Source organism: Toxotes jaculatrix, chromosome 17 (assembly GCF_017976425.1).
Source record: "Toxotes jaculatrix isolate fToxJac2 chromosome 17, fToxJac2.pri, whole genome shotgun sequence".
Taxonomy (NCBI): Eukaryota; Metazoa; Chordata; class Actinopteri; family Toxotidae; genus Toxotes; species Toxotes jaculatrix.
The window spans coordinates 639,911-780,411 of NC_054410.1; the positions used below are offsets into that span (position 1 = coordinate 639,911).

At 45.0% G+C, this 140,501-nt stretch overlaps 8 protein-coding genes across 11 annotated transcripts in view; 4 read left to right on the top strand and 4 right to left on the bottom strand.

Annotated features, from left to right (window-relative positions):
* Positions 1-3,404, top strand: part of strn3 (striatin, calmodulin binding protein 3) — a 16,358-nt gene extending 12,954 nt beyond the window's left edge. Inside the window, exons 12-16 of the mRNA XM_041060402.1 lie at positions 1-11; positions 103-243; positions 354-461; positions 868-954; positions 1,127-3,404. The exon at positions 1-11 is cut by the window's left edge and continues 157 nt beyond it. Coding sequence (XP_040916336.1) covers positions 1-11; positions 103-243; positions 354-461; positions 868-954; positions 1,127-1,296 — 517 coding nt within the window. The 3' untranslated portion in view covers positions 1,297-3,404. The remainder of the gene's footprint in view (positions 12-102; positions 244-353; positions 462-867; positions 955-1,126) is intronic.
* A 989-nt stretch (positions 3,405-4,393) lies between these two features.
* ccdc65 (coiled-coil domain containing 65) lies at positions 4,394-7,243 on the bottom strand. The gene is made up of 8 exons (XM_041059909.1): positions 7,100-7,243; positions 6,722-6,889; positions 6,442-6,611; positions 6,053-6,203; positions 5,791-5,955; positions 5,264-5,482; positions 5,052-5,180; positions 4,394-4,822 (listed from the first exon to the last, which is right to left on the bottom strand). The coding sequence occupies exons 1-8, from the start codon at positions 7,241-7,243 to the stop codon at positions 4,535-4,537; spliced, it is 1,434 nt and encodes a 477-aa protein (XP_040915843.1). The 3' UTR covers positions 4,394-4,534.
* Positions 7,244-8,044: 801 nt separating this feature from the next.
* coch (coagulation factor C homolog, cochlin (Limulus polyphemus)) lies at positions 8,045-16,318 on the bottom strand. Its single transcript, XM_041061257.1, has 15 exons — positions 16,288-16,318; positions 16,131-16,187; positions 15,989-16,033; positions 14,450-14,606; positions 12,797-12,930; positions 12,536-12,607; positions 12,353-12,409; positions 12,096-12,243; positions 11,640-11,743; positions 11,197-11,423; positions 10,967-11,081; positions 10,424-10,567; positions 10,183-10,339; positions 9,717-9,811; positions 8,045-9,637 (listed from the first exon to the last, which is right to left on the bottom strand). Exons 1-15 carry the CDS (start codon positions 16,316-16,318, stop codon positions 9,465-9,467), a joined length of 1,716 nt encoding a protein of 571 aa, XP_040917191.1. The 3' UTR covers positions 8,045-9,464.
* Positions 16,319-22,695: 6,377 nt separating this feature from the next.
* scfd1 (sec1 family domain containing 1) lies at positions 22,696-38,287 on the bottom strand. Of its 2 annotated transcripts, XM_041061229.1 has the most exons (25): positions 38,181-38,287; positions 37,464-37,534; positions 37,066-37,154; positions 36,885-36,975; positions 36,599-36,721; positions 36,391-36,478; positions 36,159-36,248; positions 35,953-36,008; positions 35,590-35,675; positions 35,132-35,231; positions 33,248-33,387; positions 33,063-33,153; positions 32,801-32,874; positions 32,317-32,398; positions 31,613-31,709; positions 31,421-31,491; positions 27,744-27,823; positions 27,271-27,333; positions 26,702-26,777; positions 25,882-25,935; positions 24,668-24,720; positions 24,024-24,057; positions 23,378-23,443; positions 23,009-23,077; positions 22,696-22,869 (listed from the first exon to the last, which is right to left on the bottom strand). In XM_041061229.1, the coding sequence occupies exons 1-25, from the start codon at positions 38,209-38,211 to the stop codon at positions 22,846-22,848; spliced, it is 1,899 nt and encodes a 632-aa protein (XP_040917163.1). In that variant the 5' UTR covers positions 38,212-38,287; the 3' UTR covers positions 22,696-22,845. The 2 variants fall into 2 exon arrangements, with proteins under 2 accessions (XP_040917163.1, XP_040917164.1); XM_041061230.1 differs by lacking the exons at positions 31,421-31,491; positions 31,613-31,709.
* A 1,932-nt stretch (positions 38,288-40,219) lies between these two features.
* Positions 40,220-46,898, bottom strand: g2e3 (G2/M-phase specific E3 ubiquitin protein ligase). The gene is made up of 17 exons (XM_041059951.1): positions 46,781-46,898; positions 46,392-46,466; positions 46,006-46,103; positions 45,817-45,918; positions 45,489-45,613; positions 45,067-45,235; positions 44,800-44,906; positions 44,591-44,707; positions 44,312-44,436; positions 44,060-44,153; positions 43,601-43,753; positions 43,252-43,406; positions 42,910-43,094; positions 42,639-42,811; positions 42,276-42,315; positions 41,989-42,160; positions 40,220-41,838 (listed from the first exon to the last, which is right to left on the bottom strand). Exons 2-17 carry the CDS (start codon positions 46,447-46,449, stop codon positions 41,531-41,533), a joined length of 2,181 nt encoding a protein of 726 aa, XP_040915885.1. The 5' UTR covers positions 46,450-46,466; positions 46,781-46,898; the 3' UTR covers positions 40,220-41,530.
* Positions 46,899-47,460: 562 nt separating this feature from the next.
* On the top strand, positions 47,461-68,561 carry ehd4 (EH-domain containing 4). 3 transcript variants are annotated; one of them, XM_041060368.1, is made up of 9 exons: positions 47,461-47,571; positions 47,873-47,881; positions 52,376-52,552; positions 54,799-54,896; positions 61,681-61,847; positions 61,958-62,091; positions 62,352-62,463; positions 64,101-64,265; positions 65,733-68,561. In XM_041060368.1, exons 3-9 carry the CDS (start codon positions 52,404-52,406, stop codon positions 66,288-66,290), a joined length of 1,383 nt encoding a protein of 460 aa, XP_040916302.1. In that variant the 5' UTR covers positions 47,461-47,571; positions 47,873-47,881; positions 52,376-52,403; the 3' UTR covers positions 66,291-68,561. The 3 variants fall into 3 exon arrangements, with proteins under 3 accessions (XP_040916302.1, XP_040916303.1, XP_040916301.1); XM_041060369.1 differs by lacking the exon at positions 47,461-47,571 and having other exon boundaries at positions 47,789-47,881; XM_041060367.1 differs by lacking the exons at positions 47,461-47,571; positions 47,873-47,881 and adding an exon at positions 48,201-48,670.
* Positions 68,562-71,391: 2,830 nt separating this feature from the next.
* sptbn5 (spectrin, beta, non-erythrocytic 5) lies at positions 71,392-112,157 on the top strand. Its single transcript, XM_041061258.1, has 81 exons — positions 71,392-71,505; positions 74,302-74,469; positions 74,877-74,993; positions 75,220-75,377; positions 75,466-75,694; positions 78,386-78,472; positions 78,608-78,715; positions 79,310-79,394; positions 79,614-79,747; positions 80,060-80,280; positions 80,552-80,690; positions 80,802-80,936; positions 81,033-81,121; positions 81,352-81,505; positions 81,743-81,946; positions 82,053-82,259; positions 82,823-82,994; positions 83,166-83,302; positions 83,520-83,732; positions 83,888-84,040; positions 84,443-84,573; positions 84,655-84,906; positions 85,268-85,343; positions 85,789-86,000; positions 86,337-86,586; positions 86,727-86,866; positions 87,221-87,320; positions 87,753-87,923; positions 88,023-88,187; positions 88,352-88,441; positions 88,618-88,754; positions 88,909-89,095; positions 89,290-89,399; positions 89,533-89,623; positions 89,755-89,871; positions 90,071-90,228; positions 90,313-90,445; positions 90,760-90,905; positions 91,125-91,239; positions 91,322-91,432; positions 91,663-91,842; positions 91,918-92,121; positions 92,236-92,385; positions 92,480-92,584; positions 92,683-92,871; positions 93,018-93,173; positions 93,357-93,548; positions 93,677-93,772; positions 94,170-94,291; positions 94,386-94,500; positions 94,603-94,713; positions 95,104-95,225; positions 95,483-95,645; positions 95,753-95,941; positions 96,205-96,282; positions 96,366-96,538; positions 96,995-97,085; positions 97,231-97,377; positions 97,657-97,794; positions 98,078-98,245; positions 98,430-98,518; positions 98,805-98,991; positions 99,461-99,529; positions 99,665-99,808; positions 100,146-100,342; positions 100,478-100,682; positions 101,244-101,423; positions 101,506-101,661; positions 101,796-102,013; positions 102,405-102,594; positions 102,753-102,929; positions 103,102-103,209; positions 103,320-104,282; positions 104,511-104,579; positions 104,677-104,760; positions 104,943-105,034; positions 105,654-105,770; positions 107,238-107,434; positions 107,525-107,604; positions 108,115-108,263; positions 112,058-112,157. Exons 1-81 carry the CDS (start codon positions 71,392-71,394, stop codon positions 112,155-112,157), a joined length of 12,576 nt encoding a protein of 4,191 aa, XP_040917192.1.
* Positions 112,158-117,779: 5,622 nt separating this feature from the next.
* foxg1a (forkhead box G1a) lies at positions 117,780-119,114 on the top strand. Its single transcript, XM_041061084.1, has one exon. It carries the CDS (start codon positions 117,795-117,797, stop codon positions 119,112-119,114), a length of 1,320 nt encoding a protein of 439 aa, XP_040917018.1. The 5' UTR covers positions 117,780-117,794.
* Positions 119,115-140,501: the final 21,387 nt, after the last annotated feature.

Below are 140,501 nucleotides of genomic sequence, written 5' to 3' on the forward strand. Positions count from 1 at the left end.
CACAAACAAGGGTGAGAACCCAGAGGACAGAGCGTCCCCCGCAGAGGACACCAAGACATGACCGTCAAACACCTGGGTATTAATGTGTGTGTCTGTCTGCAGAGCATGGGATCCCCACATCAGTGGACTTTAACGGCTGTGACCCCGCCCACATGGTGGCGTCCTTTAACAGTGGAGACGTGGTGGTATACGACCTGGAGACCTCCCAGCATGCACTGGTGCTGAAGGGGCAGGGAGACAGCAGTAAGAAAACACACACACACACACACACACACACACACAGAGGTTCAACAGAAATGTGTTATGATGTCTCTGTTAACCTCTCCCCCCCACCCCCCCCCTCCCCCCTCCAGCCCTCCCAGGGTCAAATCATATCAATAAGGTGGTGAGTCATCCCACGCTGCCCGTCACCATCACCGCTCACGAAGACCGACACATCAAGTTCTACGATAACAAGTCAGGTCAGTCTGCTGTACCGCTCACCTGCCTGTCTCTCTGCCTGTCTCTCTGCCTGTCTCTCTGCCTGTCTCTCTGCCTGTCTCTCTGCCTGTCTCTCTGCCTGTCTCTCTGCCTGTGTCCTGTGTCCAGATGTGATGAGGTTTCCCTGAGGAACTGGAACCTTTAGAGGTTCCTCTGTAGATCCTGACTGATCCTGTGAGTGTAACCAGTGTAACCAGTGTAACCAGTGTAACCAGTGTAACCAGTGTAACCAGTGTAACCAGTGTAACAGCATCACGTCCTCCCCTCTCCAACATGGCCGAGCTTTCACTCCACCTTCCTCCGTCACCGTTCACATCACCTGACTTCACACGCTCACACGTGGTTTCTCATTAACCAGTTCTGACAGACCATTAACTGTCTGTGCAGGTAAAGTGATTCATGCCATGGTGGCTCACCTGGATGCAGTGACCAGCCTGGCTGTGGATCCTAACGGGATCTACCTGATGTCTGGCAGTAAGTCACACACACAGCAAACACATTCAGTTTTAATTCACTGAAACGTTTAACTTGTCAGAAGACTGACATGTTTCCCCCTCCTCTTCCTCTTTCCCCTCTTCCTCCCCCCCCTCCTCCTCCTCTTCCTCCCCCTCCTCTTCCTCCTCCCCCTCTTCCTCCCCCTCCTCAGGTCACGACTGCTCCCTGCGTCTGTGGAACCTCGACAGTAAAACGTGTGTTCAGGAGATCACAGCTCACCGTAAGAAGAGCGAGGAGGCCATCTACGACGTGGCCTTCCACCCCTCCAAGGCCTACATCGCCTCCGCCGGAGCTGACGCCCTCGCCAGGGTCTACGTCTAGACGAGGAAGAGGAGAAGAAGAAGCAGACGAACGTGGGGCGAGAGACTCAGACAGACACACAGAGAGAGAGAGGACAGGCTCGTCTGTTCACACACACAAAGGATTCAGGTCTCTGCAGGTCTGGGAACAGAATATATATAAATGAAAGACTGGAGGCGATGAAGACCTTTTACTGGACGACTGAAAACACTCACACACTCAAACACACACTCACACAGTCTAAGTGAAGAGGTGGAGCGTTGCGGTCTCCCTCCCTCCGACCCACTGACGAGACGTTCAGCAGCAGAGACGTTTAAATCTGCAGGTCAACACACAGCAGCTCACCTGTCCTGCCATGTCCCGAACATGTAGCTCTGATGACACTACAAAAAGTCCCGCCCCCACCCGTGTTAGCGCTCAGACGGGAGGAGACAGTCCCTCCGGTCGGCTCTCGGTAACGTCCTTGTTTCTGTCTGCGTTTCAGTAGTTCGGTGTGTTTTTCCTCTTCCCGTGGAACTGACCCTGATCAGAGACATCACACCCACGTGTTTCCGTGTTTGCTTCTCAGCTGGAAACGGTTTGAGCATCAGTCCCTCAGAGATGTTCAGCGGTGGAACGAGTCCAGCTCCCGGTGCAGCAGCCCCGCTGACTCCCCGCTGACTCCCCGTTAACAACCAATATCTGCTGCCGTTCAGTTTATCACAGTGACTGAACCTCGCGTGGAAAATCAACCATCCATCATCCTGATTGAACCATTGATCGGTGAATCGGTAATGAGAACAATGATTATTGGCCCTAAATGAAAGAAGCTCGTGCTGCTGCTGTGTGTGCAGCGGCAGCAGCTGCTCAGTACCCGACACCTGGCGTCGGTGCTTCACCTCCACACCACACAGGTACAGCTCCGCCGCAAAACATGCTGCGGTTCGGAGGAAGATGATGCTGAATGTGAGCCGCAGCGGAGGAAGCGTCTGAGGCGGGTTTTCCTTTAAAGCGTCAGCCTCCAGCTGCAGCACAGCTGGAGCACAGCTGGAGCGGGCCGGCCAACAGATCGTCCGATGTTTTAACCCACTGCTGATTTTTAATTATTCAGTCTAAGCAAAAACAGCTGTGGTCAGATTTTAAGCTTCCCGCCGGTTTTAAAGTTCTTAAGGAATTTAAAAACTCTGACTCAGCATATCTGTTTTTTTTTTTCTTTTTTTTAACTTTTAACTTCATGGTTCAATAAATCTAGTTTTTATCATCTCTTTTAAAAAGCTGTCCTGTTCACCCACCCAGCGCTGCCGTGAAGACGCTCCCTGGGAAACTCCCTGACTCCAGCCACTGATCCAGGGTCTGCTGCTGTTCTGAACGTTACCCAGAGTTTGGCTGCAGAAGAGAAAGTTGTGCTGCGTCACGTTATTTTAGCAGAGAGGTGATAAAGTTCTGCAGCGACGGCACAAATGATTATGAAAGATTTTCGATCAGTGTGTTGAAGTGAAACATCTCAGCCGTTTTTTTTTTTTTTTTTGTGCTGTTTCAGTTGAGCCTGTTAATAAACTGCGATACATCTGAATTTCCAGCGTCCGTGAACTCAGCACAGTCTGGGTCAGAGTGTCTGCTGCGGGACGTCCTCACACCTCCGCGGTGAGGAGCTGCAGGTCCTCCTCCTCCTCCTCCTCCTCCTGTCACTGTGTGGTTTTTCTCTTCATCACATCATTAGACGGTTTTCAGTCTTTCTGAGGAGAGAAATGTCCCGGGCCTGATCTGAGACCTGCTCTCGGGGACTTTGATCCTCATTTCTGTCTTTAAATTTCATAGTTTGAATGAAGGGATTCGTATCGGCTCCTAATCGATCACAACTCCAAACAAAATCTTTTTATTTTCGTTTTCTTTTCACCCACGCTACAACTTACTGTGTAACTAAAGACTTTTGTTTGTGTAATGCATGATTAATACAATAAAAGTATTTTTTCTAGTCTTCCGAAAATGGATAAAAAAAGTTCTGATCAGTTTGCGAGTTTTGTAAGTTTTTTTTTTTTTGATTTACAAACTATGAAACAGCAGATTTTAAAGATTGTACCACATAGCAGAATACAACTGTTGAAATGTATATAAAATGTCTATAATAACTATTAAATGGTGTAACTGTACAGAGGCTGCTGCTCCGCTCATCATTCTGTAGGAGAACTCTGGGATGATACACGCACACATGTGGGTTGTGGGATTTTTGGGCCTTTTGTTTGTCGTTGCACAACTTTTTTCTTTTTTTTTTTTTTTCAGCGTAGCGACGCAGCAACTCCACCCTGCCCGCGCTGTTTACAGCAGGGAGCCGCTGATCCACCTCAGCCCTACCCCTCATGCAGGCCGGAGGCGTCACGCCAGCGATGCAGAGAAGTTTTCCGAGAATTTCCCTACGGGGGTTAAAGTTTTCCTGATTCCGACTCTGAAAGGGACTGTCAAAATAAAAGCTTTCTGCAGTAGAGCTGCACCAGTTATTCATCTTCATCCGCTTATCCGGGACCGGGCCGCGGGAGCAGCAGTCTAAGCAGGGACGTCCAGACTCCCCTCTCCCCGGACACTTCTTCCAGCTCTTCCGGGGGAACCCCGAGGCCAGCCGAGAGACATAGTCCTTCCAGCGTGTCCTAGGTGTTCCCCGGGGCCTCCTCCCGGTGGGACATGCCCGGAACACCTCCCCAGGGAGGCGTCCAGGGGGCATCCTAAATAGATGCCCGATCCACCTCAGCTGGCTCCTCTCGCTGTGGAGGAGCAGCGGCTGTACTCCGAGCTCCTCCCCCCATCTCTCACCCAGCCACCCCGCGGAGGAAACTCGTTTCGGCCGCCTTGATGCCTTTCGGCTCAGCTCGTTGTTCACCGACGGACCGGTACATGGAGCGCGTGATCTCTGCAGCAGGTTCAGCCTGTGGCACCTGGTTCACGTGACGCTGTCACACGTGGAGGGAACGTGTGGGCGTCCACATACCTTTGGCCGTATGCTGTCCTGTGAACGGGGTTCTCACTCTGTGCTGAGTTTTTAAACACAAGTTTGAAATGAAAGAAAAGGTCCAGAAAAAAATCTGAATTTAATTTTTTAATACTTAATCAAACAAAAAACAGATTTTAAGACAAAGTGTTTCTGTTGTGTGAACTGTTGGTGACACACACACACACACACACACACACACACACGTCTCACGCGGTGTGTTTTCTTGTATTTTTGTGGTAAAGTTGTCGTCGTTCTTTCTAATCAGCGGAACTTTATGATCAGTCCTTTGTGTCTGTGTTACAGCGACTGTCTGACGGCGTGAACGGCCTCGATGACCGTGTGGCGTCTGTCGGAGTCCGACGGGACCGTCGTGGTCGGGGCCCTGTACGCGGTGAGCAGAGCGTCGCGTCCGTCGAAGGTGCGGTCGCTGGCCGTCATGGCGTCCAGGTGCTGCCGCAGCAGAATCCTCAGCTGCCGGTTCTCTCGGCTCAGGTGCTCCTTCTCTTCCTTCAGAGCTTCTCGGTGCAGCAGAGCCTCGTTGATGCGCCGGGTCACGTGCTGCAGCTCTGCAAACTCAGATTTCTCCTACAGACAGAGGTCAGAGGTCAGAGGTCAGTCAGGTCAGCAGTTTTCACAGTTTGGTTCATTCCTGACCTTGGAAAAAATAATGAACTATAAACGGAGGAAACTGTTTGTCTGTATTTTCATCTTCAGTGTCTCATTCAACGTCTCCAAACGCCGCCGATGGATAAACTGGATTAACACAGGCCAAGAAAGCAGCATCTACCTTCTGTGAGCCAGAGTCCCCGCCTACCTCAGGTGCGCCCTCCGTCTCAGTGTCAGAGCTCTGATTGGGTGCAGCTGGCGACGCTGACGTGAAGACGTTTTCCTGTTCGCTCTCCAGCTTCCGACACATTTCGCCGACGCGTAAAACTTTGTCAGCCTGAAGCAGCAGAACACGGAGTGAGCACAGAGCGCGTGCATGACTCACACCTCAGCAGACAGGTGAGCTGTGACACATCTCACCTTGCTGATAACTGCTTGCAGCTTCTTTGTGGCGTTGTTGCTCTGCACGGTGAGCTCGGTGAGCCGTCTCCGCGCCGCCGTCTGGTTCTGGGTCAGCTGACTCTGAAGCGCGTGGGTTTTTTTATTCGTCTCGTTGCTGGCGGCCATCACATGTTCCTCCACCTGCTCCTTTGTTGCTTCAGCGGAGCTGATCTTCACCTTCAGCTGAAGGGACAAGTCCTGAAAGACAAGAAACACGGAGCTTTGCTGCCTGATGTCACTGAGAAGCAGCGAAGTCCGTGAAGATTCTGGAAACACCTTCAGAAAACTCTCTGTGTTTCTCTAATTATTTTACTCCAGTGAGTCGCGAGCAGTGATGACAACACCTGAGAGGCACGCGCGGGAGCCATTCTGAATTTCTCTGTGAATTTCATCAGTAAATGTGATGATTTTCATTAAATGGCTCAAACAGAGTGAAGGTCTCTGGTGTTTGGACACTGACACTGATGCTGGATTGAATATGTCACAGGTAAAGTCTCTGCTCTGACCTTCAGCTCTTGAACCTTCTTCGTGAGTTCGTCCGTCGCTTGAACGCACCCCTGCTTCCTGAGGACCAGCTTGTCCAGCTTTTCTGCTTCGTTGCTGTAGAGCTGCAGAACCTCCTGCTTCTTCTCCTTCAGCCTCTCCTTGGCCTCCTGGACCTTAGTATCCGTCTGTGCACAGAGAGAAGAAGAGACAGGAGACGAAACTGAAACAGGACAAACCTCGGAGTCTCAGCCGGGACACCAGAGGACCGGTTCTGTGAGATACCTTGTCTTCCTGATCGCTGTGTTGCGACACGATGCAGTCGTTGTACAGTGCGTGAGTCTCCTGCATCACCTCTTGGTGTCGCTGTTCCAACATGAACGAAGCGTCTTCCAGGTCCGCTCGCTGCTGCTGGGACTGCGCCAGCATCCGGGTCCTGAAACACACGGTCACACCGCACACATATCAGAATCTGAGGCGGATCCTGGACCTGCACACTTCAGTGTGTGTGACCGCGGTCTTTGCTCTCAGCTGTTTTTCACCCAGTGTAAACTTCCTGTGACGGGGGCGTGGTTTGGCGCCATCACCTTCACCTGCAAACACCTCAGTCATCACCATGTTGTTCGATCATGTCACAGATGTCTGTAGGGGGCGCTGTGGCTCCTCAGACCGACCTCTCAGAGGCGAAGCTGGAGCTCAAGTGCTCAAAGCCGTTCTCCCACTGCCGCTGCTGGAACATCAGCTGTTTGTCCTGCTGAGCCCTCAGACTCTCCAGGTGCGGCAGGTGAACCCGCCGCACCTGAGCCGACTGACGCTCCACCTCCTGCAGGGCACGCTCCAGATTCTGCAAAACAAACAAAAACAGGAGGACGGGTGGACGGGTGGACAGGTGGACAGGTGGACAGGTGGACAGGTGGACAGGTGGAGGACAGGATGAGGATCAGGCTGACCCACCTTCATGGTGCTGCCCAGGCCGTCCAGCTTGTTCTCAAACGTCTGACCGAAGATGGCGGCGTCTTCGCGGAGCTCAGCGGCTCGTGTCTGACGGAGACTCGACCTCCAGCCTTCGTTCACCTTCAGCAGGTTCACCGCCGTGTTCCTCTCCTCCTTCTGCAGCTTGTCCTGATTCAGAGAAACATTTGATCTCAGCAGATTTTCTGCTGTGACTTTAAATCCACATCCATAAAAACCAGAACGCGTTTGTGCGAACACAGACGCGCAAGAATGAATCTAAAAATATGAAATATAAAGAATTCTGTTCGCTTCTGTTTCCGCTGGTTTAACTTTCCACCTGTGAAACACTCACTCCTTCACAGGAAGTGAGTGAGTTACCTGCAGGAACAGTGTCAGGATCTCCTCCTTCTTCTGGGCCATCTCCTCCTCAGCCTGCGCTCTCTGCTGCAGGTACACCAGCCGCTCCTCCTCTGTCCTCCCTCCACCTTTACCTCCTCCACCTTTCTTAGCTTTCTTTGGCATGACTCCTCCTCTCCCCTCTGCCGCTGAAGCTGGTCCGTTTCAGATCTGACTGCAACGCAAAGCTCGAAGTGATTAATCGATGATCGTTAGCAGCTGCTGCTGTTACCGGCGCAGTGTCCGTTTCTCCATCTTACCTGTGAGGAAAACACCTTGAAGCGAGTCGGCAGATGGTGTGTTTGCGTCCAGTCTCCATAGCAACAGCTTCACAGACGACACGTCACGCAGTGAAAGCGTCACGTGACACCCGTTAGCTCTCAGCACGGTCCACTTTTTTCTTCCGTGCTTGATGTCACACTCCGGAAGTTTGGTCTGCATGTTTTCATTTTTACTGTGTAAAGTATGAACACACAGTGGACACCAGATGGCGACACGTCCCTGTCTGAGTGTCCTAACGCAGAGACATCAGTGGACGAGCTGTGAGAGCGAGTGGAGCTTTTAGGGAAAGGAAAGAAAAACCAGGTCATAAATAAAGAAAAGGGACAGAATCATTCATTCTGTTCTTACACACCTGTACTCAAACCATGAAGGTCAGCTTTGCCTTTTCTTTCCATTTGTTCGGATCATTTTCCAAAGCATCCGTCAGGCTTGAATTCAGGAAATATGAAAACTGGCAGAGACCAGTTTTAATAGATGGTCATTTGAGCTCTTTTACAAAACGAAAACATTTTATCAGCTGAAATCAGGAAAAAAATCTGCATGTTATTCAATTCTGTGATATAAATACAAAGAAAAACAGAGACGTGCTTTGAGAATTGTCTGTTTTTATTTTGCAGAACTTTCCTGTCACGTTGACGTCAGATTCACCGAAGGTTTCTGTGACAACATTTTCTAAACTCAGGTTTTACTCAGAAGATTTTTCCCTCAAATGTTTCTCTCAGAAACAAACGTTATCACACAGAAGAAAACTAGTAAGTGAACCTTGAGTTTTACAGATGAATGTTCCTTTGGTCAAGAACAAATGTCCCTGCTCCAGTTGGTGTTCAGGGTTTTTGATTCGGGAAACAACCTGAAATAAATCTGTTTAACTAAAGAATCAGTTAAACATTTTCAGAAAAGCATCTTGTTGTGTGTCTCCTCCAGAGTCAGACGAGAAGGACAGAGAAGGACAGATAAAGACAGAGACAGGAGAAAGCAAAATGTCCAGTGAAGAGACCAAACCTCCATCTGTGGTAAGAAAACATCATGAAAGCTGCTCGGTCTGATCAAATCATTCACTCGCTCACTATTCACTCACATATTGTGCTGATGTTAAAGAAAAAGAGTTCTCACTCTGACTTTATCATATGTACATATCCTGTAATTATGAGACTAATTCGAATTCAGAAGCTAAAGATCTAATTACTGTAATTACAGTATGAAGCTGACACACGTCACAATAACCAGAAAACTTTCACAATTCCAAAATGTTCAGATCATCATTATGAGAAATGCATCTTGTAATTACAAAGATCTTTCTTGTAAATATGAAATACTCACCACATAATTACAAAAAATCCTAAAGTATAATTCCACTATTTTTATTGTGTAATGACAGGACACAGATCACTTCACTCTGACGTTGTTCTCCTGTAACTCTGATCCCAGAGTTACACGATGTCTCGTTCTGAAGGAACGTTCATCGTTACCAAATACAGCTCTTGTAATTATGCACTAATTTTCTCATAATTGAAGTTGAATTAATTATGAGTAGTTAGTTTATTTTGTTATTAGATGATATGGAAATATATCCTGCAGCGCTTTAAAGATGGTTTCATTTCATATCTGTTTAAAAAGTAAATCCACGTTCGCTTGATTAATTCATTCAGATTCATTTAGTTTGGTTTTATTCTGAGCTGCTCTTCAGGGTTTGTTGGGTTCTGTCTGACGGCCGTGACCTGACCTGACCTGACACAGATCCTCTGGACTGAGGACTGACGAGTGAATGATTGTAGTTTCTTCTGTTGATGTCTGGTGATTTTCCAACGTCTCGATCATTAAATAGAAAAAGGTTTTGGTGAAACAGTATCTTTCTATGTTGTGTGTCTGTTATGTACATGTGTTTTCATACGTATGTATTAGTGGATATATGTGTAGTTTTATGTACAGTGTGTGGGTTCTTGTACTTCTGTCTTTGTGAGGACATTTTGAAGACGGAGGACATTCTGTCAGACTTTGTTTCAGGGTGTAGTTGAGGTTAGAGTTAAAGTTGTCATCACGAGTACAGAAGTACAAGCATGTGTTCTTAGTTGTTCTCTGTGAAGTCTCGACAGATGCCTCGGACCAGCGGAGAGATGAAGTCGGCCAGGCCGGTGAACTCCCGGGTGAAGAAGGTGTGGTTTTCCTTTGGCTCTGATGACATCGCTTTGAGGTCTTCCAGTGGGGCCCAGGCGACGCCCACGGAGAAGATGGTGATGCCTGGTGGTTGGCGAACAGGAGAAACAGGCGTTATGAATGAGGTGTGACCTACAGAAGATTTAAACTCAAACATACAAACCTTGTTTCTGAGCAGCCAGCGCCGGGCCTGTCACGTCATCATACGACTGACCGTCTGTCACCACGATGAGAAAGTTCCGGCCCGGTCCCGTCCGCCTGCAGCACAAACCTTCAGTTAACTCGGACTCAGGTGCTGAGAGAAAGCTGAGCCTCTGTCACCGCAGCAAACCACTACTCAATGATTTCATCATATACTTTCCCAAAATATTTTCCTGTAACCAAAAATTCAGTTATTGTTCCAAAGGGGAAATAAGCTCCAAGCTCATTGGTTCCTACTGAAGAACGTGAATCTTTAAAAATACCTCACAAAGATCCGGCCGTTTCCTAAAACAGCTGCTGACTGTGTGTGGAGCGTTTGTCGATGGTCAGTGGCAGACTAATCCACGAGTATTTAAGACAGAACGTCGCAGAATCATCAGCAGCATACAGAACTCTCCCCTCAGCTGATTCCTCAGGTGTGCTGTTACCTGAACAGTCTCTGGGTGGTGTAGCTGATGGCTCCTCCGGTGGCCGTTCCTCCGCTCATGTAGGGGATCCTCCTCAGAGCGTTGATGGCCTCCTCTTTGCTGGAGTGGTCGGACAGGCCGAACTCCAGCCGCTGTTCGTAGGTGAACTGCACCGCACCTGCACCACCAACACACACTCAGTCAGCCAATCGCCTCGTCCATCAGCCAGTTCATTAATTGGTTTCCATCTTGTGCAGCTGACCAATGTGAGCTCCCATGTCTGAGATGTCGAAGCTCCTGGCAACTCCCGCCAGGAAGTCCAGGACCAGCTGGAAGTTTCCTTCACCAACGCTGGACGAGCCGTCGATGAGGAAACCAATGTTGACTGAGTTGTAGCAGGTTTTACCTGAAAACACAGACACGTTTACTTTAACCACTTCAATGAACAGTTCATCTGATGTGATGTGTGTGCTTCCACACAGCGCTCTGAAAGGGACAGGACGAACGGACATGTTACGGTGACGTACGTCCTCCCACAGCCTCATCCGAAACTTTTTTATTAATCTGGATATTTTCCAGTTGATTCATTTATTTATTCAACTGTTATATATTTAATATATATTAAAAAAAACAGGCTTTTGTCCCAGAGCTTTTTTTTAAATGTGAAAGAATAAGTTTTAAACTGTGTGATACTGAAGCTTATTCACTTTTTATGTTAAATGAACTTTAGGTCACCAAACTGTCAGAAGGATGTGACCTCTGTGAGCTACAGCCCTGATGAGAGACAGGTGCAGGTGTGTCTTACTGCAGAGCAGGCTGTCCAGCGAGCAGAGTCTCTGAGTCAGAGGCCTGACGTGTTTGGTGGTGCTGAACCAGCTGGGGATGAAATAACTGAAGAAGCCGTTGTCCTTACACACCGCCTGCCCGAGGACAGAGGAAGACTTCCTGTCACCATCATTTCTGAAACACCACCAACCAAACGTTGTGCTGTGGTTCATCTTTACGTCTTTAGAGAAAAGTAAACGAAGCCCGAACCTTCCTCATGAAGTCCTTGTCTCGCACCACGGCGAGCTCCTCAGGCGCCGGTTTGGCCACAGACACCAGGAAGACGTTGATGCCAGACTCTCGGGCCAACATGGCCGCCTGCTCCAGGTCGTCAGACGGCCACCCGTCAATCAGCACCATCATCACCCGGGGGTGCCCCCGCCTCCCCCCGTTCTCCTGGATGAAGAAGGTCTCCGCTGTGTGCATGATGGCTTTACCTGCAGGACGCCCACAACATACCCGTCAGTCTATCAGGGACGTGGACACTGATCTTAGCTCTGAAATCCTCAATGTATTTACTCAAATGTGGGATTTTGACATCAGTGACGTCCAAGAACAGTAAAACAAAAATCTGCTGCTACAGAAACAGATGCTTATAATGTGTGTGTGTGTGTGTGTGTGTGTGTGTGTGTGTGTGTGTGTGTGTGTGTTACCTGTGTTGGTGTCTCCTCCCAGGTAGGCCAGCTCCTTGATGGCAAACAGCAGCTCTTTAGGCTGAGTGTAGTTGGTCAGCAGGAACTCTATCCTGGGAGAATCACTGCACACACAGACACACACACACACACACACACACACACAGACACACACACACACACACACACACAGACACACACACAGACACACACAGATGTGAACTTGTCCTGTAAAACTAAAGTAAAATGTTAGTGGGTGGTTTTTGGGTGAATTTTACTTTTATTTGAATGCAGAAGGCTGTGTGTGTGTGTGTGTGTGTGTGCGTGCGTGCGTGTGTGTGTGTGTGTGTGTGTGTGTGTGTGTGTGTGTGTGTGTGTGTGTGTGACTGTGTGTGTGTGTGAGTGTGTGTGTGTGTGTGTGTGTGTGTGTGTGTGTGTGTGTGTGCGTGCGTGCGTGTGTGTGTGTGTGTGTCTGACCTGGCCTGTATCAGTCCTATGTGTGGTCCTGTTGGTCCGACTCTCAACATGGCCGCCAGTTTGGCCACAAAGTTCTTCTGCAGGTTGAACCTTCGCTGCCCGATGTTGTTACTGCTGTCAATCACCATGGCGATGTCCATCTGACACTCTGCACACACACACACACACAGGCATTATGTGTAATGTGTCCCACCTCAGCTTCACTGTGTTGATTTGTGTGGTGATAAAATCCAGGTGAACATCAGACGTCTGTTCACCTTTGTTCCCTCCTGGCACAGCTTTCTTCACTGACGGCTTCTTCACTGGTTTTTTTGCTGCAACACACACAGACACACACAGAGGTCGGCTGACAGTCATCTCCCTCAGCCATCATCATCATCATCATCATCATCATCCAAACCCACAGCAGAACCAGTTTCTGTCTCAGACAGATCAGTTACCAGGTAGTGCAGCTGCAGGCAGAGCTGTGGTACTGGTCTCACTGGTCAACTCTAATGGAACAGCAACAGGCTCTGGGAGCACGAACGAACACAGACACACACACACACACTACATTTATTCACGCTAATCACGAAAGCTCTTCTACATGATCTCTTATTTACAGTTTATGAAGCAGTAAGAATGAAAAACAGTTTTCAGCTTTCAGAGCAGCAGAACTGGGATTGTTCAGATCTTTGCTTCTGCACTGTGGCTCCACCTACTGGTGAGGCTGAAGGAGGCGGTCCACTGGGACAGGGCCTGTGACTGGATCCCGTGGGCGTAGGAGCTCATGTAGTTGTGTCGTCCCTGCAGTTTGTGAACCCTGACGGGGCCTCCGGACAGACCCAGCACCCCCCTGCAGACCAGAGACACAATTCAAAGCTTCAGACGATGAACTTCAAACTTTAAAAAAGTCAAGCAGGGAAAAAGAGACATCGTGGACATTGGACTGGATGAAAAAAATCCAGTTTTGTTGTTATTTTTTTTCTGGTCTTATTTTGAAGTTTAGTCCATCATATGTATTCTTTATTGACATGCTGTAGGTGTGGTGCAGAGCCCTCTGATGGTTGCTGCTTGTGAAATTAATGAATGAAGTCAAGTTGAGCTCCACCTGTTTGACCCACATCTGATCACAGTCTCATTTAAATCGCGTTAAAGGGAAGATTTTGGACAGAAATCGTTCGTGTGTTTTGAAAAAAAATTTAGAGGAAGCAGAGATTTCTGTCGTGGAGCCTCCAGACGCTGGAGCTCTGCTTAAAAAACATCTTCAGTGAAAAGATAAAAAGAAAAGTGCCTCAATCAAAACTAGACAAACGACAGGAAGATGAGATACAGGAGTGAAAGCAGGACCCTGAGGGAGCAGAGCTGGTGCCGGTGTTTTTCCTCTCGGGGCCCCTGGAGGCCCTCTGCAGAGGAAGGAGGGGGTCATTCAGGGTTGAGAGTTTAATCCTTCAGTCCTGCACATTCCTTCATGGTGTTGGTGTTTTGCTGAGGTTCAGCAGACAGCAGGACTCACGCTGCTCATTATTATGTCACATCTACAGCTGCGGCCGGTGGCAGAGCAGAGCGTCGGATCCACGTGTCTGTGCATTTACACCCAGCACAGCACCAACAGCCCTGACTCCACCTCCACCTGCTCCAACCCTCTGCAGAGCTGCCGGGTTTCATTGGGCGGCTTTACTCTGACACCTGTGCCGCCTCTCGCCCGCAGTCCGCTGGGATAGGCTCCAGCTCCCCGCGACCCTGACGGAACAAGCGGCGTAGAAAATGGGTGGATGGGAACTCCACCTCCTGCAGTGTGGACTCACCGCAACCTTCTCACAGGCTTTCAAATAAACTTCGGTTTTACACTGATGTGCTCAAACTCTTGGTTCTGAGTCAGAGTCTGAGAGGAAACGCGCAAACGTTCCTCCTGTAGAAAGACCTGCAGCTCAGAGCGGAGGGAAAAGCATCAGAATAACCAACCGGATAAAAACTGCTGCACAGTGTCAGCTTTTCATTCAGCTTTTCATTCTCTGAAAATCCGAAACAACCCGTGGCGCAGCAGGTTCAGAGAGCGGCTCTGGACTTTGCACCGGCCTGAGATCGGAGGGTCGTGGGTTCGATCCCTCGACCAAGCGCAAAAAAACGAATACAGGTGGAGGTCTCTGCGACCACGAGCAAGGCACCGATCCACCCCAGCTCCCCGGGCGCCTCACTACTGCCCCCTGCCCCAGCGTCTCTAGTGCACGTGCATGCTTGTGTGTGTGTTGCGTTCACTTGGTGTGGGTAAAATGCAGAGTCATTTCCCATTTCCAGCTTGTTGTCGGCAGGTTGCTGTTGAAATGTGTGTGTGTCCATTTAAAGAAAGACAGAGCAGGTTTACAGCTTCCTACCTGTGTACAGCGGCTCCACAGACGGAGGAGATGGAGGCATAGATTCCCGTCCCGAACACCGACACCCTCCACTGGCTGCAGTCTGGAGGACACAACACCACCGCGCGGTCCTCCATCAGGTCGGCTCCACGGGTCGCACAGGTGACTGGGTAGGGCACTGATCAAACATTTCACGGTTACTTTGACATTTTTTCTCTTTTCACGAAACGATTCCTTCAACATTTGTAAAAAACAGTAAAAGTGAAAATGGGTAAAAGTAACATGATCTTTCTTTTGTTTTATCTGTTTTTTCTTTCTCTTCTTCCTTCCATACTGTTAGTGATTTTTCTAAAGTTATTTCATTGAAATTTCTTTTGTGGTGCAGTTTTGCTGTGCAGGAAAACTCATCACTGTCTGTGCTGACTGGTGATTTCTGCTGCAACAAAATGCAATAAAAATATTCTTTTTCAGGATTTCAGGAACCAAAACTCTAATTTTCTGCTGATGAAAATCAACAGAACGTAAACTGAGGGTGAAAAAACTTTCATTTGTCTGTGATATGTTGACAGCCGAGACAATCGGTCAAAAACTGGGAAAAAGCAACATGGTTGCTGACAGAGCGTAGAAAGGGTTTACTGTTACATAATGCTATTCATGAGAGAGTCAGTAATTCATTGAAATACAGTCAGAATAACAAATGTTCTTTGAAAGGACTGACAGAGGATAAAAGGAGCTTTTCATCTGTTTCATGTATTAGAGAGAGCGGACTGGTGCTTAGTTTAAATTTCAGACATTTTTATGATTCAGGCTCAATATAAACACGGGAAAAAAATTCTGAGGATCAACAACAAGTCGTACAGGGAGGTTTAAAGTTACCTCCATCTGTCCAGAAACACTAAGGGACTGTTTCTGAAAACCGCTGGAAATAATTCATCAAAGTGAAGAGAAGGAGAAGAAGAAGAGGAAGAAGAACGCTCACACCAAAGCTCTCCATTGGCAGATCAGAGGAGACGCGTCCTCCTCAGTATTATCTTCACAACGCGTATTTCTGTTCACGTTTTTATCACATTAACTTAATCATTCATTTTCCTGTATGTTCCTCTTGAGAATGTACTGTTTTATACTTTTATTGTGTTTTGTTGACACATTTGTTCGACCTGTTCATGTTAGTCAGCCTCTGCTACCCCTCAGATTAATGTCCTGATCACTGGGGGACCCCAGGTTGGGAGCTACAGCTGTGGGTGAACTTCAAATGATCTGTTGCACCTGTTAATTCCATTTAGGCAATCGATTATTGTCATGATCGATGAATCATTCAACTTTCTTGTTTTGTCTGAAAAACTGTTATAATATATAATAATCACATTGTCTGACGTTACAGAACTTTTATAGACTTTTTTTATGTCTGTTTTACCAGGAATGAAACAAGCTTCTCTGCTGTGACCAGGAAGAATTTTCCTTTGTTTTTCTTTCATATTATGGCTGTAATGAACACTGTGGCCTCTAGGGAGCGAGCAGACAGACAGACAGACAGACAGACGGGTAACGTTCAGGACTGACCGCTGGATTCTGAGCCAAATGTTGAAGAGGTCAAGAAGAAAATGGCTGCAGGGAAAGACAGAGATCACATTAGCCTTCATCGAACACATAAGACGACGATACTAATAAGAAAGAAAGTGTGAGGGAGAAAGGAGCCGTGTACCTGTCAGAGGCAGCAGGACAGACAGCAGAGACATTTCTGTACCTGAAACAGACCGACCTCAGTTTACTGTGGAAAACACACATATGTCTGTACGCTGTGAATTCCAGTCAGCAAACCAGTTAGTAACCAGTCATACACATGAAACCACTGAATGTACTGGACAGCAAACTGCAGATTAACCTCTTCATCAGTATTCACTCAGTAAACTCGTCTCTCAATCTGTAAACAGTTGACAAATTCAGTCAACTAGCACAGTAACAGGAAATTCAATGAACCAGTCAGACAAACAGTCAGACACTAAAACCATCAGTCAGTAAACTTATTTCCAGACAAACCTATTGCCAAGACAGCAAACCAGTCAGTAACTTCAAATATGACACATGATCATACGCAAACAGTGAACCAGTCAGCAAACCACCTCAGTAAACCGTCAGTCGCTCTGTTCACCAGTATTTGAGCCTGAAAAGCCAGTTAATGAACCAGCTGTCAATTAGTTTGTAAACCAAAGACCAACTAATCAACCAGCCAGTCAACTAATTCATGTCTGTGAGATATGATCGTAAAACAATCAGCAGGTCAGTCGGTGAATCAGTTACAGACAAAGCCAACTTCTCAAACAGTTATGGAACAGCCAGTAAACCAGGTCAGGGAGTTAGTCAATCACAAATCAGCCGGTCACTAACTGAGTTAACACACATGGTACAGGACGATACAAAACCAGTCAACAAGGCAGCAAACCAGTTCAGCAAACCAGTCAGTGGACAATTAATGTCAGTTAACCAGTCAGAAAACCTGGCAACAAACCAGACAGTAACTAGTTAAAAAGGTCAGTCATCTAGTAAAGAATGGGTGGACTGGTTCTGTCAACAGTTAATTCAGTAAACCAGCAGTGATCAACTGGAACTGAACTGTTAATCACACTTTACAACGTCGAAATCAAAAGAGTCAGAGTGAAAAAGCCAGTCACTAAACTAGTTAGTAGCTGGTAACCAGTCAGTTAAACAGTTACAGCCAAAAATATTACTGGTCAGTCAGTAAACTAATCAGCCAGTTAGTGAAGCTCCAGTAAACCAGTCACTCAGCCCGTCAGCGTCTCAGGGTAAAGTCCGTCTTACTGACTGTTTCTCCAGACGTCTCCGTGGAAACTGTTCACACTCTTCACACTTTATTCCCTGGAAGCAGCTGCTGATGCTGAGCCGGTGTCGATCGCCCAGCGAGAGAGAGGCGGCCCTTTAAATAAGCTTTCTCTCACACACACACACACACACACACACACCTTACAGCTGTGACATCAGAGCCTCCTCTGGTGGGAGGGGCTTCAGTGACAGGTCAACCTGACAGAGAGAGAGAGAAAGAGAGAGAGAGAGAGAGAGAGAGAGAGAGAGAGAGAGAATGAATGAGTGAAAACTTTGACCAACTTATCAACATCCTCTGATAATAACAACAATAATGATTCTCCATGGCAACGGCTTCATCTACAATATCATAACTACACCCAACCCTGCAGAGCTGAGCTGAAACTGGAACCAATTATTATTTAACTGTAAATAAAAACAAACAGATACAGAATACAACAAATAAACATTAAAACAAAAACCAAACAACAGACACCAAACAAACAGGACGACAGCATCATCCTAACACAGCCCCTCAGCACAGACAGCTTTCATTTTCCAACAGAGATCGAACTGAATTAAAGAAGCCAAATCAAACGTACAAACTTCAAATGAAACAACTGACAGAAGAACACAAGAATAACACTCTGTGCCACAGAGAAAGATTCTCAGCTGCAACATGCTCCTCATCTGGTCAGACTCGGAAATTTGGAAACGCAAACTAGGTCCAACATGGCTGTGAGCGAAGTGAGAGAGTCTGCTCAGCTGAAGGACGAAACGTGAGAAAACAGCAGTGACACAAAAGAGAATCTGAGATGAGTTGACATATATGTCACATACATCATGTGCTGTCACTGAACCCTCGACTTGTTCTCGTCACTTTTTCTGTGAGTGCACATTCCTGATTCCTGATCCCTGTCACTTTGTCCCATTTCTATGTTGTTTTCACTGAATAAAGAGGTGGATGGGGTGGACGGATGGGTGGATGGATGGGTGGATGGGTGGATGGATGGATGGATGGGTGGATGGATGGGTGGATGGATGGATGGATGGATGGATGGATGGGTGGATGGATGGGTGGATGGATGGGTGGGTGGATGGATGGGTGGATGGATGGGTGGATGGGTGTGGATGGATGGGTGTGGATGGATGGGTGGATGGGTGGATGGATGGATGGATGGATGGATGGATGGGGTGGATGATGGATGGGGGTGGATGGATGGATGGATGGGTGGATGGATGGATGGATGGGGGTGGATGGATGGATAGATGGGTGGATGGATGGATGGGTGGATTTGTGTCGCAGAACCAAAGCAACAAACTGTCACGTGCCGGTGACCCGTAGCCGGAGGACTCCTCACGTTAGCCTCGTTCCGTCACCTCTGAGCCTGTGGTTATTGTCGGGGGCTGGGCGGAGCTCGGGGTCGGCTCAGCAGTGTTACCCGTCGCAGAGAGGAGCGTACCTATGTGCAGGTATACGGGGGACAGGTGAGCAGCGGTCAGGAATTCAGCTTGGCCAGCTCCCAGCATGCAGCTGGTAAAATGAGAAGGGCGAAGAAAATGTCTGGGGGAAGAATGTAACCGGAGGAAAGGAGGAGTGAAGGATTTCAGAGACAGAGACGTGTAGGTAGAGACAGAGACAGATGGACAGATGGATATAAAATGGTCATGTGACCTTTAAGCCTGTGGGATGAAGCTCCATCTTCATCTCGGGTTCAGTATTTAATTATTGAACTCTTTTGGGATTGAGATGAAAAAACGTGTCTGTTCTTTCTGTTTTCAGAGATTTGACTGATTAAAGCTTCTTGTTCTTTCTCTTTGTGTGTGTCTGTTTTGTGTCTCAGCTTCTCAGCAACGCTAACACTCTGCTCCATGTGATGGAAGCCTCAGTCAAAACAGTCCTGTTGCCAGGCAGATTTTTAGGAGCCAGTCAGTGTGAGGAGCTTCAGACGTGACATGAGACAGAAAACTGGATGATGTTATTATTTCTGAGCAGCCTGAGAAAAGAAAAGAAATCAGGCTGATTTCTTCTCTCAAAAAGGAACGTGAAACTTTATTTAAAAGTAGTTGTTTAACATCTGGTTTAAAGGACATGTAAGAGCGGAGTGGACATCAGCCTGAGGGCTGTGACCAGGGTCACGTCTCAGGCCTCAGAGTTCCTGCAACAGAAATCCACTTCAAGTCTCAGATGAGCAGGAAACTCTCATCGGGACAAAAGTTGAGCAACTGTGTTAGAAAATGGAAATGCTCCAAATAACTGTTCCCCTATTTAAAAAAGCTGGTCTCTGTTTATCACCTGAGCAGCAGGTTTCACAGAGTGAAAAGCAGCAGACACCTGATCTATGTGTGTCACCGAGTCCTCTCAGAACAAACAGGTCTTTGTGCGGACCAGCAGAGGACGGGACACCGTGTTATCTCAGTCCTGTAAGAACTGTGCAGCGTCTGTACGCCGACATGCACACGACACTGAGGCTGACCCAGGACTAGCACGGTGATGTCAGGACATCTGATTCAAAGCCGAAGAATCAGGTCAGAACTCAAACAGGACTGAGTCACACACGTCCATCTGACGGGAAACTGAAAGGACAAAGGAAAACATTCAGCTGTGTGTGATCCTGCAGATCTCATGTCTCATGTCTGATTTTTCAATCAGGATTCAGAGATTCTGAACGGAGGAAGATCCTGGATCTGCCTCTTTAACCATATCCACATCAAAGCTTAATGGTTTCCTCTCTGGACCATCTGAGATCACGAGGTTACACAAACACCTCAGTGTGAAACGCTCAGGAAGGACTTACACAAACCCGCTTTAACTCCTCTCTCAAATTCTATCGAGGCCGAGATATTTCACTTCCTGTTCGTTCCATCGCTTGCTCCTGAAGCCCAGAGGAGAAGCGAGGTTACTTTGAGTCATCACAGGTTATCAGGACGAGTGAACGCAGCACGGATGAACCTGCTAATCATCCAAATCTTCCTCTAGATGTTGGCCAACGCAGATGTTTAGTTTAAGCTGCTCGTCTGGAGCTGAACCCAGAGAGAGATGAGAGTTTTAATGAAAACGTGAGCGAACCCGAACATGTGTGATGTCTAACACTGTTTAACACTTTCCTCCACACTAACAGTTAGTACTATCACCTCCAAGCTGATTTATAAACCCAACAAACTTCCTCTGCACATCAGTCAGCAGCTTCTTACTGGATTGGATTGAATTGAACAGGAAAACCCTCCATTTTTCTCCAGAAACACAAAACTGATGTGTGCAGAGGAGGTTTGTGAGCTGAGAAACACAGAGAAGCTGCAGGGTCATCGGTTCGTGGTTGTCCTTTGTATTCTGGGCTGTAGCGAACATCGCGGCCTCTCGGCGACGTTGGTGAGGCCTCGGGGTTTTACCCTGCGGAGACCTTTTTACGTAACGGAGCTTGATTCAGTGTGAATGCCGGGGGTATTAACACAGAATTAAAGAGCGCTTAATATTTCCCCCTGGTTGCTTCTCAGGTTTAACAGGCTGGAATAAGAACACGAAGTGAGTGAGTGTTTCTGGATGTTTCCTCGAACAGTTCTCATCCAGCAGATAAAAAGCCGACGCCCACGTCGACCAGCAGCTGCTGACAGTCACGAGGAGAACTCGGATTACCTGCAATGATGTGTGTGTGTGTGTGTGTGTGTGTGTGTGTGTGGACACGCATGACTGCTCCTGGAGGCGGGGATGTTCACATGCAGGCGTGTGTGTGTGTGTGTGTATGAAGCATCTTCAGTGTTCTCATGTTCATGTGTATTAAATTAACCCCCCTCCCCCACTTCCCCACTTCAGTTCTCAGATCATCAAATCAGCATAAGAGTCCAAATCACTGACACTGAGCTGGGATTAACTCTGTGTGTGTGTGTGTGTGTGTGTGTGTGTGTCCATGTCTTTGTAAGGACATGCTGTCTGGTCCTCACACCTTCAAAGGTCTGTTTGAAGGTTCAGACCTGATGTCAGGGTTACAATCGGATTTAGATTTAGGTTAAGGAGTGTGTGTGTGCGTGTGTGTGTGTGTGTGTGGTCTCTGCAGCAGAAGTGTGTGCAGTTCCACACTGAGCTGAACTTTTTCTAAAATGTGGATGTGTCTTGTTCTTGTTGTTGAAGATGTTTCTGTTTTAGGATCAGGTTCCTGAGTCTGAGGTTCCTGAGGTTCCTCATGCTGAGGTTCTTGAACTTGTTATTTTTACTGTTCTACATTGATCAGACATGTACATGGGAAACATATGATTAACTTTTAAAAAAGATGTGCTGTTATACATTAAAGGTCACACACACACACACACACACACACACACACACACACACACACACACACACGCGCGTGTTGTCTGATTAGACCTGTTCAGGTTGGAGTCGGCCTACGTTACCGTCCCAGTACTGTTTCCATATAAACTGATAATGACACACGTTACAGTTCACTCGTCAGCTTACCCTCAGGATGAACTGTTAGACCTTTGCTGATCCTCAGACTCTTCATCTAGACCAGATACCTGCAGAGCCACAATGGTTTCCATGTTTATGACCTGCCAGCATCCACCTCCTCCAGCTCCTCCAGCTCCTCCACCTCCTCCAGCTCACTGAGGGTTACAGCGACTGCAGACCGACAAAATATCACTATATTCAGATTTCAGCTGATTTATGTTTCCTGTTTGTTTTACCAGACTCTGGTAGAAAAGCTCGGTCTAATTCCCAGAGTACCCCCCCCCCTCACCCCACCCCCCCAACACACACAGATTAAAATGCCATGATGACATAATCCTCAGATTGGTCTCTGTGTTTTTGGTGCTGTGGTGTTGGAGGAACATGGCAGCAGAGTTGTACCACACTGTGCTAGGCTGCTTTTAAACTGCTGAATGATGTGTGTGTGTGTGTGAGTGGTACCACTCGTCCTTCCTCTCCTCTGAGTTGAGAAACTTTCCCGTCTGCAGGAAACAACAGTAAATGAATGCAAAATCCAAAAATCCAAATCTAAATTCACAGCAACAGAAAAGACGAAAACAAACTCGTCAAACTCACCTACAGATTCCGACCTTTCAGTTTAATTTGAAAGTGATTTTCGGGTGGGGATACTTTGTCCCACAGGGAGCAGAGCCCGTGTCAGGATGCTGGTCCAGGACCTCAGTGCACAGCAACATGTTTCAACAAGTGCTGTCCTGTAGTCCTGCTCTCCAGGACGAACCCTTCAGATCTCAGACTCCACAAACCTTAAGATGTGTAGTTCCACTGCTGATGAGACTCTACTGTCTCCAAAGTGCTCCAGCTTCAGTGCTGACAGTAGATTTCATTCACACCAGAAAACAAGAGCAGGATTCAGAAGACAGAACCTGAAGGTGTGTTCAGACTGAGCTGAAGATCCAGACCCTGACCCGTCAGGAGGCTGAGCGTGAACACACCACACCTGAGTGAAAGACAAACCCCGAGGCTGCCGTGAGCTGAGGCTGTTAAGCTTTATTAGTGCTGAGAGGGAGAAACAGAAATTTAACGACGAGGACAGAAAATGTACAGAACAGAGTCGATATAAAACAAGCTGGAATAAAGAGGTGGAAGCAGAGAGGTTCACATCTGGATGGCGTCCACATCACTTCTGGCCGAGCTGGGACAGCTGTAGAGAGGAAGAGAACATCCAGAGGTTTTCACTGTCACTACAGGCAGGACACAACCCACAGAGTTAACAGGCTTTCACAAAAGAGTGGACTATTCCTTTAATGTATGTGCTTTACAGAACAGGTGCTGTCTCTCACCTGTTTGATGAACTGAGCGGCGTTGAAGAGTTCACTGCAGCCGTAAACGACCTTCTTCCCCTGTTTAGACTGAACACACAACATTTTAGCATCAGTGTGTTTCCTGCAGCAGAACCTGTGAGTGTTTGTGTCACAGTAAAGGCACAAACACACTCAGTCACAACAACCTGACATGACCACGCACAAAACAACGGACACGCTTCATTTTAAAGGTTTGTCTCATAAACTTTCCTCATAGTTTGCTCTGATTACAGAAACAGAGGAAGTGTTCGATGCCAGTTATTAATTATGACATACTGTCTAATATCGTGTTATTCAGCAGTACTGCTTGCAGTAGTATCTGCAGTAGTACCAGCAGTATTCCAGTACCTTTGCATAGTCCACCAGGTTCTGGTACTCGATGTAGTTTCCTCCTCCCACCACAAACACAATGGCCTGAAACACATGAGATCAAACCACATCAGGAACCTGAAGAATCTGGTTCTGCCTGCAGGAACAAACTCAGGGTTTATCTGACGACCACGTCTAAAAGATTCCAGATGTTTCTGTGATTTAGTGGCAGAGCTGAAAAAGTAGCAAATGGACTGAATATAAATGGATTCACAGGGACAGTTTGTCGTCTCTCTTGTTCTTCAGCTGCAGTTTGTCCCACTGAGATTGGTATCATCTGATAATGTGTGTGTGTGTGTGCTGATCAGTAACTGTCATGTCAGTGGAGAAACCACGTTTGTACCTGAACATGTGTTGGAAGTCTAAAACCTTTCTGTCTTCTATGCCTGCTGATGAATTCACTGATTGATAATATTGTTTTCTAATCAGCGGCTGGTTGGCCTCATTGATCCTGTCTGTGTTGTAGTGTTGTCGATACAGATCCAGGATCTCCGGGTTTTTCTTCGGAGCTAAGAAACAGCTGACAGAGTTTCATCGTTCCCAGTCGGCCGTGTTGTGTTTGTCCTGGAACGAACTCTGGATCTAATCAATCAAACTGAAGTCAGGAGACAGAAACTCTGCTCACCTCCTGAAACGGGTTCTTGTTCCTGGGAATGGAGCTGAGGACGAAGCAGAGGAGTGAAGATGATGAGACATTCCTGAGCTTTCTACCAGTCAAACGCCTGTTCAGACATCAACATGATTCCCAGGTGATCCGATCACCTGGGGGCAGCTCTCAGTGCACCTGTGATCAGAGCTCACTTCTGTTCCTCTGCTGCCAAACCGAATCACGGCGGTGACAAATCTTTGTTCGCGTTTAGAAAATTTCAGACGTGGACAAACCCAGCTCACGTGATCTGAGAACATCAACGAGTATATACTTGACTGTAGGCAGAGGACGTCAGGTGAGCAGGCGGTCAGGTGAGCAGGCGGTCCTTCAGTGTGGCACAGGACACATTCACGTACACACTGGTAAAAGAATCCGGCCCCTTGTGGCCCAGACCCTCTCTGAACGCGGTCTAAGGGACCGGGTCTAAATGTGTCTCGGGTTCATTCACGTCTGTAGTTCGAGGTGTTTCGGGTCAGATCACCTGAGATGCATGTTAACGTCCGGTCTGAACAGGGCGCGTGATTTACTGACTGAATGCTACCAGCAACACTATGACGGCCATCACTGATCAGACGTGATGACTGATCTGATCAGACTGAAATACTGGTACGATGTGATACCTCTCACTGCCTCGCAGCATCTTTGGGTCAAAGTATCGATAGTCGTCCGTTTCCTGGAAGATCAAAGAGAAGAAACATGGGTCAGCTGATCGTGTCAGTCCATAACTTTACTGACAGACTGGATCAGGATCAGCTGCAGGATCAGCTGCAGTTTTAGTTTAGTTTATAACTTTGGGGAAAGAATCACTTTCGTTTCTGTCCCGCCTCCACAGCTGATGTCTGACTTTACTAATTAATGATTTCATGCACTGTAATCCCATTAAACACATCATTTACTAAAAATCTGAAACACATTAAACTGGAAAACTGGAACCTGAGCCAAGAAACATGCAGAGTGAGGCCAGCAGCAGCACGCTGCACGCAGGCTGTGCTTTAGCGCTTTAGCTCTTTAGCTCAGAACATAAATGCCACTGCTTATTTTTGTATTTAGAAATGAATTTAAGTGAAACTGATTTGATGAAACGGAACTTGTGGACTTCGCTTTGTGTTGGAGCAGCTGATGGAGGCTCAGGACTGTGAATGTGACGCGTGATCTAACCCTTCACGTTCCTGTGCGTCTCTGAGCAGTGTGTTTGTTTCTGCCTGCTGACTCTGCACAGGCGGATGGACACACTGCGGTGTGTCACAAAATAGTTCCAGCACACGAAATCATGTCTTCTGTGCATAGATTCAACAAACAACACAGCACGCGCTCATTGCTGAGCTTTAGAGGTGCTGGTGGACGTATGATGGAACTTTGGACAGAGTCAGGCTGAATGTTTCCCTCTGTCTCTGCAACACACACACACACACACACACACACACACACACACACACACACACACACACACACACACACACACACACACACACACACACACACACACACAGTGGATAATCTGATAGAGGGAGAATGTGCTCCTCTATTTCTTTCATCTTCATCCCAGTCCACCCCTCTGCCCCCCCCCCCCCCCCCCCTCCCACTCCCACATTCTCAACAACAGGATCTTTGTTGTTCGTCTGAAACTCCAGAAGCTGAGAAACCTGCAGTGTGTGTGTGTGTGTGTGTGTGTGTGTGTGTGAAAACCAGTAGGGCCGATAATTATCTACCATGTACATGAATGTATCGGTCGCTTCCAGCTGTTTCTAACAATAAATAATTATCCTAATAGTAACATCATGTCTGAAAACTGAGGGACCAGGGTCAGGACCAACAGAAAACAGACTCGACTCACTGGGTGGGACTTCATCTCCATCAGGTTGTCCAGGATCCGAGTGACTGGAAGATTCTGAGAGAGAAAAGAAGTAAATCTACTTTAAAAATGCGTGAACAGTCAGTTGTAGACATTTATATAATAAATACATAATAATAATGTATTTATGAACTGTTCATGTCATTTAATTTGGGTTAGGACTGAAATCTGAGTCACTCTGACAAACGCAGATATTCTGAAATAATGAAGACGTGAGTGTGGAAGGACTGTGTAAATGTCCTCCCTAACAGAGCGTCCACAGCTCCACCCAGGCTGACTCTGAGTGTCTGCAATGTTCTGGCAGCTCTGCGGAGCTTCATGGGCCCACTTTAGCTGGTCTCGGTTCAGCTTCTATATGGAGAAAACAGACACCACCTGTGTGTGTGTGTGTGTAATAATTATAAATGACTTCATGTTAGTGCCAGCTTCACCCTGAAACACCCCATCATCGTCCTTATTGTCATCATCTTCACTGCTGTCCAGGAACGAAGAGCCTGTCACACTAGGTGCGCCTGATTTAACCTCCTGCCAGACACAGGAGGGTGGAGTGTGGTGTTTTGGAGACGAAGCGGGTTAAATACAGCTTACAGAGACAGCTCTAACTGATCTGCTGTTGTCAGGTAAAGACATACAGCTGAGGACACAGGAATGTTTGGAGGCGACAGGAGACATGTTGGAGAAGAGACAATAGAAGGAAAGACAAGACGAAGATCTACATCCCACTAAAGTCCATAGGAAGGCTGAGCAGCACTGATGACTCATGGTTAATCAGCACATGCTGTTTGGATGCAGTTTCACTCACATGCTGTTTGAGCACCAGGTTCTTCACTCCCTCCATGACAAACTGGGAGCCAGTATTCATCACTCTGGAAAACAGCCTGCAGTGGAGATGGGAGGGGAAGGACCAGGAGGAGGAGAGGAAACAAGGGAGGTGGGAGATCAGGAGGGGAGGAGGAGGAGGAGGAGGAGGGAGTAAAACAGGGTGAGACAGAGAAGAGGAGGACAGGGTTAGGCTGGTAGTCTCAACACAAACCTGCTTTCAGCCAAAAGAATAAAAATACTTTTTCTGATAAGACAAACGCTGTGGACAACTTGAATTGTCCCCCAGGGGACAAATAAAGTTCTCTGATTTACTGATTGATTGACTGACACTTTATTATTACATTATTAAAGCCAATGAATCACAGAGTTAATCAGTTATCAGCCAGTTTAAGCTCTTCGCTCGGCCTCTGCATGCACTCAGCCAGTAATGGATATGAGTTTAGACTGTACAGGTTTTACCTGGGAGGACTGAAAGAAATGGCACAGTGTCTGTATGTGCAGTGTGCAGTATGATATTCAAAAGGTTAAAACCACAAGCAAAGGACTTACCCCATGGGTTTGACTCCACTGTTGCCGTAGTTAGCCGGGGTGGTGGCCATCTTGGCGAACGCCCTGGGAAAATGAGATGAAACCAGAACGACTCAACACGACCGGCTCTTCTGTTCAACAGAGGCTGAACCACGCTCCTCACTGAACTGTAACCTGCTGACGAGCTGCTGGCACAAAGCTGATGCAGCGTGTGTCCATACAGTAACCACAGTGATATCTCTGGGTTTAAAATATACACGGGAACAGGCTGAAGTAAAACCACCGGGGGTTATATAGAAGTTATATAGAACATTTATGTTGACAAAACGAAAATAAATTTACCAAATAAAAAAAAACAGCCATAGTTATATCCTATGTATGTAAATATGTTGTTAACGAAGTCTGTTGTCTTTCACTTTGATTCATTTCTGATCTTGAAGCTGAAACGATGATGATGCTGACGAAGATTTTATTAAAACGACAGACAGACTCACTTCCACTGCTTGATGTAGTTTAGAGGTGAAAGGTCACAGCCCGCGTCCAACAAAACCTTCTTATACTGGTCCAGGTCAGACTGCAACACACAGAACAACCAGACAAACACTGATGAACTGTGGTGAGAAGCAGGGACACATGAGAAACACCCAGGTGCCTCAGTGACTCCTGCCCCAGAGTGATAGCATGTTAGCATGTAGCACGTTAATATGATAAAATTAGCATTCAAACACTTTAAAGTCAACTCAGCTAACTCAAAGAATAGTTATATGTAGGATACATCATCGATTGGCCTGTGCTGTTCAAAACCAAAGAGCTTTGATGTCCAGTGTGGCTGTCAAACACTGCAGTGTGTCCCCTGAAAGCTCTCCACAGCTTCAGATGCTGGAACATCTGATTCTAGACCTCCCAACATTCAGACCAAGAAGAGCCAGCAGGCTTTATTCCACTAAGACGCTGAAATATGCTGCCAGGTTGAGCCAGGTTCAGCTCTTCTCTGGACGACCTCGTGTTTATTTGCCTTGTCTGGTGTTTGACGATGTGGATCTGGGATTCTCCTTTTGTTCCTTATAATAACTAAAAGTTATTGTGACAGCACTTCATTAGGTTTCAGTGGAGTTCAGTGGAGGCCCCTCTGCCCCGCCGCAGAAAAACGACTCCAGAGAACGCTGCGGTGTATGAATGGTACGACGTTCCACTCTATCCATCTTTCCCACTGACTGCCAGTGAAAATGACGTGGTACGTATCGTTCACACAGCTTCCTCTTCAATAAGCTCCTGACTGTCAGCTCAGCAGGAGCCACCTTAGGATTACACAGCTGCTGAGCCACGTGAGAGTGTGTGTCTGTGAGAGTGTGTGTCTGTGTGTCTGTAAGAGTGTGTGTCTGTGTGTTTGTTTCTGAAGAAGTGAAATCCCACCACATCAGTCAGAAACTCGAGCAGCTCTCTGGAGACTCTGCAGCAGATAGAAGGGGGAGAAGAGGGTGAGAGCGAGGCCTGGGGGGAGGGGGGGGGGATCAAAGGAGAAAGAGACAAAAAGAAACAGACAGGAGGCCAAGAGCTGGTGGGGCGAGGGGCGGGGGGTGGGGAGGTCAGAGATGACAGGAAGAGAGGGAGAAAAAGTGGGTGGTAATGGAGGGTGAGGGGTAATCCTGGGGCGATCCATCTCTCAGGTGGATGAAAGATGAAAAGAGGGAGAGGGGAGAACTGTCACACTACCCATCAGCAGAGGAAGCAGAGAACGAGCCGGACATTCAAACAGACGCTGAGAGTCACAGACCTTTTCGGGTCTTCCGACTCTTTATGTCCACAGGACCCGGATCGTTCCGGCTTCATCGCTGCTGCAGTGTCCACTGTGAACGTGATCACACAGAGCAATGCAGAAGCTGGTAATGAGACGACAACTCAGCACTTCAGAGCTTCAGAGCACTAAAACCCAAAGCTGAGTTTCACATGTTTGTCAGCGTAGGTTACCAGAGGAGAAGGCAGCAGAGTTGTGTTTAGCACCAGATAACTCCACCTGCCCTCTGCAGCTGCTGGGGGCCTGGACTGACCAGCGACTGTCTGACTGATTCAAACACTTCAGGGAGATTAGAAAACCTGTGGGCCTCTGGAGGAAAAAGACTGAACTTTAACAGCAAAGTCAACCTACTAAAAATCACAGTCAATGTCATTTGACAAACGGATGAGAATAATTTTCTGCCAAACTAAACCTGATCCAGCTGTGTTCACTTTGACTCTGAGCAGGTCTCTGTTTTCTGAGAGGAACTTGGCGCTTTGATCGTCTTTGTTCAATCACTGGCTCATAATGTAATCATGAATATGGCAGAGCCAAGAAGATGCTTCTCATAAATGTGGCCATTGATCACAATAATGCGTTTGTGAGGACATGAGGGCGCAGCTGAAATCATCTGTCTTAACCATTTCTACTGTCTGTGCCAATCCAGAGGGTGATGTCAGCGTCCCCTGAGCTGGCTTAGTCTGAGTGTTGGTGAAGAAGCCCAGCAGGGGTGATGGCAAGACCTGGAGGACTGTCATCTGAGACGTCAAGTGAACTTTTGCTTGGTTAAATTCATCCAATGACACAAATACCGAGAGGAAATAAACACAGGACTTTACAACGACCACAACGAGAAACCTCCAAAGTCTAACGCTTCACTGTCCTCCACAAGAACCAGCAAGAACCAGCAAGAAGGCCCGGACAGAATCTCCATTCCCAGTTCATTTGTTCGGTCTGACTGAGGGATTGCTGTGGTTCCACTCTGAGTAATCAGCAGTGAGAGCTGACAGTGAAGTCTGTTAGAGGTTGTGTGGAGTCGTTAACACTCTGGGCCTCGGTGATTTAAAGCATTATGGTGGACGTTGTCCCTCCCGTCTTCATTCCACCTCCCAAATCCAGACCGTCAACATCTGACTCACTGATTTAGTGATTTGAGTTTAAAAAGTTGTGTGAAAACATTGTGAGTGAACAGAGAACACAATCACAGAGGGTTTTTTGTTTGATTGTTTACTTTTAAAATGTTTTTCTATTTTAGAATCTAAATTTTTTCTCTTTTGAAATTAAGGTACAAAAGTGACTCTGTGCATAGAAACTAGAAAATAACACAATAAAGTGAAACGTGCATAAAAGCACACAAACAGCCAAACTCCCTGACCTTTAACTGTGATGGTGACAGGGTTAGTGGTCTGCCCGGTTCAGGGGAAAGCTGCTCTAACTGTTTACTCCTGAGAAGAATTGAAGCATTGTCCCGATGTGGTTTTAACTTCCCTGTCCTCAGAGCCTCCACTGTCCTCAGTGTCTCTGTTTTGTTCCTTGAAGTAAACACAGAACCGCAGGAAGATCACTGAAAGTTCCAGATCCCCCAAAGTCACAGTCTTCTTCTTCAGCATGAGGTTTTATTTTGACAGAACTGAACCACAAACCCTGACATCACCATCTCACCACTGAATTATCTCTGCTCACACACACGCAGCCCAGAAAACACTCAATATTCCCATTAAAAAAAACCCCAACTCTACTACGGCCAGTTCACACTTCTGTTCTCTGACTGTGAGGTTTGAGTCAAATACGATGACGACGCCTCCATCAACACGCTCCTGAGAACAGCCCGTCCACGCTCATCGGCGCGGCAGTTTGGAAACGCTCAGAGTTTTCGGTGATTACAAAAATGCACCGGAGCAATTTTAAAGTGAAAACACGTTTTTTTTCCTGAAAAAGATTTGGATTTTGGCAGCTAGAAGTCGGTGTAGGGAAGAGCCAGACTTTACTCATGGATATTATTAGTTATACTTAGTTTGTGGTCAAAGGATCTGTTGTTAGGGCTGCACAGTGCTAACAATCAACAACATATTCTGAGAGTCGACTGTGATATGAGACATGATACACATGGGAATGAATTTTTCCACAGTCATTCAGCACCTCAAAGCTTTGTTACATGTTTTTCCAGATGTTTTGAAATAAGAGTAAAAATCTGTTAAAATCCCACAAGTGGGCACTAAAGAGTCTGTCTCAATTAGGAGGCTGAGACCAACGCACAAGCAAAATGTATGGACATGGAGAAAAGCAAGTGCACTGAGACTCCAAAGGCTCAGGTGTAGAAGAAGAGATGGAGCCCTGTAAAACCTCTGTTGATGCCACAGAGTTACTGGCTGGACAGGTAACAGGTAAGTGTCTTACCTCTGAAAGAGCCTGCTGAGCAGTGATGTAGTAGATGAGGAACAGTCTCATTTTGTCCTCTGGAGTCCCCGCTGAGAAAAACATTCACACACAGTTCAGTCAGTGTTCTGTACGTGTGTGGGGTTTATGTGAATGTCCACGTCCTCAGATGAGCAGATTATACTGAGTGTGTGTGTGTGTGTGTGTTTGTACCGTCTGGGTCACTGATGATGTCCAGCAGTGATTTGTCTAAAGTCGACTTGCTCATCAGTTTCTCTTCATACTCAAAGTAAACGTCCAGTTTACGACTCTGACAACACAAACAGCAAGTTACTACAGGACAAAACACACTACGCACTCATCTGCACTTGCTTCTGTTTTATAAAGTACGTGTAATTTCTGGACTGCCAGAAACTTTTGCGTTCAGCACAAAGCTCATCGTGTAATAACTTGCACTGCAGGCTGACCACAGCTCAGAGGCCGGACTGGAAATCCTCCTCACCCCCATTTTTCAAAGATGAAAAGTTGACGTGCTCAGAACCAATTCCCTGAAAAAAAGTCTTGCATATTTTGGGCCCGCTGTACCGAGAAAAATCATTTTGATTTTGGCAACAACACGACTTTTCCTCCGGCGCCACCTTCAGGACAACTGTGACATTTTTGTCGCACTACTGGTTAAAATCGGAGGAAAGCAGAGCTGTCTCTGTATTTCGTCCATCCAGCTCTTTTCTCTGGTGTGTAATTAGTTATTGTGTTTGTGTTGTGGAGCTAGAAATCAGTCACAAAAAACTAAAATGTTCATGATGTTATTACCACACAAAAACATGTAATCTGATGCACTTCTGTATGAACATGGGCACAACATGACAGACAGTGTGATCACAAACTTCACTGTTTGAACAGAGGCTGCTTCGTACCTTGATGTGGTCCAATACGGCCGTGGCAACGTTGGTGTGCAGGTCGATCAGCCTTTTCTTCTCCAGGAGCTCGGGCAGAGAGCTGCAGGGAAAAATGAAAAGGAAACCACCTAAACCTGCTTCTTATTAACCAACATCAACACAGCACTTTACACTGCAGTATCTCACATTTTAATCTGGGGAAAAAGATGATAATTACACAACTTTGGTTGTCAGAAAGAACGTAACCCTCGTCCAAGACTCAACGATCCTCCAACTGGCCGTTACACCCAAAAACAACATCCCTGTCAATTCTGTTTCACAGTGAAACTGAATTATTGACACAGACAACAAGCTGTTTGGCTTGAGTGGGATGTTCTCTGGCTCAGGGCTCATCTGTCCTCTCAAGTTTCACAGAAATTAATTTTTTGTAAGTTATTGAAATCTGAATATTGAATCTGAGTGAGCAGATCCCTGCAGGCTCAGCTCTGCCTGCGTTTAGTACCTGACAGCAGAGGTGAGCTTGGCTGTGTTGTCTGACAGCATGCTGATGGCTCCTTCATCCTCTCCCTCTAAACCCTGCAGACACACAGACACACAGACACACGCACACACACACACACACAGACACACACATACACCATTTAGACCAAAAACAGTCCAAACTCACATTTCCCCAGTAATTTTATTACACAACTTTAGCTGCATGGAGCTGACTACAGCATGGCTGCTTGTTGATTACCACGCTGTGTGTGTGTGTGTCTAACCATGATGCTCTTCAGGCGTTTGACCTCATCCTCCTGAGCTCTGTAAGTGTCCAGCTCCTCCTGAACCGACTCTGCCACCTCTGGGAACGGACTGTAACACGTCGCACAGAAAGTCGCAGCTTGATTTAGAGAGCTGTGAATCAGTTTTCTGTTTAGTCATTAGAAGCTGTTCTTCATGAACTGACCTGCCCTTGTGTTTCTGCCAGAACTTGTCAGCACCAGTCAGGTCATAGGTCTTCCTGCTCTTCTTCTTTGGTCGGGCGCCAGCAGGTGACGGCTCCGCCCCCGCACCCTCCTCCATCATCACCCGGTTCAGATGGAAGTCCTGGAGGGGCACAAAAAAAATTAAAAAGACACGTTTTCATTGTGGAATCGGATAATTTATTGACCCAATGACCTTTGATCTCTGACCTTTGAAAATCTTAGTGGAGCTTTGATTGGTTCCTGTGGCAGGTCACAGCCTATTTTCAAAGCCATTTCATGTACTATAAATAGTTTTTCCTACGTTAAATGATCTAAAGCAGCTCTTTAAGTCTTGCTAACACACTGAATCCAAAGTGAGACCACCAAGAAAAACCAAAGACATCATCATCTAACTTTTAAGGCCTGAAATCCTTGAGTGATCCTGAGACACTTCTAATGAATATAAAACCTGATCCAAGACCAGCAGAAGAATCCCTGCGCTCGCCGCTGCGGTGAAGACTTCTCGGATAAGCACCAGACCAATGACAACTCATCACTACTAATTACACCACAGTGAATCCTGACGGAGGCCGAAGGGGAACGAATCCTTGCCCCGGACGCAGAAACCAACAGCAGGGATCATAACATCACCGTTGCCATGGTAACAGCAGAGTGACGAGAGGGCAGATTTAGTGCTGGGATCCCGTCTCCTGCTGGGTGGTAGGCGGCTGTGTTCAGACTCTGACATGTTTATAGGAAAAAGAGGAGAGAAGTGTAGAGTGTGCAGCCAGACGGTGACGATGCTGCCATCTGGACCAGCGTCACAGTGGGAGCTGGCGAGACCAGACTACAACAGAAACCAGATCAGACTCTGGACCCTGGATCTGGATGACTGAACACAGGATTCTGAGGTGGTGTAAAAACAAAAAAATCCAAAATGGAATAAGTTATTTCACCTGTTTCCAAAACAAATGACTGTTTGAAGAGTCACTTTTTCTTCACTGGGAATTTTTAGGTCATTTATCTTTATACATTCTTTTTAATACCTTGGTCATGTCATTTTTCTTTTAAAGTCAGGGCTCGGGATCAGAATCAGTATCAGGACCATTCCATCCAGATCATTTGTGAGTAGAGACAGAGACACCCAGAGAGACAGCGTGAGACGTCTCCTCTCCAGTGGACTGCGTCACATTCTGCCAGTTTAACTTCCCTCAGTATCATATCAGTAATGTGAGCTTGTGTAGCTCAATAGTTTTGAATCAGGGCCTTCAGGTTTTGTCAGATAGAGTCATCTAAGGTGGATATTTCACAGTGTCAGACCTGCGTAGGCCTCACAGTCCAGCATGGGTCGGGCTTTAGAACAAACTCTACACAATGACTGAGTTTTTCTTGTCTGAAGGAAAATTAGTCCCGAAGGATGAAAATGAGACTGAACGACTCGTTAAAAGTAATTTTTTTGTGCTGTGTTTGCCAAATTTTAGTCTCCTGGCATTCCCTGCCAGTGCATGTGTGTGTGTGTGTGTGTGGATGTGTGTGTGTGTGTGTGTGTGTGTGTGTGTGTGTGTGTTGATGACGTGTTACGTAACACATCCATTTAACTCTGCATTCCAGTGCTGTCAGTATTAACCTCAGCACCTTACCAGCTGACAGCACTCTGGCTCTGCATGAGTTAGTGTGAGTGTGTTTTCAGCCCTTTGAGGATCCCTGACTGACTGACACACACACACACACACACACACACACACACACACACACACATACACACACACACGTCAGGACCTTTGACAACACTAAATTAAGAATAATTATTTTTCAGGGGTTTCCATTTTTGTTTTCTTTTATTCATATAAATACAAAATGTGCATGTGCATTCTCAGACAGCTCACCAGGACATCGTGTATCAGTGCCTGATAGGTCCAGGTGTGGTGGAGGGGCGTGGCCATGTCCACATTACGATCTGCCAGAACAAACAGAGGCCTCTGAAAACTGGAGAGGAGAATAAAACAAAATTCAGTGTTATTTATTCAGCTCCTCCCACAATCAAAGTTGTCTCCAAGTGCTTTACAGAGGCCCAGAGTCTGACCCCAGATCAGCACCCAGAAACAGCTCCCTGTGAACCCGGCTCATATGGGAGACCCTCCTGCTGAGGGCCGGGCTGGGTGAGAGGAGGAAGAGGAGGAGGATGAGGAGGAGGATAGGAGAGCTGGGAATGGAGGGGAGGAGGAGAAGGACATGCAGCATATAACACATGATACAAGTATAATTAAAGACAGAGCCCATGTCTGACCTGGTAGAAATAAAGCGGTGCATTATGGGTATGACAACCATTTAGTGTCTGATTTACCTGAACTGTCCAGCGACCATGTTGTCTCCAGTAAAGAGACTGTTCCTGGCGTCCCGCAGGTTCTCACGGAGCTTCTTATCCAACTTCTATAAAACACACACACACACACTTGACTTGCAGACCTGTCAGCACTGCAGTCTTACTGATGTTTAAACTGCCTTCATTGTGTAATGAGAGCAGTAAGTGAGGTCATCTCATTATAATTTGGGAAAGTTGATTAAATAACCTAATTAAAACTGGATGAAAATAAAACTTGATCTGACTGAATTTTCTATATTGGAATTTTTCACTTGATGACACAAGAACCTGAGTAAAATAATCTTCTTCTGATGTTCATCACTCCACATGTCAGCGTGAACTCACCACTGCCACCATCTCTGCTGCATTTCCTCTGGGACAGCGGATGATTGGCACCGCACCTGATCAATGACAACACACATTTTAATAAAGATTCACCTTAATGAACTTATTAAAATATTTAAAAGGATCCGATCCTGATAAAACTAAAGTTAACGCTTCCATCTAGTGGACTGGAACAGTAAGTTTCTTTAAACTCGACACAAACTCACCCAGAGTGACGAAGAAACAGAAGAGACTGTCCACGATGGTGTCCATGATGGCCTCCATGTCTGTGTCCTGGATGTCTGCTCTATTAATGGCTGCACAGGTGAGACACAGTTCTTAACACTGCAGACCTACTTGATTTGAGATTTGTTTGTTGTGTTTTCAGGTTTAAAGAACCAGCAAACAACAATCACAGTGAAGCAATGATCTAAAACTTTCTGTGTGTGTGTGTGTTACCATGGTAGGAGATGAGCTCCTTGTTCTGGTGACAGAGGATGAACATGTCATCTTCCAGAGTGATGAAGTTCAGGTACTGGTCAAACACCTGAGACACACACGCACACAGTAACTAACACAATAATCAGATTATATTACACTGAAGCTCCAGACTAAATGTTCCCATTAATCGATCAGTCTATGAAATGGTGAGCGTAACCATGGTAACCTTGGTGACTTGGCTGACAGCATTAGCAGCCAGAGCAGCACTGGCGATGTCCTCCAGTTTACTTCTACTAATGGCAGAGATGAAGTTCAGGTAGTATGACTCATACATCTGGTTCCTCAGGTCCTGCACACACACACACACACACACACACACACACACACACACACGTTAAACAGCTAGCTGGCTCACAGTGATCCAGGAGTTGATCAGCTGATTCAGCAGATCTTAATGTGGACAGTTTGACAGAATGTAAAACACAGACTAAAAAACGTGTGTGTCAGAGTACCTGGCATATCCTGTCAATGTTCTCCTCTGTGGGCATGACAAAATAGATGGCTGGTACATCTGGGATAGGATCTCTGTCTGAGTGAAGCAGACTGAACACACACACACACACACAGAGTGATATTTCATATCAATGATTGTCCTCACAAATATAGAAGTGCAAAGGTGTGTGAGTCTCCTACAGATGCAGGGTGATGCCCATGTCTCTCAGCTCTTTGACGGACAGCAGTGGAGAGATGATGTCCTGGCCAAACCGGTCGTATATCAGCACCTACACACACACATACAGCAGAAGACTCAGAGTTTGACTCAGACTGGAGCAAGAAAGAAAAACCATAGAATGAAGCAGCAGCTCTGAGGACGGAAACACCTTGTTGATGAGAGAGGTCAGAGGTCAGGTGAGCTTCAGCTTAGGGTATCTGATTAAACAATTAGTAAACACTCAGTAGACACTCAGACAGCACAGGCTTCACATCCTGGTCTCCTCTTCACTAACTTCAGAATACACAACAAGTATCTGAACTTTTGTTCTATTTAATGGTGACAAGTGTTGTGTGTGTGTAACGTTGCCATGTGTTACCTTCCATACTGGCTCAGCTGTTGTGTTCTTCAGAGGAGGAGCGTTGAAGTTCAGCATTCGCTTCAGAGCGACTGCGGGTACACACACAAATTATTGATCGAGTAATCGATTGGCCATTCGATAGAAAATGACTCATCGGGAATAGTCAGTCTTCCTTTAAAAAAATCATATACTGTGGTTGATTTTTCTCCAATACGAATACGTGGCAGCTGCATTTATCAATATAAGGTCTGTGTCGGAGATTCTGGCTTTGACATAAATTATATTCAGAAAAACTTCAGAAAACATAAAACAGTTAGAAACCTTTAACATTTCCACGGAACTAAAGTGTTGCTCATGGCTAGCAGCAGGCTAGCTTCGCTCTGTTAATTCCTCCGTTAGTAAGCTAACAGCACTGCTAGCTAGCTAGCTAAGCAGCTGGTTAACTCAAGTTAAGTGGTTAACGGTGTGGTTGGTTAACTAGTCTGTGTGTGAAGGTGTAGCTTTGGTTTCTGTGGGGTTTTGGTTTCTGTAGTGAAACAGAAACATTAGTTAATGAGCCCAACCGGCAGCTCGTTCAGAGGATATAGAGGGGTTAGTTAGCTGGTTAGAGGCCTGGCAGTCTCGAATAAACCTTTCCTGCGAGACTCGGGGTCGTTTAAGCTCCCCGCCGCCCGTTAACGTCGCCGTTTGCTGTTAAAAATAAACGTTAATGGAGGAAAAATCAGTTTCACAGACCTGCCTGCTTCTCCCGGACAGACGCCGCCATGTTTGATGTTTTTGGTGGTGACGGAGCGTCTGATGACGTGGCAAGAGCCCGACGTCGGCCCTACGTCAGAGAGGCCTGAAAACGGAAGAAGTCTCACTCTGCCACTGATTAGAGAAACGTACATGACCACACCTGTCCATCAGGGGTCAGTATGAGGACGTCTCACTCCGCTGCTGTTTCCAGGGACACTAACAAAAAACAGCTAAACCAGCAGCTAAGGATTAAGAGGAAAATTTGGGAAAATTTCACATTTGTGTGCAAATTCAAACAGATTCTCCTCCGTTAAATATGCATTTTATGTTTTATGTCATCATGCAGAATTCGCTCTAGGCCTATAAATCAAAACATTTCATATAAAATATAAATCCGTGTTCACAGCAGAATTAATTAATCTTAACATATATGGGATCTTTGAGGCTTCCTATTTAATCTAATATAAATATATAACTATCAGTTTGTTGTCCTGACCGTCCTTTTAACATTTTGAAATTCAGTGTGAGCCAAGGGGGGAGTTGTCGGTAGGTAGCAGTGAGGATCACTTCCGCGTTCAAAAAGCTGCAGTTCCTCGGCTGCCGCTGGGGGCTGGCTCCAGAAGTGAGCAATTCTCCACTGATCCCCATGTTAAAATAGCCAACTTTACAGCCTGGTACATTTTTTGTTTTTGGTCTCCGTTGATAGTTTCCACCTCCGTGAACATTAGGGCGTGGTTACGTTGAATGACATCACCATAGACAGGCACTGGCAGTTAGCTCTATGCTAAAGCATCGGCTGGGCTAGGCGGCTACATCCAGAGGCTAGCGTCAGCGGTTGACAGGGGCTGCAGTGTCCGTGTTTGTTTGCCAATGTTTGGATAGGTTTTTGTGACAATATGGCTTGTTGTAGTGTAGACTGTACTAACCGACCGTCGAAGGAGTCTGTGTTGCAGTGTTGTCGGTAAGTAAATTTCTCACTATTTTACCTGGATGTTTGCGCTAATTAGCATGTGTTAGCATATTTTGCCGCTGGCCTATGACCTAATTGCCGATTTCTGGTCGCTGCTGATACAGATAGAGGAGCAGCTAATGTTAGGAACGCTGCTGCGGTGAGTTCCGTGCTCTCAGAGTCCGTTTATTGTGTGAATTGTGTGAATACTAGGCTACAATTTTATTTCGTCTCATTTTTCTGTTTAAAAAGTCCGACATTGCATGGACAGAGCAGCTCCGTCAGTCAGCGGCTGCTGTTGTTTGTGTGCTGCTGTAACTGTAAGTGGATAGTGGATGGAGGCAGCGGTGAAAGCCGGTAAATATTAAATATTAAACGTTTTAATAAAGTATTATTATTATCATTATTTGTTATTGTTAACATTAATAATAATGAAAATAATAATAATGTTTTTAACGTTTTAATATATTTTATTAATATGAAATAATAATGATTGTTTCACAGTTAAATAATAGGCTGGAAATAAATTTCCCCCCACAACTCCACCAAACCCTGCAGCTCCACCTAAAAGCTCTCTATCTGAAACAGTCATGTTTAAAACACAGCAGCAACATTATGATCTCTGTTGTATGTCGCTGTGTGTCGCGGTCGAGCTAGTCGGGTCGGACTCGGGGACTGTCGTGTGGTGGATGTAGCTGCGTGTAGCTGCGTGTAGCTGCCGCTTAGCTTGTTAGCCTAGATGATTAGCCTTAGGCTAGCTTGGTTGCTCCGAGCTAAGTTGGCGGGTTCTCGGCCGGCTGACCCCGGCTGACCCGTAGAGTGACCGCCTGTTCACCAAATATGGAAAGTACACTCCCACTAAAATCCAAGATGGCGCAGCTCCAACGCCCATAGTTTGGTCACAAAACCGACTCCCCGAAACCAATGGGTGACGTCACGGGTGCTACGTCCATGTTTTATTCAGTCTGTGGTGTGAGCAGATGCGAGTCAGCTGAGGAAGACTGGTCCATAAAACAATAACTTACGTGGCAGAGGCAGAGTCGTTTCAGGAATTATTTCAGGAATCAGAACAACAACATGGTTTGTTTAAACATTTATGATCCACAAGAACAAAGAAAAAAAAATCATACAAACATGCAGAAAACACAAAATGGATAAATAACAAGAAACGGAAAGAAAAGCACAGAAATCCACCTGGATCTGATGAACAGTACCTGGACAGAAAGAATATTGTATGAATGTGGTTTTGATAGTAATCAACTCAAATTACAGCTGATCTGTTTTCATAGAAACTGTTACTGCTAATTCATTAAATTCTTATTACATTCACATTTAAATTAATTAGATTCATTTGACCATTAATTTTATTCATGGAATTTTAAAGAAATAATGGATAAAGCAATGGGTTTTGTAATATGTTAAAGCATTTTACCAGATTATCTGCACAGTTTTAGGAATTAACAGGTTAAGCAGTGCTGGAAGAAGTGCTCAGATATTTTACCTAAATAAAAGCAGTAATGCCACAGTGTAGAAATACTGTAAAATCAGGCACTGAAAAGTTTTCCTGAGTAAAAGAACAAAAGCATTCAGTTCAAAATACACTAAAGTATCAAAGGTGAAAGCACTCTTCATGCAGAATGGCCCATTTCAGAATAAGTTTTCTCTTAACCTATAATAATGCATCAGAATTTATTTTATTTTATTTTGTGTCATTAATCTGAATCTGCAAAGTGATTAAAGGTTGTCAGGTAAAGCAGTGAAAAGAACAACATGTGCATTTATATAAATATAAAGTAACCAAAAAATACTGACATAAAATACAAAAAAATGAAATTACCCAAGTACAAGTGTAGTACTTGAATATATGTACTTCATTACTTTCCATTACTGATAAAGTGAGAGCCATCGATGTTCAATGACATCCAGGGAATACTTCAATGGTATTTGGTCATTTTTAAGTTGTTATAAACCCTAAAATGAGCCAATAACGTGTCCATTAATCAACCAAAATCTGAGGTGAACCCCTGAATTTGCAGTTTGCAGGTCGGTGGTTTTCAGTTACTAATTACAGGAAACAAACAAGAGACAGGAGCACGAACAGAAAACAGCAAAAAACAAAAGCTTAAAAAAAAATCACTGCACTAAAACCAGCACCAAAGGTTTTAGAAAAGAAAATTTAGAAGACATTTAGCAATTTATAAAATATGATCATTTAATCTTGTGACATCTGAGTCGACTTTTTAATGCCACCTGGAGCAAAATTTAAAGGAAAGTTCTGCATTTTAGGTCTTAGCTTCATCATCTGACAACATTAATCATTCATTAGTGAGTAACACTGGGCTTTCTGACAAACTAAAGATTTCATACAGACTCAGGCCTCCATCCTCCTCCTCCTCCTCTAACTGTGTGTAGGGAGGAGGTGCACATGGTGGCTAACGGCCTGCTCCATGGAGCTTTTGAAGGCCTGGTAGGAGGAGGTGACAGGCAGGAGGAGGTGTTTGGAGCTGGGCTCGCTCTGAGGGAAGAGCCCCTCATCCCTCCACTCGTCCGTCCCTGGTCTCCCTGTCTCCTTGGCTCCTGGTGGGGAGAAGCTGGGGGGGTGGAGAAAGGAGATGGAAGGAGGAGGGAGGAGGCCGGCAGCTGGAAGCTCCTCAGCTCCTGTGGCAAAGAGGAGGAGGTCCTGAAGGGAAATGGAACTCCTCCCAACTGAGGAGAGGAGGAAACAGGAAAGAGGAGGAGAGGAAAGGAGGAGAGAGCAGAGGGAGGAGATGTAGTTCATGGTCTTCAATAACATAATATTAGTAACATTCATAGTTTTTTCTCTGGATCATTTCAGGCTCAGTAAACTCCTCATACCTTCACACTCCAACAGGAAGTGTCTCCAGAAGGTGATGACGGGTGTCTCTTTGTCCAGCCTGTCCTCCTGCTGAGAGAAGTTGATGGTGAAGAGTTGACCGACCGTCTGAGCCGTGAGACGATCTACTTCTTCACAGAAAACACTGCAGAACACTGATGGGAAGAGCTGCACCTGGATCAGAGCAGATCACCTCCGGTAAGTTTAAACGAGCCCTGAAACCACGCGGCCTGTCTGAAAAACCTTGAAACGGCGTGTTAATACAGGGAGAAAAGATCACTTCAGTCACCTGATCAAAGACACCTAAAGTCTGCAAGCCTTCCCGAAACCTGCAGCAAACAAACGGAGCAAAGTTATTACAGCTGGGACCTGTAAAAACATTCAGACAGATCATATTCACATCTGTTCCAGTGCACTGTGGGAGGACAAGACAGGGGAGACAGCCTGAACATGTCTGTGATGATCATGACGTTCCACCTGTCATACATGTCAGATGAATCCAGTCTACATTATTATTAGCATTAATTATACAGTAAACAACACACACTGTACATTTAATACACTTGACCATTCATCTCTATTAGTGCTTGTGCTTCTTTAACTACATGTAAAGCATCAGTGAAAACACCGAACTGTCTTTGTGTGACTCTACCTCTGCAGAGGCAGCTGCATCCTGGTGATCATGGTGAAGCTGACCAAGTCCTCCACCAAAGCCTGTCTCTCCTCCAGGCTGCTGATTGGTCGGTTGCAGCCGGCGAGCTCCAGGTACTCCCAGCTTGAAGTCATGGCTTCTCTCAGGCTGTCTAAGGAGTCGGCCTCTGCGATCTGAAAGTAGCCAATCAATCCTTCTACCTCAGACTACAAGAAGCCTTTAATGCTGGTATTGTTATTAATAATAAGGTGTGTTTTTCAGTCCTTCTCACCCTGCACACGTGGTGTGTGAAGTGCATGTCGGGGGTCATGTGTGCGACAGTGAGCGGGCGGTTGGGCGGGTAGTTGAACAGACACTGGTAAAGAGCATGGGAGAAGAAGCCGACAGGTGGACCACCGTGAACCACAGAGAGAGCCAACAGGCAGCCGACGTCAAAGTACAGATCCTCACGCAGAGCTGAAGACACACAGCATTTAGGACGATGGTTAAACTGACCCAGACCTATGGTTTTAACACCAGTCAGCCAATCAGAAACTACGCACTGTCACGGCTGTGCCATAAACAAAGAAAAATGATGGAAAAATGAATGTTTCCAGGAAAATGTGATTTGTACCCTGGGAATCCATTGCCAGATTTTTGGATCCATCTGGACCCTCAAACACTGCAGAGTCCTGGATCTGCTGGACCAGCAGCTTGAAGAAGTACTGCTTGGCTGTGTCGCTGTCCCGGAGGCTGCTGGGAAATAAAGGCTGCTTCTCATCTTTGAACCTGGACAAGGAGTTGATGAAAAGACACAAATTAAAATATCAGTGTGGACTCCAAACTGCAGAAGTTAATATTTCAATCAGATGTTGAACTTACAAAGAGTCAGAAACCAAACAAAGCTGCAGACTAATCTTTAACTCTCAGAGCTGAGGTGTCAACATGTGCTTTAAGAGAAGGTGAGTTTATCTTCCACTGACCTGACAGACAGAGTGTGTGTGGGGTCGAAGTCAGGCCTCCTGACCAGCTCCAGACCAGCACTCAGAGCCTGATACCCACTCACCTCCACCTGGACACTCAGTGGACAGAGCTGAGGGGCTAAAGCCTGCAGGAGCTCCTCGGGTGATCCAGATCTGACAGAAGGAGAGAACGCTTCCTTTAACCACAGATGAAATTTAAAGAACTGTTCTGTAAGTTCTCCATGTTTCAGCCCATTAACAGCACATCCTTCAACAGGTGTTTCGGACCAGTATGTGATCCAGGAGGATCATCGACATGCTCAGGTGAAGGTCAGTCGGCAGTGAGTGACGTCTGAATGTGCTTGGTCTCGACGTTTGAGACGTGAAACCTACAGCTACGAACTGCAGCCTGAGACAAAGATTTGAGTCTGAGTAAAAGGCAGCTTGTCCACAGAGCACAGGTGCGTTAGATTTGTGTACCTTTTACAGCTGAAGGAGGAGTGGATGGGTGACAGGTGGCGTTTGGACAGAAGACTCTTTCTCTGACGTCCCTGAGGAGACGCGACCAGGGAGGCTGGACGAGACCACAGCAGACAGGTTTTAATACGTCATCGATATATTCTGTCTCACAGCCCAAAAAATAAATAAATCTTCATAAAATCAGCTGAGTTTTACAGACATGGACTGAAACACAAGCACAAGCTAATCAATCAGCCAGATAACGGCTGACACCTTTCCCATCAGTAGCCTGTGTGCAGTCGGCGCAGGCCCAGTCTCTGGTGTGCAACTTCAGCCCCGAACATTTCCTGTGAGTGCCTCTGGATCCACACAGCCGACAGCGGATCACCTCAAACCACCTGAAACAATCAACAAAGACAGAAACAGAACACTGCTGGATGTCCATGCTGGCTCTGAGGTATCTCTCTCTTTGATGTCAGTGGTCGTATCAGACTGTTTGTGTTTGTGTCAGTGCTGGATTTTAAGAACGTGTGCATCAGTGTGAGGCTGTACCCGGTCTTTGCGGAGTGTGTGGGTCCGTCGTTGCAGAGGCAGGTGAGAGCATCACAGCGCTTGTAAACCTCCAGCAGCTCTGAATACGCATTTGCCTCCAACTCCCATGAGGCATCTCTGCAGGAAGCACAGACAGAACATACAGTGAATTAAAACACAGATGTCATTTAGTTCTGCTTGGCTTCTCCTTCCACCCACGATCACGTTACCTCTCTGGGATGTAGATTCCCATCCTGAGCATCTCCTCCTGGAAGCTGTCCTTGTTGTTACAGAGAGTGCATCTGAAGAAGAAGAGGCCTGCACTGTGGGCCTGACGCTGACAGAAGACACACGCACACACAGGTAGACAGACAGGTAAAAACACAGTGAGACAGTCCGATAACATCTTTATATTCTGGTCCACCCTGTTAGGAGGAGACGCAGAACAGCAAATCAAACCAGGCTTCTGTTCTCAGAGTGAACAGCATTCACACTACCTGCACACAGTCCCTGTGGAACCAGCTAGCGTGGCAGGATGGGCATTTGAGGACAAAGTAGGACAGGACAGGCTCGATGGAGTCCAAACAGATGGAGCAGGACTGAGGCAGACTGAGGTCTGAACCTGGACACAGAGTCTGAGAGGGACTGTGGTCTGGACAGTACGACCTGGACACAAAAAGAACAGAAAGAGACACCACAGATGATGCTTATTAGATGCTGAGGTTTCAACTGAAAAAGTGAAAAATGCTGTTTTCAGAGTGTCTTTGAACGTATCATCGTGCTGTCCAGTGTTAAATGCCAAATGCCGGGTTCCTTCTAACATCAAGACTCACCTTTCAGTCTCACTGACAAAGAGCATCATTAAGAGGACGACTCTTAATACAACTGAATAAAAGCGTTTTATGTGGTCGCCACTCACGGGAAGAGCCCAGTGAACTGGGAGATGAACTGCTGTTTCCTCCCACAGGGGAAGTGAACCGTCTTCCTGCAGCTCCTGACGTTACAGCCGACACACGCTCCCTTCTTCTTACAGCTGCAACATGTCTGAAACACACGGTCACAAACAGAGACGAGGAGGAAAGTCAGCCTCTTGGTCTGAGTCCAGTTGTATGATTCTAACTGGGTTTAACTTTATGGGTTTTCACAAACTGCACTAAAAAAGAAAAAAGTGTGACCTTCATCAGTAGATAATGTTCATTACTTTCTTCGTCCTCTGTTTAAGGTTTAAAAAAAAAAGAATCCCTCACCAGTCGAGCCGACCGGCGGATCTCCTGTTTGATGTCGTCCACCAGGAAACCAAAAACTCCCTCATGCTCCTCTCCACGCTGGTAAACTCCACACGACGTCAGCTGAAACGCAACACACACGATAATTCACACACAGTCAGACATTAGATTATTTTGACTTCACACACACACACACACACACACACTTACCAAACAGAAGTAGTGGACTGAGAGTTTGTGCTCTTTAAGTGTGATCTTTTCTCCAAACATGGCAGGATCATCATCATTAAGTCTGCACAAGACACAACCTGAAACACACACACACAATATTTATCCAGCTGTAGTTTCATCAACAAACATCCAGATTGTCCTGATTTCTTCCTTTTGCCTTGTAAAATATTTCCCAGCTTTATTCTCAGTAAGCTAGAATTAATAAGTCTATAATTGTTTGAGCATCTTCTGGACTGGACTTACAATTTCTTTAATTTTACTTCCATAATAATCTCCTTCCGTTTTAGACAGCGGGATTTTATCTCATTATCACTGGCATCTCATAAAGCCGGATAAAGTCAGATTTAGGTGTGTGGATCACTCACAGTCCTCCTGGATGCTGCCAGCGTCTGACACCTGTGACCTTCTCACCCTCTTCTTCATGATGGTGTGAGGAGACCCTGCAGGGACAGATGCAGACAGACACACCGGGGTCAGGGGTCAAATCTGCTGAGCTTTTCAAACCTTATCAAACCTGTCACATCCGGACCATACTGAATGAATGATCTCATCATTTTAACGAACAGCTCGTTGAGGAAAAATATATAAAACGTTTTAATTCAAAAACTACAATGCGTAAACGTAAAAGTGACAAACGCTGCGCGGCGGAGACTCCCTGAAGTTCAAACGTTTCAGAGGAAAACGTCTGTTAAATTTATTTTCCACAGACATAAACGCGACAGAGTGTTTGTTAGAACAGTGTCCAAAAACCTACTTTACATTCGGGGGCGGAGGAAGTCAGTTTGCGGTCATTTTCGTGTATTTTTTTTCGTGGTTTTATTCCGATTGTTTGTGTTTACTTCTGATTAACGCCGTCGACTTTTAAATTTCCCTCTTTCAAAACAAAAGAGCCTGATTTCCGCTTCCGCTGCTTCTTCGACGTCGAGCTTTTCCTCTGCTTCGCCTCCAGTTTGTCGGTGCAGCGCCCCCTGCTGCCAGGTCACGGTCACTATGACAGGCTGCATCGGACCAGACTCGCTTTACTTTTTCTTACTTTCATCTTTCAGTTAAACAGAAGTGGAGGAAACATTCAGACCCTTTATTCAACTAAAACAAAGGTAAACGCGTTGCACTCAGTATAAACTGTAGTTCAGTATAAAGATAAAAAATATTAACAGATTAACAGTTGTCTAAAAACTGATGTTTTTTCAGTGGAGATTGGCATGAATTTCTCTTTCAGGTTTTAACAAGTTTCATCTGTAATACACAGAATGAAGCACTGTAAAATGCAGTCAGACAGTACAGTGGGATTGGTGTGTTGTCAGTATCCATCCAGCAGGGGGCGCTGGAAGACACAGAAAGATGATGGGGACAGGAGCTGAGAATGACCCGCAGCTACACACAAAGCTGGTTTATCTAAGAAAGCAAAACACGCTGAGGAGAAACAGAGATTTCCTGATAAGATTATTCAGTAAAAAAAAACTATCACTATCTCTATCACTCAGATGAAGACCCTGAGATGCAGTTGAAAGCTCCAGAGAGATAGTCAGCTAAATGAAGCTTAAGGTTTGTTTGATTAATTAGTTCAAACTTTATTTTGTCCTTATTTATTTTATGTTATTTCATGTGTTTATTTATTTAGTTATTCTACTGTATATTCTAGTGTTCTTATCTTTTCGTTTTGTCACGTGGGTACGTGGGCCAGCTCTATCCGCTGATGAAGATCGTAGATTTTAGAGAACTTCTGAAGAAGAGTTGCTGATTTCTGAAAAACATAAAAATGTATTTGATTATTTATTTATATTTATTTACTTGTATATTCTTTTCTCTTGCCACACGCTCGGTTCCTGTTCCTGACATGTTGCAGCTGGAAAAAGTGAGTAAGTGATCCTTGATTTGTGACCGATTTATTTTATCAGAAAGAGAAATGTATGATCCGCTGTGGTGTGGGTTAAAGATGTGGGTTAAAGCTTCTCCTGCTGTGATTTTTTTTATCATTAATTGGGCAAAAAATAGTTTGTGTTGATGCAGAGCTTCATTCGGAATATACCGAATTATAAAACTGCTGTTTCAGAATCCACTGTGTGTGTGTGTGTGTGTGTGTGTGTGTATGTGTGTGTGTGTGTGTGTGTGTTTGTTTTGTTGTTGCTGCGTCACGGGGAAGGGCGGTGCCCCCAGGTAGGCTCACGAGCAGTGGTCACACCTCAAACACACACACGCGCACACAGAGGAGGCAGTGTTCAGAGCAGCGGAGACTCCCAGGGGCCAAACACACACACACACGGACACTGTCCTCCGCTCAGGCTGAAGGACGAACTGAGCCGAAAGGGAACCGAAAACAAACGGAGCATTTTGGAAATATCGAAACAGGGAAGTTGGACTCGAGCGCGTCAGTTTTGAGGATTAAAAGTGAGTCGGTCAGCCGGTCGGTCAGCATGTTCAGCTGGGTCAAACAGGAGCAAGGTGGACGCAACAAGGAAGGAGAGATGTACCAGACGGTGACGGAGGGACTGCAGAGCCTCTACACCAAGAAGCTGCTGCCGCTGGAGGAGACCTACCTCTTCCATGACTTCCACTCCCCGGCGCTGGAGGCCGCCGACTTCCAGAGCAAGCCCATGGTGCTGCTTGTCGGCCAGTACTCCACCGGGAAAACTACCTTCATCAGGTACTTGCCACCACCAGGGTCCCGGTGCTGCCGGTGCCGCCATTAATCAGCAAAACCGGCTTGTATAATCACCGACAGGGTCTGAGAAGTGAGCAGGGAGGGCAGACTTTTCGCTGTATCACCTTTATCAGCTGTTGGATTCATTTCACACACCTTTAGTTGCACTTCTTACCAGACCTCACATCAGATTTGAACTATTCAAGGTTCTCTTCCTTCTAGATAAGGACACAGACGTGGCAGAAAATAATCTAAGATGTCAAACAAATGAGCCGAGTCTTATGGTAAATCCGGCTTCATAAAATCCACCAAAGTCGATCTGCATGCAGGAAAAGTTGAATTTCATATCTGACTCTCAGCGCTTTCTGCTCCACTCCTGGGTGCGTTGTCATAGTGGGCGGTAATGGAAGCAACACAAACTTGCCATATCATTAAAAGGTGAAATCTGAGGCTGTCGAACGTACTTGTTTAACCCCCATCATCAGCTCTGCAGTGGGCTGGGAGCAGAGAGCTACGACCCCACCTCTGCCAGGTGTTGGATCACCGCCCACCCCCTACACTGTGTGCCAAATCTCATATACAAAATCTGCACATTTAAGTCTCTCTCGCTTATGACCAAGGATACAGACGTGGCAGAGCATGATCAGCTGAGGCAACACAGGAAACTTGAAATGTCATTAAAAACTGTTTGGTGGCTCAGGTTTATGTCATGTGATGTGACATGATGTGGCCAGTATCTCAGATCTTTCCTTACAGTATGTGATAGAACAGTAAGCTCTTAATAAGGATATTTTTCAGTGGAGTTTGGTATGAGTGTCCCCTTCAAAGTCTGGACATTATTTAACCTTGGAAAGCTCAAAGAAAGAGTTTTATTGTGAAAACTACGAGTACAGGTCAGGTGCTTCCGTTCATAGACAGCCCAGACATGTACAAGCTGTCCTTTCAAATCCACCTTTATTGTGAAACCAGGTGGTTTTGTGTGTGGTGTGTGTGTCTGAGGTAGATGAACAGCAGTTTCAGATTACACTGCCAGGACTGAGTTTACCGATGATCCACTGCATCCGAGTCTTTCTGGCAGTTTAAACTGGGACGGGACCAGTTACTGATGTGGGTTTAAAATGTTTGGCAGCCACTTTGTCCTGATGTTTGTGAAGTGTGGAGTTGATGGCTCTGACACCAGCTGAGGATCATGGGTACTGTAGTGCTATTAAACATGGCAGCCTCATGTAAACAGTAATAATCAGTCAGTTTACACAGAGGCTTGTACGGTGCGTCCTATATGTGAAAGCTTCTCTGGATCATCAGCTGTGCGTAACCGATCTGCCATTGTTCTGTGTATTTACACGGCATGTCCCTTTATTCTGGAGCTGCAGCAGGTAGTTATGATACTTCCTGCCTGAGGACAAGAGAACCGATGCAGGACAGAGAGACGTCCGAGAGCCAGTGTTTTATATTTATATAAATGCCCTTAAGTTTGCTTTTGACAAGACATATCAAGCTGTTTTTCTTCAAAGTTAATTAGAAGCTGACTGTTACTGTTACTCCAGTCGACATCCAGCCTGTCCACCTTCTCAGAAATGGATCAAAGCTCTTCGTGACACTCGTCATAAAACCGTGATTCTCTGTAGTTTCCTCAGCGTTTGTGCCTGGAGGCTGGCACGTTGTCACGAGTTAGAGAGCTGATCAGCACACTGTTACAGCCACACAGATACACACACCAGCATGTTGGTGAATACACTCTTAGGTTAAATGGAGATAAACACACAACACTGCAGAGTCACTGTAAAACCAGACTGACGTGAGAGACGATGCTACAGCTGTGTCTGTAGGATTCAAACATCTGGAGGCTTTAACTGTGAAGACCTGCTCACCTGCAGGTACCTGGGAGATGTTCACCTTTGACATCACATCCTGTTTTGGTGCCAAGAGCAGAGTCATGTGATTAGCCCGCTGAGCTGATCGTAGCTTCAGCTGCTGAGCAGAGCGTGATCATTGAAATGATCCCTGTGTGTGTTCTGTGCTGACTCTTTCTGAGCACAAACACTGATCATCAGTCTGGATTCATGGCCAAAGATTCTCTTATTTCAGCTCCTTAATGTGAGCATTTGTTTTTTTTTTTTTTTTTAAATCATTTTAAACTGCGTATCTTTGAGTTGGGCCAGACTCCATGGGAAAAAGGTCCCATTTAGAGCAGCAGTTTTAGATTTGGTTATCAGCGCTGGCAGCTCACGGTGCATACCTTCGTCACCTGAAGCTGCTGATAAGCACAGACACGCGTGTGACACGCTGCCAGACCGACATGTGACGGTCGGCCCGCGACCCTTGGCGACCACCCGGTGGCTCGTGTGTCAGGACTCGGAGCTGTGTGACTGCAGCGTGCGATCTGAAGCAGAGTCTCTGATCTCTGACAGCAGAGACGAGCTGCGACCTGCAGAGTGTCTGTCAGCCTGACACAATCACTGCTCTGCTGCTGGGGGCTACGTCAGCCTCAGTCTGAACCAGATCCAGGCAAAAACCGGTGGTGCAGCTGAGCCAGGTTCAAATGGAACAAGTTTACACTCTGCAGCGAGTTTCACGTCTGAGTTTTATAAACTGAAGTGAGTTTAACAGACGCCCAAAGAGACTGAGAGCTGAGGTCATCTCACTGCAGTCACCGAGCTTATCTCATGTCTGCAGACCCTCTGTGTGTGTGTGTGTGTGTGTGTGTGTGTGTGCCACTGCTGAGGTCCCACCCTGCCCTGAGGAATGCTATGAATCATGTGAACTGAGAGGAATGCTATGAATCATGGGAGCAGGTAGCCAGTAAATTGCAGATTCAACAAATTCCTCTTCTTCTTCTTCTCTGGTGGAGGTGAAGTGACACCAGCAGAGTTGACAGTGGTCCAGTGAGCGGCTGGAGGACCACAAAGAGGCCGCGTGTTTGTGAGGCTGCAGGATCAGCTTACAGTTTGTGTTGTAGATTTCCACATTGTTCATGTTTGTGTTTCTTTCTGTGTTTCACTCTGTTCTGTGTCGATGGTGACGTGGTTTCTGTGGTGGCCGTGAGGTTTGGAGAAGCTGACTTTGTTTTAGTGCAGGTGACGTTTACGAACACGTTCAGGTTCCTGAGGGTATTTCTTCCAGTCCGATGTTGGTGAGAATTCCCAGATGCCCCAGTCCCTTCCATCGGAGAAAACATGGCGACTGCCGGGTGAGGTGTGGCGGTGAACCGGCTCAGAGTTCACAGTCACAGTCTCTGGTAGTTTTCCATCTTTGGCTTTTCTCTCTTTGATGTCCATGTGGATCTGTCAGGCTGAGACAACAGGAAGTCAGAGGACAGAGACTCGCCGCAGCCATCCTCCATCTCTTCCTTCCTTTCTCACTTTTCTTTAACGAGGAAAAGCGTGTGAGAAGTCGACGAGGTCGATGTTAAGATGAAAGGAGAGGAAAAGTTTTTTTTTTGAACAGATCCACTGACTCTGGGTCTGTGCTGCACAGTCAGCGTGTCAGTGAAGCTGTGGTGGGTTTGTTGGCTCATAATCTGTTTGACTTTCCACATGAATTAAACAACTAAACAACATAAATAAATCACTTCAGTGAAATGAAACAAGTTCTTAGTTGTGAATTCAAACCAGTGCACCTGTGGCCAGGACAGATGTGTGCCACCCCAGCACTGACTCCCAGATGTAGGAAAACCACGAGTCACACGACTCTTCTTCTGCTCTGCAGGTATCTGCTGGAGCAGGATTTTCCCGGGATGAGGATCGGTCCGGAGCCGACCACCGACGGCTTCATTGCAGTGATGTACGGCGAGAACGAAGGCGTCGTCCCTGGCAACGCTCTGGTGGTTGACCCCAAAAAACCCTTCAGGAAACTCAACGCGTTCGGAAACTCCTTCCTCAACAGGTAGACACACACACACACACACACCGTGTGTGGTTAAATGTTGAGAAAGTTCGTGGAGCTCTCAGACATCACAGGCTGCAGTTACCTGGAGGAATCGTTTGCTTGCTGATTTACAGAATTACAGACACAAACTGCTTTGTTTGTTTTACCTCAGGCAGTTTAACACTGATCTGAACTTGGTCACTGGACCTAAGTGGCTGATATTTCAATACTAACTGGGTAGAATGGGGATTCTGAATCTTTAAACTGGTATAAATTGAAGATTCATGGTGAAAACTGGACTGAAATGAACAATAATCAAATAAAATGTCATTAAAACTAATGACTTGTTGTGTCTCCACAGACTGAAACTAGGTTAAAGCCTAAATTAATAATTATTGGTGAATAAAAACTCAATTCCCTGATGGATTACTATTATTACGTCTGCTGATCTCCAGGATCATTAATCATTTTAATCAAGTCTTTCATCAGTAACTGTGTTATTACATCAGCGGTGTCTGAAGCCGCAGAGCGCCGAGCTCTGACCGGCTGAGAGAGACTGCTGTTTCTCTGCTGTTTGTGTTGTAATGAGAAATGAGGAGGACGCAGACTGATGTGACGTTAAAGGCCTCAGAGCCCCACCCAGCCCTGCAGGACCTCCACCCTCAGACTCCATCCTTAGTTCCTCCTCTTCAGTTTGTGCAGTTGTGGTGATTGATTGTCGAGCGTCACATTTCTCTGCTCTCACACACCCGGGAACCATGAGACAAATCCAGAGGGGAGTTAAAACACTGAAACACCCGTGATGCAACGTGAAGTAGCCTTCATGTTGTGTGAGATGTTCTGTAACTATGCACTGTTCACGTGTGTGAAGGATGTGGAGGATTCTGATGGACTGTAGAGAACTCTGAAAGTCCTCCGACTGAATGTGACTGCGAGTCCCTGCACACGTGGACGTCCTTTACTCAGGAGGACAGGAAATCTTTGTGACCTGAGGTGGAAGAAGTCAAAGCACAAAGGCAGTGACAGATCACCCTCACACTCCTCTCTAACCCTGAACCTTTAACCTGAACCCTGAAACCAGCTCTGAACCCTCTGAACACCAGACAGTGTCTTTAACACACACACACACACAGACACACAAACACACAGACACACAACACACAGACACACAAACACACAGACACACAACACACAGACACACAAACACACAGACACACACACACACAGACACACACACACACACACACACAGACACACAGACACACACACACACACACACACACAGACACACAGACACACACACACACACACACAAACACACAGACACACACACACACAAACACACAGACACACAAACACACAGACACACACACACACACACACACAAACACACAGACACACACACACACACACACACACAGACACACAGACACACACACACACACAAACACACAGACACACACACACACACACACACAGACACACACACACAAACACACAGACACACACACACACACACACACACACACACACACACTGTCGGCTGTCAGATGTTCGTATCTGGGGTTTAAATTTAGCTGAATACTCCTCTGTCCAAACATATTTCCTCTGTCCAGAAATATTTCTAAGAGGAAGGACCCTCAAACTGTGTGTGTGTGTTAAAGCATTCCTTTAACCAGGAATCCCATCTTATCCGAGTCGGTGCGACGGAGGAACTTTCCACAATAAGTTATTGTCTCCTGGGGGAAGTTGGCGTGCGTCACCACGTGTCAGAGCCGTGTTTTGTTTTTTCCCTCTGCTGCCAGCCTGCAGCTCTGATGCTCCGGCACGATTTATCGCTGCTGCAGAGCGTCGGCTAAATTTAACTTTAAATATAGTACAGGGTGGAGGTGGAGGTGGAGGGGGGGCTCTCTCACACACACACACACACACACACACACACACACACACACACACACAGAATAAGTGCTGTGCTGCCTGTTTCTTTGCCGATGACACCGTCCTGTTTTTATTTCATCCTCCAACCAACCAGGCAGAGACTTTTACCTGATCACCACGACACCGGATCACAGGACAGCGGCTCTGAACCAGCACAGACTGGTTTCCTTTGCACAGCCAGTTCTTCTCTGAATATTTGAGACTGAATTTTAATGTTAGAATTTTGTGTTTGTGTAATTTGATTTGAGATCTTGATCTTTATGAGACTTTCTATATAAATAAAGCCAAAAAATAAACTGTGTGTGTGTGTGTGTGTGTGTTCTCAGGTTTATCTGCTCTCAGATGCCCAATCAGGTTCTTCAGAGCATCAGCATCATCGACACGCCTGGTATCCTGTCAGGAGAGAAACAGCGAATCAGCAGAGGTATGACCTATGACCTGTAGGTTGTTAGGTGAGGTGCGATCACACCTGTACTGCTCACATTGCGGGCACATAGATCTGTCTGTCACATTGAAGGGACTTTGGGGACTTTTGGGGACAAAAAGTCCCTGTAACCAAAAACCAGAGAGGACTTGGTTTAAGGTTCATTCTCCAGGAAATTAGTCAATGTAATGTCCTCTGCAGTGATGGAAACATGAATCTGTGTGTGTGTGTGTGTGTGTGTTAGCTGACTAAGCCATCAGTAACACCCTGCTTTGGGCCTTTGTTTGCATTGTTAATAGTCCTTGAGTTTCTTTCACTTCCTCATATTGTTTGAATTCAGAGCAGTGGGCCTCCACGTTCAGTCTTCACTCAACATTTACTTTAATTACAGACTGAGGTCACAGGCAGCAGAGGTCAGAGGTCACATGCTCAGAGTGACTTTTACAGCTGATTTCATGGAGTCCGTGTTTGGTCTGCTGAGACGAACCGTATCAACGTGGAGCGGATCTGTCGCAGGGTTTTCACACGTCTCACAGGAACAGTAAATGTTCTTGTGAAATTCTTCATCCCTCTTTTTGGTCTCACTTCTTGTTTTGTCTCTCAGTCTGTTTCCTGTGATGAATCAGTGCAGCTGCTGATCTGAAACCTCAGAGTTTTTAAATGCAGATCTGAAACCAGGGAAACTGACGGACAACATCCACACACATGTTTCTACAGGCTGTTTAATCCCGAGTTACCATGGTTACACCTGACCTGGGAGCTGGAGGGTTGTGGTATTAAGTACCATTAGTGTTTGTAATAATACGTTTTAACTGCTGCATCATTTTTCTTTCATGTATTACCTCAGTGTAGAAAGGACAGAAAATAACATGGTTTTTAGTTCAGGTTTAAATAAAGGTAATTCAGGGTGAAGACTGAGACGTTTATCAGAAAATTCCCCGTTTGTACGGTCCAGACTCTGCACTTCGCTCTGTCGAGTTATCAGGATTAAAAACTTTATTTTCAGTTTTATTTCTCAGGAAAAGATCCCGTCGGCTGTGAGTGAGTCACAGCTGCTGAAGCTGCTGCGTTGCAAAATGTGCAGATAACAAAAAATATCTTTGAACATGGCCTGAAAGAACTGAAACTGCAGGACTCTATAAAGGTCGATGCAGTGGAGTGAATGAAGCCTGTAATGCTTCTGCCGGTGGGATAAAACATCCACATGGTGACGTCGCCTTGTTTCTTCTTGCAGGACGTCGTTGTGGTTGTTGTTGGACAGTTTGGTGACGGTTGTGTGAACCAAACCGTCAGTCGAACCAAAACTAAATGGAGACGCACCAGGAAACTAAAGGTTCAGATCCGGTTTGGATTTTACACCAATCAGACAAAGATCACTAAAGTCTACGCATCTCAGAAAAAAATCAAACGCAGTGGAACACAGCTAACGTTTGCTGAGGAAACTTTGTGTCTGAGTGATAAACAGGTGATTTTAGTGTTTAGCTGGTTTTCCTTGTGCTGTCAGTGAAGTTTGGTCTGTTTCTCAGTAGTTCCCACAGCTCAGATTCTTTGCTGAGGGTTTTGTATGACAGCAGTGAGATGTTGGGTGTGGAGCCAGCAGTTAGACTCAGATTACTCTGACCACGTTCTGTGCTCATAAAAGCCTCATGAGGGAGTTCCTCAAACGCACCCCACAAGGTGCCTTTGTCCTGTGTAATGCACAGTGTTAGACATGTAGGTGGTTTTCACTGATGCTGAACATTAAACCACTGCAGAGGAAGTTAGCAGCACAATGACCAGCCAGGATGATAACAAGGCTCAGCTGGATGGGTGGAGGGAGAGAGGGATGGAGGGAGGGAGGGATTGAGGGAGAGAGGGGTGGTGGGAGAGAGGGGTGGAGGGAGGGAGGGATGGAGGGAGGGAGGGAGGGAGGGATTGAGGGAGAGAGGGGTGGTGGGAGAGAGGGGTGGAGGGAGGGAGGGATGGAGGGAGGGAGGGAGGGAGGGATGGAGGGCCACAGGAAGCAGAAACATTTAGAGCTGCTCAGCTGAGGCTGAATTCCTCCTGAAGATGTTCAACAAGCCAACTGTGACACAACACACACAACACACACACACACACACACACACACACAGGCTGATGTCAGGATCACAGCTGTAGTCTTTATGCGATGTGGGAACGGACTGAACACACGTGCAGCTCCCGTGTTTCCTGCGTGTTGTTGCTCCGCCCTCCTGTTGTGTAGAGGTGTTGACCGACGTGTGTGTCAGACTGAACGTGTGATCTGTGATGATTAACAGCACGCGTGTGCGTCCTGCAGGTGTGTGAGCTGCGTGAACCCTGAGTTTATCGTGTGTTCTCTCACTCACTCACTCACTCACTCACTCCCACATTGTGAGGGAGTGAATCAGAGCAGTTACATTTATTTTGGACTGAAGTTAAATAAGCACGAAGGAAGAGAAGCAAGTAAAAACAGCAGAAATCATTTATTCAGAACGTGGAGAAAGAACTGATGAGATGGAGAGGAACTGAAGAGCAGTCAGACCTTTAACCCACGTTAAACGTTTAGAGTCAGGCGTGAGACGTGTTTCTCTGAGCTCCGTGTGTCTCATGGAAACATTACAGCTGCATGTACAGCTGCAGAGCGTGTGCAGGGCGGAGCTGCTGTCTGCCCACTGGGCTCCGGTCAGAGCGGTCCAGGCCGATCTGCTGCCAGTCTGTCATGGTCAGAGGGCGGAGGCTGACGCCAGCCTCGGAGCGAGGAGGGAAACGTTTTCCAGCCTCAGCCTGTTTAACTGCAGCGCGTCCTGAACACACACGAAACAAAAAGTCAGTCTCATTTTCTGACTGAAGAGAAAAACCTTCAGACACGTGACGTCGTCACAGCTCAGGGGCAGGACGAGATGTTGTTAGAAGTCTGAGGAAGTTTGGTTTTTCTTTCTGACACGAGTCCTGTTGTCTTCACATGCTGGACTCTCTATCACAGAGCATTAAGGTTTGTCAGCAGCTGAGACTCATGGACTCGTCACTGATCTGTGTCCTCTGAGTCGGCTCATGTCTCTCTGCATCGCTCGAGTCATTCCTGTCATTTTATTTACGCTGTAGACGAACTTCTCTCACATCTTCACTTCACTTTGTTTGATTTTGTTCAGTCTCTTCTCCCCTTCTTCTTCTTCTGGGGATTTAAATGTCTGTGTTGCAGTGAGTCACGGTTGGATTTGAGCCTTACTGAAATTCTTCAGTCTGTCCGTCAGCTTGTCTCACTGGGCCTTCAGCCTGAAACCCCTCCCTTCTCTCCCTGGCTCTGTCCTCTTTGCCTCTGCCTGCTCCAGTCCAGTGAAGTCCAGTCCTGGTTTGTGGTTTCACTGGTCTGCTTCATCACCATCAGTCCTGATCCAGTAAAAGAACTTAGTGACCCCACTGCTCCACACCAGTGCTTTGTCCTGCAGCCGTCTCTGTGTGTGTCCTGTGTATTTGTATTAAAGGAGCAGTTCAACAACCAGTGTGTTAATGACTGAGCTTCAGAGGTGTTGGTGTGTGTTGTTGAACTGTGAGCAGAGCCAGGCTAGCTGTTTCCCCCTGCTTCCAGTCTTTATGCTAAGCTAAGCTAAGCACACCCTGATATCCGTCTGAACACCTCCTCTCACATCTGTCTGTCGCAAAATGGTGAACTAATCCTTTAAATCTGTTTGTCAGGGACAGTGTACTGAGACAGACGGAGACGTTTCTGTCAGAGTTATGGGGTCAACATGTCCTCGGTCTAATTTTCAGATCACTCACTGGAGCAGAAATCCTCCAGAGCAAAGTGATGCGGTACGTTCCGTGTGGTCATGTGACATGACGTACCAGAAGCTAACGTTCACCGTCCTCTCGCTCCCGGCCAGGCCCCGCCCAGTTTCTCTGGATTTCCTCTGTTGAACTCTGCACTCGTTTTCCAAGACTTAAATACGGCACGTTTCAGCAGCACACAGGAAGCAGCATTGTTAGTCTGAAGGCATTTCCCTCAGAACAGGAAATGGAACATGTGAAGTAATAATCCGTCCTGTAAACGCAGCAGCAGTTACACCTGATTCAACCCTGCACGTGTGTCCTCTGTCTCTGTGAGGACGTTCTCCCTGGTCCTCACAGTCTGAAACACCTTACAGTGGATGTTTGAGGGTTAATACTTGGTTTTAGGGTTAGAGTCTGTGAGTGTCCTCACAACTAATATAAGACAAGAATGTGTGTGTGTAGGGTGGAGCTGAGTGTATCATGTCACCAAGGTCATGTGATGATCACAGAACAGGAACACATGTCCTGCTGCAGGGACAGACAGCGCTAAGGTGCATTCAGACGGAAACCGGACTGGAGGAGGAGACAGGGAGACGTGGGTGGACATGTCAAACTGTCCAGTCCACAGATCTGTCCATCAGAGATCAAATCGTCTGATGATGAATAAATGATGTGTGACCGTGTCTGATGGTGAGAGGAGGAAGAGGCCCACCAGCTTCAGGTTACACCTGCAGCTTCAGGTGTTTGGCTCAGGTTTGTCCCGGGAGAGGTGACGCTGTGAGTGTGTGTTGTGTCCACAAACAGTTAGAGGTGTGTTACCCTGCAGTCATGTTGTGAGTGTGGACAGCAAAGCAACACCTCTGTGTTAAACTGCTGTTCAAAGCTTCATGTTGTGGCTGTAATGATCCCTGCAGCCTCCAGGGGGCGACAGCAAACAAAAGGAGTTGTATTTACTGAAGGTGTGTGTGTGTGTGTGTGTGTGTGTGTGTGTGTGTGTGTGTGTGTGAAGTGTAATCTACATTTTAAAGGTGACCTTGAGGACGTGGGCACACACAGTACAGCTGAGTCCGATCCTTTAGCTGACTGTAGATACAGTGGGTCAGTCCGGACCAACATACACAGGGTCTGGGATTTGCCTCCTTGGAGCCTCTGTGTCTTAAACGTGGTGAAAAAGGAGGCGTTTCATTGGCTGAGAGCTTTTGCATCATGTAAAGGCTGGAACTTGTTTTCTCTCTGGTGGCGTCAGTTCAGGTGGTTTTGGTTTTATTTGTCCTGGATGTGAGATTCTGCTGGTGGTGCCAGTCCTGGTTCCTCTGACACTGTCCACAGTTCTCACAGGGACCTGCTCTCTGCTCTCAGACCATGCTGTTGATTTTTTAAATGGTGAGTTGTAACCTCCGTCCCTGCTGTTCTCAGCAGCTGTGGCCTGATGTTCGTGGTTCGGTTCCCTGATAAAATGTTATAATAAAACTTATTACTTACTTACTTATCATATCTCAAAGAGCTGATAGTACCATATCATCCTAACAGATTGCTTCGTTCCCAGAATGCAGGTTTGCTTATGGTTCCCAAAATCTCTAAAAGTAGAATGGGAGGCCGAGCCTTTAGCTATCAGGCCCCTCTCCTATGGAACCAACTGCCAGTTTGGGTTCGGGAAGCAGACACCCTCTCTAATTTTAAAACGAAGCTTAAAACCTTCTTGTTTGATAAAGCTTATAATTAGTTGTAGTTACAGTCCTAGTTATTTATTAAACTTATAGTTAGTCACAATTATCTCTATAGACACTGTTACAGTTAAGGATATAGCCCTTTGTAGGGCTGGCTCAGGCAACTGAATCATCCCCTAGTTATGCTGCTATAGGCCTAGGCTGCTGGAGGACATCCCATGATTTACTGCGCACTTCTTCTTCTTTCTCTTTCTCTCCTCAGACCCACTCTCAAATTTATTAGCCTTTATTACATGTCATTAACTCTGTGTCCTCTCTGTCCCGTAGTCCTGTGTTTGTTTCTCTCTGGTCTCTCTTTCTCTGTACCTTTCTGCGGTTATCTCTGGCTCCGGAGCTGCATGTCCTATGGTCCTGGCTCCACCCACCTGCTGCTGTTTATTGTTTACAATGATCTATTTCTAACATGTTTAATGTTCCATTCTGCTACAGATAAATATTTGATTAATATTCTTTGCAAACTCTAATGTAAATAATTACCAGTCATGACAGCTTTTTGCCTCCGTGCTCTGTTTCATAATTCTAATCTGCTGAGCACACATTATCAAATAACTGTTCACTAACTGTAATGTAAATGCTGACCCACATTGTCTGTATTATGCTGCATGTCTTTCTCCCCCTCTCCTCCATTCCTAGCTGTCCTATCTTCCTCCTTTTCCTCCTTTCACCCAGCCCGGCCATCGGCAGGAGGGTCCCCCATCTGAGCCAGGTTCTGCTCAAGGTTTCTTCCTGTTAAAAGGGAGTTTTTCTTGCCACTGTCGCCTTAAGTGCTTGCTCTGGGGTCAGGCTCTGGGTCTCTGTAAAGCGCTTTGAGACAATTTTGATTGTGGAAGGCGCTATATAAATAAAATTCAATTGAATTGAATTGAATTGAATTTATATCATATCCCTGTAAGTGATTACTGCGTTTCTGTCTGAAACTCCAGATATTTCTCTTTCAAATGTGGTGAGTTCAGGACTGAGTGGCACCCAGTTTTAGAGGAACCACACCCAGAGACTGCCACAGATCACTTCACACACACACACACACACACACACACACACACACACAGTGTATGGGTGTGTGTAAAGTGATCTGTTGTCGTTCTGTTGACTCTTCAGCTGAAGGTGATTTTTGAAACTGGTCTTTGAGATAATGAGTGTTGGAAAGTTCCGGAGCCTCTGAGGCTTCTGAAGGTCGCAGACGTCTAAAATCATCGGCAGCTGAATGTTTGTTTGAAGTTATTTGAATCGTGTTGGACCGTCCCAGGTGTTGGAGCCTCGTAATAAAGTCGAGCCAATTGTCCTTCTGTCTCCTTCTTGGTCCTCAGGTTATGACTTTGCGGAGGTCCTGCGTTGGTTCGGGGAGCGGGTGGACCGGATCATCCTGCTGTTTGACGCCCACAAACTGGACATTTCGGACGAGTTCTCCGAGGCCATCAAAGCCTTCAAAGGACAAGACGACAAGATCCGAGTTGTCCTCAACAAGGCCGACCAGGTAGGAGGACGACGGTCCAGCACGAAGAGTTTCACTGTTGTCAGAAAACAGTTGACGGCTGCTGCTCACCTGTATCAGTCTAACTTCCTCCTCCTCACCTGTGCGCTCAGGTGGACACCCAGCAGCTGATGCGGGTGTATGGCGCCCTCATGTGGTCACTGGGGAAGGTGATTAATACTCCAGAGGTGGTGAGAGTTTATCTGGGCTCCTTCTGGGCCAAGCCGCTGCAGAACACAGAGAACAGGTCAGAAAACAGACCATTCATTCATTCACTCATTCATTCATTCATTCATTCATTCAAACTTCCACAGAACACAGAGAACAGGTCAGAAAACACATCATTCACTCTGTCAGTATACAACACCAGTCATTCATTCATTCATTTTTTTACATTTCTTTTTTGTATATTCATAAATTTACTCCTAGATTCATATGTTCACTCACTTACCCATTAACACCTTTCATTCATTCATTCATCCATCTGTCCTCCCCCTCCTCTGTCAGGCGTCTGTTTGAGGCGGAGTCTCAGGACCTGTTCAGGGATATCCAGAGTCTTCCGAGGAACGCCGCTCTCCGTAAGCTCAACGACCTCATAAAGAGAGCTCGTCTGGCCAAGGTGAGACAGGAAATGACATGTTGTGGTTGGCGTTCACGCCGACACCCTCAGGAATCGTGGAGGGGAATGTGATCGCTCTCAGGGGAAGTCAGGGAAGGTCACTGGGTGTTTGAGAAGAGAATAACTGAAGCAGAAAAACTGGACTGTCACCAGATGTTTCAGATGAATATGGATGTATTCTCTCTGAATCCAGTATAGACCAGTATAATAATATAAAACAGCAATAATACAGCAGGAGGAAGCTGTTAGATCGGCTCCATCACTGAAAGAATTGAAGTAAAAGCTGCAGTTTTATTGGTTTGTTGCCAGTTGCTGTGAAAAAGGTGTGTGCAGTTTCATTTAGTCTGATTTCACAAATAAAAGTCTTTCACTTTCAGACTAAAGTCATAAAGCTTTGGGAGATTTGTGAGCTGAATTCCTCCATCAGAAACGTAGGGGTGTTTCTTGTGAAGGAGCAGGACTGAACTCTGCTGAGCGCTGCAGCAGTCCCGTACATCTGGTTCAGTTTTAGGTGCAGGCTTCCTCCTGGACTTCTCGGTGTTGGCGGGACAAACTGTAAGACCCTCCCCAGCAACCGTCCCACAGTTCACATGTTCTGCAGGTCTGTGCTCAGCTCCATGGTTTCCAGTGGACAAATCTCAGAGAAATGACAAACACCTTTTTTATACAGCACATGTTCATGTGTGGACAGCGTGTCCCCTCAGATCGTCCGGTCGTTTATTATTTTTGTTTGTAGTAACTATTGAAAAATGATGTACTAATGCACTCAGAAATTCAATGACCTCACTCCCTCCTTTTATAACAACCCCCCCCCCCCCCCCCCCCCGTCCCTCCTTTCCTTCCTTCCGTCAAACTCCTATAATGCTGTGGGTCCGTATGAAGGATTGCAGGGTCTCAGCACTCTTGCATTCCTTCCTTCTCCTCCTCTTCCTCCTCCTCCTCCTCCTCTTCCTCTTCAGTTTAACCTGCATGGGTAAATAACAGGAAAGCTGTTTTGGTCCCAGAGGTAAAGTGAAGTGACCTCTCACTGAATTAAATCAGCTCATTAATGAAACACTGACAAACGCTGATGCTGGTTTGATGTTCACTCTGCTCAGAACCACGCAACAGGCTTCAGTAAAACCAAGTGACCTTTCACCTTTGCCCTCATGAAGCATCAGAGAAGATGTCACTGGTTATTTAATTGTATCTTGTCCCCTGTCTCTTGGTCTCAGTGGTTTTCCTGTCTCAGCTGTGTGATTCAGGAAACTGTTGTATAAACAGGTTTGTTTTTGAGCGAAGCCCAGCTAAGGTCCCCCTGCGGGGGGTGGGGGGTCACTCAGGGGTCACTGTGTGAGTATAGGTGTGTTTTTGCCTTTTCCTTCGAGGAACTGTCACGTCTCTGTCTGACAAGTTGTTAAAAACAATGAAAGGTCTGAGAGAGGGACGTCAGCAGGGCTTTAACAGGGAGAGTGTGGGGCCTCAGTCACTTTTAATCATTTGAAAACTACAGAAATTAATTAATTTCGGAAAATGTTGGATTGTTCCTTTAATCAGGAATAGATTCTGGCTATTTTTGTCTCATGAAATGCAGAATCATGTTGATGTGCAAGTCTTGAAAAAGCTTCTATAACCTTCTGATGCTGTCGTCCCTGCAGGTGCACGCTTACATCATCAGTTACCTGAAGAAGGAGATGCCGTCTCTGTTTGGGCGGGAGAAGAAGAAGGAGGAGCTGCTCATCAGGCTGCCGGAGATCTACACCATCCTGCAGAGGGAGCATCACATCAGCCCCGGAGACTTCCCCAATGTCGCCAAGATGCAGGTAAACACACGTCAGGCGCGTCAGGGCTGCTCCGGGGTTCTGCTCGTCATCTGAAAAACACGGTAAAGAAGCTGCAGAACTTCAGTCAGAATCCTGCTGTTTTTAGGTTGCCCTCAGTGTCACAGTGATCCAGTGAGAGGAGTCTGCACATCCATGGCTCACTGCAGACAGTTAATGGGACAGTTTGACTGAATGTGAACAGTGAACTGACTGATTCCATGAAAATAGGAGCGCTTGGTTTGATGCAGTGGGTCTCCCTGTTAATACAAACAGAACAGAATTGATTTTAGAAAGGATGGTTATGCAGTGTGTTGTCAGGCGGATGTTTACAGGCAGCGACGGACTGAACCCAACACGGTCACTGGCTGAACACACAGTGTGCAGCTGGTCTCTCAGGCCTGTAGAGAGATGCTACACTGCAGGTGTGCGTGTGTGTGTGCGTGTGTGTGCGTGTGTGTGCGTGTGTGTGTGTGTGTGTGTGTGTGTGTGTGTGTGTGTGTGTGTGTGTGTTCCCCAGCTACACTCGTATTTATTGAATTATTGGCGAGAGAGGATGTTTCAGATTTTTCAGTTCCCTGGTGGGATGTGTACAATAACACACACACACACACAGACACATGAAAACACACACTCTGGCACATGTTGAGCAGTGTTTCCAGTCGCACACTGTGTCCACCTGCAGCTCAGAATCGTGTTCACGTCCAGCTGGAGTTTCTCTGTGGTTCTCAGCGCTGTGTCCTGCTACTGTGGCCTGACACACAGCACTTTATCAGCAGGTTGTTCAGGTGGTTTTCATCGCCCCCTGTCTGTGGTGAGTCAGAACTGCAGGGACAGTTACGGTAGTGAATCAGGACTGACTCAGCCAGGCGTGTCTGATTCACACGAGCTGATGTATAAATACTTCTTGCGTGTGTTTCACAATAAATGCTCTTTAATGTGAAGACAGTTGTTGACTTTTACTGTGAAAGGAGATGCCACTCAATGCTGTTCACATTAATAATAATAATAGATATATAATATGTGTATAATAATTAGTGTCTGTTTTTAGCTCATTTAAGCTTCTTATTGACAATTATTTTGTAACTTTCTTTGCTCTTAGCTTGTTTGAGCCTTCACACAGCATCACCTGTTGATGTGATCAGTCAATTTGATGTTTTATGAAATGTTTAACTTGAAAAAGTCTGAAAGCTTCTTAGAAAACTGAACTTTTAGCTTTTTAATGAACTTTTTAAGAGTAGAGAGAACAAACTGTGGAGGATGTGAGGTGACGAGGTTAGATACTGTGATAACTAACCCTGCGACTGGTCGGAGGTAATGTTGTGTCTGAACTCAGGTCAGGACACGGTGACTTTCCCTGAGAGCTCAGAGTTTGATCTGCGTGGTTGATCATCCAGATCTGACGCGGAGACACAAACAGGTTTCAGTAAACTGTCATTTTACGGTCTGCGTCTCTGTCGCCTCCTGCAGGACATGCTGCAGCACTACGACTTCAGTAAGTTCCCGTCTCTGAAGATGAAGCTGATCGAGTCCGTGGATAAGATGTTGGCCACGAAGATCGCTGTTCTGATGGCGATGATCCGGGAGGAGGAGTCCAAGCAGCCGCCGGCCATGGTGTCGGGCGGCGCCTTCGAGGGCTCCCAGGACGGGCCCTTCGGTCAGGGCTACGGCGAAGGCATCAGCGCCGGGGCCGACGCCGAGGACTGGATCGTGAGCCGCGACAAGCACCGTTACGATGAGATTTTCTACACGCTGATGCCCGTCAATGGCAAGATCACCGGCGTCAACGCCAAGAAGGAGATGATGAACTCGCGGCTGCCCAACACCGTGCTGGGCAAGATCTGGAAGCTGGCCGACTGCGACCGGGACGGCATGCTGGACGACGAGGAGTTCGCCCTCGCACAGCACCTCATCAAGATCAAACTGGAGGGCTATGAGCTGCCCACCGAGCTGCCCGACCACCTGGTGCCCCCGTCCCACCGCAAAAACCCCACCGCAGACACCCTGTACAACCATACGGAGGACTAGAGCGCTGACGGGTGAGGAGCGAGCCACCAAAGACACTGATGATGTTCAGACTGAGAGGGCAAGCTGACGGCTACAGGAGGTCAAAGGTCAAAGGTCAAAGCGTAGGCGTTTTATTCTGAGGAGCTTGTCACTAGGATGATCTCCAGCATCACATGTTTAAATAACTGGCCAACAAACAAACTCACAGACTGAGTCCAAGTATTGTGATTTTATTTTGGTAAATTTGTGCAGTTCAGCTGATTTTAAAGAACCAAAGAAAAGCGACGGACTTGTTCCATAATGTAACCTCACATTTTTACTAATTCTGGTTTAATTTGGATGCTTTTAATGTGGAAGAGGACTGTGTTAAAGAAATATCCTCGTATTTAATATTTCTAACCATTTCCTGCCTTAATTTTCCTGCATTTGTATCTACATGCCTCAGAATGAGAGCAGCTCTGAGAAGCAGATCACCTGTGATGTATTAGTTGAAGTCACATCGATAAACTGTGAGCTGAAAGCTGAATGGAAGCACAGATGATGTACCTGCACATAACACAGTGAGCATCAGTTAGAGATTAACAGATCATACGTGAGATAAATTCCTGGTTGATTATTGATGCAGGATGATCTGACTTTTACTTTCAGAATCAAACAGGAAACGTCCAAAGGCAAAGTGCTGTGACTTCACTGTTTTCTCTCTGTTAAGTGCAAAATTCAGGACATCATACTTATGTTTCTTTCATTTACATGTATGACACTTAAATGCTGCGTTACACCACCGTTCTTTTTTTATATTCTAATTCAGTGCTCTTATTCTGAAGGCCAAGTACATGTTCCAGATGCCTAACGTTTGAGTTTCCTGTTCACTTTGGTAATTTGTTCTCATCACATTCTCTTTCTCCATGTTGCTCCTGACAGCTTGTTTTTGGAAAATGTTCGGCTCCACGATGAAGCAGCTGAGGATCTGTCCATTAATCATTTACTGTCTAAAGTAAAGACGTCCATGTGAACACACACAGTGAACATCAGATTTCTGTGCTTGGATGAAAACTCTTCATAATCAGCCTGAATCACCTCAGTTACTGTCGCTGATTTATTTATAACAAGGAAATGAATTAAAGTGTAGAATAAAAACACAGCGGGTGTAAACCACAGTGTGACCATGTGTCATGTCGTCATGGTGACAATAAAACCCATTATGTCCCAGCAGTAAAGGAAGGAGAGAGATCTGAAAAATAAGCTGTTTTACTTTGTAAAATCAGAGGAAATGACACGTGTAGGTGATGTAACAGGAACCTGGGCTCAGGTTACAAACCCCAGGAATCAGATCTCATCAAAACATTTTCCACGTTAAACCTGAACTGGTTTGTATTTTGTAGCAGGAAGCTGTAATTTACCATCTCCTCCACGAGACTTACGAGTCCAGATGCACTCCCAGACCAGGATGCAGGGTCCAGGTCGTCCCCAGAGGTCAAAGGTCAGAGTCTGTCCTGTTTGAACAGCAGACACTCCAGAGGAGATGATGATGGAAGTGACCTCTGCGGCTTGCCGTTAACTCGTCCTCGGGGACAGACGCCGTCCCGAAATGCGTCCGCTCTCTTCAGTTTCCTCACATTGTAAACATCAGCAGAGAGGAGGAGGGCGGTGACCTCTGACCTCTGCTGACCGCATGCCTTCCTCCCTGTGGTATCCTCTGCAAACAGGAGCGACACGGCAGCGTTTACGTGTCTGTGCTGCGTCTCAGCGTGTTGGTCCAGATCATATAGTCTCAGACAGTAACTGGGTGAAAACAGAGCTGATAGAAATAACAGGGAAATCAGAACCAATCAGAATGATCCTTTCAATGCACCAGGTTTCAAAGCTGCACATCAAAGCCATGTCCACTCATTTCAAATCCTTCTGAGATAAAAATGCCTTTTTTCAGCTTGAGTTTGGTGGACGGGTTTTCACAGCAGTGCCTCCTTGAAGCTTTCGTGTTAATACGTGTCAGGTCGCTGTGTTTCAGAGCTTTAATGGTTCAGTGTCTCAGTCAGAGGTGTTGCAAACCCTCTGTTCCTATGACAGGACTGCGGTCGTCCTCGAGGATTCAGCAGCAGGGCGGCTTCGGTTCTGTGCCTCTGATACGCAACGGAACACAAAATCTGTGTGAGCAAAATTTATTCTGATCAAACTGTTGATGCGCTTGGTTTTTCCATAAGCGATGGTCTGTCACGTCCTCAGTCCTCTCTGTCTCTGAGTGTCGGAGTTAAAATGCAGGATTTCAGTGAATAAAGTCAAACTTTTCTTTCAGATCGGTTTTTTGTGTCGTCTCTGTGAAGATGCTTCGCTCAGTCCAACATTTACATTCACTGAAAGTCTGAGCAGAAAAGTTGTCTTTGTGAAATAGAGGTTTTATTTTCTTATTTTCTTGTTCCTGATGTTACTCTGTTCCAGCTCCCGTCCTGTCAGCAGAGCTGGAGACCAATAAAGTTTATTCTGTACACGTAGAGCTGAAGTCTTTCTGACATTATAGGAAACTTTCTGCTGTTTGCAAAAGGAAAAGAACGTTTTTTCTTCCTCTGCATTTCTGTGACAGCTGGAGTCTGGTCCACTGCCGTACACTTCATAGCCAAAAGTATGCGGACACCTGAGCATGGTAGTCATGTGTGATAGGCCAGGTGTCAGGGGACGAGGTCTGGCTCATAGATCTCGGTCCAGTTCAGGTCAGGTGAGGTCGGGCCTCTGTGTGCTGTATGTTAAAGGGCAAATTCACACAAATGAATCCCAGTGATCACCTGAACAGGACCAATGTTCCAATAACAGAGTCCTGTGTTTTCTCTAAGACAAACAGTGGCTGTTACACAATGTCCTGTCCTGTTCCTGTGCAGGATGAGGGATGGACGAGTGTCATTAGTCATAATTCATAAAGGAAACACACACACACACACACACACACTGCACTTATATCTTTGTGAGGTCAGTCCATTCCCTCATTCTAACCTTAACCATCCGAACTCAAAGCCAAACCCTAAAACCAAGTGTTAACCCTCAAACAAAAATTTGAAGGTGTTTCAGAACCAGACCAGTACACACAGACACACACACACACACACACACACTCACTTAACTCTGCTGTTAGTGTATTTTGAACAGTTTCCTTCCACCATTTCCTCTCCAGATTCTCTTCTACGTCTGTTCTGTGAACGATAAATCATGAAAACATGATTCAGTTTCATGTGTGTGACTCAGCAGGGAGTGTACATTTTAATAAACCGCGTCTCCACAGTGTGTCTACAGCTGTGTGGTGTGTTGGTGTGTTTTTACTGTCACGTCAAACGAACTCTGAAGGTGAAATGAGACGAACCGATGTCTTTCACTGCTGCGTCGTTTGGTTTGATTCATGAAACGAATAAAAAGCAGCTTCAAAATGAAAAATCACCTGAGTAACTAAACACCAGTTAGACAGTGACTGCACAACGAGACACTGTCCTGCACTGTCCTGTTGATTTGTCATTCAGCTGTGCAAGTGTGTGTGTGTGTTTGTACCATCAGTGTGAACTTTGACCCCTGCAGGTTTCTACTGCTGTCAGGTGAGTGGACCTGTTCATGCTGTAAATCCAGAATCCAGTTGCTTCAAAGTTCACACACACACACAGACACACACACACACACACACCTGGCAGATCACATGAAAACCCGTGTTGCGGTGACGTTTGGACATTTCAGACGTTAACATCAGGTTGTACAGACTCTTTCTCTGTCATTTTTCCGACACGTCTTTGGATCTCTCACTCGGTCTGAAAGTCTACAGCTGAAAAATAAAGACAAGCAGGCTGGAAAAGAGAGTAAGGTAAGAAAAACATCCCTCTCTGTGTTTCTGTAGTTTATGTCAGAAACTTCTCTAAACACACATATTTAAACATGTACATGTGCTTTTTTGTTTGTTTATCTGATTTTGTAGAAAAAATAAAAACGAAACAGCAAAAAAAGTGAAATCTTTGATAAATTTTGTCCTTAAAAAACATTTTAATATGATTAGAATCAGATCCACCTCAAGTACAAACACCTAATGACATAATATATAACATGTAATACATAACAGTGCATCACTCATCACTCACAGGGTCGTTTCTCTGCTCAACAAATACTTTTACTTTGATGCTTAAACTACATTTATCTGTTGAATAAGAATCAATTGATCATTAATAATCAGCTCATTGGCTCTGAACATGGTTTCTGCTCATGCTGAGGGTCAGGATCTGCATTCAGAGCAGAATATGTGAGTTTGGTGTTGCTCCAAGAAACCAAAGATCACGCACATGCACACTCACACGCACACGCACACGCACGCACGCACACACTCACACACACACACAGCAGGACAGGGTGCAGGCTCAGTGAATGACTCCCTGGATTATGACAACTCAGGAATTTTTACAGCAGTGTTGTATTTTTGTATTTGAGGTGTAACTGCTCCTTGTCAGCTTAAAGAGAAATAAACTCTTCATCATATCCTCAACTTTAAATGTTGACTCAGTGAAACTGAACTCAGATCAGATGACTCTGTGAAACGCGACCAGTCAGAGACGGCGGCGCAGAAAAGCCTGGTCGAACCTGAAGTGGCAGCTTGAGATTAAACTCAGTACTGAAACAACACAGTTAGCTTGTTAATTAGTTGGCATAGTTGCTAACAGTTAATGTAAGAGAGCGTATCTGTAACAGCTCCCGTCTCACTGACAGAGCAGAGTTATGTAAAATCAGCAAAAACCTTCCAAATAACATTACAAGCTTTAGAACATCATGAAATGATGTGGGGCTATAAATACTAAAAATATAAGAAAAACCAAACTATTGTCACCGGTAAATTTCTGTCTCATTAATAAGTAGAACTGGAGTTAAAGTTTACCTGGGCGGTTTGACACAAAGGTGCAGACTGTACAGTATAATCTCTAAATTCAAGTTTTCTTGAACTTTTTATTTGAACATATTGTTCGTATCTTCGTATCATATCTAATTTGATATATGCTCATAGTTTGCTTGAATAATTGACCTGTTATTCTGTTTTTTTAAACTTTTAAACATCATGTTCTCAGTGATTTACTTGTATTTATTCTTCACCGTGTGTTTTTAGCCAATCAGGATGGAGGCAGAGGAGGATGGGGCGGGCCGGGTCCGGGAGCTGCAGGAGCAGAGGATGGCGGTCCAGAAGAAAACCTTCACCAAGTGGATGAACAGTGTTTTCTCCAAGAACGGGGTGAGACTGGAAGAGATGAAACACGGTTCCCATTCACTCTGGTTACAGAGTAAAACAAAGAAAAACAGCTTATCTGTGGTGGCTCCATGAAACAACAACCACCTGCATGAACAGATTCCACCAGAGCAGCTGCTGAGCGCTGCCTTCACGTGCTCTCAGAAAGCCATCAGTGGTGGGATGTAACTGAATACATTTACTCTAGTACTGTCATCACGTACCATCCTGAGGTACTTGAATTTTTTGACTTTGTTCTGATTTATACCACATTTCAGAGAGAAGTGTCTCTGTGAAGCCAGTGTCAGTTACAGGTTACAGTTCGGAGACATTTCGCCTTTAAACTCATTTACACTACTTATCTAAAACTCTGAAGTCTGAACTGTGTAAATCAGAACTTTGTCAGAACTTTGTTCCCCCCCAAATTAATCTGGTGACCCTTTGGAGGGGCCTAACCCCTGAGTTTGGAACCATAAAGTATTTAAAACTGGCTCCAACCTGAGCAGCTACAGCAGTAAAATGATCAGCAAAAGGAATAATTTTAGTTCTACAATACTTTAGTACTTTAACTGTTTGAATGTTTTACTGAAGTAAAGAAAATAATACTGAAATGTGGCAGATGTGTGTGTTGTTGTTTCTCCAGCTCTGTCTCACGTCCTGTGGATCAGGTCTAACAGATTCCAGTCGGTCCATGTAGCTCTGGTATGACTTGATGTGTTTCTGATAACTGGATGCCAGCTGCTGGCTGAACATTGAGGCCCGTTGCTGATCTTCATTCCCAGAATTCCTGTGGGATGTTTGCAGGAGGGAAAACTCAAGAGCTCTCACTCTGTTGCTGTTTCCATCAGCATGTGTACTTTACCGTCTTCTCCAGCTCAGGACCTGGAGCTTAGCTCATCATTTGCTGAACACAACATGTGACCAACCCGTTACAGTGACATGGAGTTGAACAGCTAAACAAAGCCAGGTGTAAACAAGATCACAGATCTAAAGTCAATTTGGAATTCAAATTCAGACTTTAGGAGCTTTGATTACATAGGTCAGCCTGGAACTGCCAAAGTGAAACTTACTCTGACTCTACATACCTAATTGTAATGCACCTCCCGGCCACCGGGGGCAGCATCGAGCGCACTCTGCTGAGCAGAACTCAGGTCAGTCCGGCGGAGAAGAAGATTTCCTGCGCCATGTTTGAATTTTTATTGTTTGTTTGGGTTTTACCGGAAATCACTTGGATGTAATCTGTTTTCCGTCACTGCGTATCCACCTGTAATCGCCTTTTCCCGCCATGTTCTCTGGTGAGTCTGTATTTTATCCCTCTTCCCGTATTTATGATTTATTCTATTATTATTTTGTAAATGACTGAGTGACAGACGCGTCGGGGTTCATTACATAACAAACCCGGACCTTGATCGATAATAGGACGGTTACTTTACGTTTCCAACGCAGACAGTAGCTAGTTAGCCAAAACCTGATTTTCAGGTGAAATCCAGCGGCGGGTTGCGTTTGTAAAGTTGATTTAAACATATCCAAAGCAATTAAATGTTTTCTCTCAGGTGAAACAGGGTTTAAATCGGCCGGATGTGATCTCATGGATTTGGCTAAGCTAACTTCAGTAGCTCAAGACAAGTTATGCTAGTGTAAGCTAGCTTATGCTAATGTTACGTTTTACTGAAGTAAGATGAGAAAATGCACTCGAATAACTTCCACCGCTGTGTTGTTTGTTTGTTTGTTTGTTTAACTTGAATAGGTGTCATGGTTATTTCTGTTGTGATGGAGTTATCGGTGGGTTTCTGTTGTTTGTTGTCACGTTGTGTTTGGCTTGTGATGAACTCTGAGTCACGGTGTTATTTCAGTGCTAATTCTATAAAAGGCAGTTTTATGACTTCACATCCGCTGGGTCAGGAAAACAGAATTTGCTAGAAATCCTACAGCTCATGGTGACGTCTGACCAAATGGTCCAAAATGCAAAAATATTCAGTTTTCTTTGATGTCGCGACAGGGGAGTCTGAAATTTGTAGACTGGTATCAGGAGGACTTGCGGCCTTTGTGGCCGTGGATGTAAACATGTTGGACCTTTGGTCTCACGGGGGTTCTGATAAAGGAACTGTAGATCCTTTTAGAACAGGCACTTCAGAGTCTAAAGTTAGGACTGACACTCATTGTTCTTGCAGGAATTTCTCCACTTAGGAGCTGCTCATACCCTCTAAGATGTTTGGTGGACTGGGCCCCTGACCTGTAGATAACCAGGATGTCCTGATCCAGACCGAACAGAGACGTTATGTAACACACTTCAGGGGGAAGCAGCACTTGACTCTCAGGATGATTGAAATGAAATTAGCCTTTTCACATTTAACTTCCTGCCAGTCACAGAGCTGTACACGTGTTAAGAAAACTTCTCTGTATATTTAACTAGTCACGTTATACAATATGCAGAGGTGGAAGAAGTGTTCATATCCTGTACTCAGGTCAGAGTACCAGCATATTATATTATATCCTGTTTAAGTGAAAGCAGTAAAATGTCAGTTGTGACTAATATTTGATTCTAATACTGATGAAGCAGCAGTTTACTGGTGTAGCTGCTCGATGTACAGCTGGTTCTAACTACGTATGGTTCCCAACCTAGAGGTCAGGCCCCTCTGCAGGGTCACCAGATAAATCAGAGGGGTCCTCAGATGATTAATGGGAGATTAAGAAACCAGTGTTTTCATTATAGAGCTCTGTAATTAAAGCATTGGTTTTGGGTCATCACGTTACGGAGTCGAAGATCAGCTGTCAGTCCTAAAGTGTCTCGACCTTCTGCAGGAGAGCGTGGAGCTGACCGATGTCTACACGGAGCTGAAGACTGGAGTCGTTCTGATTCGTCTTCTGGAGCTCATCTCCAGAGAGACTCTGCCTCCGCCCAGCCGACGTAAACTGAGAGTCCACTGTCTGGAGAACAACAGCATCGCCATCAACTTCCTCAAAACCAAGGTACCTCGCCTGTCCATAAAACCAAACTCACTTGTCTTAATTCCGCAAGTTTCCCAGAACTTGATCAGTTTCGGATGTTTTATGTGTGGCCACTGTAATTTTACTGATGTACTTTTTTGATGTGAATACAGCACAGACTCAAAACTTTCTGTTCTGGATTTGGAACAAAGTCACTGGGTCTTTGATTGTTAACGTCTGTACCATTGACTCTGTCTTGTGGTTTGTGCATTACATCTTTCTTATTTACTGTCCTCCATCAGACACAGGAGTTATTCCTTCAAGGTTTAAGGTTTAATAGTTTTGAAGTGTTTTAATGTGCTGCCTTTTGCAGCAGCTCCATGAGCTGTAAATCAGCAAAACCATGATCAGCAAGATTTTGTCACAATCACCCAAATCTCATCTGTCAGATTCGGGTGGATCTGATTGGTCCAGAGAATGTGGTGGACGGGGACAGGACACTGATCTTGGGTCTGCTGTGGATCATCATCCTCAGGTTCCAGATTGGACCAATTAACCTGGAAGAGGTAGGGTCTCAAACCCAGAACGTGCACTCTCTGCAGTTCATCTGAAGTTAGTTTTTTATTTCACCTCTCCTCCTTCTTTCCTCTGCACTCCCTTTGGTTCTTGGCTTTCTGCGTCTCCATTTCTTTCCTTTCTATGTCTTGTCTTTCTTCTCCTTCTCACGTCTTCCTCTCCATCACCTTCCCTCCTCTCCCCTCCTCTCCTGTCCTCCTCTGTCCTCCCCCTCAGGCGAGGGGTGGAGGCAGTGTGGCTCACCGCTCGGCGAAGGAGGCTCTGCTGATCTGGTGCCAGAGGAAAACGTCGGGCTACGACAGTGTTGACGTGCAGGACTTCTCCTCCAGCTGGAGGGACGGACTTGCTTTCAACGCCCTCATCCACGCCCATCGGTAGCACGTACACACACGCACACGTGAGCACACACGCACACTGTCATCCGTCAGTGTCTTCCAACCTCCGCGTCTCTCTTTATCCTAGGCCTGACCTTTTTGATTACCGTCGTCTCCATGGCGATAACCCCCGCCATAACCTGGAGCATGCCTTTGCTCTGGCGGAGCAGGAGTTCGGGATCATGCAGCTGCTGGAGGTGGACGACATGGTGGTTGCTCATCCGGACGAGAAGTCCATCATGACCTACGTGTCACTGTACTACCACTACTTCTCCAAGATGAAGCAGGGACAGACCATCCAGAAGAGACTCGCTAAGGTCTGAACCAGCACCACCCGGGGGCGCCACTGAACCACTGTCCCATAACACATTATCAGTACTGTTACCAGGCGGAGCTGAAATGATTAGTCGGTTTATTAATTAGTTTTTAACAGAAATTTAATGTTTTAAAGTCAAACTGAAATTTGAATCTTTCCTTTATGTGTAAGAACATGCAAATGACTGAAAAGTAATTTAATTGTGGTTAATTGTAAAACCAGTTTTAACCCCCTGACGAGAGGAAAGATCAAAATGTTCTTAACTTTACAAAATTCAGATTTGGTGTTGTGGTCTGTCCTCATAAAGATAGAAATGCAGGAGCATTTACACACCATTCATCATTGTCCTTGTCCAAACCGTGGACTGCTCCGCCCTCTGCAGGCTGCTCCTGATACTGCAGCAACAGGCAGCGTTTAAATGTTATCCACAGACAAGAGTAAGAGAAGAAGAGTCTCCTCTCTGACTATTGGCTGACAGTGCTCTGTGTTGGTAAACACCCACCACATGACATCCTGTAATCCATCAGGTTCCACCCCCTGCCTGTCCGTCAGTGTGGATTACCACTGGATTAGATTCAGGACTGAAGAGCTACAGAGCTACAACACACAGAGCTACAACACACAGAGCTCACACCACTGTTCACAGCCACACCACACTGGGTGAATTCTAACTCAGCATCTGGAGTAGAAACAGCTGAGGGGTCAAGCTTTTGTATTTGTGTGGTGGGTACAGGAGAAACACTGTGAACCTGGCTAACACTCATAGTGGTGATGTTCCATGGCTGTGCAGCCTGTTGTTGACCTTTCTATCCTGTGTAGTTCACTGTGGCTGGGACCGCAGACACTGAGCTGAGCTGATCAGATCACACACACTGAGATGCTGCTGGAGGCAGCAACGGAAACGTTAGCAGTTATTCAGTCTCTACAGAAACACCTCCACCTCCACCTGCTGCATGCACCTTCACCTGAACCAGGAGAGAAGAGACAGGGCCGAGGGTTGGACCTGGACTTTAGACTTTAGCTCACAGTTTAGGTTCAGTTCAGTTCAGCACCTGTTGCATCTGATAACATGGCAAAACAGAACCAGCTTAGATCTGTCTGTGGATCGATTGATTGGTTTCCTCTTGTTGTCGAGCATTGTCAGTTGTTGTCGGTTGTCTCTGTTGTGTTGGTAAACCTACATATTGTTTAAATTTGTTCTGAGAACAGAGGCTGCAGAGGAGAAATGTGATGGAGCGACCACGCTTCTTTTCAGCTTCACTTTCATTTACAGGTGTGGGTTTTTGCTTCTCTGTTAATGTGGAGGATCTAGCTTTGGTATCTCTGGCTGTTTTAGGACAAGTGGTACTTTATTCACTGTGTTAGCCAAAAACAAACATCTGGTTCTTTTATTCACAGACATTTCAAAGGACTTTTATCTACAGATGTAGTTTGTCCATTGTGGTGCAGCTGTAGCTGTAGTTAAAAATTCCATTTTATCTGAGCACCGTCATGTTAGCTCAGAAATGCTGTGACAGTTTAACATGACACAGGCGTGATGGAAGAGCTTAGGTCGACTCAGATAAACTTTACTGATCCACAGGGGAAAGTGTTTGACCGGTGACCTGCTGCCTCTCAGGAGCAGAGGAGGACTCCTGTGATTTAAAAGCTGCATTAAAAGCATATTTGATATCAGATGTAGTTACGTAGCAAATTTAGATTGAGATCAGTGACAGTTCATTGACCTCCGATTGAGTTGTAATGGTTGGAACTCAGGCAATGTTTGCTGTTTATGTTTATATACCAGGTAAACCAGGTATGTCCAGGTCCAGTGTTTTACCTGGGGTCACATAATGATGATTTATTTGCAGCAGATGTGTTCAGGTATAGCCAGGTGTGAGGGGGTGTGTCCAGCACACATGATAGAAGCGATGCATAAGTGCAAGTGATGCATTTCCAGATATGTAAAGGTTTACGTGTACCACGTATGTCACAGGTGTGGTCAGGATATCTAAAAGCATCTCTAGAAGCTAAACTGTATGTAACAGGTGTGTTCCAGGTATATTAGTCGTTTTAACAAAGGATTCATAGGCTTAATTCAAAGGCACTACGTGTGTTTCAGGTGTGTTTCAGGTGTGTTTCAGGTGTGTTTCAGGTGTGTTTCAGGTGTGTTTCAGGTGTGTTTCAGGTGTGTTACAGGTGTGTTACAGGTGTGTTACAGGTGTGTTACAGTTGTGTTCAAAGTCCATAGAAGCATCCAGAAGTTATACTGTTCCAGGTGTGTCCTGCAGAGTTTGTGTGTTTCAGGTGTGGTTGTGGTATCTCGATGCATCTCCATCAGGCTCGTTGTACGCACCACCTGTGTGCAGGTCCTTTACATGTCGGGGGTTTGAACAAAGACTTTCCAGGCTTGAACTGGAGTTAGCAGGTGTGTGTGTGTGTGTGTGTGTGTGTGTGTGTGTGTGTGTGTGTGTGTGTGTGCGTGTGTGCGCAGAGTTAACAGTATGTCAGTGGGAGGAAGTCTCAGTGGTCAGTGGGTGAAGAGGGAGTACAGGAGAGAATCCACCGGATCCCACCACAAGGTTTGCTCTGTGTGTTGTGTGTCTGCAGCATCAGATCCTGATGTCACTGGCCTGACCCATCCATTCCTGCCTGTTGTTAATGAATCAAATGAAAATAATAATGCAGGATCTTCATCTTTGTGTCTCCTCAGATTGTTGGGATGCTGATGGAGCTGGATGACATGAAAGTCCAGTATGAGACAATGGTGTCAGATCTGCTGCACTGGATCAAAACCAAGGTAACAAAACCTCAGCCAGCAACAAAAATACATGACATATATGATAATACGTGATGTCAGTTCTCAGAGCTTCATCTGAGGGATGAGTTCAACACTGGTCACAGTGAAATAAAGTCACTGTCTGACTGACTGAAGGTGGCGCAGCTGAATGACAGAAGATTTCCAAACTCTCTGAGGGAGATGCAGACGCTGGTGACGGCTTTCAAGACCTACAGAACTGTGGAGAAACCTCCTAAATACCAGGTGAGACAGCAAAATAAAAGTCAGGACTTTGTTCTTAACTCACTTCTCAGCAGCCGGTTCAAACCTCTCACACATGCTCTGGCCTCTCGATATGAAAAACACCTGCCTCTGTGTCATATTTCAGCTCAGTGTCTCCGTCAGAGGGTTTTACAGGAGAAAACAGACTTACATGCACCACAACATGGCTAAATCTGAACTACACACATATGTCCCAGCTTTTAAGGATCCAACACAATGTCAAACTAAAATGTCAAACATATAACAACACAACAAACACACACATAAAACAGACACAAGATACAAACGCAGACATGATGATAGGACTGATTATAAAATTCTTTTTTTCAAATTTAAATGACAATAAACTTTCCTCTGTGCCAAAATCCTGATTCTTCTCTTTAGGATTCAGGTTTTCTCTCAGAAGATCAACAACAACATTACGTTATTTTTCACAACTTTTCTTGCTCCTGGTTGGTAAAGCATCTTGTCCTTTCATCTTTGAGTCATTTGTTTTGTTCAGCCACTTTAACCGTGTAGCTAAAAATGACTGATTGGTGCTAATGGGTATGTTACTGTCTGTGTGTGTCTGCTCAGGAGCGCGGGGTGATTGAAGCTCACCTGTTCAGTCTGAAGACTCAGATGGCAGCCAACAACCAGCGGGTTTATAATCCACCAGAGGGTACGTGACACAGCCCACTCAGTCGCTGCCTGGATCTTTTGTGTACAGTATTTGGTGTTTCCAGCTTCTCTAGTGTGAAGATTTGTTGCTTTTCTTTGTCGTACACGACCCCGGCCTGAATCTGGGCTGTTGGCAAAACAGTTTTTACCATTTTTTAAACAAAACCAGCATATTTTCTACATTATCTAATGTTGCATTTCTCTTTGTGTGTGTGTGAAGGTAAAACCCTGAGTGACATAGAGAGGAGTTGGGTTTTGCTGGAGAGAGCTGAACATGAGCGAGAACGAGCCCTGCAGGAGGCGCTGCTTCGACTGGAGAACCTGGAGCAGCTTGCCCAGAAGTTTGGGAGGAAGGTAAACACACCTGTCTCTACAACAACGCTACACACACGATAAAATAATCTCAGCTGACTTCTCCTGAGCTTTCTTCACTCTGTGATGAAAACAGTAAGTAATTAAATTAAATCAGTAAGTGGAGTCTGAGTACTCTGGTGTTATATTATGATGCAGATCACTAACATCCTTCCTAAAATCCTGTGAGTTTGATTTGTTGTCTCAGTCTCACTTGACCTTTCTTGTCAGTGTCAGATATGACCGTTGAATCAGTTTAATGACGGATGGTATATCCAGAATTCTGTCAGTACCCTGTTTGTTTTGGATTCTCAGGCTTTGCTGAGGGAGGGGTATCTGGAGGACACGGTGCGTCTGATTCGGAGGCAGGACGTCCGAGGTGTGTCCACCCTGGAGGAAGCTCAGGCAGCCGGCCGGCGTCTGGAGGCCCTCGCCACCGACGCTCTGGCCAGAGAACCTCGTTTCACCGCTCTGAGAGACATGGCCGAGACCATTGAGAGAGGAAACTACCACAGCAAGGAGCAGATCATCGCGCGGTGAGAGTGACCTGCTGTTAAAAAGAGCTTCAACAGAGCAAAGTAAAAATTCAATAGAGAAACGACTAAATGTTTGTTTCTATTTCAAACAAAAAAATGAGATCACCTCATTTGAAAATGATCAATGATCAATGTTTATCGTGCTGCAGCTGCTCAAGTCATCTGTTTTGATCAAATATGAAAAGTCACGAGTTTGTAGATGACATCAGAGAGGACTGAATCATGTGTGTATATAGTACACGTGTATATATTTTGTGTTTGTATATCTAAGGGAGGAGAGCATTAGTCACCGATGGAAGGACCTGCTGCAGCAGCTGCAGGAGCAGAGGGGGCTGCTGGGAAACGTAGTTGAAACTCTCAGTGTCCTCCGAGACATCGAACTCGTCTCCCAGGAGCTGAAAGAGCTACAGGTGGGACTTTCTGATATAAACTTTATCTATACTCTGAGCTGTTAAGGAAGATACCAGGTATAAAAATCTGAAACGTTTCCCTGTTCTCCCTCCTCCCCTCTTCGTCTTCAGACCCAGGCCAGTTCCTCTGAACTGGGAAAGCAGCTGGCGGAGGTAGAGTCTCTCCTTCAGAAGCAGGATCTCCTGGAAGCTCAGATATCAGCTCACGGTGAAACCATCACCGCCATCAGTAGCACAGCTCTCAGGGTAAATACTGATTATCGTCCCGTGGCTTGTATTACTGTCAGATGACCTGTGGGAGGGAGGCCATGGCTGAGTGAAAGCTCTCTGTTGTTCTTCCAGGGAAAAGTGAGGGATGGTCAGCAGATTCAGAGCAGAGTGAGAGGTCTCGAGACTCAGTACAAGTCTCTGGTGTCACTCAGCAGCAGCAGGTAGATCATTTATTAAACAACAGATCTGAATATACAGTTTATAACTCATTTACACCTCCATTTGTCTTTCTCCATCCTTCTCTCTCTTCCACCATTTTTCCATCACTGCATCTCTTCCTCCTTGTCTCCATTTTCCCCTCCTCTAACTTATTATCTTGCCATCCCGTCTCCTCTCTTGTATCCTCTCCTCCTCTCCTCCTCTCCTCCCCTCCTGTCCCCTGTCTCCTCAGGAGGAGACAGTTGGAGGCTCAGTTGAAGTTGTTTGAGTTCCTCCATGACTGTGAGGAGCTGGAGGCCTGGCTGTATGAACGCTGGCTGAGGCTGCAGACGGCCGGGCTGGGACGAGACCTGAACCACATCCAGCTGGCCCAACACAAACACAAAGTAATGTGCACAGCTGTGAAAGTTTTTTATAAATAATTCCCTTAAATTATTACTTTAAAATATAAAACATTTCCTCAAGATCAGATTCAGCAAAGCCGTGGAGGATCACTGAAGATAAGTTTTGATACATTCAAATAATTTAAGCTTATAAAGCTTGTACATAATATGTATAATATATAATTATATGACCTTATATAAGCTTGAGTGTGAAGCACTAACCTGATTAAATTCTGTCAGGTGCTGGAGGCAGAGATCCAGGCTCAGGAGTGTCTGTACCAGGGAGTTCTGGGTCGAGGCCAGGATCAGCTGTCCAAACAGGGACAGGTCCACCAGCCAGCCATCCAGAAGTGGATAAGGACTTTAAAGAAGCAGTGGAGCCACCTGACTGATGAGGTGACAGGACGCCGCAAAAGCCTGCAGGCTGCCGCTACCATCAAACAGGTAAATGAGGAACCGATTAAAGCGTCACGTTGACTATTGTTCCCTAAATCCTGTACAACAGAACCAGTGCAGTCTCTGGATCCTCTGGACGTGATTCTCTGTTCAGTACTTTGCAGATGTGGCAGAGGCCAACTCCTGGTTGGACGACAGGAAACCGCTGCTGAGCAGCGAGGACCATGGGAAGGATGAGTCGAGCACAGCAGTGCTGCTGCAGCGCCACGTGCGATTGGAGAAGGAGATGGCAGCTTATGCCTCAGAGATAAAGAGACTGTCAGAGCAGGCGAAGGGCGCAGCTCAGCTAACAGCTCTGACCGTGAGTACACAATCATGCTGTCCAGGTCTGTGTGGTTTCAAATGTTGTCATCTCTCCATGTCTGCAGACTGTGTGTTAATAAATGTGCAAACATGTCAGTGTAGTATGAACAGAGCCGTGTGCATGCATCTGTTTTCACACTGCATCCACCTCTCAGGCAAACCTACGTAGCACAGACACTCTGACTTTCTGTGGTTCATCTTCACAGCATCACCTGTCATCAGGTAATTTTATGTGATACTAAATGATTCTGACCTTTAATAGTCTGGCAGGAGAGAGAGAGTCTGTGAAACAGGATGAGCATCAAAGTGTTTCCTATCCTCAGGAAGTCTTTTTCTCAGAAACAGTATATTGGCGGCATTTCTCAGGGCTTTAAGCTAACACTTAAAGGTCCTGAAAAAAAAAAGTTCAGTTTAAGTCAGCGTCTTTGTAAGCTGCTGCTGTGGGTTTCTGTGCCCTCGCTGCTGTCAAAGTCAGACGTCAAACAGGTAACCAAAGTTTCAGTCTGAACTTTTGTCACTTTATCAAGTTGTGCTTTCACTTGTTTTTTTTTGCCTGTGTAGGCGGAGTCTCATCAGAATAAAATGATCCAATACAGCGACTCATCTGGAGAAGAGGAGGAGGGGCCAGGAACAGTGACATCATTATCTAGCTCACGGAGTGGGAGGGGCTCTGTGGGCTCCCCCCGTCAGAGCGAGGAGAGTAAGGCCAAGGTCCGCTTCAGATACAGCAGAGGTACTGACAGGAAATGACACGAACATTAAATGTTGTCTGGTAATTTAATGAACATTCAAACTGCAGATGATGTTATTGGGACAGGGCACGTCTGTTATTACAGTTAAATACTAAAAGTGGCAAACTTTCAGTCTCCGGTAAATTTGTACATTAACTGATTGTTGTTTTCAGGCCAGTTCCCGTGGGATCGTAATGAGATTGTGACCATTGTCAGCACTGAGCTGGACGGAGACCAAGTTCTGGCCAGAGACAGTCGAGGAAACCAGCAGCTTGTCCCCAGGACCTACCTGACCCTGCTCCCAGCCACTGTACGATCACTGACATTTAAATCAGATCAGTAATGAATGAGAGTTGTAAACAAAGCTTCACACTCACTGTCATTTAAATTAAAGGCACTAAAATACAGCCACAAACAAATTACTACCTGTCCTTAACCAGATGTTTAAAATGAAAGAAAACCCAAAGTCGCTTATTTCAATTTCAATCCTGGCTCTGAAACATCATCTTCTTCCTCACCCTCCTCAGGCTGCTCCACCTACCCCGCCCGTCTCCACCAATGGCGTGCCAGAAAGTCCGAACAGGAAGCTGAGTCGGCCAAAGAGAAGCCGCTCGATGCGTCGCAGCACAACTGAAATCCAAACAACTTGGCTGCCGGACCCACAATACGAGAGAGACACTGTGGAGAGCACACAGACCAGACTGGACCAAGACTTCAACTCCCTGTACAACCTGGTTAAGGTGAGAGATGGGCAGCATGGGAAGTGTGGTCTGATAATAATGGATTATGGATAATAACAAACAGTTTTTGCTTTTCATTACTGTCACTGTAAATAAATATTGAAGTGGGAGAAAAGAGTCCTCACGGATTTTATGTTGCTGTTTTGTGTTTTCAGTCAAAGACGCGAAGTCTGGAGGAGACGCTACGGCTGCATCGATTCTACAACAGCTGCCAGGAGTTTGAGTCGTGGATGGAGGATAAGGAGAACATCCTGAACACCTTCAGCACTGACGCTGACAACCTGGGAGTGCTTCAGGCTAAATATGAGGTGAAGACTTCACCCAGCATGATCCGTAAAAAACATTCTGAGTCCCTGCAACAGCCAGCTGCTGCTGAGCCTCATCCAACCAGTACAAACAGAAACAGGTTTGCAGGATGGTGAGCTTGAAGCACCTCAGCAATACTAAAATGTGACACGGCAAATAAAATACATATCAGATTGATCAGTTCAAATTAAGTCATTATAACCTCAACACAACACAAATGGAAAACCAGGAAATGGATGAAGAGTTATCCATCATGACCACATGAAATAATATGACTTCACTCCAGCTGTCTGCATGTAAAGATGACGTGTGGGCTAACGTTACCATGGTGATGGTTGGCGCAGAAAGGGGGCTGAATACCAAACACCGATTTAGCCTGTAGTAATGTTGATTTCCTGTATTAGAACTTCCTGACTGAGTTGGTGAGTGGGCGTGGCCAGTTGGATGACATCATCAAAATGGCAGAGGAGCTGGTGAAGAGTCGGCACAGTAAACAGAGAGAGATCCAGGCCAGGCAGAGGATGGTTCGGAGCAGGTACAAAGCATCAAAGAGCCAGGATGTGTAAAACATTTCTCACCTGGGCTCAGCTGATCCTGTTCTGCTTCTTGGCCTCAGGTGGGATTGGATCCAGCAGCTGAAGGATGAGAAGGGGCACGAGCTGCTGAGCACGGCCGACGTACAGTCTTTCCTGCACAGCTGTGAGGAGGCTAAAGCTCAGCTGCAGGGTCAGCTGTCACGGCTCGACACCGTGGACGTGGGCTGCAGCTCCTTCACCCTGCTGGCTGAAGAAAAGAACCAGGCTCAAGCTCTCAGAGACATCCAGACCCTGGAGGGAAAGATCGCCTACCTGAAGAGCGTCGCCAAGATGTATGGGTCGGACTTACATGATTAGATTTTCAACTCAAGAAGAGCAGCTCTGTATCTTTGATAGTTACCACCACTCTTTCTCTATTAACTGTGTTGTAAAGCCCAATAAAAGAAAAAGAGCAGTCAAGAAGGCCAGTGAAACGTGAGAGAAAAGTGGACTGTAAATACTGAAAGAGCTGCTGGAGGTTTGAAGTTTTGGTCAACATGGGTTTGGGTCAGAAGCAGATGAGGAAAAGACAGAGCAGAAGTATTTTAACGCGCTAACATTTCAGCCGACTGGTCCAACATTGTTCATGTTTACCAGCTGAGGTGAGTAACGAACTGTATCCCATAGTCAGTGGTGTTGATTCCTGTGTTACAGGAAGCAGGACTGCAGTCCGACAGAGAGTGCAGCCATCATGGAGGAGGTTCAGGCTCTGGAGGCTCTGCTGAAGCAGGTTTGAGTTCAATTCACCATCACAGACTGAGTCACTGTGAAGACGTGGTGTGTTCTGATCTGTAGACTGAAGTGGCAGCAAACCAAACACCAGGAACAGTGTGAGTGGTAAAGCTAGAACTCACAACTTCAGACTTTAGTTCCAGTTCCTACAGAAGAACCACGGGTGCAGATCTATAACGTTAGGTTTCATTTTTTTTGTTGATGTAAAAGTTCAGTCCTTGTTTCACCTTTTCCTTTTACAGATGTGTAGTTTGGTGGTATGTGCAAAGTGCCAGTGTTACAAGGCTGAGAAGGTGGAATTCAACTAATTAAACATGTCTGTATTCAAAACAAAATGCTTTTAATCAGATCGTTAGCAGAAGTGTCAGCTGATATGATAGATCTCTGCTGGAGGACCTGAGGAACCTATGGCTGGACAAGCGTCTTGTTCTGTTGTCTCTCAGGTGAAGTATCAAGCTGCAGACAGGCAGCGCCTCCTGGAGGAGGCCCGCAGACTGCAGAGCTTCCAACAGCAGGCCAAAGAGCTGCAGCGCTGGGCGGGCTCAGTGCAGGAGCGTCTCCTGCAGGAAGAGGCGGCCGCTGACGTGGCCTCGGCTGTTGCCCTGCTGGAACAGCACCAGGAACTCTGGGTGGAGATGGAAGAGCAGAGGAGCAGGTAAAGAGGTGGAGGCAGGGGGCGTAGCCTCGATAAAACAGAATAGGTTACTCTGTATGAGAAAGAACTTTTGTGATCACTGATTTTATTTATGAGGCAGATTTGACCATGTTTCTTCTAATCATGTATGGGAGTCTCTATTTCCATTAAATTTTTTATTTTGACAATAACTATGGATTTACAATGAAACCACGTTTTTGATGCATAATGTGTAATCTGAATCTCATTAATGGCGTGCACATGCTTAGAAACTGACATTTCATAAGGATGAATTAGTAATAACAGTGTAAATGACCTGCACAGGCTGAACATCCCCTCTGTGTTTGTTTTTCTCAGGCTGAAGGACATGGAGGAGTTGGGGAAGTCTCTTCAGCAGAGCTCCTCTAACAAGAAGACCAGTGTCATCGACATCCAGCAAACCCTGGACAGTCTTACTGCTGACTGGTCCAACCTGGTCAGGTTGTGGACCAGCAGGAAGCAGCGTTTGGAGCAAGAGGTAGAGCTCCAGAGACTGAACCAGGAGGGAGACCGGATTGAGGCGGCGCTGTCTGGACACGAAGCCCGACTGAGGGTCAAAGACGTCGGGGTGAGGATTCTTCACTGACGTGTTTTCATGGTTCATCTGCCCTGAAATGTGACTTCAGTTAGAGTCCTGTGCAGATTAAACTGAGACTAAAAGTTCTGCTCATTCGCTGCTGCATTACATCCGTGTGTTTATCGATGCAGGACTCTGTGGACAGTGTCCACAGTCTGCTGGGTCGACAGGAAGAGCTGGAAGGTCTCCTGAAGGCTTTGGACCAACGAGTTGATCATTTCAGTGAGCGCGGCCTGGAGCTCATCAGCCAACAACACTACGCTGCAAAACAGTAAGAGGGAAATGTCAGCGTCCAGACACGTGGAAGTTTGTCCCGGAGCTCAGTGTGAATACAATTAAATATGGACAAATATGGAAGGTAGAACATGAGAGTTGTAACTTTGGTCTGTAGTCACATTAAAATCACAGAAACCTTCTGTGTAAATAAAAAGTTTCCACTAATCAGAAGGTCGGTGGTTCGATCCCCAGATCCTCCGGTCCGGTGTCAGAGTGTGTGTGAGTGTGTGTGTGTGCTAGTGTACTTAAATAAAAAGCGCTGTGTGAATGGATGAATGTGACTCGAAGGGTAAAAGCACACGATATGATCAGATCATTCTGTTTTAAAAATACGGAGCGTATGTTTCAGCATCGAGGCGCGGAGCCGGAGCATCCAGGATTCCAACAGGAGGCTGAAAGACAGCAGCAAGCAGAGGAGGAGTCTGCTGCTGGCCTCCAAGAAATACCAGGTATTACCATGATTACACCGGGACCACCATTCTTCATGAGAAGACCCAGTGTCCGTTTCATTCTTTCAGCTCTGTGCCATGAAGTTTGTTCTGAATATTCTCAGTCCCCAGCAGCTGCCTGGTATGAACATTCAGTTGTGCCACATTCAGAGCACACAGTGTGAACACTGACCATGGTCCATCTTTGGCCCAGGACCTGTACATATCGATGTTTATTGTCCTGGAAATGTTTGCTGGGATGTTCTTTGCTCTGTCCAACACGTTTGCATTGTGGAGTAAAATGAAGATTGCAGCTCTTAGTGGAGCTTTACACTGTTAGTGTTGTCGTCTTCACAGAAAGAGAAGAACATCAGTCGTTTCTGTAAGAGAATCCTTAAAGTCATGTCATACTTTTAGATTTGAACGTTAACTCAATGGTGTTTTGTGCTGCAGGAGTTTCAGAGGGATGCAGACGAGCTGCTGCTGTGGATGGAGGAGAAGTTTAAGGTGGCTGACGACGAGTCGTACCGCGACCCCACCAACATCCTCCCCAAGCTGAAGAGACACGAGGCAGCTGAGAGGGAGATGCAGGCTAACCAGGTCTGGCTGGACAGACTGGTTGAGGTAAACTACAGCTCTCTGGTTCTTCTGCAGTGACTCAACATGAAAACTGTTGTAACAGCTATTTCTCTGATGCTGATGCATATATGTGTGTGTGTTCAGCTGGGACAGGAGGTGCTTGCCGAAGAGCACTACAACAGTCAGAGCATCCGCAGGAAGTGCGCTCAGCTCAGCAGCCGGTGGAGGAGACTACAGGACAAGATGGCCGACAGAGGAGACAAACTGAGACAGGCAGGACAGCAAGAGCAGCTGATGGAGCTGCTGCAGGTAAATCTCTGGATGACTGACTGAGCTAACTGTTCTGACCAGCTACACAACCTGCTACTGACTCGAGTAAACAACACTTTTTCTCCCTGTTGAGTAAAAACTTTGTTTCCGAGTTTGCTCTGACTGCTTCGTAAATCCAGATGTTTTCATCTGTCCCTGCTCAGGATGCCAAACTGAAGATTGAAGCCATCCAATGGATGCTGAACAATGCCGCCAAGGGTCACGACCTGCGTTCCAGTCGACAGCTGCTGAAGGTGAGGACACTGAAATAACACCTGTTCAGTGTTCTGAAATCTGACTTTTCTTTTGAATATTTATTTGTACAAGGCTGAGTCACTCACGTAGGCATATACAGCCTAAACTAATTAGCGATGCCCACAGATTAGTGTGTGAAATACATCATCATACGTGTGTGTGTGTGTGTGTGTAGGAGCATCAGCAGCTGGAGCAGGAGGCCAAAGAGCTGGCAGAGAAGATCAACTCCATCGTCAGCAGGGCCAAACGCCTCGCCTCCAACCACTTTGACTCTCACAGGATCCTCCTGGAAACTGACGTGTACCTCAGTCTGTGAGTCCACTCTGTAGTGTTGACGGGTGGATTTATGTACTGGTGACACCGCTTTCTTTATCTGCAGCGGTCATCATTAGACAGCAGCTACAGACCAGTCAGTATTTTACCTGTATTGTCCAAGGTTTTTGAAAAAGGTTCAAATCTTCTGTAGGTTCAAATCTCTCCAGAAGCCTCTGGATCGGCGCCGAGCTCAGCTGGAGGCGTCGGTGCTGCTGTTTGGCTTTTATCACGACGTGGACTTGGAGCTCAGCTGGATCTCTGAACACCTTCCTGCCTCTGGATCCACAGGATACGATAAGTCTCTGGCTGGAGCCATCAGCCTCATGCAGAAACACAAGGTGCCAGCTGGATCACACTTCATCGCTTAAGAAAACTTTTCTCACATTCATTTATCTGAACAACTAAACTACTCAAATGTTAGAATGATTGTGTTAAATTTTCCAGGTGTATCTCAGCATTCATTCATCCAATTAGCAGCTAAAACTAAGAAAAAAGATTTGCTCATTGCAGGCCTGTGTGTGTATTTACTCAGGAGTTACAGGCTGAAGTGAACGCCCACCGAAAACACCTGAACCATGTCCTGGAGAAGGGCCGCAGCCTGGCCAGGTCCAGCAGATCAGACGGAGAGGAAGTGCTTCGGAGGTGCTTCTCTTCTCTTTTTGATTTTAAGGGATGATTGTGAAATTTTCTTGTATGTTTTATGAGAGAAACTCCTATTTTGTTTTTGTCTCTCTGAAACGTGGGAGGGCAGTTTTCTCACCTGTTGTCTTTCCAGGTGCAGTCACCTGAGTGCAGAGTGGGAGGAGCTTGAGGAGGCCTGCAACAGGAGAGCAGCCAGCCTGAGCAAGGCCATCACCAGAGAACAGGTGCTTACATTTATGTAGCATGTCCATGATTGTATGAGTCATCATGTTACGTTACATGTATGACATGTTACATGTAAGAACTGTATGTGTGTCTGTTGTGTAAATTTTGTGTAAATGGGATCCAACTCCAGCTGCTGTTGGACTGCTCAGAGCTGGAGTCCAGGCTCACTGAGATGCTCAGTCTGTTGAACACCGATGACTGCGGCAAAGACCAGCTGGCCACGCAGAGTCTCATCACCAAACACCAGGTGCGACACACACTCTGATAGGTCTGAACTTCACCTAAGCAATGAACAACAGGGAACCTGAGATCGTTCCCTGTGGAACTCGCTTCAAGAAAAAAATCTTGACATTTTATTTTGGAGCCTTTTTGTAAACTGTTGTGAGTTTTTGTTTCCTTATATCTGCTGTATATTTTTTATCATCATCAAACTCATGGTTCTGCAGGTGTTGGAGGGCCAGCTGGAGGTTCTTGAGGTGGAGGTGGAGGAACTGGGAGACCAGGTGGAGCAGGCGGTTGAGAACTGGAGTCTGGAGGAGCTTGGCAGACCCTACAGCCATCTCAGCAGCCTGAACCAGCAGCTGCAGCACCAGGCAGCTCTCAGGTAAAGTAGCCAGTCTTTGCTCTTGGCCTTATTTTACACCTGTCTGTGTACCTGTGGCCTTAGTGTCCATGTGTCTCCTGTCAGGGGTCAGAGGTTAAGGGAAGTCCTCCATCTCCACGAGTTCAGACGAGAGTCTTCGGAGTTGGAGGATTGGATGAACCAGCAGAGACAGACGGCAGAGTCTCAGGATCTGGGCAACGACTACCAACACGTTCAGGTTCCATCTCTTTAACATTTCCCTGAATCTCACAGTTAACTCAGTCAGGCTGGTAAATTAGGGCCATTTCAGATACTGTCTCTATAAACAGCACTGTGCAAAACTTTAGGCACTAAAAGGAAAAGAAGATACTTTCAAAAATAAGCCATGAATAATATGAGTGAACTTCATCCAAAGTGCAGTAAAGAGAAACAAATCTAAATCACGCCCCTCTGCCTCTGAAGCAGCACCAGTCCTCCTCTGTACACCTGCACCTGTGAAGGTGAGGACGGTAAATGTTGCTGTAAAGAGCTTCGCTGTTGCGTATGTTTCAGCTGCTTCGTGGGAAGTTTGAGGGTTTCCTGAAGCAGCTGGAGGTCGGCGAGGAGCGGCTGCAGAGCTGCTGTGATGCGGCTGCTCGACTTACCCGCAGCAAACATCCACAGAGCACTGCAGTCAGAGAAACACTGCAGCAGCTCAGGTATGCTCACAGAGTTACTCCACAGTTAGGCCCCTGCACACGAATGCAGGTGGATTTACCTGAATTTTCCTCGTGTGTTGGGTCTGTGCAGGATAGGATTAGCTACTAAGTTCATTTGTTGTGCTCCTTTGATTAATTATCCATTCTGTACTCTCTTTTTAAACGTCTTTTTTTTTTTCTTTCCATGTTTGTGTTCAATCTGACATTGTTTGTTTGCAGTGCATGCTGGGAGGATTTGAAGTACGTGGCCAGAGACCGTCAGGATCAGCTGCAGAGAGCTGAGGAATGTCACCGCTTTTACCAAGACCTGACTGATGCACTGACCCTCATCCAGGTATCTATCCATCCATCACTGCATCCACACCTTTCTGTTGAGGCTGAACCCTTAAAGTCTCTGTTTGTCTCTGTCTCTGTAGGAGCGGCAGAAAAGCATCCCTGACGACGTGGCGAAGGATTTACGAGGAGCGATGTCACAGCTGAGGAAACACGAGGCTCTGCTCCACGAGTTGGCTGCCACCGAACAACAGGTACAGACACGGAGTTTAATGTGCAGTTTTTTGTTTTTTTTTTACTTTTCTGTGTGTTCTCAGTTGGCAGTTTATTAGGAACACCTAGCTAAAACTCATCAAGTCATTTTGCTGGCTCTCTGTGTGTGTGTGTGTGTGTGTGTGTGTGTGTGTGTGTGTGTGTGTGTGTGTGTGTGTGTGTGTGTGTGTGTGTGTGTGTGTGTGTGTGTGTGTGTGTGTGTGTATTGCAGCTGCAGGAGCAGCTGGATGCCATCGACCCCATTCTGGACCTTTGCACACCTCACTTGAAGCGCCGCCTACAGGACGTGCAGCAGGAAGTGGTGGAGCGGTGGGAGGAGCTACGACTTCAAACCGAGCAGAGGGAGGAGGAGTTAAAACTGGCATGTCAGCGATACCTGTTCCTTAACACGGTGAGGACAGACCACAGATGAATGAATTAGCCTCTGATACATCAGATCTTACGTGCGTTTCTTTGTGCTCTCCAGGTGCAGGACTACCTCCTGTGGTGCGGCCAGCTCATTGGCGCAATGGCTGCTGAGGAGAGCATCAGCGACGTGGCCACGGCCGACCTCCAGCTCGCTCAGCACCAGCAGCTGTGGGCTGAGATGGAGGCCAGGCAGGAGACCTACCAACAGGCTCTGGACATGGGAGAAGAGCTGCAGACACAGGACAGGAGCAACAGGAGGGAGGTGAGGACGACTTTCTGAGGAGCAGCGAGGTTTTAGATCGTTGTTATGGACCAGAGGTCCTTCCTGGTCCTGTCTCTTGTCAGAGGTGTTTCTTTTTCCTTGTGGTGCCTTCAGGTGTTGGAGAAGCTTGATGCTCTGCAGACAGGGCGAGACAAGCTGGAGCATCAGTGGAACAAGAAACAAAGCTGGTTAGAAACCGTCCACCTGGAGCAGGTCTTCTACAGGGACGTTAACAGCATGGACAAGACCTCCAGCTCACAGGAGGTACATTCACTCTTTATGTTTGTTCTCCAGAAGCTGACTGGGAGATAATTACCTCTCTTGTCTCTGGTAAATTCTCTCTGCTGCGTCTCTGCAGATCCTGCTGCAGAACAGCACTCTGGGAAACACGGTGGATGAGACGGAGGGTTTGATCAAACGTCATGAAGCTTTTGAGAAGTTGCTCTGCTCCCAGGACGAAAAGGTCTGCTCTGCTTGTGTGTTATCCTCTGTGTGGATGCATTTAGGCCAGCGTGGGGTTCCTTTGCATTGGGTTCATTTAAATTTTCCCCTTTGGTCCAGCTGTCCTCTCTGAAGGAACTGGCTGACCAACTGAAAAAGCAGCTGAGCAGAGAGAAGACGGGACAGGTCCAGGCCAAACTCAAAGCCCTCCTCCAGAGACGGGAAAGGATCAAGGAGCTGTCCATCAAACGCAGGGAGGAGCTAGAGCTTTCCAGGATGCTGTGCATCTTCAACCGGGATGTTGCTCAGGTATTGAACACACTGGCAGTCAGAGACTCTGAGCGGTGTCTGCAAGAGGAAAAGTTCCAGAAATGTCTGTCCAGCTGTCAGCGCACTTTATAATTTCACAGTGCTAGCATGGCATTCAGTTACCTACCTGTCTGTCCCTCTGTCAGGCTGAGGAGTGGGTGTCCGAGCGGATGCAAAAGATGTCTGAGGACGGTAAAGCCGACCTCAGCCACCTGCAGACCAAGATGAAGCTGCTCCAGAAACATCAGGTGTTTGAGGCCGAGATCCTGGCTCACAGCGAGATCATCAGCTCTGTGCTGCAGGTGAGATGAGGACACATGACACATAATGAGATTCAACAGAATGTGCTGTTTGAAGTGACATGTATAGAATGAAATGTAAAGATTAAGACCTTTTGTTATATCTGTTGTTAAGAATGGATGTGTATTTACCTGAAACGTGTTGAACATCAGTGTTCAGACCTCTGTCTTGTTCCGTGCCTCCAGGCTGGGGAGGAGCTGGTCTCCGTTCGTCACCCAAGATCCAAGGAGGTGAAAAGGAGCACAGCCGCTCTGCAGCTCCACTGGGAGGAGCTGAAGAAGGCCGTGGCTACCCGAGGGAAAGCTCTGGAAGATAACAGAGACTTCCTTGAGTTCCTGCAGAAGGTTGAAGAGGTGGGGGCCTGGATCAGACAAAAGGTAAGAGGCAGATGGAGGGATGGAAATGATTCTGATCCATAGACACAAATCACTCGTCAGAATACAGGAGACTACATCAGTGTGTTTCTGTTGTGTAACGTGTGTCCTCTCTGACGTGTCTGCTTCAGGAGGTGATGATTAATGTAGGAGATGTTGGAAAAGACTACGAACACGGAGTTCAGCTGCTGAAGAAACTCGGCGAGTTCAGGGGAAGTGGAGATGGGGTGAGTAACTGATTCTGTGGTGGGGATAGTTGCTCCGAGCTGAGCTGAGCTGTGACCACAGCTGTGCACCACAGTCAGGTACATGCTACTGATGAGCTGCTGGAGATGCTTCTCATGCTAACGTCACTCATTTTCTGCTCGAGCTGTTCCTCCCAGCAATAACTCAAACTGATCCACCAACCAAGTCACACTGAACACGTCCACATCCTGCTGTGCACATCTGTTTTTAGTCACAGTTCATTAGTTCATGCATGACTCTGTGCTGTTACCCCCTGCTGTGAGGAGGCAGTGGACACACTTGTGTCCATGGTCTAATGCAACACAGTGCAGTTAAACTGAACAGCATAAATGTCTCATATCTGATGATGATGATGATGAAGGTTCATTTAATCTGCAGGAAATGACGGTGGACGACGCTCACATCACAGCCATCAACAGACTAGCAGCCAGACTGGAGAAGAGACAGAGCGCTGATGAACTGGTGACTGTCAGACAGAGGAGACAGCAACTCAACGACAGGTCGCGTCTCACTCACTCACTCACTCACTCACTCACCTCCAAACCTCTGTGGGCTCATTTCTCAGTTTTCCACTGAATGTCGGGTCTTTTCCAGGTGGAGTAAGTTTCATGGAGATCTGAACGCTTACAAGAAGAAGCTGGAGGGGGCGCTGATGATCCACGCCCTCATCAGAGAGCTGGAGGAGGTCAGGGACAGAGCCAACGAGAAGGTCGGTCATCGGTTACTACCTTCAAATTACACGTCAGATCACATACTGAGGCTCACGAACATGGTGATGAAGTGGTGCTATTTTCTCTTGTCGTCTGTGTAGATGCTGCTGCAGGGTCAGGATTGTGGTTTTGATGTGGAGAGCGTAGAGAACCTGATCAGACGCCATGAGGAAACAGAGAGAGAGGCTGGGGTAATTCAGGAGAGGTCAAAGGTGAGACACAGGTCTTAATCACGACTCCAGTTGGTTTGACCTGAGCCTGGGCCGTGAGAGGATCTTTAACCTCAGCCTCTTCTGAATGGATTATTTTTCTCACTGTGGATCTGCAAAAAACATTTGATGACCTGAGAGGTTCTCATTTCCAGTCCTATAGAAGGTTTCCCCCAATGTTCTATTCACATTGTCAGTATTTTGAAATGAATTAATTTTACTGAACATTTTCCAGCCGTTACATGTGCAGACTATTTTTTTATCTTACGTTTTATGTGGTGAATGATTGGTTGAGCTCTCAGACGGAGCTGATGACAGAAGAATTTAACTCGTGATTTTTAGTGTGTGCTGTAGAGCGAAGCTACAATGACTGTGTCAATTCCACCTCATCAGGCTCTGGAGAAGAAGGTGTCCGATCACCTGAAGGCTCAATCAGTGATGAGCGACAAACTGAAGAACAAACAGAAGGAGGTCCAGAAGGCTCTGAAGACTCTGGACAAAGAGGTCAAACACCGGTGAGGGTGACTCATCAGACATGCTGCTCTGTTGCTTTTGCAGACAGAAAAACCTTTCACCTCCAGAAGCTTATTGAGACACCTTCAGTTATGGAACATAATTAAAATCACGGGTCTTAAAATTTGAAAATCACACTCTCCTCTGTGACTTTGATGTGAAAACAAATGATTGTTTAGCCTTACCAGGCAGCTAACAAGTGTGTCCCGAGCCTAACGGGGTGAGTTAGCTGATGGACTCATGGGAAACTTTTGTTTAGGAAGGAGAAGCTGCAGGAAGCTCACCAGCTGCAGCTGTTCAAGGCTAACCAGCACCTCCTGCTGGAGTGGAGTGTCAAACAGAGCAGTGAGATGGCAGAGAAGGGTCTGCCCAAGACCAGGGCCGAGGCTGACCGGCTCATCATGGAGCATCGGGACTGGAAGGTGAGCGTTGTCCCCCAAACTACTACTTGATGTGGTGGAGTACTTATACCTTAAATGGTTATTACATGGATCGGGTGTAACAATGAACCCTGTCTGTTCATTTGCAGACTGAGATCAACGCCCGTGCTGAGCGCATCGACTCTGTTCGGGACTTTGGTCTCGGTCTGCTCCGGTCTGGGCACAGTTCAAAGGCAGAGATCCAGAAGGCTCTGAACCAGCTGGAGGAAGCCAAAGCTGGACTGGACCGAGCCTGGATGAACCGCAACATGGTGCTGGAGCAGGCTCGAACCCTGCAGGTGATGATGATATGATATACTGTAGAAGTATCTGATGTCTGTTATAGTCTTATGAACAGAAATCATGAAGAAGTTTTCCAGCACGTTCCCTCCTTAAAGCTGAACATGAGCTTTTCCACTGTAACCTACATTAATTCTTCCTCTGCTTTGTTCACTGAGAAGTTCAGCTCCTGTTCATCACAATGGGCTTTATGATCAATACAAACATCAGCACAGATTCAGTGACTGGACCAGCTCAGTCTAACATGGTCTCTGTCCTGCAGGTCTTCCTGGCCTCTGTGGAGCAGTGTGAGAGTTGGCTCAGCAACAAGGAGGCCTTCCTGTCCAATCAGGACCAGGGGGTAAAGATGATTTTATTTGGAAATGTGCCCAGTTTGGGGAAATTTGCAGGTTCATCACAGTATTTTCCTTTCTGTGTTTTCAGAGCTCGGTGATGGAGGTGGAGACTCTGCAGAGGAAACACATTCAGTTTGAGGAGGCTCTGGAGGCTCAGGTGGAGCAGGTGGAGCAGGTGGAGAAACTGGCCCAGAACATGATCCAGCAGAAGCACTACGACTCCGACAACATCAGAGCCAAGAGCAAAGCTCTCGTTTCCAGGTGAGAACATCAGTGCGACACACAACCCACAGTCTCCCTAAGATGTTTTCAGTGGGTGTATATTTATCGACTGTTCATTTCGTTTTTTCACATTTCATAAGAGATAGTAGCTGCTTATAATGTGTAATCTAGTTGGTGTAAGTTTTCTGTGCTAAGCATCTGCTTTTTGTTTCCTTTGTTTCTGTTGTTTTTTAAAGTTCATCCTTTCTTAGACGTGAAGCTATCAGAGGTCAGAAAAGTGCCGAGCTTGGAATGTTGCATGGAGAGAAAAACAACTGATTCAAGCACACATCAATAAAATTTACTCTCAGTTTAATAATATGTGAGATGATGATTTATTGATTATTGTGTGCATATCATGTTTTTCCCTCCATGAACTCTTGTACTTGCTCTGTAGAAGAGAAATAAAGCTGACAGTAAACTCACCTGTGTGCCTGATCACCTGTCTGTGTGTAGGCGGAGTCAGCTGCAGCAGCAGAGCAGATCTCGTCACAAAGCTCTGGATCAGTCCCTGCAGCTGCAGCAGTTCTTATCCAGCAGCTACCAGGTACTTCACTCACCTCATGTCCTCCTTACTCTCGCTTACTGTGCTGGACTCTGTGGTACTCTACTGGACTCTACTAAACTCTACTGTGTATTAAATGTGTGTGTTTTTCCCAGGTGTGTGTATTAAATGTGTGTGTTTTTCCCAGGTGTGTGTGTGGCTGAATGAGCGTAACGCTGTGGCGTTGGATGAGAACTGGAGGGAACCAACCAACCTTCAGGCCAAACTGCTGAAACATCAGAGCTTCGAGGCCGAGGTCCTCGCCAACCGCTACAGAGTGGACACGCTCACCAAGGTGTGTGTGTCTGTGCATGTCTTTCTATAGTTATGTGGACAAATTTTGTTTGACATCTTTGTTGTGAGGACATTTCGACTTTGTGAGGACATTTTAGCTTGTCCATGCAACTTTAAAGTGCTTTTTGAGGGTTAAGACCTGGTTTTAGGGTAAGAATCAGGTTTAGGTCAGGGTAAGGCTTTCAGCTGTGATGGGTAAGGTTTGGGTAGGGGTCAAGGGAATGCATTATGTCCTTACAAAGATAGTAAGACAAGAATGTGTGTGTGTGTGTGTTTTCAGAAAGGGGAGAAGCTGCTGTCCGAGTCTCGGTCGGCTGAAGTGAAGGTTCGACCTCGACTGAGAGAGCTGACGGACGGCTGGGACACTCTGATCCACAACTGTAAGGAGAAGAAAACCAGACTGCAGGAGGCGTATCAGGTACACACACACACACACCCACACACACACACACAGGTACACACACACACCCACACACAGGAGCACACACACACACACACACACACACAGGTACACACACACACACACCCACACACACACACACACAGGAGCACACACAGGTTGTTAAAGGGATCAGCAGTCACACAGGAGACAGTCGCCATATTTCTCCAGAAACAGCCACAGGTGGAGCCCTGTGTGTCGGAGGAGGGGCCACACATTCATCTGTGTAAAGACTGTGTATGACATGTGTTTGTACTTTTAGGCGCTGCAGTTCCAACGTTCATTGGACGATATGGAGCAGTGGGTGGGCTCAGTGGAGAGGGAACTGACCAATGAGGACTGTGGAAGCGACCTGCCGTCTGTCAACAGACTGCTGAAGGCCCTGCAGGGGCTGGAGGAGGAGGTGGACCGACTCCGGGACAGAATCCAGGTCCATAACCTCAAATTATGAGTTTCCCAGAGCCGAACGTGACCTGTTCATGTTAGTTGGTTGTATAATGAGCACAGAGGCATCATGACCATGATAAACCATCAGCAAATATTAACACACAGGATCCCTGATTTTTTACAGTTAGTTTTTTTGCTTAAAACTTAACATTTGTTGTATTTATCAGGACCTGGTGGAGATGGCGAAGACCTTCCACTCTCAGGGAAACTTCCTGGCTGAAGAGATCCAAACCAGAGTGGCACAGACCATCAACAGGTGTGATAACAGTAAATGTGCTGTGCTATGAACTGTGAGAAATCTGGTTTGGTTTTATATGTAATGTAAAATCACAAGGCAGCTTCTTTATACTGGGTTTAGATCCATTTTACTGAAAGAGAACGGACAGTCTCATCTTGTGATACCACTGTGGTTTGACAGACTTATATACTTCACCTTCTAGGATGAATATTTAACTGTTCACTGAAATATAAAAACCACAGCTTTTTTTTTCTCAGATCCATTAATAACAGGTGTGTGTGTGTGTTCATGTTCTCTCTGTCAGGTACAACAGTCTGTCTGAGCCCCTGCAGAGGCGCAGGGACGCCCTGGACGCCTGGCAGGTTCTGTTCCAGTTCTACAGGGACGTGGAGGAGGAGGTGGCCTGGCTGAGCGACAGGCTGCCCTCCATCACTGCTAAAGACTGGGGGAGTTCTCTGAGCGGTGCCCAGCAGCTGCTGCACAAACACCAGGTGACCAGTGATGCTGCTGCAGACCCCTGGTTAAAATACCAGACTCTGGACCAGTTTCTTTATATCACTTTTCTCAGACTTCTCAATAAATGGAAGATACTTCAACTGATGTGTTCTACCAAGCCACTGCAGACATTAATACCTAAATAGTTACAACCTCCTGGGCTGGATTTAAGCCTCCAACACTTTACACTTTTATCAAACCTCTGTTTATATTAATAACTTTTTCTGTAACTCATTTTGTGACCAGACCAATTTATTGTCTACGATTGAGTTTTAATTTTGCTGTCATGTAAATGACGACATTAAAAAGGTGACACTGTGCAGCTTTGAAGATGCAAACGTTTTGAGATGAAAACGTTTGGGGGAGACTTCTGACAAAGGGGATGTGTCTCAGGAGGCAGAGAGGACTGTCCACTTATCAGACGGTCCGTGCTTTAGATCCATGGCTCACGTTTTTTTCTTTCAGGCTCTGGTGCAGGAGATCTCGAGTCGTGCCCCACTGGTCCAGGCAGTTCAGGAGGCGGGACATAGTTTGGTGAGAAACCAATCACACTGGCTAACTCTTTGGCATGTGCTGTTCAGTAGGTGTATGATATGATGTAAAGAATAAAAACAGGGAGGAGAAGACATTTACAGTCTGTTAATCATTACGTTATTTTGACTTTCTCAGGTCAGAGGTCGTCACTTTGCGTCTCACGATGTTCGGGAACGTCTGGAGGAGCTGAAGCGTCTCCACGAGGAGCTGATGATGGAGGCGGAGAAGAAGGGGAAACTCCTGCAGGAGGCGCTCAGCATCCACTCTTTCCTCTCAGAGGTAACAGCCTGAGACTGTGTGTATGAGTGTTAGGACCACGCTGCGGCAAATACAGGTTTGATTTGGAGAGTAATCTGCTAATGTTATGAGATGATTGTATCTTGTTTTCTTGTCTTTTATCAGGAATAAATATTTTCTAAAGATAAAAAATAAAAGGTGAAAAAAATCCTGTTGCTCTTCCTCATTTTCTAATTTTAAAGAGATGATAATTATATTCTGGTTTTAGGTTTAAGATTATAAACAGGAGGTGAGGGTACGCAGAGGAAATGATGGTACTAAGGTTTAAAGAACAGGGCATGAGCTGTTAATACAGTTGTGTGTGTTTGTGTGTGTTAAGGTGTCGGAGCTGGAGCTGTGGCTGGAGGAGCAGCGGGCAGGTTTGGAGTCTCGGGACTGCGGGAGGAGCGAGGAGGCCACGGAGGCTCTGCTGAGGAGGCTGGACTCTGTGGACGTGGAGCTGGAGAACCAGAGGAGGACGGTGGAGAGGCTGCAGGAGAGCGGAGCGTCGCTGCAGCACCTTGGACATCCCAACAGGTAAACAGACCAGAGTGTGGTCACCTGTGTGGGTGTCAGTAGTCTCAGGAGCTCAGGTCTTACTGTGTCTTACTAAGTTTATTGTTTTCAAAAATAAAAGAAAAACCTCATAGGTTGTCCCTGTGTGTGTCTCAGCCACCTGGTCAGTGATGCCCTCCCAGCTGTCCTCGAATGCTTCGAGACTCTGCTCAGACTTTCTGCCTCCCGTCGTGCCGCTCTGGAAGATCAGCTCCGTCTCTACGTGTTTGAGAGAGAGGCCAAAGAACTACAAACATGGCTGACCTCTAAGAAAACTGTGGCAGAGTCCGAGGACTCTGGACAAGATCTGGAGGATGTAGAGGTGGGTCACATAAGAACAAGATGAACTTTAAAACCCTCTACTGTGTGATGTGGAGACTTTACGTGTGTCGTGATTATCTAAATGCTGTTTTCACCCATTTTGGAATTTGATTCACAGATACTAAATTGACTGAATCTCAGTTGTCCATCTACAGTTCAGTTGGCTAAAGGGTGTAAGTTATGACTTCATTGTCATGAATTACACTTAAAGCATAAAAACAAATCTTTGTCGAATCCGTTTCCACAACTGTAGATTTGTTCTGAGGGCACTTTTTATTCTGCTGGAAAAACTGTATGAAATGGAGCGAGCTGAAAGGATGGATAACAACAGTTTATCCACACTGAGGGGTTAACCTGTTAACAGTTCACTGTGAAGAGTCTGTGCTGATTCACATGAGTTTACCAAGGTCGAAGTGTTTCATTCAGATTTCTGTGTGTGAAATTTGGTGTTCATAGCACAAAGTACTAAAAACTGTCAAGTGGTGTACTACCTGTTCTTAACAGCTGATATCTCCCTCTCCAGCTTCCTGTTACTCCTCACTTCTTTTTCCTCCATCTGCAGGTTCTTCAGAAGAAGCTGGAGGTTCTGGTCTCGGAGGTGTCTGATCTGGGTCGGAGCAGGTTGACTTCAGTCCAGCAGCTCGGCCGCGGGCTGCAGCAGGACGGTCAGGCCCGGAGGACAGACGACGCTCTCAGCAGGCTGTGGGACGAGCTCCACAGCAGCATCAGGACCAGAGAACAGGTGCAGCTCTGTCACCGGTGTAGAACACAGGCCTGGACGCGAGAGGACAGAGATGGTGATGGTTTTGTTCCATGTCTTACAGAGTCTGCAGTCGGCAAAGGAGATTCATCAGTTTAATCACGATGTGGATGAGCTGAAGGGCTGGATGGCTGAGAAGGAGGCGGTGCTGGACTCGGAGGACCAGGACCACGACCTGCAGTCCACCCAGACTCTGCTTAGACAACACGAGGCTCTAGAGGTAGGAAACTACCAGCAGGATACACTGGCACGAAGGTGAAGGCATGATGACCGTGGCCAGCATGAACAGGGAGGATTCAGAATAACATGTTAGCGGGGAAACTCAGCTGCCTTCCTGTTGATGTCTCCTGTCAGAAGGACCTGGGACTGATCTCTGAGGAGGTGACCAGGAGGAGAGAGGAGGGCCGCGCTCTGAGCCGACGGCAGCCTCAGTCCAGACCCTCTGTGACTCAGAGGCTGCAGGAGCTGGAGGCCTGTTGGACCAGCGTCCAGGACAAGGCCTCCCAACGCTGCGCCAGACTGGGACAGGCTGAAGACGTGCAGAAATACCTGTCTCAGTGGACTGAACTCATGTAGGTTCACTTCACACCTCACCTTGTGTTGATCCAGCTCAGCAGCAGGTCTGACCTCAACATGAACACAACAACAACAAACAAAGCAAACAACAAACAAGTGACAGCTTTATCAGTTATCATCAGCTGTGTCTGTTGTTTGGTTTGTTTCAGCCGGCTGCTGTAACATAGTGATAAACGTCCATTATCATTTCCCACCGTCCAAGGTGGGACGGTGGGTATACTCCGTTTACTATGATGAGTGACAAAGAAAAGCAGGAAGTCGTCACGTTTACGACCAACAAACATTTAGTACACACACACACACACACACGACATACAGCTTTTAAAGGTCATGGCATAGCAGAGTGAGTCTGACTTCGTGGAACCGGCTGTCTGTCTTGTGTCTCAGGGCGTGGCTGAAGGAGATGCTGTCTCTGGTACGAGGCGACTCACAGAGCGTGGAGGGCGCCGACCTGGAGCAGCTCATTAAAAAACACGACGAATACCGCGTCCAGATTGACAGGCAGCACAGCAAATCACAGGCTGTGAAGGACGAAGGGAGGCGGCTGATAGAGGACGGAAACTTCATGTCGCAGGAGGTAACAGACATGAACCTCTAAAATCAAAGCAGATAGAAGTGTCTACTAATAACTTCTTACCTGACCACCCCTCCTCCTCCTCCTCCTCCTCCTCCTCCTCCTCCTCCTCCTCCTCCTCCTCCTCCTCCTCCCCCTCCTCCTCCTCCCCCTCCTCCCAGGTGGAGGAGCGTGTCTGTGAGCTGGAGGAGCTGGAGGTGCTGGTGGAGAAGGTTTGGGAGGAAACCAGGCTGGTGTACGAGGAGGAGCTGGAGATCTGGCTCCTGCAGAGGGAGCTGGAGCAGGCCGAGCGCTGGCTCAGCTCCTATGAAAACACTCTGACGGCTGAGGACTACGGGGTAAGGCCAGACCATAAGGAGGCATATTCAAAGACTGCGTGGTCACTGACAGCCAGTGGATGAAAGGAACATTCAGACAAACGCTCAGATGTCAGAGGGATCAGTTCCATTTCTCCTCTAAACTTCTCACATGATTTCTTTTCAGTAACTGTTTAAATTCTAATTTGCTCAGGACTCTGTGTCCGATGTGATGGAGCTCCTGAAGAGGCAGGAGGACTTGGAGGCCATGATCCAGGCTCAGAGCGACCGCTTCACTGCACTACAACAGAAGAAAACACAGGTGGGCTGAAGGAAAGGAAGGAGGGAGGTTTGTGGACTGGACCTGACTGTCCTGACTCAGGCTGCAGTTTCTCTTTGCTCTAAATCTTAATGCATTCTCTTTTATCCCAGAGGGAGAAGAGACTCTGTCTTCATGGAAATGAGGACAAGGACCTTCAGGACAGAAGACCTCCAGCCAGAGTCTCATCCCTGAGGAGGAAGCAATCAGATCTGAAGACCCCGCAGATCTCCTCCTCTGGAGACATCATCCGCCGGGTCAGCAGTGGCAGGCAGACAGACAGAACCATCAGACCGTCCAGGCTACACAGGAACACCCACAGTCCCACCACCTCTGCTTGTCCCCCTCTAAGCCTGTCTCTAAACCCTGAACCAGATTCTACCAGACGAATTAGTGCCAGCAAGAAGGCTCAAGAAGAGTCGGCTAACAGTCCTCCTGCTAGTCCCAGCTCCAGCCCGACCGTCAAGCCCTGGAGAAGTCGAACCAGACGCTCAAACATAAATCCTGACACTTCTCTTAGAGCGTCCACCAAGTCCTCATCTCCAAAACGTCCTCAGTCACCTGCACCCTCCTCCCCTCAGCCTCCCTCCTTCTCTTCCTCATCTAAAGAGCCTCCTGAGGACGACTGTCCTCCCAGATCCAAACCTCCTCTGGCTCCAAAGCCTAGAATCTCCTCCACAGAGCGGCGGTTTGGACACCGCTCTGAGCCCTCGGATCAGTCTGAGAAGCCTGCTACACCACCCGACTCACCTCCACTGATCAGACAGCTTGTTGCTTCCACTGAACCATCACCTGTTGCTGAAACACAAACTCCCTCTGAATCACCGACACCTTTGATCAGAAAACAGCTCAGTGATCTGGAATCGCCAGTAAACGAACATCATGACCTTCCTGATTCTCCAGCTCCACCTACTGATAAACAGGTTACACCACCTGACCCTCCGACTGCTGAACCAATCACGACAGAGGATACTGATTCACCTGACCTTGCTCCTCCAACAAAGGAGCTGCCTCCGTCTCCTCCACAGCGACGAAGCAAGTCAGAAGATCTACCAGAGCAACAGCCCACAGCTGAGGTAACGACTGTCAGTCAAGTTTATGTACAAGCTTTATGCCGAAGCTGAAATGATTGATTGGTCGGTCACATGACAGAAAATTAATTGACAACCAATCAGATTGATCGGTGATGAAAATGGCCGTTTGTCGCAGCCCTGCTTCAGACGTCTGCGTATGATGAACGACTGTCAGGACGTGAGCTGGTTATTGAAAGCTGACTCACGCTTTCACACCTGTTGTGTTCTCAGGTGACATCAGTGCAGCCAAGCAGAATGGAGGGCACACTGGAGATCAAGCTGAAACAAGCAGGAAACAAGGTGAGAAAAGTTGTGTTCAGAGCAGGTGTGATCGGATAGAACGTCGATGTCTGTGGATGCTGAGCTCTGATCAAACTGTGACTGTCTGCTGCTGCAGGGTGTGGAGCACTGGGACGAGGTGTTTGCTGTTCTGCAGGGAGAGACACTCAGCCTGTTTAAAGACCGAGCAGCTGCTGCAGAGGTATGATGAAACCTCCCACCTGACGACAGGAAGCTCCACACTGTCCTGCTTCCTGACACACGAGTGAACCGGGAGTTTAAATGAAAGAGATACACACACAAACTACTGTCTTATCCAGAGTTATGTTTTTTTTTAATCTCTCCTGTTTACGTCCAGTCAGACTGTGTGTTGTGCTTCCACAGAGCACCTCTAGGTGGCCTCCTATCAACATGGCTGGAGCAGTTTGCAGGGAGAACTCCTACTACAGGAGGAAGGAGAACACATTTAAACTGATGTAAGTTTGCAAACATAAAAAGAAAAGGCTGCAGCTCTGTCTGCTGCTGTGTTAATTCAATCAGTTCTATCCTGAGGAATTACTGTTACAAACTGATAGTGCTGCGTCATCCCTGCTGGGTTTCCATCACACTGTCAGTGTGTGTGTTTTAAAAGGAGAATATAATGTGAACAGAAGCTGCTGCATCATTTTAGACTCGTTTTGTATCTTTGGTTTCTCTGTGAGTTTCAGCCGAGCTGCTCGTTACGCTGTGGTTAGTTAGGGTGCACAAAACAAATGAACTGTGTGTGTGTGTGTGTGTGTGTGTGTGTGTGTGTGTGTGTGTTGTATTTCTGTGTGTGTGTGTGTGTGTGTGTGTGTGTGTGGGTGTGTGTGTGTTGTATTTCTGTGTGTGTGTGTGTGTGTGTGTGTGTGTTGTATTTCTGTGTGTGTGTATTGTATTTCTGTGTGTGTGTGTGTGTGTGTGTGTGTGTGTGTGTGTGTTGTATTTCTGTGTGTGTGTGTGTGTGTGTGTGTTGTATTTCTGTGTGTGTGTGTGTGTGTGTGTGTGTGTGTCTGTTGTATTTCTGTGTGTGTGTGTGTGTGTGTGTGTGTGTGTGTGTGTGTGTGGCTGTGTCAGACTGCAGGATGCCAGTCAGTACCTGTTTGCAGCGTCCAGCAGAGAGCTCCAGCTGCTCTGGGTGAAGAAGCTCCAAACCTGCCCTGAACCTGCCAGCAGCGACTCAGACGACTCGGGGTGAGCACGCTCTGTAACTGTGCAGAAACCTGGTGATGTTTTCCGATCGAAATCTTTCATCTCTTTCACATACTTGAATTTCTGTTTGAATTTCTAAAAACCAAAACAAACACTTTCTTCATTTAAAGTGTGATTTGTGTTGATGTGTTTCTGAACCTTCACTGACTGTGACTCTGAAGTAGACTGCAGTGTTTGTCATGTTTGATTGTTGTGTTGTTTTGTCCTACCTGCTGAAATACTTCACAAACAGCAGCAGAGGAACGTTTTCTTAATAAAACACGTGATAAAACTAATGAAGTGAAACCAGGAAACATGCGATTCAGAAATCTGTCACGGAAACAAGCGGTCAGAGCAAACGTCCGGTGCCAGCCGTCCGTCCCCGACAGTCCCCCCCGACAGTCTGCACACACGGTGCTTCGGACACGATTCGGTCAGTTTGGGGTCAAACAGGACGTCTGTCAGTCCCAAGTGTTTGATGGAGTTTCAGACCGAAGTGGTTTCCATCAAACAGCGTCAGGTAATTTGACTTTGAGTTTCACATCTACTCCTTCACACTGTGCACTGTGGGAACACCGGGCACCTCTCAGGTGGGTGAGAGGCAGAAGAAATGAAACTCTCTGCCAGCACGATTTTTCTTTAATGAGATACTTTGACAAGGTGAATTACATTCAGCGGGCGCACAATGGTGGAAATGGTGGTGGCGCTGGACGCAGCCATCGGTCCATTCAGCTGTCACACATTACGTCTGCTTTAGTTTGCAGCACAGACATGAAATATACTGTACTGCAGAGGAGACATGGCGACGGCAGCCGTACACTACATCCATGGAATGGCTTCTGCAGGGAGCACATGTTTATGTAACAGCTGAGGAAACAGAAATGTAAAGAGGAGACGTGGTTGTAGCAGCAGTTAGCATCAGAGCTATTTGTTGACCAACAGCTGCTGGGAACAGGATACGGCCTGGAGATCAGAGAGACTGGACCTGTTGGAGACGGTGGAGCTAATGGACTTTGACTGAGCTTGTCTAACATTCCCCTGTGTCCAGTCTCTGTGCTCAGCTGGGCCAGCTGGGTCCTGATCCTGTCTCTGTCCCGGACACACACACATTAAACGGATCAAACGCAGATGAAGAAGCATAGATCAGATTTTTGATTCGCATTTTAAAGTTGTCCAAACTTTATTCTGTCACTTACTAACGTGTTTTTAAATAAAATTCATTTGCAGTGGTTCAGAGGCTGATGTGGAAACTCAGAGGAAGTCGGTTTTATAGTTTGATAAATGATCGTGGCCCCGTAGAAAACCGCTGATGCTGCTTCGTTTCTGTAGCTTCAGCTGGTGATCGCTGATTATTGATGCTGCTGAGGCAATAGGAAGGTGTCAGCAGTGTTACATCGGTCTGTCAGTCAGTCTGTGTGTCCCTCAGTTCCCTGGACGTCAGACCTTCAGCTGCTCTCTGTTGTCGTTCAGGAGAGCGTCTTCTGTCAACCTCAGTTTGGAGAAACTGACCGAGGCTCCGGACGATTCGGCGTCTTCCAGACCTCTCGACAGGAGAGCTGAGAGCCTGGAGAGGCAGTCATCCACAGAGGGCCAGCCTCCTCCCAAACCCCCCCACACCTACTACAACAAACACCGCTACCCTGAGGGAGGCGAGGTCAGGACCCAAGGTGAGATTACTGCTTTAGTAATAATTCAGTGTGTGTGTCTGTGTGCGTGTGTGTGTGTGTTTGGTCTGATCCTTATTTGTCGCCCTGCAGGTTTGTGGAACCTCCAGCCTCCATCGGTTCCTCCTCCTGCTCCCCCTGACCCTCAGGACTCCCTCACTGCGACCCCCCAGGTAACAGACGACAACACAAACAAAGACAAGTCGAGGAGAAACGTCTTCAGGAAGTTTTTCACTAAGAAATAGAACTTTTTTTTTTTAATGTTGCCCAACACAGCAGGACTTCCTCTTCACCATTCAGTGTCCCTCGTTCTGGGGAATCCAAATGGTGCAGGTGATACAGCTGCTGGTGGCTTTTACTTTTTTAAACATCAGGTTCAGAATAATGAGGTTTTCCCACTAACAACACCGAAAAACTGGATTTTAAACAGCCACATCAGGAGCCAAGCAAAAAGAGTTTTACTCTTTCATTTTCAAGTGCTTTTATTAAACAGTCTCACAAAGTGCTTCACACAAAATAAAGACGTGATCATGAAATCAGAAACAATCAGTTAGCGCCTCAAACAAAACAGACCAGAACAGAGCTGCTAAGAAAACGAGTGACAAAAAAAAACGCTGAGCAAAACTGAATCTTAACTCACGGTTCACATTCTTCTCAAAAACTTTCAACATGTTGCCCACAAGATGTGGTTTAAACCCCCTGAAATCTGTAAGGGGACCCCTGGTCGGACAGGTGGACCCCTGGTCGGGCAGGTGGACCCCTGGTCGGACAGGTGGACCCCTGGTCGGGCAGGTGGACCCCTGGTCGGGCAGGTGGACCCCTGGTCGGGCAGGTGGACCTCTGTTTGTGTGTCTGATCTAAAACAGTCTGAAGCGACTTCACCTGAAAAGTTTGGCTCCTTTACCTGATGCCGACCTTTAAAAAGTGACAGCAAACCAACTCAAACACATTGAGGAGCAGAGACGGCTTTTGAAGCGTCGAACAGCAGAGACGACGCTCCGTGATTTAAAGGATGAACTTGTAATGACTCAGTGTTTTTTTTTCTAATGAACTCCATTTATTTATTAATGAGCAACAAATCCAAACCTCTTCAGACTCATCCTCTCCCTCATTCAATCAGATCAATAAGTGAATAATTAAAAATAATGAGTCAGATTAAGGCTTGTGACAGAAATCAGGAGCTCATACATTTATTCAGTTTGAGAAATGAAAGTCGATTGAAGTGTTTGACTGAGTCATTCAGACAAACCGACTCCGGTTTATGAATCATAAACATAAATATCTGTCGCTGCACTGCTGATCAGATTAGGACAAACTTATTTATATTTACATTTATTTTACTGATTACTGAGAGATTCCAGCAGATTGTGGTAAATATTGTTAAACTACAGAACTTCATGAAAGCACTAAACTCATCAATCTGATTGAATTGCACTGAATGTTTAAATAAAATATTTCCACGCTTCTTCATCGTCCTCCTCATCCTCTGTGGTTGATGATGTGTTTTCTCTTCCTCTTGGTGCAGCTCTGTGTGTGTGGAGTGACGTGTGCAAACACCAGCAGTGTGCTCATGTATTGATGAATTGATCCGGTGTGTAACTTTTCATTTTCCTGTCAGTGGTGCTGAGTTCAGAGGTCATCTGTCTGAGCTGCAGGGTTCTCAGCAGAAGCTGTGGGAGACAGGATCATCTCACATTTAGATCAGTGGCAGGTGTGACAGGTGTGAATCACCTGTGGACTGAACCCAGGACGTTTACACTGGTGTTGTTCGTGTCAGTGCTGGTTCATGTTCAGCTGGTAGGATTTTAAATGCAGTACTTTTTCTGCTTGTGGCGTATTTCTACGTTGTTGTGTTGGTGAAGGATCTGAGTCCTGGTTCCGGGGTGGTCCTGACCCTGCTGTTTGAACGTGTACCTGTAGTTCCTCCGCTCGGCCTCGCGGTGTCGCTGTCGCAGCGGTAATGAGCCTCCTCTCCTCCCGGAGCTCTCGGGCTCGGTCCGCGGGCTCCAGCCGGCAGATTGTCCGGTTCAAAAGTTTATTTTCAGCGCTTGACATTGATTGAACCATTAACCCCGCGGCGCCAGCACTAACTAATGATTTTCCTGCGGGGATTTCTCCGCCCCGGCTGCGTTTTCACTCACATTCCTGCTTTTTATGTGAAGATCGGCGGGAACAGAGCGCGTCTCCTCCGTCAGCTGGTCCGCAGACTAACGGACAGTGAACCTCAGTGTCTGAGCTTTGCACTTTAACAGCAGCAGCTGATCAGAACAACAAACCGTAAATCAATCAATCAATCAATCATCGCTTTAAAGCAAAGACTCAAACCAAACCTGATCTGAGTGAATTCATCTGAACTGAGATCAGTTTATCACTAACATCAGGGACGTTGTTATTAAAACAGCAAAGTAGATTTTTAAACCCAAACGATGTCAGAGATAAAAGCGGGTTCATGCGTGTGCAGATAAACATGTTTAGAGCCAAATAAACAAAATGTTGTTTACACCTAAAACATCAGACAAATAATCTACAGGAAATATTCAGAAGCAGCTGAACCGGAAACATCATTCTTTATTCTCTGAAAAGATCGAATTTAAAATGAACCTGTGACTTTAAGGTGCAGGACTCTTCACATTTAAATTCAGCTTTAATGAAGGACTGTAACACCTTCATCAGTGATGAGGAAGCTGCTTTACACCGTCATTTTCTGATTGATTTCCAGCCTCAGAATAAACATGAGGGACCATCAGCTTCACTCTCACCGCTGAGCTGGCTTTTTTCTTCTGTTGGACACATTTTTGTCCCTCCAGGCCTCCGTCTGATTCCCGCTTCAACATTCAGCTCACGGCGACAGAAAAAAGAAACAGCAGGAGACAGAGACACAAACCTGTCTGCCGATAAAACCAGTTTAACCAGTTTAATCCATCCACACATCACTGGACATATGAGGCTTATTTTCCAGGAGACAGAAAATCAGAAATCAGCGTTTCTCTTTTTTAAATCAGGTGGTTTCGTTTGTTCTGACTCAGCTTCATTTCCTTTATTTCCTGCAGACTGAAGCTTCTGCTGCTGGATGTGTTTTATCCTCACTCTGCTACAGAGGAGTTTGTTTGTTTGTTTGTTTATTTATTTGTTTGTTTAGCGCGTGCAGCTTCTGCACACACAGACGGAAAAACAGGAGGATTTTAAAATGTAGATCTAAAACCCACAGTCAGATTAAAGCCCCGCTCACTGCCCGAGGGAGGCCGCAGCATCGCGGATGCGGGTCTCCGGGTCCTCGGTAAAATTCTCCGTGAACTTTGTGCTGAGATTTCGTTCTGTACGTGGGTCACATGACACACGGAGGCTTTCAGTGCGGATTCTTCTAATTATTAAATGTTTCACAGTTTCAGGGACAAAAACCTGAAAGTAAAGCAGAGAAAATAAATGAAAAGAGTTAAAACAATTTAAATAATTTTTTTGGCCTGTGTTGGAATCTATCTATCTATCTGTAAACCATGCAGCGTTGTCGATTCTTTAATTGGGAAAAAAAAACTATTTACAGACTAAAATTTAATTCAGAAATGTTCAACATTTCATTTTTTTTCTAATCAGTCTTAATTCTCAGTTAATAAACCGTTTCCTCGGGAACAGGCGGAAATCAGCTGAAATCTGAGGATTATTACAGCGAACTTTCATCACTTTGGCACCAAAATCTCTAAAGACCTGTTTGAATATTGTAGAAATAAAACGGGATTAGTGAAAAATACAAGAAAAACACTGAAGTCGTTTTTATAACCTGGAAACGTGTCGCGTGAAGCAGCGACCATGCGCAGAAACAGAACATGGAAATGATTTGTATTTTCACAGAAACAATGAAAAATGAATAAATTCAGCTTTTATTCGTATCGTATTTCTTTAACTTCAGTTCTGACATGTTTTGATCTGGTTTTATTTTTTAGACTGATTTTTATCTGTTTTTACAGTTTTACTGACTTTATCACGAGTTTCTCCTCCAACAGGTCTCATTACATTTAGCTTTAAATTCTCCTGAAGGAAGAGTAGAGAGGAGACAAGACAGAAACGGATTCACATCAAGCTGCAGTTTGTCACAAGTTTATCAAATAATAGTTTGTTTTTTTCCTCTATAACAGAGGAAATGAATGAATGAAGCGACGCCTTCTTGAGTCTTCAGTGGCTAATTTTATGTTTTTATCTCTCAGATCCAATCAGATATAATCACAGCATTATTTTGAAAAGATTAAAACAAGAATATCAGGTCCATCAAAGACAAATCCGGCAGACTGCATGGAGGCTGGATTCCTGTTGCTGTAGTTCCGGTTTCAGCCGCTGGGAGGCGCGCGCTGCCCTCCTCTCTGCTGTTGATCTGAGCCCTGAAGCCAATAATAATAATAATAATAATAATAATGTAATACTCATAATAATAACAACTAGAGGAAGAACAATATTAATGATAATAAGGCCATTTACATGCAGCTGTGTTGGAAACACTCAGAGTCTGAATAACCCTAATGTTGTGTTTAAAATCCCCCAAAGCACCTTTAAAAAGAAAGAAAAAAAGTTCCAGATAGCCCTTAATACAACCTTTAATCCCTGCAACACCATAAGAATCTTAAAATCTCTTTTTAGAACCAGTAAAACCTCTTACGACTTCCTGAAGACGCTTCGGAGCAGCTGGGACTCCCAGGAATCCCGTAATAACCCAACCCAGCACCGAGAGCTTCCTTAGTAACTTCTGGAATCTCCTTAAAAATCTGTTGAACCCTGTAGAGGAACCACCAGAACTGCCTATGAATACATGAATGGACATGAATGCATGAATACTCTCGAAAACTCCTCAAGAACCTGTGAAAAACCTTAGCAGCTCCAAGAACCCCTCACCAATCCTGCAGACTCCCCTGGGACCAACATCAGAACCCCTGATACACCGTTAGAACTTCCAAGACCTTCTTATAAATCTCATGCAGAACGAATAGAACCTCTGTTATAACCCTACAGAGAATCCGCGGAACTCCCTTACAAAAGCTGTTAAGAATTAGTGGAACTTCCTTAAGAACCACATCCCCTTAAGAAGTCCTTGAACTTCCTCAAAACCCACTTAAAACCACTTAGGAACTCTGAGAGGAACCCTTTAAGAACAACTGGAAACCCCTTATGAGAATGGCAGGAAACTTTTTCTGGCTGCCACAGGAACCCATCACTAACATTAGATTTGACTGAAGAATCCCTGAAACCTGCACTCTCAGAACCCCCAGGAACCCCCCTTGAGCTCCTGAGGAACCCCTTAATCCGGTGTCCGGTCTGAGGTTCTTCACTGTCCCCTCCTTACATTCTTTCTAAGTGCATTCTAATCAGAAAGCTCCTGATCAGTCACCCGTTCAGCCTCACTGATCGATATTGATCAGCTATGCAGACAGAGACGTGTTCCTGCTGAATAAATCGTCGTCCTGTTTCTGTGTGAGCGGAGAAAAACAACAGATGGTCTGCAGAACCGAAAAGTGAGAACTCATCTGCTGTTTTACATCTGGAGCAAACATTTCAATCACACACCAAAACTTTGGACTTTGATTGTGTGAATCAGACGAGGAGCAGGTTGATTAAACACCGCAGCTGAAATCACGTCGCTGTGAATCAGAGTTAAACAGATGTTGGAATCAAATCCACAAAAACAGAATTAATCTTTGTTTAATGATGGCTGACATGTTAATTATGAGCAGTATGTTGGAGGTCAAAGGTCACCCTCAGTTTGCTTTTCTCTGCAGCTCTGATTAAATTTAAACATTATTTTTTGTTCCACCTCAACACAAATGTCCTGCGTATGAGAAAAGTAGAAAGTTTTCTTTGTTTTCTATCAGTAAATCCACTAGAACCTGAGCACTGATGAAACACGAAGCCAAAGCTGAGATTTTCTCCGCTGATTGAAGGAATTCACAAACTCTAAAACACATGATTGTGACGGTTTGGACCATTTGGAACCGGTTCTCGGCCCCACTTTGTCTTAAATAAAAAAGTTTAAATCTGCCAACACATTGAATTAAAGGTGTTATCTTGATGGACATCTGGTAGCTGTGGATGTATAATGTTTCTGTTTAGATTTAATTAGCAGTGGCTCGTGTTGGACAGCTTTAAAATAAAAGCAGATGGTGAAATAAATTTTTGACAAACTTTCTTATAAGTGATAAAAACTTTGCAGATCTTTCTGAAAGTTTTCTTTCTCTTCAGCAAATGTTCAGATTCACAGTTCAAACTTAAATATTTGAATAAAACTTTTTGCTTTTTAAATTTTAAGATTGTTTTTCAAATTCAAATATTTAAACTGTTTTCTAAAATTCAGAAGAAGATGAACTGAGTCTGGTGTGGTTTAAAATCCCACTTGTTAGTCCAGCAGTGGAGGCGGGAATCAGCTCCTCTCTGATCCTTCTCACTGCAACGTTTAACACTGAAATTGTGTTTTAATTCAGAAGAAAATGAATGAAGTCTGGTCCAGTGTGGTTTGAATAACAGCTGTTAGTGTTGAGCCTCTTTCTCATGCTTCGCCCTTTGAGTCTTTTAGACTTTGTTCTGTAGATTTAATAATTGACAAATGACCAACAGCGATGTGAAGGCAGAGTCCCAGCCTGGACTCTGCTGGACTCTGCCTCGTCCCCCAGCCTTCACACCGCTGTTTTAAAATTCTGAGGAAATGAACGGAGTCTGGTTTGGTTTGACTTCTTTGGATTTGTCTTTTTCAGGCTTTAACATTTTAAACATTTGTTTTTCTATAAAGCCACGTTTTTCTGTCACGTCGCTTCTTACACACACACACACACACACACACACACACACACACACACACACACACACACACACACACACACACACACTGCAGAAAACAGACCAAACTGCGCTCACATCGTCAGTGAGCAGACGACAACAACAACAACAACAGTAAACAACCGGTTTAGTTCAGTGAGTGTCAAGTTAAAGCGTCCCATCAAAATAAAAGCATGAAATAAAATTATTTTTCCATAAAGGAAAAAAATGTACAGGAGCAAACAGTTTAAGTTTTGACTTTGGAGATGTGACTGAAGGAACCGGAAAATAAAGAACAACAATTATTTATTCTAGTTTCAATCTAATATTAAACTATAATAATTCTTTTTAAATGTTTTACTGGCCAAACATTAAGTCACGTGGCTCAGTTTATTTTTTTTTATGAGTCGTTTTAATGAAGGCTTAAGCTCATATCCCATAAGTCTTTGCTGCATGTGTGAGATTGTATAAAATAGATAATAATAGAAAATGATCAATCTGAGGACCATTTTTTAAAATAAAACCGACTTTTAGGTTAAATAAACCGGAAAAGCTCAGAAATGAGATTCAGACAAACTGTGAATGAAACGATTTAAAGAGGAATTTATTTCCACTTCTTCTTCATCACCTTAAACCAGCAGCATCTCAGGCCTTCAGAATCCAAAGCAGCTGAGATCAGATCTCAGATCTGCTCCTGACTCCTCCCGTGGACACACACCCGCGGAGGCTGCAGTGTAAACTGATGATGAATGGAGACACAGTCAAACACAGCTGGAATAATGTGGCACACATGTCTTCATGTGTGTGAGCTGTTGTTGACAAATGCAGAACATGAACAAACACTTCTTGTATCTGCGGTTAAATCCGTGTTGTTGTGTTATTAACCCTTTGTTAACCGTGTCTGTGCTGCTCGTTGATCTGAACCCGGAGACTGACCGAAGTTCAAACTCTTCCGCTGCCGTTTGATGTAGCTGCGATATTTTACTCCGAGACGTTGAGCTCTGACTCTGAGCCTCTCATACCACCTTACCACTCTCCAGTTGTTGTGGATTTGCAGGCTGACAGATCTGGCTGAATGATTTAAGGTGGAATTCCACGCAGCGTATTGATTATGAAGTAGTTTTGTTCAGGGGCGAAACGGTGCATGTATCGCCGCTGTATGTGGAGGCTCCAGCGGCAGAGCCGGTGAAGGTGGCCCCTCGTGTTGCTGCTGCAGGAACACTGAGGGAGACAGTTCACAGCTAATGTCCCTCCTCTGTTAGAGTAACAGCAGAAACTTGGTCCAGAGGAAGGTGCTGTCATCTGTTAGGGCCCTGGTTGTTGTGGCAGCTGTTCTAATGGTTCTGGTGATAAAACGTAAAACTGGACTTTACAGAGGATGTAAATAACATCTGAAGGTTCCTGAGGATCAGTAAAAATTAAAATGTCTGGAAACATAGTTTAGTTGAGGAGAAACATGAAAGTGTGATGTGTGTATTATTTGTAGTGTATGACATAAAAACAACAGAGGTGGCGAGAGTGGTACTACAGTGTCAGCGGTAGCTATAGCAACAATAGCACTAATATCAAATAATACTTTAAAATGTGATTAATAACAGTAACAGTAGGAGTCTGGGAATTGATGGTTTAGCAGTAGCAGTGAATGGTAGTAATTCTTGTACTGTTGTAGTATTGTAGTAGTAAAGCAGCAGCAGCACTGAGCGTGTTAGTCTCAGGGCGGTGACCAGGGTTTTGGAAATATTGAGGTATTTAATGAAAGACACCCCCCCCCCCCCCCCCCCCCTCCCCTCCCGTCCCCCCAGGACACCAAAAAATAATCTCTCTAAACATCTATATTTCCATTTCCATTTTTCATATTTTTCAGTTTAATCCTAGAACACGAAGATCGGAAGAATTTATTTCTCCATTTTCTGCCCAGAAAAAAAAAAAATCCAGGTTCCTAAACCTGTCGTGCGTTTAACCATCAGAGCAGCAAGAAGAAGCAGGAGCAGTGGTTCAGTCGCTGTCCTCGGTGTGTGCCGCGGCAGAACTCTGGCCAGATTTTCATTTATATAATTAGAATGTTCTAATTGTAAAAATCAGAAAAAAAGTTTTCCCTAAAGAAAAGGTGAAATATAAGCTGTTGGGAATAAACTGGAATCTGAATAATATGTGATGTTTTCCTGATAATCAGTGGCACTAAAAAAATGTCCGGAAACACGTTTGGATTTTGATTTGAACGTTTTAAAAACCGGAGAAGTGAAAAGCCGCGCGTCTCCTCCGGCGGCCTCCGTCTCTCTCTGTCTTTATTCATTCATCATTCACTGAGTCTGTTTCTGTTCTCCGTCAACATGAAGCCGCCGGGAGGAAACTGACAACACAAACGTTCCTGGAAGCAGCAGACTGACATGACACCGTGTTTACGCCTCCTCGGCACATTTTACGCACATTTTACGCGCGTTTAACGCGCGGAGAATCGGCTTTGCAGAAACAGCCCGTAGCCTTTCTGCGCCGCGCGGTCTGACACGCAAATCTCCTCCGCGTGTCCTGACCGTGTCCGCGTGCCCTCCGGATCCCCTCTCCTCTGTTTATTTTCCCTCAGAGTTGGGATGTAAACAGTTTCGGAGACGCCGAAGGGGAAAATATTTGAAACGGAGGAGTGTAAATATGAGGAGCGGCGGGGATTTGGATGTACGCATGCACGGTGTGTGTTTTCCAGCGAAGGTTTTAGTTTAGGTGGGGAACAGAATGAGAGAGGGGGAGGGATGAGGGGAAGGGAGACGGGTGTTGATAGGGGTGAGTGTGTTTTCTGCGCTGTAAAAAGTGACTGTGGCGGAGAGTCGTTTGGGCGCTTTAAACGCTTTGAAAGTCGGATTTTCTTTTAAACTTCGTCAGAAAAAAAATATTAAATGAGTTCAGAAAAAAATCTTTCCCCATTTAAATTCATTCGCTGCCCAGAGAAAGTGTCTGTATTTTAAATGAGGGTAAAAAACGTGAGCTGGAGCCAATAGATTTATGATAAAGATACAACATTTAAATTAAACATTTAAGAAAATTCCCCAGGAAGCGGTTTTCTACAGAGACGGTAAACCCCGGATCCAAACTGGCAGATTTTCAGCTTTATTTTGAGGAAACAAAGATTTTTTTGGGACTCTAGAAGCTGTGAAAAGACTCGTCGGGGAGCATTTTTTGCAGCGTGCACAGCATTGGTGGATGTGTGTGTTTCCCTGTGCGTCATGATTGGCTGAAAGCGCAGAGGACGCCTTAATATTTAATACTAATGTTCCCCTGGTTGGCTGAGGACTGGAAAGGTCCAACCAATGTTTTTTAGTTGCTTTAGTGGCTGTGGCTCCCTAATTAATTGCAGCTATCTGTCTCCTATCGATGTGTGTGTACATGTGTGTTGTGTGTGTGTGTTTCCTTTTTTCTCCCCAAACCGAACATGAAATAGTTTGTTGGGCTATACTTTCTTTCTTCCTATCTATCCCCCCTTCCTTCCTTCCCGTCCTGGTTCGCAGGCAGAGACAGGACAGATTGAAACCCAGCTGTGTTCGTCGCTTTTGGTCGTTGCCATTTTCCCCCTCATTGCTCGGTGATGTTGGATATGGGAGAGCGCAAAGAGGTGAAAATGATTCCTAAATCGTCGTTCAGTATAAACAGTTTGGTGCCCGAGGCCGTGCAAAGCGACAGCAACAACCACCAGAACCAGCATCACCACCAGAACCACCACCACCAGAACTACCACCGGCCCGGCGGCGCGGACGAAGCCGAGCAGAAAGCTCCTCTCCCGGCCGCGCAGCAGGACGGAAAAGCGGAGCCTAAAAGTGACTCATCGAGCCAGGAGAGCGGCCCGGACGAGAAGGAGAAGCAGGAGGAGAAAAAGGACGGGAAAGACGGAGACGGAAGCGGCGGAGGGAAGGACGGAGAAAAGAAAAGCGGCAAGTACGAAAAACCTCCTTTTAGTTATAACGCGCTGATCATGATGGCCATCAGGCAGAGCCCGGAGAAGCGGCTCACCCTGAACGGCATTTATGAATTCATCATGAAAAACTTCCCATACTACCGGGAGAACAAGCAGGGCTGGCAGAACTCCATCCGGCACAACCTCAGCTTGAATAAATGCTTCGTCAAGGTGCCGCGGCACTACGACGACCCGGGCAAGGGGAACTACTGGATGCTGGACCCCAGCAGCGACGACGTCTTCATCGGCGGCACCACCGGGAAGCTCCGGCGGCGGTCCACCACGTCGCGGGCCAAGCTGGCCTTCAAGCGGGGAGCCCGGCTGACTTCCGGGCTGACCTTCATGGACCGAGCCGGCTCCCTGTACTGGCCCATGTCCCCCTTCCTCTCCCTGCACCACCCGCGGGCCGGCGGCGCCCTGGGCTACAACGGGACCTCCTCGGGCTACCCGGGTCACCCCATGTCTTACAGCACCATGCTCACACAGAACATGGGCAACAACCACTCGTCGTTCCCGTCCTCCAACGGGCTCAGCATGGACCGGCTGGTCGGCGGGGATCTCCCCTACGCGACACACCACCTGACGGCGGCGGCCCTGGCGGCCTCGGCGGTGCCTTGTGGCCTCTCCGTGCCTTGCTCCGGAGCCACTTACTCCCTGAACCCGTGCTCGGTCAACCTGCTGGCCGGGCAGACTAGTTATTTTTTCCCCCACGTCCCGCACCCGTCCATGACCACGCAGACCGGCGGCAGCGGTGGCGGCGGGTCCTTGCAGGCCGCCCGGGCTTCGGCCTCCAATTCCCCGCAGGCTCCGTCCTCCTCCTCGCTGTCCTGTGACTCTCTGAGACCGGCTCTGTCCGGCTCTCTGCCGGCCTTCTCCTCGGGACTTTCCGGGGGTTTGTCTGACTATTTTACGCATCAAAATCAGGGGTCGACCTCCAACCCGCTTATACACTAACACCCCCAAACCCTCACCCCCAGCCTGACCCCTCCACCTTACCTCACCTCTCCATCCATCCATCCTCTCATTCCACCCCTGAAGGAGTGAAAACCTTAAAATGACTGGAACTGTAAGTTGAACATTTTACACTGAACATTTACATTGTAAAAAAATACAAAAATATTATAAAACTACCTACTATAGAAAAAAAGAGGAGAGACTTAAACTGCAAAACAAAAAAGAGCAGCACAGAGAAACACTCAGAAAGCAGCCCTGAAGTTTCCAGGTATTTTTTAATATTATTATTATTATTATTATAATTATTATTATCGCTTCTTCTTCTTCTTCTTCTTCTTCTTCTGCTCCATCCTCTCCTGCAGTTTTAATTTCTGTGTACATAATGTCTGTAAGTGTCCGGGCTTTGTCTCTGTATAGTACTGTCAGTCAGCGACACGCAATGTGATCTGAGATAAGAGAGAGAATGCTGGGAGCTGTAGGCTGATTTTTCTGTTGTTGTTGTTGTTGGAGGAGGCATTACTTTTATAGAATGTGTATTTAAAATAGTTTTGTCTAATTTTGAGATTTAAAAAAAGGTAAAAATAATAATATCTCTAAACGCCGGCTTTGCCCGCATGTTTGCAGTATTATCAGGTATCATGCGGGTTAGAAAAGAAGCGGCGGGGAGTGATTTTATTTTGCGAAATTCAAACACTATTTTTTTTTTCTATACAATGAAATGTTCTTTTTTTTTTTTTTTTTTTTTTTTTTAGCAGAAAGCAAAGCGACTCTGGTTCCCGCCGTTAATGTCCTGAGGCTGTTTTTCTCCATTCATTCATTTCCCTGTTTAAAAACTGTTAATGTACTTTTTCTAGACCAAAGAATCGGTTTTTAGGAAATTTAGAATCAGTATTCAGCTGCATAACATGACTGAGGCCTGATGTAGTAGGAATTCAGGAATGGATGAATGAATGAGTGAGTGAGTAAGTGAATGAATGGAGGGGTGAATGATGCCTCCTTCACTGCAGAAAATGTCCATTTAAACGAGATTTTTATCGCAGATTTTGGTTTCCTTAAAATAGCGAAAATTTGAATGGAGTTCGGTGGCGCCTTTGTCAAATTTTCCCTCGGGTGCTTGTGACTGCAGCTGGAAGGATTCTGCCTTTGTTTTTGAATCAGATGTTAAAGCGCGTTGAGGTTCACTCCTCATGTGGAGAAAACTCGGGTTTTATGGCTGAATTTGAGCGTAAATGTCTCGTTTGGTGGATGGATGTTTTCCGCAGTGGCAGCCCGTGATGTGCTTTCTTTGTAAACGTGATCGCCGATTAAAAAAAAAGAACAAAAACGGACGTTCACGCTTCTTCTTCTTTATTATTATTATTATTTTTTTTTGTATAATTAGTGAAAGAGAGAGAAAATGTTTATTTGTAATTTGAATTTGGAGTTTTACTTTTTTTTTAAAGGAAGAACAATGTAAAAACCCGTTTGTTTGACAGAAGAAAATAATGCCTCATTATCTAATATACTTGGAATGATTGTCCTTTAATTGTCGTCTCTAAAAAAGAATTTTTCATGGTTGTGATACTATTGTGGTCTTATTCTTATTCCCGTGTTTGTCGCTTATAAAAGTAAAAAAAGAGAAAAAAATGTTTTAATCATAAAAAATAAAAATAAAAGAATAGGTTACATTCATAACTAACGCAAATCCTTTTGTCTTTCTTACTCCGTGTTTTCACTGATTTTATCATCAGGTACAAAACCCAACAAATCCAATTTTACTTTTTATTTTAAAACAATTCTAAAGATTTTTTTTTTTTAGATTTTAGGGTAAACTGCTCGTCCTGCTGCGCTTTAGCTTAAATTTGTAGTTTTGTTAATGCGGTTCTTCACTGCCCAGCTTGTTGCACTGGATTTGAATGTTTTGATGGTTTTAATGGGAACAAACATGAGATGAAGTTCACACAGATGCGTTTGGAGGCTGTGATTTAAAATCCAACAAAAACAGCAGCAGTGTTTCGAGCTGTTGAACCTTGTCCCAGTTCACCTGGTGTCACCTGGAGCACACCTGAATCCCCCCTCGCGCCTCAGAAAAGTTGTGTCTGTGTAAACAGCTCCTCTTCCTTCACCTCTCAGAGTCTCTCGGTTTTTAAGGGAAAAGTCTGTTTTGGGTCGTTTTGTTCTTTTTGTTGTGGATTGTGTTTCAGTGTTGCTTCGATGTGTCACGTGTGTGTTTTTGGAGTTTTTGTCATTTCGTTTCTTTATTTCCGGATCAAACGGAAACTGTTGAAATTTGGGGATTTTTAAAGTCAAACTGTGTGTGTGTGTGTGTGTGTGTGTGTGTGTGTGTGTGTGTGTGTGTGTGTGTGTGTGTGTGTGTGTGTGTGTGTGATGCTGATAGTTTTCTCTCATTAAACCCGGTTTGCTTTAATAACTTTTAACAGAAGGAAAAGTTGGCATCTCCTTGTCGAACTGATCAGATGTGATTGATTTGTTTCTGTTTGTTGCAGATCTGATCGGACTCGTTGTTCCTGTTTGGGTTTTGTTGAATTTTCGCGGGGTGTGAGGAGACTCGGTGTCTTCGTGTCTGTCTCGTTGCTGACATGTTTTGGGTGCAGATGGTTTGGTTTCGCCGCCTTTCGCCTGCTCCGCCGTGATTTCACAGCTGAAAGCTAAACCTGTCGCTGCAGCTGAAATTTCTTTCTTTTCTGCTTCAGATTTTTTCATCTTCTCTTGAGCTGAACTCGGATGTTCGTGTCCAGCTGTGGCTTTTGTCCAGTTTTTTTTCTCCGGTGTGTTTTCTCCTCCTGTAAATGAGACTTCATGGTTTTTTTTTTGTTTTTTTTTAAATGTTTTTTTAAGAAATAAATTCAGGCTCATTGTTCGTGTCCTTCTGTTCCAGAAGCTGCTTTTTAAAAATTGTATTTATTTATTTTTCCACATTTAAACCTTTAATCCTGCAGATTTTTCCTCTTCTCTTCGACAAACTCAGATTCAGTCGCAGGGTTTTAGAGCATCCTCCCTCTTTTTGTGTCTTTTCTATAATCAGTGGTGTGTGTGTGTGTGCAGTGTGTACAGTGTGTACAGTGTGTGTGCAGTGTGTATCCTGAGGCCGTGGCTGTGATCATTGCAGCAGGTGTGATTCTGATCTGGCGGCTGCAGGTTCTGGTGATTTCTCCGGTCTCTCCCTGACCTGATCTCTGATCTCTGATCTCAGATCGGATGTGATGCTGCAGGGTCCCCTCAGGTGTGTTCCTGCTCTGCGTGTTTTCCTGCAGGTTCTGGTGCAGTGGGGTTTGTGAAAGGCGGTAAACTGAGCCGCTTTCCGCGTCGGAGTCTGAGGCGCTGCAGGCTGCGCGTCCTCCCCGCGTCTGTCTGTGAGCTTCCTCCGCTGCTGCTGGACATTTTGAATCTGAGCAGGTGAACATTGGACTTTGGTTTTAAACTCAGAGGCCTCGGTTCTCCGCCTGTGCTTAGAAAAAACTCGAAATGCTTCTTTTATTAGACAAACACTTTCCAGTTTTCCAGCCGCGCTGCTGCTGACGGTCAGACGTTGTTTCCGTCTCTTCTTCTTCTTCTTTTGTAGAAATTGAATCCACACTTCCCGCACAGGCCTGAGCAGACCGAGGCTGTGAGGCGGACTGGTTTCTCACTGGTGTCTGACTGGTTTCTCACTGGTGTCTGACTGGTTGCTGCGTCTTTCTCTGGACTCTGATTCTTCAGGTCTGAATCATACACGGAGCGTTTTTCTGGACCATTTTTTGGCGGCAGTGTTTAGTGTGATGTCTGTCTGCGGGTCAAAGGTCAAGCCTCCATCATGTTTCAGTGTTTTTTTTCCCGCGAGCTGCAAACACGCAGAGAAACACGCGCCCTCTCTTTTCTGGTCCTTCAATGTTTCCTGCGCGACTGACTGTCAAAATAAAACAAACCCGATGTCTCCAACATTTCTAAATTTCTAAATTGATCGTATTTCACCGGAAAGTCCCTCAAAGATACAAAATAAGAGCTCCTCTAAAGAGCTAAACCCAGAGCTGAATATTGCTGCTTGCTTTTATTGTCAGTAAATTAGTCACATTAAAAAAAAAACACAGGTAACTGGCAGAGGTCAGAGGTCAAACCTCCTGTGTCCCTCAGACTTTTGCGGGAGAAAATAAACGTGTGGCGTCCGGTTCTGCTTTTCTTTTCTTGTTCGTGGCGCAGACGCGGGAAAGAAGAATAATGTGATAAAACGTGACGGTGATTCTCTGTGCTGTGACTCAGCTGGTTCGGGCGCTGCTCTGGTTTGGTTTGGTTTGGGTTTGGAGAAGCTGAAAAACTCGGAGACCGATGATTTGGTTTGTTTGTTTTGTTTCGGCTCGCAGCTGCTCAACATCTGCACAACATCTGCCCGATGCCGATGAACTTCCGCCGGTTTCATTCAGGAGAAGCTCCTTTGTTTTTCTTTGTGTTTGTTTGTGAGGCTGAAAAAGACCCGATCAGCTCTCAGTTTCCCATCATGCTCCGAGGTTCAGGTGTCAGAGCCTGTTGAGGCTGGATTTTCTCTGCAGGTTTCTGAGATGAATCTGTGTCTTCAGAGACTTTTCTTCATGTTAAAGAGGAAAACACTGAAACCAGGATCCAAACTGTCCGAGACTCCGGCGACCAGGACCCTGAATGTTTAGAACATTTGGCTCCAAACTAAAAAAAAAACAGACAAAAAAATTAAAATAAATAAAAATCAGAGGAGAAAAAAAATCTTTGTTGAAAACGTGTTTGCCCAGTTTTATATTTCAGGCTTTTAAAGGATTCTGGTTCCATTAACATGATCAGAAGTTTTCGTGTAAATCTCTAACAGCCCTGATGAATTTATTGGCCACTGCCGTTTTTAAAGAATCGGTTCTGTAAAAACCTGAATCTCTCAGATTCAGTTCTGTTTGACTCTTCAGGATCCGGCGATGCTCGAGCTGCAGCTTCAGTCGCCTCAGATATCCGCGCTGGTCCAAACCTGGACCCGTTCAGAGGAAACGCTGATTACTGATTGTTCTGTTCTCAGTGACTGTTTCTGTGTCAGGACTCAGAAAGTAGAATCCCACTCAGCTCCGGCTTCAGAGGCTTTTTCACGCAGATGAGAAAATTCTGGAGGAAATATTTGGTGTTTGAGGTTTTTTGGCTGCAGCGTTGGTGAACACAGTCTCTGAGCCCAGATCACGGTTTGTTAATATTTTCTAAAACCAGTTTCATTGGTTCTTATTAGAAGAAAACGTAAGACTACTGGCACCAAATTAAAAATGTAAAAATTATTATTATTTTTTTCTTTTGATAAACTTCTTAATTATATTGTTATCAGACTCCACTCAGACAGGTCCAAGCCAGGCCTGCAGCATCTGCTGATACTGTCCGCCCAGGCTCAGAGGCTCAGAGAAAGAACGGTCTTCAGAAAGCCGTGAACGTCCAGGCCAGGGTCTGAGAGGAGGATTTTAACGTCAGAGCAGAAGAAGGAAGGAAACTCTGAAAACTGAAAGATAAAAAGAAACGATGAAAACAAAATTCCAAATTTTGGAATCAGACTCTGAAGGAGCTCAGACTCTTTTTCTCCATGAAAACTTTCCTGGACTGGTTTGGAGACAAAAATCTTTATGGAGCTGAGAGAAAGAAAGAAAGGATATCTCCACTTCCTCCCCCTTCCTCCCCCTTCCTCCCCCGTGTCCTTCTGTTGCTTCTTTTGTCTTTTGACTGCTGGTCACCCCATTTAACATGGGACAGATAGCATCGGCCTGACAGATATTGGGTTCCCCAGCAGCTCCATTGTTGGGGGGTGAGGCAGGGTGAGGCAGGGTGAGGGGGGGTTCTTGCGTTACAGTCGGACTCGTTTAACTCGCAGCCCCCTTTTAGGAAACGAACAAATTGCTGCTGAAAGTCTGTCTTTGTTGTTCCGGCGGGCTGATCTCAGAGCAGCCGAGCCTCCAATAACAAACCGTCTGCAGAGAGAAAACCACCGCGACACAGATCTGAGATCAGACGAGGAGCCGAGGCTGCTGGGGGGGTCAGACCCGCCGGGCTCAGACCCGCCGGGGTCAACACGTCGCTTTTCTATAAGAGACTTCAAAACTGGATTTTAATAACAATCATCGAGTTAAATACTGAGCCTTTAAACGAGACCCGAGTGTAAATGATGACTAATGTCTTTAAAATGTCCGTTTCACGTCCCGGCTGATTAAACCTCCTGAACCTGCAGCAGCTCAGGACGTCGGAGGCCGCAGAGACTTCAGAGACGTTAAGGTTCAGAAGATTTTCCTGCTGAAACTTTAATTTAACCAACAAATTTCTTAAAAGGTTAAACACGCGGTGAGATCACGTGCGTTTGAAATATTCCGACCACAGACTGGTGTTGGATGAATGTGTCTGTAAACACGGAGAGAAGAGACGAAGTTTCCGCTGCTCTCTGACGCCTCAGCCTCATATTTACCTCCACTGCTTTTTATTTACTGTCAAGAAGAAGAAAACGTCCAAGCTCCAGTTTAAGTGGATGCATGTCTCACTCTCTGACTGTCTCTCTGTCTCAGCTCTAACAGCAGCTGACTGATCTTGGCCTCGGCCTTTGCGGACTCCTGGTCCTGGTTTGTCCCACCGAGGTGTGGAGTTGTTGTGGTTCTGACGAAGGACACTGTCCAGGTGCATTAGGGGAGATGTAGGTTCCCGTGTCTTTGGATCGAGAGACACTTTGTCTCATCCTGTGGATAAGAACTGACAGCATCTCAGTGTGTTTATTTGTAAAGTCTGTGCACAGTCTGTGTGTGTCTGTGTTTGCTTCTCCGGCAGGAAACTGCTCAAACACACTGAGGCTGCTTTGAGCTTTATTTTGAAGGAGGCTGGTTGTGTTTGTTTCATCACACAGTGACTGAAACCTAAACCACAGCCGTGAACTAAAATATCTCAGAACAAAAACCGAACAGAAAATCCGTTTGGCACTGAAGTTGTTGTTATTTGAAAACAGATTTTTTTCAGGATCCATGTAAAGAGGATTTGATGGTGTTGAGAAAACCCTGAGTTTCTGAGTTTGGTGTCAAACAGTTGGTAGATTTCCCGGGTGGTTTGCTGGTCTTTAATCCGTCTCTGTGGGTCAGACTGGTTCAGATGCTGAGGCTTCAGGCGGCTGCTGGGATTGGCTGTTGGGTGTGTGTGGAGGGTTAAATCCTCTAGGTCAAAGGTCACCTGTCTGAACCCGCTCACGTCTCTGTAGGTCTGGTTCAGCGCAGGCTGTTCTTAACGTGTGAACTGCATCAATGATACAGATAATTATTACACAATATAGAATTATTTGAACTGAGTCAGTTATTAAGACGAGAGCATTTAGTAAAATCTACAGTCTGAACAACGAAAGGTCCAACAGCACTTTAACAAAGAGCTTCAGCCAATGATCCATTTATTAATGATCCATTTTTCTGTTTTTCGCTCAACAAATTAATGATATAATTTATAAAACCTCCGAAAATAAGGAAACCTCCTCCAAAGTGTTGCTGCTGCAGTTTCCTGTGAGAGGAGATGATCTTCACAGAGGCTGAAACCAGTTAAAGTCATTTCCAACCTCAGTGAATAATCAAATTTATCACATTCAGAGGAAACGTCACTGCTCAGATTCAGTGCGACACATGGCTCCTGCCCAGGGGCCCCAGATCTTCAGGGGGCCCCAGAGCCCCATGTTTACTTCATATCATTTGGGTCTAGATAATTTTATTCATTATAAATTTGTCAAAAAATTTGCTTCTCTGAAGCAGAATATCGTCCCCCCCGGTCCTCCTCCCTCCATCTTGTGACTCCAGTCTCACAGTGGGACACAGGTCCCAGGCCTGAACGGTTTCAGTTTGTACTGTGGTCGTTTGTTGTGAAGTTGTCTCTCATTTTTTTCTGCGTGTCCTCGGGTAAGGTCGAATCATTCCTCCACAGAAATACCAACTATTATTTTCATCATCGATACATCTGACAGTTATTTCCTTTAATATTGGATCGATTGTTCAGGGGACAGTGAGAAGGGCCCGTCGTTATTCCCTGCAGCCGATCGGTCAGAAACATCAGTGCTGAGTTTCTTGTCACAGAAAACTGTAAAAAACAAGAAGTTTTCTCTTAAAAAGACTCAGATTATTCATCAGTTATTAAATTTGCTGCCAGTTAATTTTCTGTCCATCGATTCAGCTGGAGCCACCGGAAATAATGAAGCTGCCATCTATACTGAGGGTCAGTGGGGGCCCAACAACAAATCTTTGCCCCGGGGTCCCCCAGGGGGTTAATCCAGCCGTGCTGCAGGGACAGTCACTGAGGTCCGTGCAGGCAAAGTATATGAATAAGTTCTCAGTGAATTTATTAAACGAGTGTTTACTGTCATTGCTGAACAGGAGCAAACACAGCGTCTCCATATCTGGAGAGCGTTGCTGTGTATCTGCCTGCACTTTATCTGGGTGTATTAATCTGTCTGCTGCAGCTCGTCCCCCCCGAGGTTCACCCCTGCAGCAGCTGCTGGTCTGAAGGCCTCCAGTGGGACAGAGATAAATCTGAGGGTGGCTGAGATGATTAACCTGATAAGGAAGACGAGAAAATCGAATTCGGCCTCACGAGTCTGTATGTTTTCCACACACGTGCTGATGGAGATCATACCTGTTCAGGTCAGTGCTGTCAGTGAGCGACACCCTGTGCACCTGTCCTCCAGGTGTACGCAGAAATCGCTTAACAGTTATGAAGCTATAAGAAAGATGAGAAGGCCTCCAGTGGGACAGAGATATAAAAATCTGGAATCAGCCTCAGCTCAGTGATCTCATGTGTTAAAGGGTCACATTCATTTTAATAAGGTCCAAATACAAAAAGGTCACAAAGTGCTGGCTATATTTTATAATATAATATAATAGATTGTAATATAAATAATGCATCCTGTTTAAATTGTGAGGTCCCAGTGAAGCAGCACACACCAGCTGAATTGACCATTGATGAGCTTTAGAATGAAACATCTCGTGTTTTCACGAGACAAGAAAATAAATGTTTAAATCTACAATTTTTAAATTTTACTTTTTTAGTATTAGAAGAATAAACTGGCGGAGAGAAGCTCTGCAACACCTACATTCAGTTTCATTCATACCTGCGTCAGTAAAACTCGGGGGTCGTCGTTGTATCTGCAGGGACTCATAAACCAGCAGCATCAGAAAAACTCATTCACTTTAATGATTCATTTTTTTTCTCATTGCACCTTTAAGTTTCAGACTGAGGTTTTTTCTCCTTTGTCTCAGAGAAAAGTGACAAACGCACGTGTTCACCTGGTGACTGAGTGATCTGTACAGGTGAGACCGTGACGGTGGATGTGTTCACGGTCACAGCGAAATGTTTTGGTCACAGATTTTTAAGAGAAAAGAAAGTGAAGTTCTGTTCATTTAAAGACGTTTGGAGAAAACAAAGGACTGAACCTGTTTTCTCAGCTTTGCTGACAGAGGTGAAGAATGTTTCCACCGGTGAACAATTCATCCGAAAAATAAAGAGAGAAAATTGGAAAAATTCTAAAATCATTAAAAACCACGACAAAGAGCTGCGGAGAGTGGATCCTGAGTGTGATCAGAAGCACGAGCTCAGGATTTAATCCGCACATCAGGCAGCTGAGTTTAACCATTCATTCATTCATTCATTCATTTCATTTTATTTGTTTACTAGGCTCAAACCGATCCGGTGAAACCGCCTCCTCGTCTTTCATGTTTGAATTTTATTTGCTTTTTCACGTGTAAAACTGAATCAATAATTAATAATCAGAAAATCAAAGAAAGATTCCAAAATTCGCTGAACGCTGAATCCTGTAAAAATGAGCGCGCGGCCTCGCCTTTATTTATTTATTTGTTTATTTGTTGTGCGCGTGTGAGTAACGCGAACAGTTTTGGTTAATGACAGTTTATATGTCACGCGCTGTTCTCATCCCGCGTGATTTTACCGTAATTACGCGCTCGTGTTTTCGGGTTTCCCGATTTTTAAAAAATATTTATTTTTATTTTTATTATTATTTATTATTAGTCTGATGTGATAACTCAAATACCACGTGACCATATGCTGATCGATGACACCTGCTCAGAGAGGAGGTGTGTGATGTGAAAACGAAGCACGTGGCATTCCAATAAAATCACAGCCTTTTTCCAAAGCGATTTTTCCGCGCGGCTGAAGCTCCTCGAATCCCGGTCCCCTGTGTGTTCACAGCCATTTTCAGTGTTTCTCCTCAAGTCAGGCTGTTTTTACACAAACACAGAAAAGCAAATATCTGTCTGCTCCTCTCGCCTGGAACAAATCACCAAAGGCCGCAGGGCGCGGGAGCCGTTTCCTCCCGAAAAAGAAAGTGGATCTGTCTGTGAGCGTGATCAGGAAAATGTCTCAGAGTGAAAGCTCAGATCTGCTGTTTCATTATCAGATCATTAGATCATTATTAATGATGTCAAACAGCTGAGGCAGTTGACTGACGAGGATTTAATCTGAACCAACACTGCTTTGTAAAATTTGTCACCACAAAATTATCAAAAATAAATAATTGATGATTAAATTATGTTTTGATGGTCAACGGACCAATCACGTAAGTGACTGTTTCAGTTCATTTAATCTGATAAAGCTACCGACTTTATAAGATCTTGATTTGTAAATCTGGTGGAACAGAAAAAAAGAAAATTTATAGATATAGATATATATAAACTATATCCGCTATTGTCCCCTATAATTTATGTCAGAACTCCAGAGCTGAAATGATCAGTTGATTAGTTAAATGACAGAAAAATATAACTGGCCACATTTTTGACAGCTGATCAATGATTTGTGTCATTTTAAAGCACAAACACCAGTTTCCCAGTTTTCTGTGACAGTGAACGCAACCTAAAAAAACTCAGATTCTCATTTTGATTATCAGAATCATTTCATTTGATCTAATATGCACTTTTTTCTTCCTGCTGCTGTTTCTGCTGTAATCAACACGTTTTAGCCAGTGTCCTCACATTCGTGTTGTTCAGTCAGATATATTTAGTCACAGCCATCAGCTCTGGTTCCTACATGAAACTACAACTAACTAAAATCTTGTGACTCTCTGATTGGAGAAAAGTCTTCACACCTTTGGTTTCGATCTTTTGGTGAAAATTTATTTCACGTGTTCATAAATTCTCCAAAATTTTCCAAATAATCTTCTAAGAAGTTTCCTTTAAATAACCATATGATTTGATTCCAACTGAAATGAATGTGATCAGTTGAAACACTTATTTCTTAATGCTAAGTTTGCACAACCGTCAGACGTTTATTCAGATAAATGTGGAATACGTCGACAAACCAACAATTTAGCATCAATGAAAAATAAACGAGTGATAAATATTCTCTGGTGTTTAAACAGAACAGCTTCTTTCATGGAGATTCATCTGGAAGTTAATAATAAACTCAACTAAGTCAAATAACACTCATAACTTTGTCTGTTTCTCCTGTGATCAGAACCAAACTAAACAACACATCTGTAAAACAACCACTTTCTCAGCTTTCAGCAAACTTCGGTTACATCAACTTAAACTTCTGTGACTGCTGGAAAAACGTTATTTAACTTGAATGTGGAGAGAAACAGCAACAAGCAGAGAAATAAAGCAAAACTCAGACTTTTCCTGTGTGAATCTGGTGTTTGCAGCTTTAAACTGCTCAGTTTTCCTCAGAGTTCAGCTAAATTTCACTGGATCTGCACACACTTACAGCACTTTAGTCTGAACTGGTTTTACTGGTGTTTTACTGGTCAGTTAAACTTGCTGCTGCCATGTGACCTCAGAGTGGAAAAAAGCTGATCTGAGGCCAAAGAGCGGGATATAAATACCAAAAAACAATTAGGATTAGTGTATAGTGAGACAGTGTGTGTGTGTTTGTGTGTGTGTCTGAAAGTGTCCAGGTCTCCATTATTTTCTTCAGCCTTGTCAGACCAGCTGTCGATCAACGATGATTAAGATTCGGGGAATGTCGACCACTCCGTTTTTTCTTTCTGCCTTAAACAGCTAATCTGGATTTGATTGGTCCAGATGAGGCCCCGGGGGTCCCTGCAGCAGTTTGACCACTGGACACACACACACAGAACAGCGGGAGCCCAGGCTTCACTGTGGTCACTTCACATTCTTTGTGTGTTGACTGCAGACTTGAAATATTACATGTTTCTAAAACCCTTTTCTGGCCACGTGTCTGCTGTAAGGGTCTGTGAGCAAAGTAATGAACCTCAGACCTGTTTCTGGACAGCAGAGCCTCATGGACGGCCGGAGTCTGTCTCATCTCACTTCTCTGTAGATTTTCAGGTTGTTTTCTGTCTGAATTGTAGGAAAAGAAGTGAAGAACATGGCTGGATTAATCTCCTCAGGGGCCCTGGGGCAGAAAGATGTTGCTGGGCCCCTGCTGACCCCCACTGTAAATGGCAGAGTCATTATTTCCCCAAACACCCAGAAACCAATCAGGACAGTAGAGCTTTAAGGATGAGCTGGTTTATCGATTAGTTGATCAACATCAGCAGCTTTTCAAATGTGAATATTTGAAAGTTTTCGTAGTTTTCTTTGATGGCAAACACAAGAAAAGGTCATTTAAAAATGTTAAATCGTGTATCAGGGAATAATGAGGCATTTTACTCACTGAACAGCCTGATGATTGAAGTAAACAACTGTCAGATGCTGATGAAAGTTGGTTGCAGCCTCACAGTTTTCCTATGATGAATGAAACGAGAAACAAGTTAAAGCAGTTTGATGAAATTGACCAAAACCATGTGAAGACTACAGTGATTGTAAAATCCATTTTCCCAAAAGCATCATAATTCAAGAGGCTTTTAAAAGTGATGGTTGACGAGCTCTTTCACCCACATCCAGGAGGCTGAGAGGGTCTTCAGCTCCAGAACCTGAGCCAGGATCCAAAGACCACATGTTGCACCAAGGGTTTTGTTGATTTTGTTCATTTCTCAGTCTTCTTTAACATATACGGATAAAATCTGAGGTTTTTCTTCAGTGGGATTCATTTGTTTTCATGTGATATGATTGAAAGCTCCAGATCAGCTACTAAATGGACCTTGAGATAAGGCTGTTTTGTCAACTGCTGTCTTCAAGTGTTGAGAATGAACTTTGAAACTCAACTTTAGGCAGCAGTCTGTACAAACTGCAGCCACAGCCTATAGGCTTGTGTTTTCATTTCCATTATTATAACAACAAATCTCAACCTTTCACATCTCACATTTGCTGTAGGTCAGTGCTGTGCTGCCAAGCCAAAAGTCGTTCTTATCAATGGTTTATAACTTTTCTATCAAGAATTAGTAACTGATTTAAATGATTTATTCATCTTTAATAACACCATTACAGCTGATCAACCCTTTATAAAAGATGTTTTGTCAGAAACTGAATTTATTCAAAATCTCTCTCCTTTTCAAAAGGTTTTTTTCCCAAAGTCTGCCATTGGATGGTTGGAGCCAATCCCACCTGAGGCGAGGCACAGCCCGGACAGGTCACCAGTCTATCACAGGGCTGACACACTTAGACAAACAATCATTCATTCTCTCATTCATTTTGAAAATATATATTCATGTAAAAGTATTGGCAATAAAATGTACTTAAAGTATTACAAGTAAAAAGTAGAATAAAATGGAAATATTATATATATATAAAAGTAAAGTATAAATACATCAAACTGTGCTGAGGTCATTTCCTGAGTACGAGCGTGCGTGGGTTTAGTTTTACCTTTGGTGGGAACATTTTTTGTCACATGATTTTTTTTGTCCCTGCTGTCCACACCCAAATCTACACCCTGAAACATGCCACTCAAACATACTGTACATGGTGGTGGAGGGTGGTATAGAATATTATATAATATGTTCTACACAGTATACACACACTACACACAGTGGTGGAAGAGCTCTTTAAATCATTCACTCAAGTAAAAGCAGCAACACTTTCAAACCCCATTAAAAATTTGACTTAAAAATTACAAAACTCCCTACTGACATGTAAAGTAGTAGAGGTATAAAACTCAAGTAACATTCAAGTACCTCAACCTATACTCATGTACGCTACTTACTATCTGCCACTGAATATACTGTGCTGGAGAAATAGTCAAAAATAAATAGTGTGTAAAATGAAGAGTCTGTAGTATTTAAATATGAATTAACTACCACAAAATGTGACTTTACCATGTAAAGTAAGACTGTGTGTGTGTTGGTAGGTTTTGGGAGGGGTGGGTGGTGGTGTTGGTGTTGGGCAGGGGGTTCATGTGAACGAGCAAGAAAACACTCGACGGGTCGTGAATAATCGTTTTAATGAGTGTGTAAAAGCAGGCGGCTCGGTGAGGGCCTGTCGGGTTAAACAAACTCACTAAATCCGATTGTCAAAGTGCAAAGTGGTGTCGTTTCAATTTGCCCCCCCGTCCTTCCTCCTTCCTCTCTTCCTTCCTTCCTTGTCTTTGGGATGACCCCCCCCCCCTTGCCTGGTTCAGTCCTGCCAATTACAAGACATAATAATATTTTCTTAAGCCTGGTGTGATCTTTGGTTTTGTTGTTTTAAAAAGCCCGCTGATCTTGGTGCGCTCTGCTGATCTCCATCAATGGAGCGTCAACAGGGACGGATCAGCAGCGAGCACTTCCTTTTTGTCTGCTCACAGCACCATTTCATCTTTTCACAGCACACAGCTATCTTATTAGAGACTGTTTTATCTCCACACAGCATCTATTTCTCTTTATATACCATAGTTTTACACTGTAAAAAATCTGTGTAGCAAAAAAACCCTCCAGAAATTAAGTTTTCATGGAACTATTAGTTTATTAGCATTTATATTCATAAATTGCATTAGAGGTTAAAGTTTGAGTTATATGTTGAAGACTTATTTGTCTTTTGGAACAAGTTCAGATGAGGCACAAAAAAAAGATTTTTTTAAATGGAGATTTCAACCATATCTCAAGCTCAATATTTGTGGGTGGAGTTTGCTCAGTTGTCATGGTCTTAGACTGTGAGCTGCAGCTGAAAGCTTCTGAAATCAAACTAAACTGTAAATGCTTTACTGAAGAGCAGTTTTTTGTTTTAGCCAGGTTAACAATTTTCTCATGGTTTGGTTTATTTTAATGTAAAAAATGTCTTTTTATAACAGAGTTTCTGACCTGATCTGAGCCAAACCCAGTGGATCCTGAACAAGTATCAATTTATGAGTCATTTTCAGGTTGGTTTGTTGCCTGAGGCTTTGGGCTTGGGTCTGGTTCAGGTCCAGGTTTTTTCTAATATAATTTAATTAGAAATTGCTGCCTTTCTCTTTCTGACTTTGCCAATCATCCACAGCCATGTATACGCTGTTTTGAAAGTGGATACAGTGCACGTTGCCAAGTGGGAAGAGAGGAAGAGACAAAGTGTAGTTGCATGACATTTGCTTGGTGAGCTAACGGTTTGTAAAATCAGTGGTGGAGGAAGTACTGAATCTTAGCACTGAAGTAAAAGTACAAATATCCTGCAAAACATTTACTCAAGTGAAAGTGGAAGTACTGCATCAAGAATCTTACTTGAATAATAGTGCTAAGTACTTACTAAATTCAGATTAAAGTATTTTTTTAAAGTAAAAGTACTCATGCAATGGGTTGTCTCAGTGTCAGGGCTGAGCCATTTTTTAGGGCCTGAGCACGAAATTTGTGCAAAGCCTTATTGTAACTAAAGGGATTATTATTATTCTCCTCTTTTATTTTATTTCTGCCGCTTTGTGGGCTAATTTGAGCCCTTGAACGTGATCAAAAAGTCACCAAACTTGGCCCAAAATTGTCCCCCGATGAAAATTCTTGTTTGACACTGTCCGTGTGACCGGGCTCTGCAGCGCCCCCTAGAGTGTGAAGTATTCACTGTAAGACCTACGGACTTGAAAATGGGTAAACAGATGCAACACGTCGAGATGAGAAAAAAAGCCTCTTGGAGAAAAATTCCATGATGTACAAGAATTCAGCCATTTTGGAAAGACTGCACCATTTTGCCTTTCGCACTCACTGTACTTTGACGAACTCCTCCCAGGGGAATTGTCCGATGGCACTGAATTTTGGTCTGATTGCTCAGAAGGCATTAGGGAAAAAAAGTTATCAAATGTTTTGATGTGGTTTACACAATCTGGTTGTGGCACCGCCACGAGCAAAATGGATGTATTTGTGGCTGTATTTATATGATATCTGTGTATGGTGATATTGTAACAGGGCCACCTAATGGCAGTGGTTCATTTTTTTCTTTAATTAACTCCTCCTAGGGGAATCATCGGATGGGTAAGGGTTAGGGTTATGGTCTGACTAAAATATGTTTTTTTGTGGCATATTTTGATGCCTGATGGCCGTATGACATTTTGAGGTATTACAAAAATATGACTTTTTTTGGCCAATTTTGACGCCTTACTATACTATGACATTTTTTATGACATTTTGAGGTGAAAAAAATTTTTGACTTTTTTTGGCCGAAAAAAACGCCTTACTATACTATGACGTTTTTTGTGACATTTTGAGGTGAAATACAAATTTTGACTTTTTTTTTACCCGATTTTGACGCCTTACTATACTATGACGCTTTTTATGACATTTTGAGGTCAAAAAAAATTTTGACTTTTTTTTGCAGAAAAAAACGCCATACTATACTATGACGTTTTTTCTGACATTTTGAGGTCAAAAAAATTTTGACTTTTTTTGGCCGAAAAAAACGCCTTACTATACTATGACGTTTTTTCTGACATTTTGAGGTCAAAAAATTTTTGACTTTTTTTGGCCGAAAAAAACGCCTTACTATACTATGACGTTTTTTCTGACATTTTGAGGTCAAAAAAATAGGTTTACTTTTTTTGGCCGAAAAAAACGCCTTACTATACTATGACGTTTTTCTGACATTTTGAGGTGAAAAAAAATTTTGACTTTTTTTGGCCGAAATACGCCTTACTATACTATGACGTTTTTTCTGACATTTTGAGGTCAAAAAAATTTTTGACTTTTTTTGCCCGATTTTGACGCCTTACTATACTATGACGTTTTTTATGACTTGAGGTTGAAAAAATTTTTGACTTTTTTTGCCCGATTTTGACGCCATACTATACTATGACGTTTTTTATGACTTTTTGAGGTCGAAAAAATTTTTGACTTTTTTTGGCCGAAAAAAACGCCTTACTATACTATGACGTTTTTTATGACTTTTTGAGGTCCAAAAAATTTTTGACTTTTTTTGTACGATTTTGACGCCTTACTATACTATGACGTTTTTTATGACTTTTTGAGGTCAAAAAATTTTTTGACTTTTTTTTACCCGATTTTGACGCCTTACTATACTATGACGTTTTTTCTGACATTTTGAGGTCAAAAAAATTTTGACTTTTTTTGCCCGAAAAAAACGCCTTACTATACTATGACGTTTTTCTGACATTTTGAGGTGAAAAAAAATTTTGACTTTTTTTTGGCCGATTTTGACGCCTTACTATACTATGATGTTTTTTCTGACATTTTGAGGTCAGAAAAATTTTGACTTTTTTTGCCCGAAAAAAACGCCATAGTATACTATGACGTTTTTTCTGACATTTTGAGGTAAAAAAATTTTTTGACTTTTTTTGCCCGAAAAAAACGTCATACTATACTATGACGTTTTTTATGACTTTTTGAGGTCAAAAAAAATTTTGACTTTTTTTGGCCGAAAAAAACGCCTTACTATACTAAGACGTTTTTTATGACTTTTTGAGGTAAAAAAAAACTTGACTTTTTCTGTCCGATTTTGACGCCTTACTATACTATGACCTTTTTTATGACTTTTTGAGGTCGAAAAAATTTTTGACTTTTTTTGGCCGAAAAAAACGCCATACTATACTATGACGTTTTTTATGACTTTTTGAGGTAAAAATTTTTTTGACTTTTTCTGTCCGATTTTGACGACTTACTATACTATGACGTTTTTTATGACTTTTTGAGGTCGAAAAAATGTTTGACTTTTTTTGGCCGAAAAAAACACCATACTATACTATGACGTTTTTTATGACTTTTTGAGGTCCAAAACATTTTTGACTTTTTTTGTCCGATTTTGACGCCTTACTATACTATGACATTTTTTATGACTTTTTGAGGTCGAAAAAATTTTTGACTTTTTTTGCCCGAAAAAAAACGCCGTACTATACTATGACGTTTTTTCTGACATTTTGAGGTCGAAAAAAATTTTGACTTTTTTTGGCCGAAAAAAACGCCATACTATACAATGACGTTTTTTATGACTTTTTGAGGTCGAAAAATTTTTTGACTTTTTTTGCCCGAAAAAAACGCCATACTATACTATGACGTTTTTTATGACTTTTTGAGGTCCAAAAAATGTTTGACTTTTTTTGGCCGAAAAAAACGCCATACTATACCATGACGTTCTTTATGACTTTTTGAGGTCGAAAAAATTTTTGACTTTTTTTGTCTGAAAAAAACGCCATACTATACTATGACGTTTTTTATGACTTTTTGAGGTCGAAAAAATTTTTGACTTTTTTTGTCCGATTTTGACGCCTTACTATACTATGACGTTTTTTCTGACTTTTTGAGGTCGAAAAATTTTTTGACTTTTTTTGCCCGAAAAAAACGCCATACTATACTATGACGTTTTTTATGACTTTTTGAGGTCGAAAAAATGTTTGACTTTTTTTGCCCGAAAAAAACGCCGTACTATACTATGACGTTTTTTCTGACATTTTGAGGTCGAAAAAAATTTTGACTTTTTTTGGCCGATTTTGACGCCTTACTATACTATGACGTTTTTTATGACTTTTTGAGTTCGAAAAAATTTTTGACTTTTTTTGGCCGAAAAAAACGCCTTACTATACTATGACGTTTTTTATGACTTTTTGAGGTCGAAAAAATTTTTGACTTTTTTTGCCAGAAAAAAACGCCATACTATACTATGACGTTTTTTATGACGTTTTGAGGTCGAAAAAATTTTTGAATTTTTTTGGCCGAAAAAAACGCCATACTATACTATGACGTTTTTTATGACTTTTTGAGGTCGAAAAATTTTTTGACTTTTTTTGGCCGAAAAAAACGCCATACTATACTATGACGTTTTTTATGACTTTTTGAGGTCGAAAAAATTTTTGACTTTTTTTGGCCGAAAAAAACGGCATACTATACTATGACGTTTCTTCTGACATTTTGAGGTAAAAAAAAATTTAGACTTTTTTTGGCCGAAAAAAAACGCCTTACTATACTATGACGTTTTTTATGACTTTTTGAGGTCGAAACATTTTTTGACTTTTTTTGCCCGATTTTGACGCCTTACTATACTATGACGTTTTTATTGACTTTTTGAGGTCGAAAAAATTTTTGACTTTTTTTGCCCGAAAAAAACGCCATACTATACTATGACGTTTTTTATGACTTTTTGAGGTCGAAAAAATTTTTGACTTTTTTTGGCCGAAAAAAACGCCATACTATACTATGACGTTTTTTATGACTTTTGAGGTCGAAAAAATTTTTGACTTTTTTTGGCCGAAAAAAACGCCATACTATACTATGACGTTTTTTATGACTTTTTGAGGTCGAAACATTTTTTGACTTTTTTTGCCCGATTTTGACGCCTTACTATACTATGACGTTTTTATTGACTTTTTGAGGTCGAAAAAATTTTTGACTTTTTTTGCCCGAAAAAAACGCCATACTATACTATGACGTTTTTTATGACTTTTTGAGGTCGAAAAAATTTTTGACTTTTTTTGGCCGAAAAAAACGCCATACTATACTATGACGTTTTTTATGACATTTTGAGGTCGAAAAATTTTTTGACTTTTTTTGTCCGATTTTGACGCCTTACTATACTATGACGTTTTTTATGACTTTTTGAGGTCGAAAAAATTTTTGACTTTTTTTGCCCGAAAAAAACGCCATACTATACTATGACGTTTTTTATGACTTTTGAGGTCGAAAAAATTTTTGACTTTTTTTGGCCGAAAAAAACGCCATACTATACTATGACGTTTTTTATGACTTTTTGAGGTCGAAAAATTTTTTGACTTTTTTTGGCCGAAAAAAACGCCTTACTATACTATGACGTTTTTTATGACTTTTTGAGGTCGAAAAAATTTTTGACTTTTTTTGGCCGAAAAAAACGGCATACTATACTATGACGTTTCTTCTGACATTTTGAGGTAAAAAAAAATTTAGACTTTTTTTGGCCGAAAAAAAACGCCTTACTATACTATGACGTTTTTTATGACTTTTTGAGGTCGAAACATTTTTTGACTTTTTTTGCCCGATTTTGACGCCTTACTATACTATGACGTTTTTATTGACTTTTTGAGGTCGAAAAAATTTTTGACTTTTTTTGCCCGAAAAAAACGCCATACTATACTATGACGTTTTTTATGACTTTTTGAGGTCGAAAAAATTTTTGACTTTTTTTGGCCGAAAAAAACGCCATACTATACTATGACGTTTTTTATGACTTTTGAGGTCGAAAAATTTTTTGACTTTTTTTGGCCGAAAAAAACGCCATACTATACTATGACGTTTTTTATGACTTTTTGAGGTCGAAACATTTTTTGACTTTTTTTGCCCGATTTTGACGCCTTACTATACTATGACGTTTTTATTGACTTTTTGAGGTCGAAAAAATTTTTGACTTTTTTTGGCCGAAAAAAACGCCATACTATACTATGACGTTTTTTATGACATTTTGAGGTCGAAAAATTTTTTGACTTTTTTTGTCCGATTTTGACGCCTTACTATACTATGACGTTTTTTATGACTTTTTGAGGTCGAAAAAATTTTTGACTTTTTTTGGCCGAAAAAAACCGCATACTATACTATGACGTTTTTTATGACTTTTGAGGTCGAAAAAATTTTTGACTTTTTTTGGCCGAAAAAAACGCCATACTATACTATGACGTTTTTTATGACTTTTTGAGGTCGAAAAATTTTTTGACTTTTTTTGGCCGAAAAAAACGCCTTACTATACTATGACGTTTTTTATGACTTTTTGAGGTCGAAAAAATTTTTGACTTTTTTTGGCCGAAAAAAACGGCATACTATACTATGACGTTTCTTCTGACATTTTGAGGTAAAAAAAAATTTAGACTTTTTTTGGCCGAAAAAAAACGCCTTACTATACTATGACGTTTTTTATGACTTTTTGAGGTCGAAACATTTTTTGACTTTTTTTGCCCGATTTTGACGCCTTACTATACTATGACGTTTTTATTGACTTTTTGAGGTCGAAAAAATTTTTGACTTTTTTTGCCCGAAAAAAACGCCATACTATACTATGACGTTTTTTATGACTTTTTGAGGTCGAAAAAATTTTTGACTTTTTTTGGCCGAAAAAAACGGCATACTATACTATGACGTTTTTTATGACATTTTGAGGTCGAAAAAATTTTTGACTTTTTTTGTCCGATTTTGACGCCTTACTATACTATGACGTTTTTTATGACTTTTTG

Excerpts from the sequence above, each read along its gene's own strand:
- coch (XM_041061257.1), bottom strand. The coding sequence starts at position 16,318 with ATGAAGAGGTTAATCTGCAGTTTGCTGTCCA. Across the intron at positions 16,034-16,130 it reads TGTCCTGCTGCCTCTGACAG|CCATTTTCTTCTTGACCTCT; the intron begins GTACACGGCTCC and ends CTTTCCCTGCAG. Across the intron at positions 12,244-12,352 it reads TGTGCCAGGAGGGAACAAAG|AGTGTCAGATGGACATCGCC; the intron begins GTGAACAGACGT and ends GTGTGTGTGCAG.
- ehd4 (XM_041060367.1), top strand. The coding sequence starts at position 48,441 with ATGTTCAGCTGGGTCAAACAGGAGCAAGGTGGACGCAACAAGGAAGGA. Across the intron at positions 54,897-61,680 it reads GAAACAGCGAATCAGCAGAG|GTTATGACTTTGCGGAGGTC; the intron begins GTATGACCTATG and ends CTTGGTCCTCAG. Across the intron at positions 62,464-64,100 it reads AGAGAGCTCGTCTGGCCAAG|GTGCACGCTTACATCATCAG; the intron begins GTGAGACAGGAA and ends TCGTCCCTGCAG.
- g2e3 (XM_041059951.1), bottom strand. The coding sequence starts at position 46,449 with ATGAAGAAGAGGGTGAGAAGGTCACAGGTGTCAGACGCTGGCAGCATC. Across the intron at positions 46,104-46,391 it reads TGGCAGCATCCAGGAGGACT|GTTGTGTCTTGTGCAGACTT; the intron begins GTGAGTGATCCA and ends TGTGTGTTTCAG. Across the intron at positions 45,236-45,488 it reads CAGTTCACTGGGCTCTTCCC|GTCGTACTGTCCAGACCACA; the intron begins GTGAGTGGCGAC and ends TTTTGTGTCCAG.
- foxg1a (XM_041061084.1), top strand. The coding sequence starts at position 117,795 with ATGTTGGATATGGGAGAGCGCAAAGAGGTGAAAATGATTCCTAAATCG.
- sptbn5 (XM_041061258.1), top strand. The coding sequence starts at position 71,392 with ATGGAGGCAGAGGAGGATGGGGCGGGCCGGGTCCGGGAGCTGCAGGAG. Across the intron at positions 82,260-82,822 it reads CTCAGCTAACAGCTCTGACC|GCGGAGTCTCATCAGAATAA; the intron begins GTGAGTACACAA and ends TTGCCTGTGTAG. Across the intron at positions 84,041-84,442 it reads TGCTTCAGGCTAAATATGAG|AACTTCCTGACTGAGTTGGT; the intron begins GTGAAGACTTCA and ends TTCCTGTATTAG.
- scfd1 (XM_041061229.1), bottom strand. The coding sequence starts at position 38,211 with ATGGCGGCGTCTGTCCGGGAGAAGCAGGCAG. Across the intron at positions 36,722-36,884 it reads ACATTGACAGGATATGCCAG|GACCTGAGGAACCAGATGTA; the intron begins GTACTCTGACAC and ends GTGTGTGTGCAG. Across the intron at positions 36,479-36,598 it reads CTGTCAGCCAAGTCACCAAG|GTGTTTGACCAGTACCTGAA; the intron begins GTTACCATGGTT and ends TGTGTGTCTCAG.
- ccdc65 (XM_041059909.1), bottom strand. The coding sequence starts at position 7,243 with ATGCCAAAGAAAGCTAAGAAAGGTGGAGGAGGTAAAGGTGGAGGGAGG. Across the intron at positions 6,890-7,099 it reads TCCTGACACTGTTCCTGCAG|GACAAGCTGCAGAAGGAGGA; the intron begins GTAACTCACTCA and ends TCTCTGAATCAG. Across the intron at positions 5,956-6,052 it reads ACAGCGATCAGGAAGACAAG|ACGGATACTAAGGTCCAGGA; the intron begins GTATCTCACAGA and ends CTCTGTGCACAG.